Source organism: Chiloscyllium plagiosum, unplaced genomic scaffold (genome assembly GCF_037043375.1).
Source record: "Chiloscyllium plagiosum isolate Xiang-an unplaced genomic scaffold, Cpla_swu_hap1 HiC_scaffold_27, whole genome shotgun sequence".
In the NCBI taxonomy this organism is placed as follows: domain Eukaryota; kingdom Metazoa; phylum Chordata; class Chondrichthyes; order Orectolobiformes; family Hemiscylliidae; genus Chiloscyllium; species Chiloscyllium plagiosum.
Window position 1 is genome coordinate 52,074,526 of NW_028270165.1, and position 144,179 is coordinate 52,218,704.

The following is a 144,179-nucleotide window of genomic DNA, read 5'->3' on the forward strand; positions in this document are numbered from 1 at the left end:
GCATGTGTTCAAAAATGAGACAGATACTAAAGAGTGTGGTGAATATGATAGTGGGATGAAACTTGTTAATATCGCAGTATCATTGTTTCAGTGACTCCTCACCATGGGTCCACAGGAAGAAATGTCATCAATATATCTGATGTATAGTGTTGGTTGGAGGTCCTGTGCAGGAAAAAAAGCCTTGTTCGAACCTCTGCGTGAAAATGTTGGCATACTGGGGTGCATATTTGGTCCCCATGGCTGTTCCATGGGTCTGGATGAAGAACTGGTTGACAAAGGTGAAAATGTTTTGGTCAAGGATGAAGCGGATGAGTTGTAGGACAGTGCTCAGAGATTGGCAGTTGTTGGTATTGAGTACTGAGGCTGTTACCGTGATACCATCATCGTGAGGAATGCTGGTGTAGAGTACTGACATGTCCACGGATTCAACTAGTCCGTGGATGCTGAACTTCTGGAAGGATTGGATCAGAAGTCTTGATGAATGCTGTCAATTCACGGTTGTGCTCTTTGGTCAGATCAGCTGGTAGTTGCCTGTCGTGTTCCTGGTCAGTTGTTTGTACACTTCCTTGCAGAAGTCCATTCTATTCCGAATTACTCAAAAATTGCATAAATCCATGTAAGATTCTGTAGCTCCCGCTTTAGAAATAGAATCAGTCTGACCTAACATTGGGACACAGACTTTATGTCTCACCTTCAATGCATTATCTGAGCTGAGATGACACTTATTGTTAAAAGCTATCTTGAGAATGAAAATTTAAAAGAATTCTGGGATTTACAAATGAAGGAACCGAAACTAACATGGTTATCCTAAAAGATGCAAGCTCTCCTGCACACTTTCGCACAGCCGATCCAACCTAAAGTGCAGATCTTTGGACTGTGGGAGGAAGCCAGAACACCCAGAGGTAACCAACACAGACACAAGGGGGAGTGAACATGCCAACTTCACACAGACAGTCACCCAAGGGTGGAATCAAACCCAGGCTCCTGGCGTTATTAAGCAGCATTGCAAACCACTGAGCCACCATCCCACCCAGTGCTTTGAGGTTCTGCTTTGTCTTTGCAGCTTTTAACTTCTCATGCGCCTTCAGCAGAGGCTGTGTCCTGCTGACATCGTTGGACCACACCCATTGCGCCTCCCTTTCCCACTTCTCCAGCCCAGAGCACAGCGGTTCCTGTATCCTGGCACCAGATTCTGATGCCATCTGTGCTTCTGCTGCCAACTGCAGAGAACGGAGGCAATCCCCATCACTATTCTGTCCCTTATCTCCCCCTCCCTAACGTTGTTCTTACTCCCACCACCCCACAGTTAGATCCCCCCCCCCCCAGCCCTCTCACAGATCCCCTTTACCTGCCTGACCCGGGCTCACACCCTCCTGACCCTGTCCACTGACCCCATCAGAAGGCTCTGTACGGAGGGAAAGACCATCTCCCGGAATAAAAAACATCTGATTAACTTTCCGCCTTGCCCTCCCAGTGTGTCTGCAGCCTGGCTTCCAGCTCCACCTCTCTGAGCCGAAGGTCCTCCAAGTTGTGGTTGCCCTGGATCACATCATCCAGAGCCTTCCACCTTTTGCAAATTGAAAGACAAGTCTCACCCTGCCCTCTCCAGTGTCTATTGTGTAACTGCTCAATCATTTCTCGTGGCCGGGTAGAGACTGATAGCCAAGTTTGGAACCCATGAGGATGGCCTCCACTAGGATCTTGGGTTCATGTAACATTACAGGTGACCCCATTACACTGTACACATTCTGTCTCTCTGTCTCTCACACACAGCCATACATTGTCACATCCTCACGCAGGCACTCTCTCAGATATACGCGCTCTCACAGATGCACACACATGTACCCACCCACACATCCTCTCACAGACTTATACTCCTGCACACTCTCACTTTACCAAGCATGCACACACGCAAACACACACTCTCTCAGCCAGACTCACGTGTATGCACACACTCACTCACTCGCATGCATGCACACATAGATAAGACTATGGGGTGAATTTGCATTTGCAGAATTATGTTTGTAGATACATTTTATTTTGCTCAAAAAGTGCACAATCTGCAGACAGTCAATCCATGTAATATTTTATAAATTCCTACTTTGACTCAAGACAGACTCGAACCTCACATCTTTCATGCATTGTCTGAGCTGAGATGGCACCTCTTTGTAAAACCTGAAGTTATCTCGAGACTGTGACTTAAAAGAAGTTTTGGGATTTATATACTAATGAACTGAAACTTGCAACCCATTCTAAAGATGAAACACTTAAAAGCACTCAAGATTTGTTCAATGTATCATTTTGCTACAAATTCTGTGTCTTATGATCCTGCTGCACAGCTACCTGATGAAGGAGCAACACTCCGAAAGCTAGTACTTCCAAATAAACCTGTTGGACTATAACTGGATTTTTAACTATGTTTCCAGTGAAAACAGCCCACCCCTCCCACTGCTGCCAGTAAACTTTACAATGCTGAGGAAACAATGAACCATCAGTCCTGAAAAATGTACAATTCTAATAATAGGAGCTACACATTGACTGCTCCTTCTGATATAAGACATTGGAAACCTTGCGCCGGAGATTGAAAGAAATTAGCAGCTTTAAAAGAAAAACCTGTTGGATCTCATAGCCTTCAATGTCTGAGTCCGACGGTAAGTTCAGGTAACTTTTGTTGGGACCCAACTTTGTTGCAGCTTCAGATGCACAAAAAGTAGCGTTTTGTTTTAAACACACACATACACACACTCCCCTGCATCCCACTTTCTTCTCTATTGGTCAGCTGAGTTGTCCCTTTGTAATTCGATCCTTGGTGCAGCCTTAGCCTGGAGGAAGTATTGCTTCACTCAGCAATTGCAACCCATAGCCTGTATGCAAGTAAGATTCCCCCCGCGCATTTGCAGATGGGCTGTCAAGAATCAACCACACTGTTGTGGTCTAGAGTCACAAATAGGCCAGACCAGGGAAAGGATGCAGCTGGGACGACTGAGTGAATCCTTTCCCACAAAGGCAGGTTCCTCCCCGAAAGCATGAGTGAATCAGATTGGGGTGTTTGTTCCCCGAAAATGGTTTCATAATGAGATTCTGAACTCCAGATTTCTGACTGAACTCCAAATCCGCCATCTGCTATAGTGAGATTCAAACCCGGGAGTCCCCAGAACTGGGTTATTAATGCAATCGAGAGTGGCACTCGGCCGAAGCTCCTTCAATTCCCCTGTGATGGTAGGTGAACTCACTGATGTCTCTGTAGGTGGGAGGAGCGGGTGAAGCCCTTCCCGCACAGAGAGCAAGTGAATGGTCTCTTTGATCCTCCAAGCTGAGTAAATGGTGTGAAGTCCTGTACTTTTCACGGTCACCGCACTGAATCTGCCTCATTCGGGTGTATCAGTATTCTTCCTGTCACACCAGTGTCCAAGCATACAGAAGCAAACATTTCTTCTCGACTGGAATGGCTGCTGATATTCAAGTCCCAATGAATCAAGTGGCTCTGTCAGAAGCTGATGTATCTTTTGGTTTCAGATTTCTTGCCCCATGTCTTCCTGCAAATAAAATCACGAAATAAGTCACGGTCAGTACAGTCAAATGAAGATAACATCGGTGACAATTCCTTAGATTGCCAGATACCTGTTGATCATATATTATTCATGACACAAAAACCTGAAAACCCTCATTCAGCCAGATAGCATTAAGTATATAAAGAGGAAAACTTCATTTAGGTGACAATGACCTGGAACAACCTTCCTACAAAGGTGCTGGAAATGGAGCTGAATGAAGGAGATGAAAATGAAATGTCAAGGCTGCCTCAGGAAAGAAAGCCAGTAAAGTTGCTGAAAGATTTCCTGCTGACCTGTTAAAATAAAAATGAAGACAAGAAATACAGGATGTAATTCCATTACTATATTAGAAGGTGAAAAATCATAGCCATGCAGCTTGTACAACAGCGAATATCAGATATACACCATATGAAGCAATCATAAAATCCCTGCAGTGCAGAAAGAGGCCATTTGGCCCATCGAGCCTACTCCGCCATTCTTTAAGATTATGGCTGATTCCATCCATCATCTCAGCTTCTCTTACCTGCATTATCCTGACTACCATAAATTCACCTACAATCCAAAATCCCATCGAACTGTGTCTTGAATATGCCTGCTTCTATTGCTTCCTTGGGCAAAGAATTCCATAGATTCACCACTCTCCAGGAAATGTAGTCCCTCCTCCTCTGCCTTAAACCGACCCCTAATTTTGTTACCAAGTCTAACCCACCAGCAGAAACGACGAGATAGGGTGAGTCTGGGTGGCAAGCTGTTCGATGGGTCAGTGTGGACTTGATGGGTTGAATGGCCTCCTTCCACACTGTAGGGCTTCTATGATTTACTGCAGTTGTGTTTGCCCAGAACCACAACTCCCAGAACCTCCCAACTTCTGCAAATTGAAAGACAAGTCCCACCCTGCCCTCTCATATGTGTGTTATCTAACTGCTTCATCGCTTCCAGTGAATACAGCCCACACCTCCCACTGCTGCCGATAACCTTTACAATGCTGATGCAACAATGCAATACCTGCAGTACTGAAAACCGTAAGGCTTCTGATGATACCAGTTACTGATTCTCCGCTCCTTCTGATGCACAGCATTGGAAGTACATTGTTGGGGGCTGAAAGAAATGAGCAGTTTAAAACAAAAACCCACCGAAACCCTTCACTAGGCTTCCCACACTTTACTTAAAACACTTCAACCCCACATTGCAACAAATTCCCACATTCCGTCAAAATCCTGGATGTCCTGACTTCCTCAGTTGCCGTCTCTCAAATGAAAGATTTCATTATAGCTCTCCTCCCAGCGTAAGGACAAAATATCTTTGGAAGCTGCTCTGAAAGTCCAATCTTCACAACAATACTTCTGCTTTCCTTCAGTCCAAATTGTCTGTGCTGACCAGATATCCCAAATTAACATAGTCACATTTGTCAGCACTTAGCCTATATCCCTCTCAATTCAGCCTGTTACCAGATGCCATTAAAAATGCTGTAATTATACCAGCCTCCACCACGTCCTCTGGCAGCTCATTCCATGCTTGCATCACTCTCTGTGTGAGAACGTTGTCCATATGGTTCCATTTAAATCTTTCCCCTCTCACCTCAAATCTATGCCCTCTAGTTTTGGACTTCCCTATTATGTGGAAATGTTTTTGGCTATTCACCCTATCCATGTTCCATATGAACTTCTATAAAGCCACCCCTCAGCCTTCAATGCTCCAGGGAAAACAGCTCCGGCCTATTCAGCCTCTCCCTATAGCTCAAACCTCCAACCTTGTAAATCTTTACCAGACCCTTTTAAAGGTTCACAACACTTTTCCTGTAGCAGGGTAACCAGAACTGAATGCAGTATTCCAAAAGTGGCTGAATCAATGTCCAGTACAGGGGCAACATGACCTCCCAACATCTGTACTGAAATGCACTGACCTATAAAGGAAAGCATACCAAACACCCCCTTCACTGTCCTGTCTACCTGTGACTCCACTTTCAAGAAACTATGAACCGGCACTCCAAGGTATCTTTGGTCAACAACACTCCCCATTAACTTTGCAGATCCTTCCCTGATCTGCCTTTCCAAAATCAAAATTTCAAACTGGGGTTGAGAAACGTATCAGTTGTCATTGAATGGTGGAGTAGATCTGATGGGCTGAATGGCCTAATTTCTGCACCTATGTCATATGGTCTCTTGCTGTCCTGGACACAGAGTGAGAGAATTTGGAGCAGGAATAGGTCATTTGGTCTTTCCAGTTGGCACCAACATTGAACAGTTCATAACTGGATATAAATATACCGGCATTTAGGTGGACAGGGTGGGATTTTTTTCATTGCAGCATCGGAGGTTGAGAGATGACCTTAGAGAGGATTACAAAATCTTCAGGGGTATCGATGAGGTGAACAGCAGGTATTCGTTCCCTGGGATGGGTGTTTCAAGGTTAGGGAGCAAACATTGAAGATGAGAGGAGAAATATTTTAAAAAGACATGAGGGGCACCTTTTTATTTTAAGACAGAGTAGTTCTCATGTGGTATTAATGTCCAGAGGAGGTGATGGATGCAGGTACAGTTACAGTGTTTAAAAGACATTTGGATAAGTACATAGAGATGTACAGCATGGAAACAGAGCCTTCGTCCAACCCGTCCATGCTGACCAAATATCCCAAACCAAACTAGTCCCACCTGCCAGCACCTGGCCCATATCCCTCCAAACCCTTCCTATTCATATACCCATCCAAATGCCTCTTAAATGTTGCAATTGTAATAGGAAAGGTTCAGAGAGTCTGGGCCAAACACTGGCAGGTGGGACTAGTTTAGTTTCAGAACACAGTCAGCATGGACTAGTTGGACTTTCTGGTCTATTTCTGTGCTGTATGACTGTAACTGTTCTATACTGGTCTTAAAACCATTTTCTTACCTTCCCCCACTTCTTTGTTCTTCAAAGTCAAATGAACTCAGCCTTGAATACATTCAATGATTGACCTAACTGCAGGAAGACATCCCCACTTCTGAACTCAACTTCTCTTGCTAATAGGGTAAAAACAATGACTGCAGATGCTGGAAACCAGATTCTGGATCAGTGGTGCTGGAAGAGCACAGCAGTTCAGGCAGCGTCCGAGGAGCTTCGAAATCGACATTTCGGGCAAATGCCCTTCATCAGGAATAAAGGCAGAGAGCCTGAAGCGTGGAGAGATAAGCTAGAGGAGGGTGGGGGTGGGGAGAAAGTAGCATAGAGTACAATAGGTGAGTGGGGGAGGAGATGAAGGTGATAGGTCAGGGAGGAGAGGGTGGAGTGGATAGGTGGAAAAGGAGCTAGGCAGGTCGGACAAGTCAAGGGGACAGTGTTGCTGGAGGTTAGAAACTAGGATGAGGTGGGGGAAGGGGAAATGAGGATTTCGAAGCTACTCTTGCTAATATACCACTTGCCTTGCTGATTGCTTGCTGCTCCTGTCTGACAACTGGCAGTGACTGGTGTAGAAGGACGCTGAGGCCCCTTTGTCTATCCATACATCATTCCTGATGAAGGGCTCATGCCCAAAACATTGACTCTCCTCCTCCTCAGTTGCTGCCTAACCTGCTGTGCTTTTTCAGCGCCACAATATTCAACTCTGATCTCCATCATCTCACTTTCATCACATCTCAACATATCACCACTTAAACAATGCGCCTCCTGTCTGCGTTTTTTTTAAACATCAAAGGCTATAGATTGTGTCACTGCATTTGCCATGTGTTTGCAAACTGAGACACAGACCTGGATCAACTTTTCCAGAGTCTGTCCCACCGCCGCCCCCCGATTCACTCTTTCCTTTCAGTTGATGCAAGTTAACAATTGAACCCCAGAATGAAACAAAAAATGGAAAAAGTGGTGAGAAACAGACTGTTGTACTCACAAAAGTTAGACAGAGGAAGGAAGTTACAGTCTGGGGTGAAGTTCACAGAGAAAGGAGCAGCAGCAGCTTCAGAGCTCACGGTCCAACCTCCACATTTCGACAATGGCCGGCTCTGGTTGGCAGGAGGACCAGTCTCCTTCCGGTCCTCCAAGGTTCTCCATTGGTCCATGGAAAGGAGCTGATGCGCAGTTTCTGCGGGCACCAAGGAATATGCGCAGTGCTTTGCTGACACTGGCGGTCATGCGCAGTGCTTGCTGACACCGCGGAGCATGCTCAGTGTGCAGGAATTTGTTACAAATTTTAAAGTTAAAAATCACAAAACACCTGGTTATAGTCCAACAGACTTATTTGGAAGCACTAGCTTTCACAGCGCTGCTCCTCCATCAGGTGGTTGTGGAGTATAAGATCGTAAGACACAGAATTTATGATCGTATACTCCACAACCGCCTGATGAAGGAGCGGCGCTCCGAAAGCTAGTGCTTCCAAACAAGCCTATTGGACTGTAACCTGGTGTTGTGTGATTTTTAACTTCGTACACCCCAGTCCAACACGGGCACCTCCACATCATGACAAATTTTAAGTGTCCAAATGCGAATACGAGAGAAAAATATCAAAGCAAATTTTGTCGAAATGTTTTTCCCCTGTGCCTGGACATGGTATTACTTTTGCATTTTGTCTGGCTGCTCAACGTTTCTGTCGTTTCCCCAGGGTAGAGGTATTGCAAAACTACAGGCTATAGGTTTAGGGTGAGGGGAAAAGATTTTAAAAAGATTTAAAAGACTCGGAATATAACATTCACCCCTTACAGGGCGAAAGTGAGGACTGCAGATGCTGGAAATTAGGGTCGAGAGTGTGTGCTGGAAAAGCACAGCAGGTCAGGCAGCATCTGAGGAGCAGGAGAATCGACGTTTCGGGCAAAACCCTTCATCAGAAAATAGCCATGGGGAACTGCAGGGCTGTAGCGTAATCGAGTGTGTCTGGGTGGGATGCTGTTGGGAAGGTTGGTGTGAATGGCCTGCAGGGATGATATGCCTTAGCCATGCGTATATTGAGAAATAGTTGCCCCAAATCTGCTGTGGGACGAGTGGGTTCAAGTTCGTGGGACACTGACACCAGTCCTGGGGAAGGTGGGATTTGTGCTGTCTTTCGCTTCCCATTCTGCCCCTTGTCCATTTTCTCCCCACCCACTGCCCCCGCCCTTTCTCCCTTCTTCACACTGCACCCCGATTCTCTCCCCAACCCTCTGAACCCCAGTCATTCTCTACTCCCCAACCTCTGTCTCCTCTCCATTTCTCTCCCTTCTCCACCACCACCAGTGTCCCCGCCCGTCCTTTCTCGTGCCTCAGCCCTCTTTGATCTCGTGGCCGAGCAGAGGCTGATAGCCAAGTTTAGAACACATGATAATGGCCTCAGCCGAGACCCTGGGTTCACATCACACTACAGGAGACCCAGCTACACAATACACTCTCACACACACAAGCACACTCTCTTACATACTCACACGCTCGTGCAGACCCTCTCTGATAGACATGCTCTCTCTCTGACACACAGTAATACATCCCCACACTCAACCCTACGCATACACCATCTCACATGCTTATACTCCATCACACACACACTGTACCCAGCATGCACACGCACACACACGCTCTCTCTCATGCATGCACTCACATATAGAAGTCTTTGGGGTGAATCTGCGTTTGCAGAATTATATATTTGGAAATAGAACCAGTCTCACTCAAGATTAGGATACAGATAGACCCTACCCTCACAGCTTTCATGCATTGTCTGACCTGAGGTGTCACCTCCTTTTATAGAACCTTAAGTTACCTGGAGAATGTGATTTTTAAAAAGTTCTGGGATTTACAGATTAATGAACCGAAATCTACAACCCGTTTTAAAAGATGAAAGACTCAACAGCAATCTAGGTTTCTTCAATATATCATTTATGTTACATGACACTATAATCTTTTATTGTATATTCTGTGTCTTATGATCCTCCTCCACAGCAACTACAGGTCCAAGGAGAACTGTCCCAACTTTCCAATCGACCTTCAGAACTGACACTCCTCAGGCACGGCACCATTCACGCCAACCTGTTCATACCCTGAGACCAACGAGCTACATACCATGGACGCAGCCAGCTCCAGAAGCAGCTGAGACTTGCTCAGTACGAAATACATTGTACATTGCTCCCAGAATTTCAAGCCGGAACGAGTTTCAAGAACATCTGCTTCTCAGTCTGTCTCCTGCTCCCAGAACACTGCTGTTTGTCCCGTCCCCAGGGACCGGGCTCTCTCCACTAGCGGATAATTGAACCAGTTTGTTTCTACTTGCAAGCTGTGCTGGTGGAAGGCAGAGCCCATTCGCTCTTCTGCTCTCTCTCACTATCACTTGGGGTAGGAGACGTCATTGACACGAATGCATCAAATGGCAACTTTGAACTTGTTCCAAAGGTCTGTTATCGGAGAAATGGCAAGGTGATGTGCTATCGGGACAGACAGAAACGGACACCGGAGACTCTTCCCTCAGGTAAATTGATATGAGTGCCTTCTTGTGCAGCCAATTTGGTGTTCAGAATTTGCCTTGACACAGAATCCTGCAGAAAGTCTTTTGTTACACGGGCGTCTGTTTCTTTACCGCAGGAAATTGACAAAAACAGCAAGTCATGTGTTTCAACTTCACCAGTTCATTACCATCTGAGGGAAGAGGTTTCACACTTGAGATCAGAACACAGCGACAGAACAGGACGGGACAACTCAGAGCTCCACAAGGGTGCCAGCGCAACTGTGTAAATCTGACCCTAACCACTCTCTGCACGAAAACGTTCTTCATAATGTTATTTTTACTTCCTTTCCTCAAGACTCTGCCTAATTGTTAGCGATCCTTTCAGGCGTGGTACCATTTTCACTATATTATTTTCTCTGTCTAGACCCCTCGTGTCTTGGAAAACGTCAACTGGGCCAGATTTCAAATTTCTGTTCTCCAAGGAGAGCTGTCCCAACTTTCCAATCTGCCTTCATTACTGACATTCCTCATACACGGCACAATTCACGACAACCTGTTCAGCGCTGTCTCCAATCACAGCAATTCCCCGCTTCCTGAAATTTCACTCTCAGATTTGAGCAAAAACGCAGCTGGAGGATTCATTCAGACTCGGATTGTGTGGGCAAACAATCTGCAATACTTGTTCTAACTTTGAACAAGTGTTTCCCTTCGCTGTGTTCGCTGCAATGGTAGCTCAGCCCCATCCCCTTCTTCTGGCAGTCCGATCTCGTTTAAAGAAGATGTTTTTGTGGAAAAGTGATCTAGCACTTTTGCTCTTCTGCTGTCTCCATCTCTCTGAATCCCTTGGCTGAGAGGTGTCAGTTTCACTAAAAAGGCCCTGACCTTGCGGTTGCCTGCCACTTTAACACATCACCCTGTTCACTGGCCAACATCTCTGTCTCAGGCTTGGAGCAGTGTTCGAGCTCCAGATGAAAGAACAACAACTCATTTTCCACTTGCCGAATCGTTGTGGATCCTTTCAGGTGTGGGAACATTTTCACAACATTATTTCCTGTTTCTAGGTCCCTCATGACTTGGAAAAGTTGGTTCTCCGAGGAGAGCTGTCCCAATTTTCCAATCTCCCTTGATTGCTGACATTCCTCAAACACAGCACCACTCACGTCAACCTGTTGAACACTATCTCCAACCATTTCACTTCCCTGTTGTCCGCCTCATTCGTACTCCAGACAGCCCAACCTCGTTTCACGAAGATGTTTTATGAGAAAATTAATCAGGCAGTTTTGCACAAGTCAAGTTAAAAAACGCGGGCTCGTCCGGGATTTGAACCCGGGATCTCTCGCAATTCGGCACTATAAAGGATCCTCAGCGAGAATCATACGCCTAAACCAACGAGCCAGAGAGCCGCCCCGCTACCAACCCCCCACACTGCTTGCGCGACCTGAGACTTGCTCAGTATAAAATACATTTGAGATTGCTCTGAGAATTGCAAGCGGCAAAGAGTTTCCCGAACAGCTGCTTCTCATTCAGTCTCCCTGCTGCTGTTTGCCTCATCCCCAGGAACCGGGCTCTCTCCACTGGCAGATAATTCAACCATTTTGTTTCGAAACTTTTCTCTGACACCCGAGTGGCCAGTGACAAGCATTGCCCTCCTCAACATAGGATACAGAGAACAGGAGAAGACCACGCAAACCTCCACGAGTGTATCAACGCGACTGTGCACATTGGGCCAGTATATCACTGGGAAATATTTATGTCCAAGCTATTTTCGGCAGCAGATGAGAAGGCGAGGTGCAGAACAGAGCGCTGTTATACCGGAAAGCTGCTAAAGACGACTTTGAGTGAATAGGAGAGAATGCTTTCTCAGCTGGGTTATGGTCCCAGGGGTTCCACCTCGGTTCCACTCTTCCTTCACTCGCAACACCCCACACCCACCTCCCATAGTGCCAAGGCACTTTCCCCTGCAACCGCCAAATGTGTAACACCTGCCCATTTACCTGCTCCCTCCTGAATATCCAAGGGCTCTAACATACCTGCCAGGTGAAGCAGCACTTTTGCCACAACCTAGTCCACTGCATTCGCTGCTCACAGTCTCATTTCCCCAATGTAGCATGAAGCATAAACTGGGTGACTGCTTCGCAGAACATCCCGGTTCTGCCCGCGGAAAAAAAGGCCCTGACCTTGCGGTTGCCTGCCACTTTAACACATCACCCTGTTCCCTGGCCAACATCTCTGTCTCAGGCTTGCAGCAGTGTTCTCGCTCCAGATGAAAGAACAACACCTCATTTTCCACTTGGAGACCTTACAGCCCTCCGGTCTTCAATATCGAGTTCCATAACTTTAGGGCCTGAACTCCCCCATGTCCTTGACCCCTACCACACAAACGACTCCTTGTTACCACCTCGTCTGCTATGACACACTACGTATTGTTAGCCGCTAACAGTCTCCATTAACAGTTATTCGCCCTCTCACGCGGATCGTTATTCACTCCTACGTCCTTCCTATTGTTCTCTCTCTGAGCTGGCGGCAAACACAGCAATGTACATCGGAGACTCTGAGCCAGCTGAAACTTGCTCAGTGTGAACTACATTCCACATTGCTCCAACAATTGCAAGCAGCAAAGCGTTTCCAGAACATCTGCTTGTCATTCTGTCCCCGGGGCAGAATGGCCACTTTTTCTCATCCCCAGGAACTGGACTACCTCCACTTGTGGATAATTAAACCATTTTATTTCTACTTGCACGTTGTTCTGGGGGGTGGGACGGGTGTAGGGTGGGGGGGGCGGGTAGAGTCCATTCGCTCTTCTGCTCTCTCTCTCTCTTTCTCTGAAACCCTTGGGGTGAGAGGTGTCGGTTACATTAATGCGGGGAACATGAACAACTTTGATTGTGAACTTTCTGCAAGGGTCTGTTATCGGAGAGATAGAAAGATGCTGTGCTGGCAGGACAGAAAGAAATGGACACAGAGGACTCTTCGCTCAGGTAAATTCACATTGTTGTGCAGCCTTCTTGGTGTTCAGAAATCGTCTTCACGCAGCAATCTGACGGAAAGTCTATTGCAAAGTGGGCATTGCTTTCTTTGCTGCGACTGCGCAGCAGTTAACATCTGAGCCCCAAGTGTCCCAGATGAAGAGAATCCGAGTGAAACCTTCACTCACTGAGAGTCATCCCCACGGCCCTGAGCTGAGGGACTGCAGGCAGTCCAACAAGGAAGGGACGGTTAAAAATGAACCAGTTTTGCCCCCTCAGCTTCTCTCTCCCAGAGACAGGCAGTGGGACGGCATAAACACGTAGCATCATTCTCGCCCAGACAAAAGCCGTTCAGCCCATCGCGTCCACGGCGACTGTCTGTCACTTGTCTCTCTCTCTGAGGTTATTCATAATCGGTGGTATCCGTCCCAATAGGAGGGGACTATGTCTGAGTCGTGATGCGGTTTCTGACATGCTTGTCATTCTCGTCTGAACCAGGGTGGCGAATTACTGCAAGGAATGGACGAAACCACAAGGCATGTGTTTCAACTTTACCAGCTGATTGGCATCGCAGAGAACTGGGTTTGCGATTCAGTTCAGAGGAAACAGACGAAGGACAGAAAACCATTGAGACCTCTAAAATCACGCCACTTGAATTGAGTGGATTTGGCGAGTGCATCGATATGCTAAATGCCATTAAGTAGATGCAAAGGCAGCTTGCAGAAGAGAGCACCGATCTTCAGAAAAGCAGCTCGAGGAGACATTGAATAATAGCAGAGGATGGTTTCGATCCATCGACCTCTGGGTTATGGGCCCAGCACGCTCCCGCTGCGCCACTCTGCTGCCACACGCGCCGCCCCTTCCACAGAACACTTCAGGTTTTCGTCTGGCACGCGGCAGGCACGTTCGAGCCTGATGTCAAAGACCTCCACTGCGGTCGTGTAATATGCTGTTTAGCGGACGTATGGAGGCTGTGTAAATATAAACTTATTTCTAAATGCCCACATTCTGTTGGTCGAACTGTGATTTCACACTGAATCACAACATGTGTCACAACGCAGACGGAGGCCATGCGGCCCACCTTCGCTCTGCTGGTTCTACACTTAAGTAAACGTGTGTCTCTATTCGTTTCATTCTCTCGCCTTCTCAGCGTAAATCTGCACATCTGAACGTGACCACCGAATTCCCTTTTGTGTCCATTGAATCTTCCTCTTTGTCAGTGTCAGACAGGGACTTACTAACCCTAACCACTCCCTGTACGTAAACGTTCTTCCTAATGTCACTTTTACTTCTTTTCCTCGTGACTTTAAAATTCTGCCGAATCGTTGTGGATCCTTTCAGGTGTGGGAGCATTTTCACAACATTATTTCCTGTTTCTAGATCCCTCATGACTTGGAAAAGTTCGGTTCTCCGAGGAGAGCTGTCCCAATTTTCCAATCTACCTTGATTGTTGACATTCCTCAAACACCGCACCACTCACGTCAACCTGTTGAACACTATCTCCAACCATTTCACTTCCCTGTCTTCTGCCTCATTCGTTCTCCAAACAGCCCAACCTCGTTTCACGAAGGCGTTTTTTGAGAAAATTATTCAGGCAGTTTTGCACAAGTCAAGTTAAAAAACGCGGGCTCGTCCGGGATTTGAACCCGGGACCTCTCGCAACAGTAAAGGACCCTAAGCGAGAATCATACGCCTAGACCAACGAGCCAGAGAGCCAGCGCGCTACCAACCCCCCACACTGCTTGCGCGACCTGAGACTTGCTCAGTATAAAATACATTTGAGATTGCTCTGAGAATTGCAAGCGGCAAAGAGTTTCCCGAACAGCTGCTTCTCATTCAGTCTCCCTGCTGCTGTTTGTCCCGTCCCTGGGAACCGGGCTCTCTCCACTGGCAGATAATTCAACCAGTTTGCTTCGAAACTTTTCTCTGACACCCGAGTGGCCAGTGACAAGCATTGCCCTCCTCAACATAGGATACAGAGAACAGGAGAAGACCACGCAAACCTCCACGAGTGTATCAACGCGACTGTGCACATTGGGCCAGTATATCACTGGGAAATATTTATGTCCAAGCTTTTTTTCGGAAGCAGATGAGAAGGCGAGGTGCAGAACAGAGCGCTGTTATACCGGAAAGCTGCTAAAGACGACATTGAATGAATAGGAGAGAATGCGTTCTCAGCTGGGTTATGGTCCCAACACGCACCCGTTGAGGGAGGCTACACTCAGTGCAGCTGAAGGGCCTCTCCCCCGTATGGACTCGCCGGTGGGTCAGCAGGGAGGAGGAATAGCTGAAGGCCTTCCCACAATCAGGACAGCAGAAGGGCCTCTTCCCTGTGTGGACCTGCTGGTGGGCCAGCAAATTGGAGGAACAGCTGAAGGCCTTCCCGCACTCGGGGCAGCTGAACGGCCTCTCTCCCGTATGGACTCGCCGGTGGGTCAGTAGGGAGGATGAATCACTGAAGGCCTTCCCACACTCGGGACAGCTGAAAGGCCTCTCCCCCGTGTGGATCCGCTGGTGCCTAAGCAGGGCAGAGACCTGGGTAAAGCCCTTCCCGCACTTGGGACAGGAGAACGGCTTCTCCCCGGTTTGGATGCGCCGATGAATCTCCAGGTCAGACGGAGTACGGAAGCCTTTCCCACAGTTACCACACTCCCACGGTTTCTCCATGTCCGAAGCTTCAGCCACAAGTAAACGCATGTACTGCCCCTCTTTCCAGGCCGTATAACAGTTTCAGGCTCCACACTCCGTGCGCAGCAACAGTAGGGTCTCTCATCCAGTCCCACTGATAATGAAAATGTACTGAAATAGGAACCAAAAAGCTTTGCTCCTTCTCACAGAATTGTAATAAAAAATCGTGGCTGCCCCAATCGATTGAGTGACTGTCAGATATTGACGTGAATGTGAGGACCGCAGATGGGGGAGAGTCAGTGTTGAACAGTGCGGCGCTGGAAAAGCACAGCAGGTCAGGCAGCATCCAAGGAGCAGGAGAGTGAACATTTCGGGCACAAGGCCTTCATCTGTTCATTTTGAAACTTCTGTCTTCGGATCTTCAAATACTCTGGAAAAACAGATTACAAAAGTCATCACTGTCAATGCAGGGTAGAAATTCAGAACAAGCTATGGAGCATTCTTTTCTTTTGTTATTCCACAAAATTGAAAGCAACATCCTTCTCTCTCTCTCTCCCCCTCTGTTCTCACTCCGCTCCAAGTAATTCTCCTGAAGGTGCTGATTCAGGATCAGAACAGCAAAAACGTCAAGATTTACATATTGGATAACTCCACCTGAAAGTTAACATCTTTCACAACATTGGGATACTACTGAGAGTGAGGAGGTCTGATTTTGGGAAGCAAAACAAAATGTGTCAATTCAGGATGAATCGGGAATGCAGCTTGAGGAATAACCAGACACATCAAGGTATTAACACAGACACCAGAGAGAAACTGAACAGAAGAGACGTGGCAAACCTTAGTAGAAAGCCATACCGCATTAAGATTTCCCGCACAGTAACAAACCTTTTGGTCCAATTCGTCTATGCTGACCAGATATTGTAAATCAATTTAGTCCCATTTGCCAGCACTTGGCCCATATCCCTTGGCCAATCCACCCTACCTTGCACATCCCTGGACACTATGTATAAGTTAGCATGGCTAACCCACACAAATCTGCACCTCCTTGGGCACGATGGGTACTTTAACACGGCCAATCCACCCTCACCTGCACATCCCTGGGCACTATGCATAATTTAGCACGGTCAATCCACCCTAACCTGGACAAAGTTAAAAATCACACAAACGCGCGTTATAGTCCAACAGGTTTATTTGGAAGGACCAGCGTTCGGAGCACTGCTCCATCATCAGGTGGTTGTGGAGAATAAGACCATAAGGCACAGAATTTATGGAAAGACATTTGTGGCCTGCCACTGAAATGATATATTGAAAAAATCCGGATTGTTAAGTCTTTCATCTTTTAGAATGGATTGCAGGTATCATTAATATGTAATTCCCAGAACTTCCTGTAAGGCACCCTCTCAAGATAACATAAGGCTTTACAACAAAAGGTGGCAGCTCAGCTCAGACAATGCACTAAAGGTATGAGGTCAGAGTTTGCCTGTATCTCAGTCGTGAGTCAGACTGTTTCTATTTCCAAAGCAGGAATTTATAAAATATTATCTGGATTGACTGCCTGCATGAACTGCCGAGTCTCATCCACCAGCTGAAATGACTGGATAAGGAGGGCTTGATCCCCACAGTGCAATGAATTCCCACTTTCCACCAAAATCCCAAATGTCCACGCTCACTCAGTTGCTCTCTCACAAATCAAATATTTCATTGTAACTTCTTCTGCTCCCAGTAAGGGCAAAAAAATCTTTGAAAGTTGCTCTGAAAGTCCAGTCTTCACAACCACACTTCTGCTTTCACCGAAGACAATTAGTCACACAGCACGGAAACAGACCCTTTGGTCAAACTGTCTGTGCCAAACAGATATCCGAAATTAATCTAGTCCCATTTGCCAGCATGTGGCTCTTATGGTTCTAAACCATTCCTATTCATGTACCCAGCCAGATGCATTTTAAAGATAATTGTACCAGCCTCACCACTTCCTCTGGCAGCTCGTTCCATACATGCACAACCCTCTGCGTGAAAAAGTTGCCCCTCAGGGCCCTTTTAAATCATTCCCCTCTCACCTCAAAATATGCCCTCTAGTTTTGGACTCTCCTACCTTGGGGAAAAGACCTTGGATATTCACCCTATCCATGCCCGTTATAAACCTCTATAAGGCTGCCCCTCAGCCTCCGATTCTCCAGGGTACTTCAAACGCTCCAAGTCTAGCAACATCCTCACAAATCTTTTCCGACCCCTCTCAAAGTTTCACAAGTTCTTTCCGAAAGCAGGGAGACCAGAACTGGACGCATTATTCCAAAAGTCGCCTTACCAATGTACAGCCACAACTTAATCTCCCAATGCCTATACTCAATACGCTGACTAATAAAGGAAAGCATACCAAACACCACCACCACTATCTTGTCTACCTGCGACTCCACTTTCAAGGAGCTATGAACCTGCACTCCAAGGTCTCTTTGTTCTGCAACACTCCCCTTCACTGTGCCAGTCCTGCCTGGAATGCTTGACCAAAATGCAAAACCTAATTTTTCTAAATTAAACTCCATCTGCCACTCCTTGGCCCATTGGACCATCCGATCAATTCTAATTTATAGTGAATTCTTCTTCCTCTCTTATTCTCTAGATGCTGAAAATCTCCATCCCACACACTCTCCCTCCCTTCTCACTTTGTAGAACCTAATCCCTGCTGTATCTCATCCTGAAGGGTCTGGTTCATGCTGTTTAACAGGCCCACACTCAGGGGAGATCTAATTGAAACATTAAGAATACTGAACGGCCTGGACAGAGTGGATGTTGGGAAGATCTTTCCATTGGGAGGAGAAACTAGGGCTCGAGGCACAGTCTTAGAGTAAAGGGAAGACCCTTTACATTGGAGATAAGGAGAAACATCTTCAGCCAGAGAGTAATGAATCTAAGGAATTAACTGCCACAGAAGGCTGTGGAGGCCAGGTCACTGAGGATATTTAAGACTGAGATAGATAGGTTCTTGAGTATCAAGGAGATCGAGGGTTACGGGGAAAAAGCAGGAGAATGTGGATAAGAAACTTAACAGCCACGATTGAATGGTATGAGCAAACCCAATGGGCTGAATGGCCTAATTGCTGTTCCTATATCTGATGGTCTCTTGCTGTCCTGGACACAAACTGCATGAATCCAAGTAAGATTCTGTTAATCCATTTTTTAAGATTAGAATCAGTCTAACCGTTGTGGTACAGACAGCCTCAAACAGGGAAACTCACACCTTCAATACGTTATCTGGGACAACATGACACCAATTGGGAATGTAACTTTTAAAAAAGGTTTTGCTATTTACATATGAAAGAACTAAAACCAACATGGTTATTCTAATAGAGGAGAGACTTAACAATAACCCAGGTCTTTTTCAATATATAATTTCAGTTACACCCCACTGTAAACTTTTGCTATAAATTCAGTGTCTTACAATCTTATTCTTCACAACCACCCGATGAAGGAGCAGTCTGAAAGCTAAGTGCTTCCAAATAAACCTGTTGGACCATAATCCTGTGTTTTTGATTTTTAACTTTGGACACAGAGCGTGAGAATTGGGAGCAGGAGTTGGCCATTTGGTCTTTGGAGCCTGAACCAGCATTGAACAGACCATAACTGGATATGAATCTTCCTACATCTCGGTGGATAGGCTGGGACTTCCTTCACTGGAGCACAGGAGGTTGAGAATCATGAGAAGTATACATGAGGTGAATGGCAGGTGTCATTTCCGTCAGGTGGGGGTTTCAGGATTAGGCGGCAAATTTGAAAGGAGAGAGGAGAGAGGTTTTGAAAAGACTTGAGGCAGCTTTTTTTTTAAATACAGTAGTTCATGTATGGAATGAATGTCCAGAGGAAGTTATGTTACTTTCAAAAGACATTTGGTTAATTACATGAATAGGAAAGGTTCGGAGGGATATGGGCCAAACACTGGCAGGTGGGACTAGATTAGTTTGTGAACATATTCATCGTAGACTAGTTGGACTGAATGGTCTGTTTCTTTGCTGTATGACTCTGTAACTGTTCTGTACTTGTCTTAAAAACATTTTCTTGCTTTCTCCCATAAACATCCACTTCATTGTTGCTCAAAACTCAGATGAACTCAGCCTTGAATATATTCAATGACCCCTAACTGCAGGAAGGCATCCACAATTCTGAACACAATTCCTCTTGTTAATATACCACTTGCTTTGCTGATTGCTTGCTGCACCTGTCTAACAACTGGCAGTGACTGGTGTAGAAAGACACTGAACCCCATTTCTATATCCACATATCATTCCCTATTCCCTTGTGCCTGAAACATCGACTGTCCTGCCCCTCAGATGCTGTCTGACCTGCTGTGCTTTTCCAGCACCACACTTACTGACTCTAATCACCAATATCTGCAGATCTCACTTTCTCCACATCTCAGTATATCACCATTTAAATAATATACTTCCTTTCTGCTCTTTTTCACAACTTCATATTGTTGTACTCTTTTTCTCATGTTTTCCAATTGTGGTCTTCTCTACATTGGGGAGACTGAGCATAAACTTGGGAACGGTTTGCTGAACGTCACAGGCGGGTCCACAGTCACTGCCCACTTTAATTCCCCTTCCCACTCCCTTTCTGAAAAGACTATCTTAGGCTTTATCCATTGCCACAATAAACCAAATAGTAAATTAGAGGAACAACACCTCATCTTCCGCCTGGGCAGCCTATAGCCTAGAGGACTCAGCATTGAGTTCTCCAGTCTCAAATAACCTCACTTCCCATTCCCCCCGCCCCACGACTCCCTTCTCAGCTCCTCCCCCTCATTTCCACTCATCACTGTCACGAACCAGATTTATTCCTCCCATTCACCAACCAGGTCAGACCTTTCACCTATCCCCAATTCACCACCCTGCCCCAAGGACACTCTTTATCTGCACCCATCCCCAATCCTGAAGAAGGGTTACCCCTGAAACGTCGACTTCTCCGCCTCCCGATGCTACCTGGCTTGTTCTTCCAGCCTCCTGCCTGTCTATTTTGCCAATTGCGACACAGACGTGGAGCAACGTTTCCAGAGTCTGTCCACCCCGATTCACTCCCTTTCCTTTCAGTTGCTGCAAGTCAACAACTGAAGCCCTGAATGAAAATAAAGAATTGGAAAAGGTGGTGAGAAAAGAGAGTGCCGTACTTACAGATGTTGGACAGAGGAAGGAGATTGCAGTCTGGGGTGTAGCTCAATCTTCATTCAGAGAAACAGCAGCAGTAACAGCTTCAGAAGCTCATGGCCCAACTTCCGCATTCAGACAATGGGGTGGCTCTGATTGGCAGGAGGACTAGACTCCTTCCGGTCCTCCAGTACTCCCTATTGGTCAATCAAAAGAAGATCGCGCGCCTTTTTTGTGCGGACTGCGATGAGCATGCCCAGTGTTTTGCTAACACCCGGCGAGCGAGTGCATGGCGCTGCTGACACCGGCAAACTTGCGCTGTATGCTCTATCGGGATGCTGGTGTTACTGGCAGATTTTAAGTGTCCAAATGCCAATAGAAGAAAAAGGGTTGGTCTACAATATGTTTTCCCCGTGGTTTGACATTTTATTGCTTTTGCATTTTGTCTCGCTGCTCAACCTTTGTTCGTCTTTTACCCTTGTTGAGAGAGTCTCCCCATGAGCTGACTATGGGCAGCGCTTTAACCAGTTACACAGACTGAAGAAACATTACACTATTCGCAGGAGGGAGTGACTGTACACGTTTCCTGAGTGTGATCACACTTTCAATTGTTTATCGGAAACACTGGGCCAAAAAGTCACCAGAACTGCGGAGAAGTTGTGGAAATGTGGGGACTGAGGGAAGGGATTCCATTCCCTGTGGGCACTGGAGATTCATCAGCTTAGTCGCAGTGCGGAGAGGCCGTTCTTCAAAAAATTATTACAACATTATTTCCCATTGACAAAAACACATCCACGCTGCCTGATTACCTTGAACTTATACAAGTGCCCTGTCATAATATCTTTGATAATAGCTTTGAACATTTTCCCCATGACATATGTTAAGTTAAATGGTCTGCAGTTTCCTGTTCTCGGTCTCCCTTTTTGAAGAAAGGAGTTTTCCAATATAAAGAAACCATCCCTGAAACTAATGAGGTTTGGAAAATTAAAACCAATACATTAACTATTATGGGGAGAATGCAGGTAAGTAGAGTTGAAATGCCCATCAGCCATGATTGAATGGCGGAGTGGACTCGATGGGCCGAATGGCCTTACTTCCACTCCTATGTCTTATGGTATTATTTCACTCGCTAATTTCTCTTAAAGAGTCTAGGATGAATTCCTTCAAATACCCGGGACTTATCAGCTCGTAGTTCCAACAGTTTACTCAGTACTAATTCCTTGGTGATTGTAATTTTCTTCAGTTCCTCCCTCCCTTTCAATTCCTGATTTACAGCTAGTTCCAGGGTGTTACTTGTATCCTCTCTAGTGAAGTCAGATTCAAACTCTTTTCAATTCATGTGCCATCTCTTTATCCTCCGTTACTGAATCCCCAGACTCATTTTGTTAACTTTTTTTTTTTAAGAAAAGCTGACAAAACTTTCCAACCTGTTTTTATAATTTTTTTAGCTAACTTTCTAACCTTAATTGCCGTGCTATACTACCTGCATTATTTCTGATATTTTGCCACAGCTCCCAACTCTAGCATCAACTTGTCTGCATATTTTATTGAACTGACCTTGATTAAGTGTTGCAAAACACACAAGGGCAAATCTTTCCTCTCCAGAAAGTCTTAGTACTTAACATGATAAAATTCACTTTGAAATATTGTTCATCCAAATTTTACCAAGCACATACTACAGATTCAACATCCCACAATGACACCCAGTTTTGTTATGATCTTTAATTCTGAAGAGAAATTTGAATACCCAATGATTAACTGGGAGAACTCTTCATTAAGTTTTCACATTTTTAAACAAATAAAAATTACCAATTAATTGGAGTCTTGATAGTTTATTCACTTTCTGGGAATAGTCCAAGGGATGCAACATCTCTCTAGGATTCACTTGAATCCTTCTCAGGATTCCAAGTATTCCTGGTAATTGTATGTGGGAAAAGATCTGCCACCCTGGCAACCCACAATAGGCCCACAAAAGCAAAATTGGCCAAACTGTACCAAAACACCCAGAATGCCTCAGCAGGGACCAAGCAGGCTGACAAGCGAAACTAGACAGCACTTGCAGACAAGGGAATACCTGTACAGCTCAAGTACCCACTAACAATGACAGAGTACCACAGCTATCACAAAGCCCTGAGGGCAGTTTCACAACCCAGCAATACCAAAGCCACACAAAGAACAGGTCAGACAGAGAGGCACCAGCAAGAGCATTGCTCCCAGGACAGGACAATGGAAGCACCTCACCGCTTCAGAGGAGACATTAGCACCTACCTGCGAAGACGAATGGAAGCTCCTGATCCATCGATACTGTCAGAATGTTGCTTTGTGTAGAGAATTAGGACATTCCTCTGATAACTGTTTTCCGATTAGCATCATTGTAACTAGATTACTCCATTTCCAGCAGCAACATTTCACTGCCACCCAGAGAATTGGCTATGAGGTTGCTTTACTATCCAAAGCCATCATGTCCCTACAATGTGCCCCTGCCCTAAACCCCACCACCCTGCTTCCACTCACTCTGACCACTATTACGGATGAACACAACTGTTTAGACCTTGTCCAGCAGGTCGTTGCCCCATGCCCTGACCACTCTGAAACACCTCTAGACAACTCTGACCTCATATTCTACACATATGGCTCATCCTTCAGGCCCTCAGACCACTGCACACTGGCAGGATGTGCCCTCTGCACTCCTTTCATAGTTCTAGAGTCAGCTGCACTGCCAAATGGCACATCTGCACAAGCTGCAGAACTGTTTGCACTCACTAGGGCTTGTGTCATTGCTAAAGGACACACAGCAAACATTTTACCTGACTCCAGATATGCCTTCAGAGTCATCCACGATTTTGGCACATTCTGGAAACAGAGAGGCTTTATCACGTCAGCAGGGGGGCCACTAGAACACGCTACACTGATTTCTAATCTCCTGGAAGCAGCCCTGTTACCCTCAGCCCCAGCAATTATCAAATCCCGTGCCCATACCTCAGCCACTGACCCGGTCACCCTCGGGAATGCCTCAGCTGACACAGCAGCCTGGAAGTTGCACTGCACCCCACCATCTACATCCATGCAGGCTCCCATATTCCCTGACCCCATGGAGGCTGTGCAAGCTACACAAGAAACTGCTCCACAGCAGGAAAAGGACAGTTGGGCCTGCACTGGGGCCACACAATCTCCTTCCCTCAACCTGCTAATACACCCTGATGGCCACATCATTCGCCCAAGTGCCCACCTACACACACTGGCCCTAGCAGCCCACAGCATTGGCCATACAGGCAAGAGGGGCATGATACACACTGTAACGCAGTCCTGGTATGGACCAGGATTCACTGCCGCTGCCCAAGTCCTGCTGTCACAGTGCCTCATCTGCCTGCAGAACAATGCAGGGAAGCCAGTTGTCAAGTACCTGCCAGTTCCTGAGGGGCCTTTCAGCCTCTTACAGATTGACTTCACACACAAATACAGGGTTACAAGTACATCCTGGTCATCAGAGACATGTTCTCCGAATGGATGGAAGCATTTCTCACAAGAAAGGATGATGCATGTATGGTAGTAAAATGCCTCCTAAAGGCTGTCATCCCCAGATTTGGAGTTCCCAGTAGCATAACGACGGAGAAAGGGACTCCCTCACGGATTAGCTCGTGACCAGCATTAGCGAGGCACTAGGGATACCACAGCGACAACCCATCCCCAACCAACCCGTCGTCAGGCATGGTCGAGCGGATGAATGGCATCCTGAAGACCACACTGACTAAAACCACCCAGAAAACAGGACTGACCTGGTCAGACGCCTTGCCACTTGCCCTCTATGCTACACATGCGCAGCCAAACTGAACAGCTGTGCTCACCCCTTTTCAAGTACTTATGGGGCAGCCTATGCCCACTGCCACCAGACCCCTGACACTCACACAGCCCTGTTTCTGACACAAGAGGCCCCACTCGGGTATGTCCAGGCCCTTAGCAGGAGCATTAGTGCTCACACAACCAGGTCAGGGCTGCATTGCCCATACCCCAATCATTGCCCATTCATCTGTTCTGACCTGGGGACTATGTCATGATAAAATCACTAGAAAAAGATTCTCTCTCCCCTCGGTGGAAAGGTCTGTACCGGATCCTGATGACAACCCGGACTGCTGTGAAACTGGAAGGATGGCCTGAATGGACACTTACCACCCGCTGCAAGAGGGCTCCACAACCTCTGAACAGGGACCACACAGGGGAAGGCACCACTCTGAACACAGAGGATGAATCCAGATGCTCGCGGCAGCCATCACCATCTGATCTGTCTGACCATCACACTGTGGCTTGCTGGTAAACAGGGCCAAGGGGCAGCACATTTCATAACCCACTGTGATTTGCAGGCCAACACCTTCTTCAAAATGGCCCATGGGTATGCCCAGCAATTTAATCAGACCCGCTGCTGGGTCTGCACTAGGTCCCTGTCCACTCTCACTGGGGGCATTTCCTTAGCCTCAATCCCCTTAAATATCTCTGACATGGCGGAATGGTGCCTGGAACCTGACAGGTCCCCTGAAGTTACCACACTCAAAATACCACCAGCAATGACCAAATATGGGGACAACAGCCCAACCCGCTGGCGGTCTGCAGGTTACCACCTGGAAAAATATAAAGGGTGGTTTTACCCGGCCTACAACCTCTCCCATGAGCCCCCAGCCCTGACTATTGCTGACACTAACACACACGGGCCACCTGCAGGATCCATCTGTTTGAAACACACACAGCCATCTGGATGGGAGGCTGGCTGGAGCCGGTGCAATGACTCCCTGCTCCTAATTCCCACAGCACGCCGATCCGCTGCAGAAGGCAGCATTTTAAACCGACAGGTCCTCAACAGGATCACCCAGAATACCACCTTCCTCACCAGCTGGACAGGGACCCAGACACTCCATCTCCAGACTGACAACGGCACCTATTTTATCTGTGGCCACAAAGCCTACCCCTGGCTGCTGTCGTCCTGGACTGGGAGCTACAATGTTGGGTATGCGGTACCATTCATTTATCACTTCCAGTCCCCTCCCTTCCCAAAGCCCATGCCACGCAGCAGACGAGCCCTCGCTGCCATTGAAGCAGCTCTCTACCTGATGTCACCCCACTCTGCAACCTTACAGTTACAGGTAGAAGCCCACAAACTCGCTGTCACAGTACAGGAGGTGGCAAACTCCACAGGAGACGCATTCGCCCAGCTGAATGTGGAGGCTGTTGCCATCTGTACTGTGACTCTGCAGAACAGGATGGCCCTGGACTACCTACTCACTGTGAAAGAGGGCACGCGCAGAGCCTGACTGCAGGGACCGATAGCCGTCATCGCTATCATTGCCAGGCTTAGAGCGCTAGCCATGGCTATCCGACTGTGCTGTTCACACCAAGTACAATTCTGTCACCATCTGTCCCCCTTACCACTCAGATAGCACAGATCCACTGGGAGAACATCCGTGTCCCTAAAATAGCCTCTCCTGGACCAGACTCGGACACAGAGAGCTGTCTGTCTGATACCGAGACCCCCACCCGACAATCCCCCTGGCTCCGGCTACATTGCCCCTTCTCGTCCCTCCCCTAAGCAAAACAAAAAGAAAAGGGAGGGGAAGTTGTGGAAAAAGATCTGCCACTCTGCCAACCCACAATAGGCCCACAAAAGCAAAATTGGCCAAACTGTACCTTAAACACCCAGAATGCCCATACAGGCTCGCAAACCAAACCTGACAGCACACACGGACAAAGGAATGCACTTCAACCTCACTAACAATGACAGAGCACCGCAGGTATCTCAAAGCCCCAAGGACAGTTTCACAACCCAACAATACCAAAGCCACACAAAGAGCAGGTCAGACAGAGAGGCACCAGCAAAGACTTGCTTCCAGAACAAGAAATGGAAGCACCTCACCACTTCAGAGGAGAAGTTAACACCTACCTGTGAAGAGGAATGGAACCATCGATAGTCAGGATGTTACACTGTGTGAAGGAACAGGACATTCATCTGATAACGGTTTTCCAATTAGCATCCTTGTAACTAGATTACTCCATTTCCAGATACATTGTATATTCCCCATTTCTTAATCAGCCTTATTGTACAGCATTATTATAAAAACTGGTCTCATCCTCAGCTCTTAGAAGATAAATTCTGATCTACCTGTACAGACTGTCAGTTGTCAGCCTAGTCAGTTTCTCTTCCAGTGACATTGCTTGTAATAAAGTGTTTGTCAATTTCACTTTGAACTGTGCTTTGTGATCTCTAACTTATTGGGCAAATTTCTCCGACATGCTATAACAGGGCGACCAGAACTGTACTCAGTACTCTGAAAGTGGTCTTACCAACATGATGTCCCAACTCCTATACACAACGCTGTGAACAATGAAGGCAAGTGTAATGAACGCCTCTTAACCACCCTGTCTACCAATGATGCAACTTTCATAGAACAATGTACCTGAAACCCACCATGTCTCTGTTCTACAACGCAACCCAGGGCCCTATCATTAACTATACAAATCCTGCCCTTCCTTGTTTTAGCAAAATGCAACCCCTCGCTTTTATCCACACCTCTCTCATACACATGCTCTCTCTGAGACACTCACACCCTCTCACAGGCTTCTCCTCCATCACACTCACGCTTCAAGCATGCACACACGCAAACAGACACACGCGCTCTCATGCACACACACTCTCTCATGCATGCACAGGTCTATGGGGTGAATTTGCATTTGCAGATATATTCAATTTTGATCAAAAAGCACACAACCTGCAGGCAGTTGATACATGTAATATTTATAAATTCCTACTTTGGAAATAGAACCAGTCTGATTCAAGATTGGGATACAGACAGACTCAAACCTCACACATTTCATTATTGTCTGAACTGAGATGAAACCTATTTATATAAAACCTTAAGTCATCTCGAGAATCTGACTTCAAAGACTTTCTGGGATTTACACATTAATGAACTAAAACTTGCAACCTATTCTAAAAGACAAAAGACTTCACAACAATCTAGGTTTGTTCAATATATCCGATCAGTTGCACTATACTGTGATCTGTTGCTATAAATTCTGTCTTATGATCCTGTTCCACAGCTTCCTAATGAAGGAGCAACGCTCCGAAAGCTCGTGGTTCCAAATAAACCACTATAACCTGATGTGTGATTTTTTAACTTGATCCAACCCAGTCCATCTCTGGCTCCTCCACATCATTTCTCGTGAAGGCAGCCCACCCCTCCCGGTACTGCCAGTAAACTTTACAATGTTGATGAAACGATGCAGTACCTGTACTCCTTAAAAATTTACAATTTCTAATGATACTAGCTACTCATTCACTGCTCCATCTGATACACGACATTAGAAACTTGGTGCAGGAGGCTGGAAGAAATGAGCAGCTTTAAAACAAAAATCCATCTGGAGCTCAAAGCTTTCAATGAGAGTCTGAGCCCAGCAGTAAGTTCAGGTAACCTTTATCAAGACCCAACTTTGTTACAGCTTCAGATTCCCCCAGCAAAAAGGTGTAGAAAAAGTAGCTTATTTTTTTAAAAACAGCTCAAGGTCAAAGAGTACACAGTCTCCCCACCCCCCACTTTCTTTACTATTAGTCAGCACCAAGTTATCCCTTTGTAATTGGATCCTTGGTACAGCCTTAACCCGTAGGAAGTATTGCCTCACTCAGCAATTTCAACCCAGACCCTGTATCCAAGTGAGTTTCTCCCTGTTCATTTCTGCAGGTGGGGGAGTCAACCACACTGCTCTGGGTCTGGAGTCACATGTAGGCCACCCGGGTAAAGGATGCAGCTGGGACAACTGAGTGAATCCTTTCCTGCAAAGGCAGTTTCCTTTCCTAAAAAGGGCATGAGTGATTCAGATGGGGGATCTCACGCCCCCAACAATGGTTTCATCGTTAGATTCCGAACTCCAGACTTCTGACCGAATTCCAATTCCACCATCTGCCACGACGGGATTCAAACCCAGGGGTCCAGTCGATAATGGGACTCTGCCATTGCTCCTTCAATCCCCCTGCCATGGCACGTGAACTCGCTGGTGCCTCTGCAGATGGGAAGAGCGGGTGAATCCCTTCCCACACTGAGAGCAGGTGAATGGCCACTCCCCAGTGTGGACCCGCTGGTGGGCCAGCAGGGTGGAGGCCTGTGTAAAGCCCTTCCCACACTCAGGGCAGCTGAAGGGTCTCTCCCCCGTGTGGACCCGCTGGTGCTTCAGTCTGTCGGATGAATTGCTGAAGGCTTTCCCGCACTCGGGGCAGGTGAAGGGCCTCTCCCCGGTGTGGATCCGCCGGTGGGTCAGCAAGGTGGAGGCATGGGAAAAGCCCTTCCCGCATTTGGGGCAGCTGAAGGGCTTCTCCCCCGTGTGGACCCGCTGGTGCTTCAGTCTGTCAGAGGAATTACTGAAGGCCTTCCCGCACTCGGGGCAGCTGTAGGGCCTCTCCCCCGTGTGGATCCGCTGGTGCCTCAGCAGGGCGGAGGAATTGCTAAATAACTTCCCACACTCAGGGCAGCTGAAGGGTCTCTCCCCAGTGTGGCCCCGCTGATGCCTCAGCAGGGCTGATGAATTGCTGAAAGCCTTCCTGCACTCGGTGCAAAGGAACGGCCTCTCCCCGGTGTGGACCTGCCGGTGGGTCAGCAGACTGGAGGCCTGGGTAAAGCCCTTCCCGCATTTGGGACAGCTGAAGGGCTTCTCCCCCGTGTGGACCCGCTGGTGCTTCAGTCTGTCAGAGGAATTACTGAAGGCCTTCCCGCACTCGGGGCAGCTGTAGGGCCTCTCCCCCGTGTGGATCCGCTGGTGCCTCAGCAGGGCGGAGGAATTGCTAAATAACTTCCCACACTCAGGGCAGCTGAAGGGTCTCTCCCCAGTGTGGCCCCGCTGATGCCTCAGCAGGGCTGAGGAATTGCTGAAGGCCTTCCTGCACTCGGTGCAAAGGAACGGCCTCTCCCCGGTGTGGACCTGCTGGTGGGTCAGCAGACTGGAGGCCTGGGTAAAGCCCTTCCTGCATTCGGGACAGCTGAAGGGTCTCTCCCCCGTGTGGACTCGTTGGTGCTTCAGCAGGTCAGAGGAATTCCTGAAGGCCTTACCGCACTCTGTGCAGGGGAACGGCCTTTCTCCGGTGTGAGTGCGCCGATGAGTCTCCAGGGCAGACGGGAAATGGAAACTTTTCCCACAGTCACCACACTTACATGGTTTCTCTACGGAGCAGGATCCCTCAGGTTTTTCCATGGCCAAAGCTACGCACAAAAATGTGTGGAGCCCCTCCCTGCCATGAATCCCTCTTTCCAGGCTGAATAACTATTTCTGGCTCCACACTCAGTGCACTGCAACAGTACGGTCTCTCATCCAGTCCCACTGATTCTGAAAACATACAGAAACAGGAACCAAAAAGCTTTGCTCCTTCTCACAGAATCACAGTTGAACATTGTTGCGTTCCCAATGGATTGAGTGACTGTCCGACATTGACATCAAAGTGAGGACTGCAGACACTGGACACTCAGTGTCGAAAAGTGCGGCGCTGGAAAAGTGCAGCAGGTCAGGCAGCATCCGAGGAGCAGGAGAGTCGATGTTTCAAGCATAAGCCCTTCATCTGTTGATTTTGAAACTTCCAAATTCAGATCTTCAAATAATCTGTAAAAAGAGATTACAAAAATCATCACTGTCAGTGCAGGGTAGAAATTCAGAACAAGCAACTCTACTTTCTGCAAAACGTTTTTTTCTTTTGTTACTCCACAAAATTGAAAGTATCATCCCACTTTCTCTCTCTCTCCCCCTCTGTTCTCACTCTGCGCTAATTCTCCTGAAGGTGCTGATTCAGGATCTTACAGGGGCAGAAAAGCAAAAATGTCAAGTCTGACATCTCTCTGAATTTTGGATAACTCCACCTCAAAGTTGATATCTTTCCCAATATTGGAATACTGCTGAGACTGAACAGGTCTGATTTTGGGAAACAAATACTGTGTCAATTCAGGGTGAACCTGCAATGCAGCTTCTTGACGAACAATGAGACACGAAATGGTTAACATCCCCAGGAAGGGGGAGAAAAGGAGACATCAAGGTATTGACACCGACACCAGAGAGAAAGTTAACATGCCGATCAGGTATCCAGAAACAATCTAGGCCCGTTTGCCAGCACTTGGCCCATTTTCCTTTAACCCCTTCCTGTTCATATACCCATCCGGATACCTTTTAAATGTTGTGATTGCACCAGCCTCCACCATTTCCTCTGGCAGCTCATTCCTTACACACACCGCCTTCTGAATGAAAACGTTGCCCCTTTCGTCCCTTTTAAACCTTCCCTTCCCCACCCCACCTGCCCACCATGAACCTATTACCCTTACATTCTGGAGTATCCCATCTCAAGGAAAAGACCTTGACTATTTACCCCATCCATGCCTCTCATGATTTTATCAACTTCAGCCTCCAGCGCGCAAGGGGAAACAGCCCCAGTCTGTTTGGCCTCTCCCTATCACTCAAACCCTCCAACCCTGGCAACATCCTTGTAAATCTTTTCTGAAGCCTTTCAAGTTTCACAACATCCTTCTGATAGGAGTGAGACCAGAACTGCACACAACCTTCCAAACGTGGCTATGGTTCTGCTGAACAATGGCAATTTAATTCCAAAATATTAATTTCTTCATGAGAAGGGAATAATTGGCAATGTAGCTGTAAGAGGCCTCTTGCGGAAGAGTGAAGAACTGAGTGAGAGAACTTTCCATTAAAATGGAGAGGAACAGAGTGATTCTGAGACTGGGGACTTAAATCTAAAGCAAGGAAATTACAATGGCAGCGGCACAAACAGGCCACAACAAATGAAGGAACATTTTTGAAAGAAATGACAAACATTTAAAGAGCACCTGGAGGAACTGCAACAGTTGTCCATTCCTGTCTGAAAAAATAAAACACAGAAGGTGACACAGCCACGGCTAACAAGGGACATGATGGATAGGACTAGATCCAAAGGAGTGGCGTACAAATTGGCTCAAAATAAAGTAGCAGATCTGAAGACTGTGAGCAGTTCAGGTTTCAACAAAAGGATTGGTCAAAAGGGAAAAATGGGGTATGTGAAGAGGAAAATAAAATTAGAGAAAACAATAACAATGAGAACAGACAAAGTTCTCATGTGGAACAAAGAGATGGCAGACCAATTAACCACATATGTTGCTTCTATCAAAACACAGGTAACATCCCATGTTGGGGTACACATGGTCCAATGAGAGCAGAACTGAAGGAAATGAGCAGTTGTGGGGAAGTGGTGTTGGGGAAACTGATGGGATTAAAAGTTTACAAATCCTTGTGCTGGTAACCCACACCCCAAACTATGGTCTGAGGTCATGCAATTGGAAAATCTTGGGCTGATCTTAGCAGAACTGTTTAATGGTAAGGTCCTATGGAGTGTTACTGAACAAAGTGACCTTGGAGTGCAGGTTCATCGCTCCTTGAAAGTAGAGTCATAGATAGATAGGATAGTGAAGAAGGTGTTTGGTATGCTTGCCTTCATCGGTCAGAGTATTGAGTACAGGAGTTGGGAGGTCATGTTGCAGTTGTACAGGACATTGGTTAGGTCACTTTTGGAATATTGTATGCAATTCTGGTCTCCTTCCTATCAGAAGGATGTATGAACCTTGAAAGGATTCAGAAAAGATTTACAAAGATGGTGCCAGGGTTGAGAGATTTGAGCTATAGGGAGAAGTTAAACATGCTGGCGGTTTTCCGTGGAGAGTCGGACGCTGAGGGGTGACCTTATAAAGGTTTATAAAATGATGAGATGCACGGATAGAATAAATAGACAAAGTCTTCTTGCTGGATGGGGGTAGTTGATAACTCTAGAACATTGGTTTAGGGTGCGAGGGGAAAGATTTAAAGGAGATGTAAGCGGCAATTTTTTCATGCAGAGAGTGGTAAGTGTATGGAATGAGCTGCTGGAGGAAGTGGAGAAGGGTAGTGCAATTGCAACATTTAAAAGGCATCTGGATGGGTATGTGAACAGGAAGGGTTCGGAGGGATATGGGCTGGGTGCTGGCTCAAGTTATCCCTCCTCCTGCATTGAATTTCAAATCCATCTTCATCATGTCTTTCCTCCACTCCTGGCATTCTCTTTTCTCCTGTCTACAAACTGAAAATAACATCAACACATCAATGCTCTCCTGGTCACTGCGATCTTGGAAGTACCCAGTTTCTGTTCCAGCGCCACAAATGATCAGATTCATTCACCTCAAATTCACAGTCCGCCTTCGTGTCATTCTAGATGTCTCTCTCTCTCTCCCCCACTCCCTTTTCCTGTTTTAAGGCCACACAGACCAAGCTCAGGGCCAGGTCTCTCAGAGTGAAATGAGGAAATTCTAGTTGAATGACACCAACTGTCACTTCTCTCCCGGAAATGACAGCTGATGGTGCCCTCACCAAGATGGCCGCCCGCGCTCCCCGCCCCAAGTCAACATGCGCCTTATCCTTACAAAGATGGCGCCCTGTTGCCCGGGCAACACGAGAGCTCCTTCGGTGGTGAAGTGGGCCTGGGGAGGCTTTATTCACGGCCTCAGGCCTCGCCCTCGGAGTTTATAAACTCCCCAGTCTCCCTCCTCCCGCGGTTCCCAATCCTACCCTGTCTCACTGTCTCCTCTCCCCGGGATGTTCCTGAAACCTGGTCCTGTTCTGAAGAAGGATCACCGGACCCGAAACGCCTCCTCGATTTCTCCCGACACGAGCTGCCGGACCTGCTCAGCTTTTCCAGCGGTTTCTGTTCCTGTTCCTTCAGCCGCCGGCGCCATTTCTCTCTCGCACTCAGTAACTTTGCCTCACCGCACGCATGCGCACAGGCAGGGCCCTATAGAGAGGTTTCTAGATTGCATGGGATCGTGGGAACTGAAGGTGCCATTAATGTCGTGAAATCCAGTATCCCATATGCCCTCTTCACTGTCCTATTCACGTGTTCATGAAGTTAATGAAGAAGGGCTCATACCCGAAACGTCGATTCTCCTGCTCCTTCGATGCTGCCTGACCTGCTGCGCTTTTCCAGCAACACATTTTCAGCGCCGATCTCCAGCATCTGCAGTCCTCACTTTCTCCTCCTTAATGAAGTACACGTCAGGGGTAAATCATTCATCGATTTTAGATTTATACATTGAGTGGAACACTACAGGTGTTTAACTCTAAACTCTAGTTCCAATTCAGTGTCAGTATAATCGCTTTTTATCTGCTCTAAAATAAGCATCGAATCAATGCACTCCATCTGATCCTTCTTAACGTTGATTTTCTTTAGTTTGCAGATTCCAACACTGTTTCAATAATTTATTAAAATCTACTTCTGGTAAATGGGCGTCACTGGCTGGCCAGCATTTGGTTCTCCTTGAGAATGTGGTGGTGAGCTGCCTTCTTGAACCGTTGCAGTCCAAACCCTGTACGGTGACCCACAGCATCTTGAGGGAAGGAATTCCAGGATTTGGACCAGTGACACTGAAGAAACATTTCCAAGTGAAGATGGTGAGTGGCTTGGAGGGGTACTTGCAAGAGGTTGTGTTCCCAGGTACCTGTTTTCCTGGTCCGTCCAGATGGAAGTGGTTGTTAGTTTGAAAGGCAATTTGTAAGGTGCTTTGGTAAATTTTTGCAGTGCATCTTGTAGGTACTACACACTACTGCTTCTGAACAGTGGATATGGTACCAATCAAGCAGGCAACATTGACCTGGATAGTATGAAGCGTTTCAAATACAGTTGAAGCTGCAACCCCATCCAAGCTAGTGGGGAGTATTCCATTACACTGCTGACTTGTGGCATGCAGAAGTTGGAACAGGTTTTGGAGAGTCAGGAGGTGAGTTACTCACTACAATATTTCTGGCCTCTGACCTGCTCTTGTAGCCACGGTGTATATATGGTTCATCTAGTTGAGTTTCTGTTCAATGGTTAAACCCCAAGGATGTTGATCGTGGGGTATTTAGTGACAGTAACATTGTTGATATCACAGGTCAGTGGTCAGATTATCTCTTTTGGGGATGAGTCATTCTGTGACATTTGCATGGCATTCATGTTACTTGCCACTCATCAGCCCATTGGATATGGTTAAGATCTTGTAGCATTTCAAACTGAACTGCTTCAGTTTGTGGGGAGTTGTTTATAGTGCTGAACATCTGCAATTATTGCGACATCTCCACTTCTGAACTTATGATGGAGGAAGGTCATTGATGAAGATGGTTCGGCCTATGAACTCCTGCAGAGTTGTCCTGAAGTCGAGATGACTGACCTCCACAAATCATAGCCATCTTTCCATGTGCTAGGTATGACTTAACAATTAAGACATATAAAGCTAATTGAAGGAATAGGTCTGAGACAACCCTCTTCAGGGTGTCTCCAGTGCAGGTTTTTCTGTTCTCGAAACAATCTGATAAATGTTGACATTCATCAGCCTTTTGATCTTGGCAGTTTCCATTCTCTCCAACATTTGTTTCACGTTAGCAAGTTGAATTCTTCTGCATTTTTCAGGAAAATGTTTTACAGAAGGTAACATTCTTAATATCTGTGTAATATTCCGTGGGAAAACTGTCTATAGTCCACCAGTTGGAGAATATTTCTCTGAAAAGGTTTGTCAAATGCCCTGCTTCCACAAGACCCAGTGTTCCCAAAGTTGAAGTACTTTTAACAGCCCCTTTATATTTTCCAGAATTCCCATGATAGGAGACATGTGCCACTTGTACCCACCACAAATCTCCTGAAACTGGGTGCGCTACAAAAGTCAAGCAGGAAGATTATCAGTAAAAAGGTCTGGTTTCAATCACAGAGTTATAGACATCTAGAGACACACTGCACGGAAACAGATCCTTTGGTTCAACTCATCCATGCTGACCAGATGTCCCAAGCTGACCCAGTCCCAAGTTCCAGCCTTTGGCCCATATCCCTCCCAGTTGCCTTTTAAATATTGTAATTGTACCCATCTCCACCACTTCCCTGGCAGCTTGTTCCACACACACACACACACACACACCACCCTCTGCATAAAAAAAATTGTCCTTGAGGTCACTTATTCCTTTCTTGCTACCCACAGCACCTCTTCTCTGTTCCCCACCACCCTCAGCACCCCTGTCCATCCACAGCGCCTCATGTCCATTCCCACCCTGCCACCCACAGTGCCCCATGTCCATTTCCCTCTCCCCACCCTCTGCCCACCCATCCATCCTCTCTCTCTCCCCTCACCCTCCACTCTCCATCTCTCTCTGTTCCCTGTCTATTCTCTCTCTCCACCAATTCTCTGCTGTCCATTCTTCCACTGCCCTCACCCTCTCCTTGCCACTCATTCTCTCTCTCCACCCACCCTCTGTCCCCGTCCATTCTCCCCTCACATTCTGCACCCCACACCATTCTCTCTTCTGCCCCCCCCCCCAACACTCTACTCCCACATTCTCCCTCTCAGACCCTTCCCCCCCATTCTCTGGGTCCCCCACACTCAGCCCCGCAGGCCTTTCTCTCCCCCCAAGTCCTTCTCCTCTCCCTCACCCTCTGCTCCCCTGTCCATTCTCTCTCTCTCTGTTCTCCACAGCTCCACCCAGCCCCCGTCCATTCTCTCTCTATTCTCCCCAGCCTCCGTCCATTCTCTTTCTGTTCTTCCAAGCCCCACCCTAGAGCCCCCATCAATGAGAGGAAGGTGGCAGGGAGGAGGAGGAGCTAGAAAGATAGGGAGCTTATTTGAAATTGAGTTCCCCAATGTTGAGTCCTCCCAACTCTATGCAGCCCGGGCGGAATTGTTCCTCCAATTTGCAGTTTGAGTCGTTGTGGAAAGGGAGGAGGCCAAAGATGGTTATGTCAGAAAGGGAGTGGGAAGGGGAATTAAAATGGCTGGTGACCGGGAGGTCCAGTCAGCCTCTGCGGGCCCAGGTACGATGCTCGGTGAACTGTTCCCCAAGTCTCCCCGATGTAGAGAAGTTCACAATTGGCAAACACATGACAAATGCAGTACCACAATGTAAAATTATAGCTTCTGCTGTGAAAAAAAAGCAGAAAGGAGGTGTATTGTTTAAATGGTGATGTATTGGGATGTGGAGCAAGTGAGGATTGCAGATGCTGGAGATCAGAGTCGAAAAGTGTGGCACTGGAAAAGCACAGCAGGTCAGGCAGCATCCAAGGAGTAGGAGAGTTGATGTTTTGGGCATGAGCCCTTCATCAGGAATGATGTGTGAATGTACAAAGGGGGCTCAGCGTCATTCCACACCAGTCAGTACCAGTTGTCAGATAGATGCAGCAAACAATCAGCAAGGCCAGTGATATGTTAACAAGACGAATTGAGTTCAGAAGTAGGGATGTCTTCCTGCAGTTAGGGGGTCATTGAATGTATTCAAGGCTGAGTTCGTCTGATTTTGAACAACAAAGAAGTGGATGTTTATGGGGGAAGGCAAGGAAATGGTTTTAGAACAGTTTCAGTCCAACTAGTCCATCCTGACGATGTTCTCAATCTAAATTAGTCCCAGCTGCCTGTGTTTGGCCCATATCCCTCCAAACATTTCCTATTCATGTACTTGTCCAAATTTCTTTGAAACATTGTTACGTTTCCTGCATCCTTCCTCTGGACATTTATTCCACACACAAACCGCGCTCTGTGTTTTTTTTTAAAACTGGTGCCCCTCATGTCTTTTTAAAATCTTTCTCCACTCACCGTCAAATTTTGCTCCCCAATCTTGAAACCACCCCAGAGAAAGAAGACCCACCGTTCACTTCATCTATATCTTTCATGATTTTATAAATCTCTATATGGTCACCTCGCAACCTGCTGTGCTCCAGTGAAAAAGTCCCAGCCTATCCACTTAGATGTAGTTAGATTCATATCCAGCTATGATCTGTTCAATGCTGGTGCAGGCTCCAAAGACCAAATGGCCGACTTCTGTTCCCACTTCTCTTACTGTGTCCAGGACAGCAAAAGACTATAAGACATAGGAGCAGAAAGTAGGCCATTCAGCCCATCAAGTCTGCTCATACCATTCAATTGTGACTCATAGGTTTCTCAATCCCATCCTCTTGCTTTCTCTCCATAACCCTCGATTCCCTTGGTACTCAAGAACATGTGTCTCAGTCTTAAATATACTCAGTGACCTAGGCTCTGCAACCTTCTGTGGCAATGAATTCCATAGATTCACCACTATCTGGCTGAAGAGGTTGATGTTTATCTATGTTCTAAAAGGCCTTCTCTTTACTCTGAGGCTGTGTCCTCGGGTCCAAGTCTCTCGTACCAACGGAAACATCTTCCCAACGTCCACTGTATCCAGGCCATTCAGTATTCTGTGTGTTTTAATTAGATCTCTCCTGAGTGTGGGCCTGTTAGTCAGCATGAAACAGAACCTTCAGGATGAGGTACAACAGACATTAGGTTTGGCAAATGGAAAGAGAGTATGTGGGATGGAGATTTTCAGCTTCTAGGGAATAAGAGAGGAAAGAGAGTTCATTATAAATTAGAATTGTTCAGGTGGGCCAATGGGCCAAGGAGTGGCAGATGGAGATAATTTAGAGAAATGAGAGGTGTTGCATTTTGCAACTGTATAAGACATTGTTTCGGCCACTTTTGGAATACTGTGTTCAGTTCTGGTCTCCCTGCTATAGCAAAGAGGTTGTGAAACTTTGGAAGTGGTTGGAGAAGATTTACAAGGCTGTTGCCATGCTTGTGACCTACAGTGAGAGGCTGAAGAGGCCAGGGATATTTTCCCTGGAGAATTGGAGGCTATGGGGGTGATCTTATAGATGTTTATGAGGGGCATGGATAGGGTAAATACCCAAGCACTTTTTGCCAGGGTAGGGGAGTCTAAAACTAGAGGGCATATGTTTGAGGTGAGAGGGGAATGATTTAAAAGGGACGTGACCGGCAAGGTTTTCATGCAGAGGATGGTGCAAGTGTGTAACAAACTACCAGATAATGACAACATTTAAAAGGCATCTGGATAGGTACATGAATAGGAAGGATTTAGAGGGATATGGGCCAAATGCGACGAGGTTAATTTCGGATATTTGGTTGGCATGACAAGCTGGGCCGAAGGGTCTGTTTCCATGCTTTATAACTCTCATCAGCTTTGCTGAAAGCAGAAGAGTCAGAGCACTTTCAGAGCAGCTTTCAAAGATGTTTTGCCCTTACTGGGAGCAATAGGCAATAGGTGCAGGAGTAGGCCATTCTGCCCTTCGAGCCTGCACCACCATTCAATATGATCATGGCTGATCATCTTTAATCAGTATCCTGTTCCTGCCTTATCTCCATAACCCTTGATTCCACTATCCTTGAGAGCTCTATCCAATTCTTTCTTAAATGAATCCAGAGACTGGGCCTCCACTGCCCTCTGGGGCAGAGCATTCCACACAGCCACCACTCTCTGGGTGAAGAAGTTTCTCCTCATCTCTGTCCTAAATGGTCTACCCCGTATTTTTAAGCTGTGTCCTCTGGTTCAGCACTCACCCATCAGCGGAAACATATTTCCTGCCTCCAGAGTGTCCAATCCTTTCATAATCTTATATGTCTCAATCATATCACCTCTCAGTCTTCTAAACTCAAGGGTATACAAGCCCAGTCGCTCCAGTCTTTCAGTGTAAGGTAGTCCCGTCATTCCAGGAATTGACCTCGTGAACCTACGCAGCACTCCCTCAATAGCCCGAATGTCTTTCCTCAAATTTGGAGACCAGAACTGCACACAGTACTCCAGGTGTGGTCTCACCAGGGCCCTGTACATCTGCAGAAGCACCTCTTTGCTTCTATTTTTTTCTCTTTTTTTTCGGGTGGCCAGTGAACACTCCTGTTTTTTGTTTTTTTTTCTTTTATCTCCTGTTTTTTTTTTCCCCCCGACACTACCACCTAAGTGCGGTAGTGCTTATTTTATCCCCAGCACCCATGGTGTGTGTGTGCAGGTGTGAGACATAGTGGAAGACACAAAGTGCACCAATCTTTATTCAATTTCCACCACCAGGAAGATAGGAAAACACCCGGGTGGCCAGTGACAAACACTGCCCTTCACATCAGAGGGCAGTGCTGTGTGATCAAAACAGTGAAGGGGAGGGTAGGTACTAAATCAAAATAGAATTGGAGGGAGAAATGATGCACTCCACTCCCTGCGGTGCCCACCTCTCCCTGAACAACTCCAGGGTGTTGGTGGACACCGCGTGCTCCTTCTCCAAGGACACCCAGGCTCTAACGTAACCGCGGAAGAGGGGCAGGCAGTCAGCGCTAACGACCCCCTCCACGGCCCGCTGCCTGGACCTGTTGATGGCCAGTTTGGCCAGGCCCAGGAGCAGACCCACGAGGAGGTCTTCAGACCTGCCCTCCCTCCTCCGTACCGGGTGCCCAAAGATCAGGAGCGTGGGACTGAAGTGCAGCCAAAAACAGAGGAGAAGGTTTTCAAGGAAATCAAAAAGGGAGTGCAAATGCCCACACCCAATATACACGTGGTCCACGGACTCCACAGCGCCACAGAACAAGCAGTTGGGCTGGGAGTCCGTGAACCACCGCAATCTGCGGTTGCAGGGGACTGCTGCGTGCAGCACCCTCCACCCCAGATCCCCGAGAGAAAGGGGGAGGACTCCCGCATAGAGAGCCCTCCACTGGGGATCCCCACCGCCCGGTGGCAAATGGGCACGCCAAGGCGTGTCTGGACGGTGAATGAGGGAGAAGAGGTGGACGGTGTGCAGCAGCAGTCTATACATGGCTCTCCTTTTCACCTCCCTAAACGAAACAAAATTAAAATTTCGGAGGCGGCTCAGGTTGTGGGGCCTCTTTGCTTCTTTTTTTTTTTTCTTTTTTTTCTTTTGACACTGACCCAGTTAGCGCAGAGTGCTAAAGTGAGCAGAACCCCTGACACTCCTATTTATTTATTTATTTATTTATTTATTTTCCTCTTTTTAACCCCGACACTACCACCTAAGTGCGGTAGTGCTTATTTTAACCCCAGCACCCATGATGTGTGTGTGCAGGTGGGAGACACAGTGAGAGACACAAGGTGCACGAATCTTTATTCAAATTCCACCACCAGGAAGATAGGAAAACACCCGAGTGGCCAGTGACAAACACTGCCCTTCACATCAAGGGACAGTGCTGTGTGATCAAAAACAGTGAGGGGAAGGGTAGGGACTAAATCAAAATAGAGTTGGAGGGAGAAATGATGCACTCCACTCCCTGCGGCGCCCACCTCTCCCTGAACAACTCCAGGGTGTTGGTGGACACCGCCTGCTCCTTCTCCAAGGACACCCGGGCCCTAACGTAACCGCGGAAGAGGGGCAGGCAGTCAGCGCTAACGACCCCCTCCACGGCCCGCTGCCTGGACCTGTTGATGGCCAGTTTGGCCAGGCCCAGGAGCAGACCCACGAGGAGGTCTTCAGACCTGCCCTCCTTCCTCCGTACCGGGTGCCCAAAGATCAGGAGCGTGGGACTGAAGTGCAGCTAAAAACAGAGGAGAAGGTTTTTAAGAAAATCAAAAAGGGAGTGCAAACGCCCACACCCAATATACACGTGGTCCACGGACTCCACAGCGCCACAGAACAAGCAGTTGGGCTGGGAGTCCGTGAACCACCGCAACCTGCGGTTGCAGGGGACTGCTGCGTGCAGCACCCTCCACCCCAGATCCCCGAGAGAAAGGGGGAGGACTCCCGCGTAGAGAGCCCTCCACTGGGGATCCCCACCGCCCGGTGGCAAATGGGCACGCCAAGGCGTGTCCGGACGGTGGATGAGGGAGAAGAGGTGGATGGTGTGCAGCAGCAGTCGATACAGGGCCTTTCTCTTCACCTCCCTAAACGAAACAAAATTAAAATTTCAGAGGCGGCTCAGGTTGTGGCGCCTCTTTGCTTCTATTTTTTCTTTTTTTTCTTTCTTCTTTTTTTTCTTCTTTTTTTCTTTTTTTTACTTTTTTTTTAATTTTAACCCCCACACTACCACCTAAGTGCGGTAGTGCTTATTTTATCCCCAGCACCCATGGTGTGTGTGTGCAGGTGTGAGACACAGTGAAAGACACAAGGTGCACGAATCTTTATTCAATTTCCACCACCAGGAAGATAGGAAAACACCCGAGTGGCCAGTGACAAACACTGCCCTTCACATCAAAGGACAGTGCTGTATGATCAAAACAGTGAAGTGGAGGGTAGGGACTAAATCAAAATAGAATTGGAGGGAGAAATGATGCACTCCACTCCCTGCGGCGCCCACCTCTCCCTGAACAACTCCAGGGTGTTGGTGGACACCGCGTGCTCCTTCTCCAAGGACACCCGGGCTCTAACGTAACCGCGGAAGAGGGGCAGGCAGTCGGCCCTAACGGCCCCCTCCACGGCCCGCTGCCTGGACCTGTTGATGGCCAGTTTGTCCAGGCCCAGGAGCAGACCCACGAGGAGATCTTCAGACCTGCCCTCCTTCCTCCGTACCGAGTGCCCAAAGATCAGGAGCGTGGGACTGAAGTGCAGCCAAAAACAGAGGAGGAGGTTTTTAAGAAAATCAAAAAGGGAGTGCAAACGCCCACACCCAATATAGACGTGGTCCACAGACTCCACAGCGCCACAGAACAAGCAGTTGGGCTGGGAGTCCGTGAACCACCACAACCTGCGGTTGCAGGGGACTGCTGCGTGCAGCACCCTCCACCCCAGATCCCCGAGAGAAAGGGGGAGGACTCCCGCGTAGAGAGCCCTCCACTGGGGATCCCCACCGCCCGGTGGCAAATGGGCACGCCAAGGCGTGTCCGGACGGTGGATGAGGGAGAAGAGGTGGATGGTGTGCAGCAGCAGTCGATACAGGGCCTTTCTCTTCACCTCCCTAAACGAAACAAAATTAAAATTTCGGAGGCGGCTCAGGTTGTGGGGCCTCTTTGCTTCTATACTCAATCCCTCTTGTTCTGAAGGCCTGCATGCTATTAGCCTTCTTCACTACCTGCTGTACCCGCATGCTTACCTTCATTGACTGGTGTACAAGAACACCCAGATCTCTTTGAACTGCCCCTTTACCTAAATTGATTCCATTTAAGTACTAATATGCCTTCCTGTTCTTGCCACCAAAGTGGATAACCATATATTTATCCACATTAAACTGCATCTGCCATGCATCTGACCACTCACCTCACCTGTTCAGGTCACCTGTAATCTCCTAACATCCTCCTCACATTTCACCCTGCCACCCAGCTTAGTATCATCAGCAAATTTGCTAATGTTATTACTAATACCATCTTCTATATCATTAATATATATTGTAAAAAGCTGCGGTCCCAGCACTGATCCCTGCGGGATCCCACTGGTCACTGCCTGCCATTCCAAAATGGAGCCGTTTATCACTACTCTTTGTTTCCTATCAGTCAACCAACTTTCAATCCAAGTTGCCCCCAATACCATGCACCCTAATTTTGCTCATTAACCTTCTATGTAGGACTTTATCAAAAGCTTTTTGAAAGGCCAGGTACACTACATCTACTGGATCTCCCTCGTCCATCTTCAGAGTTACATCCTCAAAAAATTCCAGAAGATTAGTCAAGCATGATTTCCCTTCGTAAATCCATGCTGACTCTGACCTATCCTGTTACTACTATCCAGATGTGTCGTAATTTCATCCTTTATAATAGACTCCAGCATCTTTTCCACCACTGAGGTCAGACTAACTGGTCTATAATTTACTGCTTTCTCTCTCCCACCTTTCTTAAAAAGTGGTACAACATTAGCCACCCTCCAATCCGCAGGAACTGATCCCGAATCTATCGAACTCTGGAAAATAATCACTAACGCATCCACGATTTCTCGAGCCACCTCCTTCAGTACCTTGGGATGTAGACCATCAGGCCCCGGGGACTTATCAACCTTCAGACCTAACAGTCTCTCCAACACCAAATTATGGCAAATATAAATTCCCTTAAGTTCAGGTCCTTCAGCCACTGTTACCTCAGGGAGACTGCTTGTGTCTTCCCCAGTGAACACAGATCTGAAGTATCAATTCAATTCTTCTGCCATTTTTTTGTTCCCCGTAATATATTCCCCTGTTTCTGTCTTCAAGGGCCCAATTTTAACCTTAACCATTTTTTTGCCTTTCACTTATCTAAAAAAGCTTTTGCTATCCTCCTTTATGTTTTTGGCAAGTTTACCTTCGTACCTCATTTTTTCTTTGTGTATTTCCTTCTTAGTTATCCTCTGTTGTTCTTTAAAAGCTTCCCAGTCCTCCATTTTCCCACTTATCTTTGCTATGTTATACTTTTTCTCTTTTAACTTTATATGTTTCTTAACTTCCCTCGTCAGCCATGACCACCTATGCCTCCTCCTAGGATCTGTCTTCCTTTTTGGAATGAACTGATCCTGCATCTTCTGCATTATACACAGAAATATCTGCCATTGTTCCTCCACTGTCATCCCTGCTAAGGTATTGCACCATTGAACTTTGGCCAGCTCCTCCCTCATAGCTCCATAGTTCCCTTTATTCAACAGAAATATTGTCACTTCCGATTGTACCCTCTCCTTCTCAAATTGCAGATTGAAGCTTATTGTATTATGGTCACTACTTCCCAATGGCACCTTCACTTCGACGGCCCTGATCAATTCTGGTTCATTGCACAGAACAAGTTACAGTGAAATCTTTAATTTATGGGACAGCAACTGAGTGAATGAGTACATCCAGAATTTTAGTGGAAAGTGGGAATTCATTGCACTGTGGGGATGAAGTGCTTTAAGGTTTACCGCAGTAAGTACAGTGTGCTGAGTGGGGAGCTGAGTGAAGGGTTAGGTGGGTTCTTGTTTTAAACTGCTCATTTCTTTCAGCCTCCAGCATTGTATTTCCACTGCTGTACATCAGAAGGAGTGAATCAGTCACTGTTATCATTAGAAACCTTACGGTTTCAATACCTCATTGTTTCCTGAACATTATAAAGTTTACTGACAGCAGCGGGGTTTAGGCTGTGTTCACTGTAAACGATTAAGCAGACAAATAACACACATACGAGAGGGCAGGGTGGGACTTGTCTTTTGATTTGGTGGAAGGTGGGAGGTTCTGCGCGCTGTGATCCGGGGCAAACACGACTGCAGTAAATCATTCAATCTCTACAGTGTGTAAGTAGGCCATTCAACCCCTCTGAAGAGCATGCCTTCCCGACCCACGCCCACCAGCTCCCTGCCCTGCCTAGTAGTTCTTGCTGGGGGATGAGACTCGGCCATAAAATTAGGGGGAGTTGATTTAAGGTAGAGATGAGGAGGAGCTGTTTTTCCCGGAGAGTAGTTAATCTGTGAAGGGTGAGGGTGGATTGGCCATGCTAAATTACCCATAGTGCCCAGGTATGGGCAGGTGAGGTCTATTCGGGGGGTAAATATCGGGCAGGAGGGGAAAGGGGAATGGATGTGGGTGGGTTACCCTTCGGAGGGTCGAGGTGGTCTCATTGGGCCGGGTGACCTGCTTCTACATTGTGCGGATTCTCTGAAGGGAAAGGATTTTTGCAAACTGTGCAGGGCAGGGCGGGCCGTCAATCCGGAGCAGGCGCAGTGCGGAGTCGCCGTTCGCCCCGCCCCTTCGTCTCGTCACGCCCCGTCTCGCACGCCGTCACTCGACACTTGCTGCTCCCACTGTCCCGGCCGCGCTTCGTCTCTGTACCCGCCTCTCCCTCCACCCAGTCGCCCCGCCCCTGACCGTCGCTCCGCCCCCTCCTCCCCTTCCTGTGTCTCCCTCCGCCGCCTCGACCCATCGATGACGTCACAAAGCGGAAGTGGCACTGCTCGTTTCAGAGTAAAACCCTTTCGCTGAGCAACTCTTCAATCTAAGAGGGAGAAAATCTGTTCACTGGTAGCAACTGGAGTGAATCCTGGGAGGGCGCAGACTCTGCAAACTCAGGTATGTGTCTTAATTGCCCGGGTGAGGAGGGACAGAAGGATAGGGTGGGGCTGTTTCCCCAGCCCGCGCCAGAATCTTAGGGGTAACCTTATAGAGTTTTATAAAATCAAAAGGAGCATGGATAGGGTAAATAGACATGGTCTTTTCCTTGGTCCAGAACTAGAGGGTGATTGGTTTAGGGTGAGGGCGGCGGGGGAGGGGGCGTGGAAATTTAAAAGAGACCTAAGGAGGCAACTTTTTCACGAGGTTTGGGCGGATGTGAATGTGTGTACGGAATGACCTGCCAGAGAAAGTAGTGGAGGCTGGTACAATCACAGCATTTAAAAGGCATTTGGACGGGTGTATCAATACGAACGGTTCAGAGGGCCAGGGAACACGTGCTGGCAAAGGTGACTAGATTAATTTAGGATATCTGGTCAGCACAGAAGAGTTTGACTGAAGTGCCTGTGCCTGTTTCTGTGTGTATATGACTCTGGCTTTCCACTAACGTTTGCCACGTCTGTCTATTTAGTTTCTCTCTCTGGTGTCGGTGTTGATACCTTGGTGTCTCATTATGCTCCCCTTCCCGGGGACATTAACCATTTCTTGAGGTTGTTCCTCAAGAAGCTGCATTGCAGGTTCATCCTGAATTGGCACACTTTATTTTGCTTTCCAAATCAGACCTGCTCACTCTCAGCATTATGCCAATGACGTGAAAGATATTAACTTTCAGGTGGAGTTTCAGAGAGATAAGTCTTGACGTTTTTGCTTTTCTGCTCCTGTAAGATCCTGAATCAGCACCTTCAGGAGAATTAGTTAAAGTGGAGTGAGAACAGAGGGGGAGAGAGAGAATGGAATGGCGCTTTCAATTTTGTCGAATAATAAAAGAAAAGAATGTTCTCCAGAAAGCAGAATTGCTTGTTCTGAATTTCTACCCTGGACTGACAGTGATGGCTTTTATATTCTCTTTTTACAGCGTTTGAAGATCTGAAGATAGAAGTTTCAAAATCAACTGTAACATCAACTCTCCTGCTCCTCGGATGCTACTTGATGTGCTGTGAATTTTCAAGTGCCGTGCTTTTTGACAGTGACTCTCCAGAGACAGCAGTCCTCACTTTGGTGTCAATGTCTGACGGTCACTCAATCCATCAGGACCACAACGATTTTTGACTGCGATTCTGTGAGAAGGAGCAAAGCTTTTTGGTTCCTGTTCGAGTACATTTCCAGTATCAGTGGGACTGGATGAGAGACCTACTGTTGCAGTGCACTGAGTGTGGAGCGTGTAACAGCTATACCGCCTGTTAAGAGGAAATCACGGTGCGAAGGGGCTCTACATGCGTTTGTGTGCGGCTGAAGCTTCGGCCATGGAAAAACCTGAGGAATCCTGCCCTGTGGAGAAACCATGGAAGTGTGGTGACTGCGGGAAAGGCTTCTATGTCCCATCTGCCCTGGAAACTTATCGGCGCAGTCACACCAGAGAGAGAGGCCCTTCAGCTGCCCTGAGTGTGGGAAGGGCTTTACCCAGGCCTCTGCCCTGCGGACTCACCAGCGGGTCCACACAGGGGAGAGGCTGTTCCCGTGTCCCGAGTGCGGGAAAGCCTTCAGCAATTCCTTCAACCTCCAGACACACAGGCGACTCCACACTGGTGAGAGGCCGTTTTCTTGCTCCGAGTGCAAGAAGGCATTCAGACATTCCTCTGACCTGCTGACCCACTGGCGGGTCCACACGGGGGAAAGGCCCTACAGCTGCCCCGAGTGTGGGAAGGCCTTCAGCAATTCCTCCCACCTGCTGACTCACCAGCGGGTCCAAACTGGGGAGAGGCCGTTCACCTGCCCCAAGAGCGGGAAGAGATTTAGTCAGGTGAGCAACTTGTGGAAGCACCAGCGTCTCCACACTGGGGAGAAGCCCTTCAGCTGCCCCGAGTGCAGGAAGGCCTTCAGCAATTCCGCCACTCTGCTGACCCACCGGCGGATCCATATGGGGGAGAGGCCATTCCCCTGCACAGAGTGCGGGAAGGCCTTCAGCAATTCCTCCATCCTGCTGAGACACCAGAGGGTTCACACAGGGGAGTGGCCCTTCAGCTGCCCTGAGTGCAGGAAGGGGTTCAGCGATTCCTCCAATCTCCAGACCCACCAGCGGATCCACACTGGGGAGAAGCCCTTCGGCTGCACAGAGTGTGGGAAGGCCTTCATCCGATCCTCCCATTGTGGAGGCACCAACGAGTTCATGTGCCATCGCAGGATGATTGAAGGAGCAACAACCGAGTGCCATTAGGGACTGGACTATCAACCCAGTTCCTGGGACTCCTGAGTTTGAATCCAGCCGCGGCAGATGACGGAATTGGAATTCGGTCAGAAATCTGGTGTTCAGAATCTGATGATGAAACCGTTTTTAGGGTGGGGTGAAATTGCTGAGTGAGGCAATACTTCCTCCAGGTTATGGCTGTACCAAGGATCCAATTACAAAGGACAACTTGGTGATGACCAACCGTAAAGAAAGTGAGGTAGGATCGGTGTGAGAAGTATGCACGCTTGACCTTGAGCTGTTTAAAAAGCAGCTACTTTTTCTACACCTTTTTGCTGGAGGGATCTGAAGCTTTAACAAAGTTGGGTCACAATAAAGATTACCTGAACTTACCGCGGGCTCAGACTCTCATTGAAAGCTTTGAGCTCCAAGAGGTTTTTGTTTTAAAGCTGCTTATTTCTTTCGGCCTCCTGCTCTAAGTTTTCAATGTTGTGTATCGGGTGGAGCAGTGAATGGGTAGCTAGTATCATTAGAAGTTGTAAATTTTTCAGGAGTGCAGGTACTGTGTTGTTTCATTGGCATTGTAAAGTTTACTGGCAGCACTGGGAGGTATGGGCTGTGTTCACTAGAAACGATGGGGAGGTGCCAGTATTGGACTGGGGTGGATAAAGTTAAAAATCACACAAGACCAGGTTATAGTCCAACAGATTTATTCGGAAGCACGAGCTTTCAGAGTGCCGGTCCTTCCACAGTGGAGCAGGATCATAAGACACAAATCTTATAGCAAAATTCATAGTGTCATGCAACTGATGCCTTTTAGAATGGGTTGCAGGTTTCGGTTCATTAATATGTAAATCCAAGAACAACATCTAAGTCATCATCTTGAGATGACTTATGGTTTCATATTTTTTTAAAAAAGTGACATCTCAGCTCACACAATACATTAAAGTTGTGAGGTTCGAGTCTATCAGTATCCCAATCTTGAATCAGACTAGTTCTGTTTTTAAAGTAGGAATATATAAAATATTACATGGATCGACTGCCTGTAGATTGTGTGCTTTGTGAGCAAAATTGAAAGTGTCTGCAAATATAATTCTGCCAATACAAATTCACTCCATAGAGATGTGTGTGTGTGCATGTGAGTTTGTGTGTGAGAGTGCATGTAAGAGTGTGTGCATGCTTGGTAAAGTGTGAGTGTGATGGAGTATAAGTCTGAGAGTGTGTGAGCATGTTAGGGTGTGCGTATATGAGAGAGGTATGAATAAAAGCAAGGGATTGAATTTTACTAAAACGAGGAAGGACAGGACTTGTATATTTAAAACAGAGACCTGGGAGGGTTCAGATACATAGTTATGCAACCTGCAAAGAACTGGTAGACTGGATGGTTAAGAAGGCATTTAGCACCATTGCCACCCAGACCCACCCCCTTACTTCATATTTCTCATAGCTAATCCACCCTACCTTGCATATCCTGAACAATAAGATTAATTTAGCATGGCCAATCCAGCCTAACCTACACCGTAATCTAAAAACTACCTTCTCAAGAATGTAATTTAAATGCACAACATTTCTAAGAAAAATGTCCGTCTGACTCAACACTGGGACCCAAACAGAATTCACACCTATTGTTAGAAAAGCTGTGCATTTGAATGACTTTCTTGAGAAGGTAATTAAAAACAAGTTCTGGAATTAACATGCCAAAGAGCAGAAACCCATTCTAAAAGATGAAAGATTTAATCTAAAATTGTTTAATATATCACATCTCCATGACACTGGACTCCTTTGGCTATAAATGCCATGATCATGATCTCATTCTCCACAACCAACCTGATAAAAGTGCGGTGCTCCAAACGTTAGGGTTTCAATAAATCTGTTGGTTTATAACCTGGTGTTGTGAGATTTTTAACTTTGTCCAAGGAAACACGTGTTGTGGGACTGGTAACAGTTGTTATTTTGTGATCTGTTCCTCCTGAAATTTCTCCTCTGCTCAGGCAAGGGTGAACAGTCTGTTTTTGTGCTTTGTGCGAGATCAGGCTAGCAGCTTTTAAATCCTGATGTTCAGCAGCACAAGAAAACTGTAGGTCAGCAATCGTATTTCGAGAATGGTACTTCCAGCTCTGGTAGTCCTGTTGGGTCACCAGAGAGAGAGGGAGAGAAGATGTCACATCTAAAAAGCAAACTGAAAAGTTGTGTTGTTTGTTCCGTCAGTTGAGTTGGTTCTGCACTCCGATGAGACTGGATTCTGATTTTAATGGATCAGAATTGAACCCGACAATGGAACACCTTAAATTTCAAGAACGTTGAAAGGGCAAATCAAACTGTAACCTTGAAGAGATATGCTTCCATTTCTAACCTTGGGTGATCCAAATGAGACATTGTTACTGATCACTCCATTTCAGAGTGCTGCTCTTTCATCAGCTGGTCGTGGACAGTAAGGTCATGATCACAGAATTTATAGCCAAAGGAGTCCACGGTCATGGAGATGTCCTTCACTAAACAATTTTAGATTAAATCTTTCATATTTTAGAATGGGCTTCTGTTCTTTGGTATGTTAATCCCAGAACTTGTTTCAAATTACCTTCAAGAATGTCATTTAAATGCAGAGCTTTTCGAACAACAATGTCAGTCTGACTCGATATTGGGACACACAGAATTCACACCTATTGTTAGAAAAGCTCTACGTTTAAATGACGTTCTGAAATGGCTGATCTTTAACATTGAGAATAGTTACATTGATATATTCAGAAACATTGTTAAAGTCTGAAAGCATGTTCAATTTTTGAAAAGAGGTGCTGAAATCTTTCTGAAACTTGCATTGAAACGTGCGTAGTTAGGCCACAGCCCAAGACAGGCTGTAAAGGATGAATGGCCTAATCCTAGTTTTGTGAAATTGATTCTGACTATGTAGAAATAGAGTCATAGAGTTGTAGAGCACAGAAGCAAACCCTTCAGTCCAGACAACCAAATATCCTAAATTAATCTAGCGACCCATTTGACAGCATTTGGTGCATAGCCCGCTGATTCTTTTCTATTCATGTCTCCATCCAGATGCATTTTTTTCTTCTTCAGCTAATTGAAGCTGGAGAAGCCTGAAATCTTTAAAGGATTTCCTGCAAAACACTTTTATGCAAGATTTGGTTCAGTGGTGGATTTTCCAAAGCTTTGTTATTGTAGTTTTCAATTTGTCAAAAAAACTTTCAGTTGTTGTTGTCCAAGGCAGAGTAAATATTCATTTAAGATATAATTGAGATATATACATTCTTTACAATATTTTTCCATCATTACAAGTGATTGTCCATCATTTGGTACATTGAGCATCATCTTTTTGTGATTCAACAGATATGATTTGAAGTGAATTCTGCAAGATACTTTTGTATTTTATCTAACTTTGCTTTGTGTTAAAGATTTCCTTCGTGACATTTTAATTAAAATATCTCAATGTATAATAATGAAACAGCTAATTTATTCTGAAATTATTTCAATTAGTTGGTCGATTGCCAAATAATAGCTGCATAACTGTTGTAAATATTGACACCCAGGAAAGCTATTTTGTTTAATATATTTCCTTTGTAAAGATTTTATAAAATGATTGTATTTTCATATGAAATAAAATTTGCAGTGTTTTATTGAATGGTTGAAAGTAACTTTGCACTTAATTGCTCCATTTGGGATTAAACAGATTATTTTTATCAAAATCATACACTCACCATAAATTGTGAATATTAACAAACAAATGTTGCCATTTGCCATCGAATTGCCTCAAACACAATTTTAAATTCTTGAATGAGTTGAATAAGGGGTACACTGTGAATATTTATTGCGCATTTCTGAAATTCTCTGCACTGCCATTGCATTTGGTTAAACAAGATATGTAACCCTCCTCATAACTTTGTATTTCTTTGATATTTCATTTGCTATTGCTATTGGTATTGCCCAAATAACTTCATCAAATGCCAAAACGTTTTTAAGCTCTGAATTTTCGGTCTGGTAATGTCATTCAGTTGTGAACAATCTGAAGATTAATTTCAATACATATAAGAATGTCAAAGAGATTGTGATAATAGAAAGTCAACATGTCGAATTGCCAATGAAATGTAAACCAAGGCTGCTCTTAATTTGGTACAGACTAAATTGCAATCAAAATGATAAGAATAAGTAGAAATAACGGCATTGTGCACAAACTGTTTGTAGTGAGTTCAGAATTTTTCTGATCATTTAATTCTGACACATGCAGTATGCAACACTTATTTGTTCATGGAATGTGAGCATCGCTGGCAGAGCCAGTATTTTTCATCATCCCCTCTTTCCCTTGAAAACTTGACTGCTAAGCACCCATATGAATATTGGGTGAGGAGACCATGAGGTTGAGTTGCAAGGCCTACTGTGGCATAACAAATTGTACTGGCTTACACTGCACCCTGACAAGACAGATTTTTGGGAGGAGAACAAAAATTGGAATTCCTACTTAAATAATAATGCTCCTATTTGTATCTCTCAAAGATATTGTTTGCTCCATAAATTTGTAATGGCTCTTTTGTTGAATTATTTTCCTGCGTCCGCATATATCTGGAATCATTTTCTTTTCAAGAATTTTGTATTAACGTTTGCGACTTACTGCTGCCATCATCCCTTCAAGATCATTCCAAATCGTAATAACTTGCTTACTTTCTTAAAAATTAAATCTTATCCCCCCGCCCCTTCTCCCCCACGCCCCGGCCCAAATCCCTTTTCTTATAAAGTGGCTGCACTATTTCGAACATGGTCACGCTTTCTAAATATTACCATGTACTTTTAATTATGAGATTTCAATGTGTCTTTTTAAATATAAAAATGCCCCTTCAAATGCAGTTATGCCCTTTAAATGTGCTGTGTTCCTCTAAGCGCAATCTTGCCCCTCGATATGACTATGTCTCTTAAAGGGTCATTTCTACTTATAAATAGGGCAACGTCTCTTCGAAATGTAGATTCATTTAGATATGACTGGGACATTTTGCATATTAAGATATCCCTTTGAATGTGCCTACATCCCTTTTGAAATGTAATTTTGTCCATTTCAATCTATTTGCAGAAATAGCCCGTTAAATGTCCATGTCCCTTTTAAAATGCAGATTTCCCGCTTCAGGTAGCAGCAGTTGTAGCGTGAGGTGGCTGTTGCTTGGTGACAGTGAGGCTCCCCCGGCCCCGCCCATCCCCCCCGTGCAGACGTCACGCGGACGCGAAGGCGGTTGGGAGGAGAAGTCGCTCGAGCGGGGAAGCGGCGGGAGGGCGGCCGTTAGGAAAATGGCGCCGTGCGGCCCGGGGCAGACACCCGTCACTGGGCACCGCCGCCTTCCTGGCGCAGCTGCTGTGTCACGGCCACACCGGCCGGCTGTACAGCAGGCAGGAGCCGGGTGAGCATGCTGGAGGCGGATGTTCCTCAGTCATTGAAGGGGCCGGACCTGTTGAGAATGGTTAGTGAAGTGTGTGGTGTACTGAGCCTTATTAACATGGATATAGTTTGTAATTTGTCAAAGTATACATTTTATTATTTAGAAGGGTAGAGATGTACAGCACGGAAACAGACCCTTCGGTCCAACCCATCCATACCAACCAGATATCCTAAATTAATCCGGTCCCACTTGCCAGCACTTGGCTCATATGCCTCTAAGCCCTTCCTATACGTATACCCATCCAGAGACCTTTTAAGTGCTTTAATTGTAGCAGCCTCCACCACTTCCTCGGGCAGCTCATTCCATTCACGCACCACCCTCTGCATGGAAACGTTGCCCCTTAGATAACTTTTATATCTTTCTGCTCTCACCCTGAACCTAGGCCCTCTAGTGCAGACCTTCACCCCCTACACTACGGAAAAGACATAAGAAAGTTGAGCAGCCAGACAAGACGGAAAAGCCACAAAATATCAAGCCAGATGGGGGAAAAAAGTTGTGGTTCCATCTTTTTTTTTCCTATTGGCATTTGGACACTTCAAAATCTGTCAATAATGCCAGCATCACCACTGAGCATATTGCATACGTTCCTCTGTGTCAACAAGCATTGCGCATGTTCCTTGCTTTGGGTGTTACCCTTGTTCAGGACTGGGGGTGGGTGTTGGAAGAGCTGCAGAACAAGGGTGTGCTGGGAGCAGGGTGGTGAATTGGGGATAGGTGGAGACAAGTAGAGGGTACAAACTGGTTGGTCACTGGGAGGAAGGAATCTGGTTGGGGACAGGGAGGGGTGGGGAGGACCCTGGGAAGGGATTTGAGGAGTGGGGAAGGAGGTTATTTGAAATTGGAGAACTCAGTGTTGAGTCCTCCAGGCTGTAGGCTGCCCAGGTGGAAGATGTTGTGGTGTTCCTCCAATTTGTGGTTTGGTTTGTTGTGGCAATGGAGGCGGCCTAAGATGGTCATGTCAGAAAGGGAGTGGGAAGGGGAATTAAAATGGGTGGTGACTGGGAGGTCCGGTCGGCCTCTGCAGATCCAGCTGTGACAGTCGGCGGTCCGTTCCCCACATTTACCCTCTGTCTCCCGAAGACCACAATTGGCAAACACATGGCAAATACAGTACCCCAATGTGAATTTAGAGCCTTTGCAGTGTGAAAAAAAGCAGAAAAGAGGTGCATTGTTTAAATGGTAACATATTGGGATATGGAGAAAGTGAGGACAGCAAATGCTGGAGATCAGAGTCGAAAGGTGTGGTGCTGGAAATGCTCAGTCAACACTCGATGAGCAGGAGAGTTGACGCTTCAGGCACGGGCCCTTCATCAGGAATGACGTGTGGATGTACAAAGGGGCCTCAGCGTCCTTCTACAACAGTCAATGCCAGTTGTCAGGTGCAGTGAGCAATGCAAGTGGTATATTAGCAAGTGGAAATGAGTTCAGAAGTGGGGATGCCTGCCTGCAGTTAGGGGATCATTGAATATATTCAAGGCTGAGTTCATCTGATTTTTGAACAACAAAGAGGAGGATGTTTATGGGGGGAAGGTGAGAAAATGGCTTTTAAGACCAGTACAGAACAGTTACAGAGTCGTACAACATAGAAACAGACCCTTCAGTCCAACTAATCCATGCTGACTATGTTCTCAAACTGAACTAGTCATACCTCTGAACCTTTCCTATTCATGTACTTATCCAAACGTCTTTTAAATGTTGTTACTGTACCTGCATCCACCACTGTGTCGGGATGTTCATTCCACACACAAACCACTCTTTAAAAAAATAATGCTGCCCCTCAAGTCTTTTTAAAATCTTTCTCCTCTCACTTTCAAAGTTTGCTCTCTAATCTTAAAATCCCCGCCCGTGGGGATTGACACCCACCATTCACCTCATCTACCCCCCTCATGATTTTATAAATCTCTAAGGATACCTCTGAACCTCCTGTGCTCCAGTGAGAAAAGTCCCAGCCTATCCACCTCGATGTAGGTAGATTAATATCCAGTTATGATTAGATTAGATTAGATTACAGTGTGGAAACAGGCCCTTCGGCCCAACAAGTCCACACCGACCCGCCGAAGCGAAACCCACCCATACCCCTACATTTACCCCTTACCTGACACTACGGGCAATTTAGCATAGCCAATTCATCTGACCCTGCACATCTTTGGACTGTGGGAGGAAACCAGAGCACCCGGAGGAAACCCACGCAGACACGGGGAGAACGTGCAAACTCCACACAGTCAGTCGCCTGAGGCGGGAATTAAACCCGGGTCTCTGGCGCTGTGAGGCAGCAGTGCTAACCACTGTGCCACCGTGCCGCCCACCGTGCCAGTTATGTCCGGGACTTTGGTGGAAAGTGGGAATTCACTGCACTGTAGGGATGAAACCCTACCCTATCCAGACATTTCCCCCTGCTGGTCGATAAGACTAGGCCACATAATTTGGAGGACTGGATTTCGGACAGAGATGAGGAGGAACTATTTTTCCTGGATAGTAGTCAATCTATGGAATTCTCTGCCCAAGGAAGCAGTAGAGATAGCCTCATTAAGTATATTGAAGACACAGTTGGTTAGGTTTTTGCATGGTAGGTTAATTAAGGATAGTTGGGATAATGCAGGGAGGAGGAGGTGGGACGATAGACAGTTTTACCATTATTTTAATGAATGGCGGAGCAGGCTGGATGGGCCAAATGGCCTATTCCTGCTTCTATTACTATGAAACAATAACCCTGCATTTCCCATGGCTAACCCACCTAACCTGCACATCCCTGGACATGATGAGCAATTTTGCCTGGTCAATCCAAATCAAGGCTGGTGAGCAATGTAGTGATGTGGGAAATTAACATCAGAGAATGATAGAAAGGGACAAGGAGAGTAAATATACCAGCAATCAAAACTGGATTCTGAAGATCACAAAAATGGAAACAAAAAGTAGTGTTTCTGCATGTGTGCTGCACTGTAACAAAAGTAAATGAATTGTCTGCACACATTCAAGAGAATAATTATGATCTGAGGCTCCTTACAGAATGACAAGGCTTCAGGATGACAAGGATTGGATCCTGAATATCAAGGGGGTAGTCAAATGGGAAGCGAGGTAAAGGTAGAGGGTTGCCACTGCTAATCAAAGCACTGACCACAGGGAAGTCTGGTGTCCGCTCTGATTTCAGGTCCTCATTTCTCTGTCCTCTGATCTCCCTGTTCCCACTGAATAAGATATCAGTCTGTTCTCAGCACTACTGGATTTCTGCTGAAGCTTTGACCCCCACCCCCTCTTTTTACACCTTCTGGAACAATAAAATATTCAGTCAGTCAATCAAAGCCCAATGCACAATCTCCCAGTCTCCCAACCAACCAGACACAAAAGTGTACTCATAGCAGAGAATCAAACAAGAAAAATGAAACAACATGAGAAACAAATAGGTGCTAGTGCTTAATGTCTGTTCATTAGGAAGCAAACCAGAAATAGGACTCTCCCAGGATTCTGATTGTGCCCAACTTGAGGATCCTCTCTCCCTTACATCTAACTGTTAGTACCCAGCTATGATTTACAATATTTACACCAGAAATGAAGCATCTTATCAAATAGAGATAGACACGTACAGCACGGAAGTAGACTTTCTCTCTCTCGCGCGCGCGTACACACAAGTCCATGGGGGTGAATTTTTATTTGCAGATACATTCTATTTTGCTTAAAGATGCACAATCTGCAGACAGTCAATACATATAATATTTTGTAAATTTGACATTGGAAATAGAACAACGTTTGGACTCTGACCTCATACATTTAATGCTTTGTCTGAGCTGAGATGTCATCTTTTGTTATGTTGAGTTATGTTGAGAAGTGCCTTACAGGAAGTTGGAGATTTACATATTAATGATGCCTGCAACCCATTTGAAAAGTTGGAAGACTTAACAATCCAGGTTTATTCAATGTATAATTTCAGTGGCAGGACACTGCAATGTTTTTCCATAAATTCTGTCCCTTATGATCTTATTCTCCACAACCACCTGATGAAAGAGTTTCGTGCCGAAAGCCAGTGCTTCCAAATAGCTTGGTGTTATGTGATTTTTTTTTTTTACTCCTGTTTTCTTTTTGTACTCCGGTTTTTTTTAAACCCCCACAATACCGCCTACCCGCGGTAGTGCTTATTTTTTTCCCCAGTGTGTGTGTGCAGGTGTGAGACACAGTGAAATACACAAAGTGAACGAATCTTTATTCAATTTCCACCACCAGGAAGATAGGAAAACACCCGAGTGGCCAGTGTCAAGCAGTGCCCTTCACATCAAAGGGCAGCGCTGTGTGATCAAAACAGTGAAGGGGAGGGTAGGGACTAAATCAAAATAGAGTTGAAGGGGGAAATAATGCACTCCACTCCCTGCGGCGCCCACCTCTCCCTGAACAACTCCAGGGTGTTGGTCGACACCGCGTGCTCTTTCTCCAAGGACACCCGGGCTCTAACGTAACCGCGGAAGAGGGGCAGGCAGTCGGCCCTAACAACCCCCACCACGGCCCGCTGCCTGGACCTATTTATGGCCAGTTTGGCCAGGCCCAGGAGCAGACCCACGAGGAGGTCTTCAGACCTGCCCTCCCTCCTCCGTACCGGGTGCCCGAAGATCAGGAGCGTGGGACTGAAGTGCAACCAAAAGCAGAGGAAGAGGTTTTTAAGAAAATCAAAAATGGAGTGCAAACCCAACACCCAATATATTATGTGATTTTTAACTTTGTGCAGGTTAGGGTGGATTGGCAATGTTCAAATTACCCATAGTGCCCAGGGATGTCCAGGTTAGGTGCATTAGTCAGGGGTGAATGTAAAGAAATGGGGGTAGGGGAGTTACTTTCTGGAGGGTCGGGTGGACCCGTTGGGTCGAGTAACCTGCTTCCACACTGTGGGGATTCTCTGGAGAGAAGAGATTTCTGCAAACTATGCAGGGCAGCACAGGTGTCTCCATGTGAGTTTGTGCGTGACTGTGTTTTTGCATGCGTGCCTGCTTGGTGAAGTGAGTGTTATGGAGTATCAGCCTGTGCGAGGGTGAGTATTGGGGATGTGTGTGTCAGAGAGTATGTGCATAAGAGAGGTGTGGATAAAAGCCAGGGGTTGCATTTTGCTAAAACAAGGGCGGGCAAGAGGGTCTGCAGAGGCTGACTAGATGTCCCAGTCACCACCCATTATAATTCCTGTTCCCTCTCCTTTTCTGACATGACCAGCTTTGGCCTCCTTCATTGCCACAACGATCCAATCCACAAACTGGAGGAACAACACGTCACCTTCCCCCTGGAGTTGTCTAATTTCTCCCCTTCCATCCCCCAACTCCCTTCACGGCCTCTGCCCCTCTCATTCACTCTTCCCTGCCACCAACCAGATTCCTTCCTCCCATCGACCATCAGGTCGTCCCCTCTGTCTTCACCAATCCCCACTTCAACACCTTGTCCCCGGCACCCCTTTATCTGCATCTTGTTCTACACCCATCCCCCATCCGGAAGAAGGATTACACCTGAAACGTCGGCTTCTCCACCTCCTGATGCTGCCTGGCTTGCTGTGTTCTTCCAGCCTCCTGACTGTCTATATTGTCAATCAAGATACAGACCTGGACCAACTGTTCCAGAGTCTGTCCCCTCCCTGGATTCACTCCCTTTCCATTCAGTTGCTGCAAGTCAACAATTGAACCCCAGAATGAAAAAATAAATTGAAAAAGTGGGTGAGAAAAGAGAGTATTTTACTCACAGATGTTGGACAGAGGAAGAAAGTTGCAGTCTGGGGTGAAGCTCAATCTTCATTCAGAGAGAGGAGCAGCAGCTGTAATCAAATAGACAGAGTCATAGATGTACAGCATAGAAACAGACCCTTCACTCGAACCTGTCCATGAGGAGCAGATATCCTAACCCAATCTAGTCCCACTTGCCAGCACCTAACCCATATCCCTCCAAACCCTTCCTATTCATAAACCCATCCAGATGCCTTTTAAATGTTGCAATTGTATGAGTGTCCACCACTTCCTCTGGCAGCTTACTCCTTAAATGCACCACACTCTGCGTGGAAAAGTTGCCCCTCAGAACTCATATCTTTCCCCTCACTGAAAACCTATGTCTCTATTCCCCCGCCCCCCCCCCCCCCCACCCACAACCCCGCCACTGACTCCAGGGAAACGACCTTGTCTATTTATCCTCAGCCTCTGACCCTGCAGAGAAAATATCCCTGGCCGACTCAGCCTCTCCTTGTAGCTGAAACCCTCCAACTCTGGCAACAGCCTTGTAAATCTTTTCTGATCCTTTTCAAAGTTTCACAACATCTTTCCGAAAGAAAGGAGACAAGAAATGGATGTAGCATTCCAAATGTGGCTTAACCAATGTCCAGCACAGCCACAACGTGACCTCCCATACTCAATGCTGTGACCAATAATGGAAAGCATACCAAACACTGCCTTCACTATTCTGTCTACCTGAGACTCCATTTTCAATGAAGTATGAACCTGCACTCCAAGGTCTCTTTATTCTGCAACACTCCCCAGTCAGTCCTGCCTGGATTGCTTGACCAAAATGTATTTCTCTAAATTAAACTCCATCTCCCATTGGCCTATCTGATCAATTCTAATTTATCGTGAACACTTTTTCTCTCATTCTGCAGAAGCTGAAAGTCTCCATTCCTTCATACCCTCCCTTGATGCTGCCTGACCTGTTGTGCTTTTCCAACACCACACTCTCGACTCTGATCTTCAGCATCTGCAGTAGTCATTTCTCCAACATTTCCAGAGTTTGCCCCTCCCCCCTCGATTCACTCTCTTCCGTTTCAGTTGCTGCAAGTCAACAACTGAAGCCCCGAATGAAAAATAAATGGAAAAAGAGGGTGAGAAAAGAGTGCCATACTCACAGATGTTGGACAAAGGAAGGAAGTTAGTCTGGGGTGAAGCTCAATCTTCATTTAGAGAGAGAGGAACAGCAGCAGCTTCAGAAGGACATGGTCCACCTTCCACATTCAGACAGTAGGCGGGCTCTGATTGGCAGGAGGATAAGTTTCCTTCCAGTCCGCCAAATGCTCTCCATTGGTCCATGAATGTTGCGAGCCGTTTCCGGGGACAGCGATGAGCATGCAGTTTTTGCTGACACCGGCTAACCCGCACAGACCTTGCTAACACCGAGGAGCATGTGCAGTATGCTCTGGAGATGCTGCTGTTACTGACAGATTTTAATTGGTCAAATGCTAATATGAAAAAAAAAGAGTAGAGCCACAATTGTGTTCTCCTGTAGCTTGACATAACCGTACATGCTTGTCGCTATTTTTGCTATTTGTCTTACCGACACCACTCATGATTTTCTAAGTCTCAATAAGGTCACCCCTCAACCTCCTGCACTCCACTGAAAAAAGTCCCAGTCTCTCCTTATAACTCAATCCCTCCAGTCCTGGCAACATCCTGGAAAATGTTTTCCAAACCCCCTCCAATAGTATTCTTCCTATTACACGGCGACCAGAACTGTACTCAGTACTCAAAGTGGCTTCACCAACATCCTGGACATCCTCAACATGATGTCCCAAATCCTATCTCAACGGTGTGAACAATGAAGGCAATGCTGCTAAATGCCTTCTTAACCATCCTGTGTCCCAGCAATGCACCTTTCAAAGAACAATGTACCTGAAAGCCACCATGTCTCTCTGTTCTACAACACGACCCACTGCCCTACCATTACCTGTACAAGTCCTGCCCTTGTTTTAGCAAAATGCAACCCCTCGCTTTTATCCACAACTCTGTCATAAACATGCTGTCTCTCAGACACACACACATATGCACCACCCACCCCAACCAAAATACTCAACCCTCTTACAGACTTCTACTCCATCACACTCACACTTTACCAGGCATGCACACACGCAAACACACACACACACTCACACAGTCTTTGGGGTGAATTTGCATTTGCAGATACATTCAATTTTGCTCAAAAAGTGCACAATCTGCAGGCAGTTAATCCATGTAATATTTTATAAATTCCTACTTTGGAAATAGAACCAGTCTGATTCAAGCAAGAATGGGATACAGACAGACTTGAACCTCACACCTTTCATGCATTATATGAGCTGAGATGTCACCTATTTTTATAAAACCTTTATAAAACATTTGAGAATGGGGACTTAAAAATAGTTCTGGGGTTTACATATGAATGAACGGAAACCTGCAACCCATTCTAAAAGATGAAAGACTTACTATCATTCTAGGTTTGTTCAGTATATCCCATCAGTTGCACGACACTGTGATCTTTTACTATAAATTGTGTCTTATGATCCTGCTCTACAGCTACCCGATGAAGGAGCATCGCTCTGAAAGCTAGTGCTTCCAAATAAACCTATTGGACTATAACTGGTGTTGTGTTTTTAACTTTGTTTACCCCAGTCCAACACTGGCTCCTCCACATCATTTCTACTGGAGACAGCCCATACCTCCCAGTGCTGTCTGTAAACATTACGATGCCGATGAAATGACGCAGTAACCGCACTCCTGAAAAATTTACAATTTCAAATGATATTAGCTAGTCATTCACTGCTCCATCTGATACATGACATTGGAAACTTAGTGCAGGAGGCTGAAAGAAATGAGCAGCTTTAACACAAAAACCTCTTGGAGGTCAAAGCTTTCAACTGTACCATTCAAAATCAGAGACAATTACACAGAGTGGTGAACTTAGCCCGGACAATCACAAAGGTCAACCTCCCATCTATATAATCCATCTATCAGGTCCACTGTCAAGGAAAGGCCGCCAGCATTCTCAAAGACCCATCACAGCCTGGCAATGTTTTTCTTCAACCTCTACCATCGGGGTGGATAGTACAGAAACCTGAACACATGCACCAGCCAGTTTTGAAACAGTTCCTACCACACTGTGGTTAGAATACTGAATGGACTCTCAAACTCTTAACATTCACCTGGACCTGTGTTTTTGTTTTTGCAGCTGTTTATTTATTATTTACATATCTTTGCTACTTAACTCAGATCTGCCTGTCCTGCTCACAAGACAAAGCTTTTCACTGTATCGCGGCACACGTGACAATAAATCAATTCAATGGGAGTCTGAGCCCTACAGTAAATTCAGGTAACCTTTACTGCGACCCAACTTTGTTACAACTGCAGATCCCCCCCAGCAAAAAGGTGTTGAGAATGTAGCTTTTTCTTTTAAACAGCTCAAGGCCCAAGTGCTCACACTCCTCCCACCCCCACTTTCTTTACTATTGGTCAGCACCAAGCTGTCCCTTTGTAATTGGATCCTTGGTACAGCCTTAACCTGTATTGCCTCACTCAGCAATTTCAACCCACCACCTGTATCCAAGTACATTTCTCCCCACTCATTTGCTGGGGGTGGCAGTGTAGAGTCAACCACACTGCTATGGGTCTGGAGTCACGCAAAGGCCAGACCGGGTAAAGGATGCAGCTGGTTTTCGGTATCAGTGGGACTGGATGAGAGACCCTACTGTTGCAGCGCACTGAGTGTGGAGTCTAAAACAGATCTACAGGCCTGGAAAGAGGAATTCACAGCAGGAAGGGCCTGTACAATTGTGTGCAGCTGAAGCTTTAGCCATGAAGAAACCCGAGGAATTCCGCACTGTGGTGAAACTGTGGAATTGTGGCAACTGCGGAAAAGGCTTCTGTTTCCCGTCTGTGTTGGAGACTCATCAGCGCAGTCACACCAGGGAGAGGCCATTCTCCTGCCCTGACTGAATGAATCCTTTCCCACAACGGCAGTTTCCTTCCCGAAAAAGGACATGAGTGAATCAGATGGGGGTTTTCTCCAGCTCCCCCCACCCATGAAAACAGTTTCATCATTAGATTCTGAACCGAGATTTCTGACCAAATTCCAATTTCGCCATCTGACTAAGCGGGATTCGAACCCGGGAGTCTCAAGAACTGGGTTGATAATCCAGTCAATAACGGTACTCTGTCATCACTCCTTCAATCCCCTTGCGATGGCACATGAACTCTCTGGTGCCTCCGCAGGTGGGAGGAGCGGGTGAAGCCCTTCCCACAGTGAGGGCAGTTGAACGGCCTCTCCCTGGTGTGGACCCACCGGTGTCTCAGCAGGTTGGAGGAATCGCTGAAGGCCTTCCCACACTCGGGGCAACTGAAGGGCCTCTCCCCAATGTGGACCTGCTTGTGTTTCAGCCTGAGGAATGGCTGAAGGCCTTCCCGCACTTGGTGCAGGGGAAGGGCCTCTCCCCTGTGTGGACCCGCTGGTGGGTCAGTAGGGTGGAAGCCCAGATAAAGCCCTTCCTACACATGGGGCAACTGTAGGGCCTCTCCCGTGTGGACCCACTGGTGCCTCAGCAGGGCAGAGACCTGGGTAAAGCCCTTTCTGCACTCGGGGCAGGTGAACGGCCTCTCCCCCGTGTGGACCCGCTGGTGGGTCAGTAGGTTGGAGGAATTGACGAAGCCCTTCTCACACTCAGGGCAGGAGAACGGTCTCTCCCCGGTGTGACTGCGCCGATGAGTCTCCAACACAGACAGGAAACAGAAGCCTTTCCCGCAGTTGCCACACTTCCACGGTTTCTCCACAGGACAGGATTCATTGGGTTTCTTCATGGTTAAAGCTTCAGCTGCACACAAAGTTGTGTACAGGCCCTTCCTGCTGTGAGTTCCTCTTTCCAGGCCCGTATATCTGTTTCAGGCTGCACACTCAGTGCGCTGCAACAGTAAGGTCTCTCATCCAGTCCCATTGATACTGAAAACGCACGCATGCAGGAACCAAAAGCTTTGCTCCTTTTCATAGATCCATAGTTGAAAATTGTTGCGGTCTCAATGGATTGAATGACTGTCAGACATTGACATCAAAGTGAGGATTGAAGACACTGGATAGTCAGAGTCGGAAAGTGCGGCACTGGCAAAACACAGCAGGTCAGGCAGCATCTGAGGAGCAGCAAAGTCTGTTTTGGGCATAAGCCCTTCATCTGCTGATATTGAAACTTCCGTCTTCAGATCTTCAAATACTCTGTTAAAAGAGATTACAAAAGTCTTCACTGTCAGTCCAGGGTAGAAATTCAGAACAAGGAATTTTACTTGCCGTTGAACATTCTTTTCTTTTGTTATTTCATAAATTTGAAAGCACCATCCCACTCTCTCTCCCCCTCTGTTCTCACTCTGCTCTAACTAATTCTCCTGAAGGTGCTGATTCAGCATCTTACAGGGGCAGAAAAGCAAAAACGTCAGGACTGATATCACTGAATTTTGGATATCTCCACCTGAAAGTTAATATCTTTCACGACAACATTGGGATATTGCCGAGAGTGAGCAGGTCTGATTTTGGGAAACAAAACAAGTATAAATTCAGGTTGAACTTGCAATACAGCTTCTTGAGAAAAAAACAGACATGAAATGGTTAACATCCCGGGAGGTGGGAGTGGAATGAGATATTAAGGCTTTGACACCGACACCAGAGAGAGACTGAACATACAGACATGGCAAATGTCTAGTGGAAAGCCAGAGTCAGAGATATACAGCACAGAAACTCTCAGTCCAACTTGTCCATGCCGACCAGATATCCCAAATTAATATCACCCCGTTTGCTGGCACCTGGCTTCTATTCCTCTATACCCTTCCAATTCATATACCCATCCAGATGCCTTTTAAATGCTGTAATTGTACAAGCCTCCACCACTTTCTCTGGTAGCTCATTCGTTGCAAGCACCACCCTCTGAATGAAAAAGATGCCCGAGGTCCCTTTTAAATCTGCACCCCCATCCCACAGCTCTCACCCTGAACCTGTTACCCTCTAGCTCTGAACTCTCCCATCCCAAGGAAAAGGCCTTGTCTATTTACCCTATCCATGCCTCTCATGATTTTATAAACGTCTATAAGGTCACCTCTCAGCCTCCGGCACGCAAGGGGAAATAGCCCCAGTCTGTTTGGCCTCTCGCTATCACTCAAACCCCCTGGCTACATCATTGTAAATCTTTTCTGAACCCTTTCCAGCTTCACAACATCTTTCCAATAGGAGGGAGACCCGAATTGCACACAATCTCCCAAAAATTGCAATGGTTCTGTTGGCCAATGGCAATTAAATTCCAAAATGTTAATTCCTTCATGAGAAGGGAATAATTGGCAATGTAGCTGTGAGAGGTCCCTTGCGGAAGAGTGAAGAACTGAGTGAGAACTTTCCATTACGATGGAGAGCAACAGAGTTGATACTGAGACTGGGGACTTAAATCTAAAGCAAGGAAATTACAGGCACAAACAGGCTGCAACAAACGAGGGCACATTATTGAAAGAAATGACAAACATTTAGATAGCACCTGGAGCAACTGCAATAGTTTTTCCATCCTGTCTGAAAAATAAAACAAAAGGTGGCCCAGCCACCGCTAACAAGGGATATTATGGACAGGACTGGATCCAAAGAAGTGGCATACAAATTAGCTAAAAAAAAAAAGCAGCTCGTCTGAAGACTGGGAGCAGTTCAGGTTTCAACAAAAGGATTGATTAAAAGGGGAAAATGGGGTATGTGAAGAGGGAAAAAAGGATTGGTGAAAACAATTACAATTAGAAACAGGCAAAGTTCTCATGTGGAACAAAGATGGCAGACCAATTAACCACATATGTTGCTGATATAATCACAAAAGGAGGGCACAAATAACGTCCCCAAAATGTTGGGGAACACATGGTCCATTGAGAGCAGAACTGAAGGAACTGAGTAGTCGTAGGGAAATGGTGTTGGAGAAATTGATGGGATTAAAAGTTTACAAATCCCCAGCACCTGGTAATCCACACCTCAGACTATGGCCCGAGATGCATCATGCAGTTGTCCAATTTAGGCTGATCTTAGCAGGACTTCAACACATAATGATAACGTCTTTGGGAGTATTGCTTAACAAAGAGACCTTGGAGTCTAGGTTCATAGCTTCTTAAAAATACATTAGGGAAGTGCGGTGGAGATGGTGGATTCATTAGTTATAATATTCCAAAGTTCTCTAGACGTGAGAAAGATTCATTGAGTTTATTTAAGACTGAGATAGGTAGGTTGTTGATTGTCAAGGTGATCAAAGGTTATGGGGAGAAAGTGGGAGAATGGGGTTGAGAAACCAGTCAACCATGGTGGAGCAGACTCGATGGGCTGAATGGCCTCATTTCTACTCCTATATCTTATGGTCTTATGGTTCCAGTGGATTTGAAAAATGCTAATGTAACACCTGTATTCAAAAAGGGAGGGAGGCAATATGTGGGAAATTGCAGACCAGTTAGTTTAACACCTGTTGTTAGAATCAATTATAAAGGAAGCAATATCAGAACATTTTGAAAGTCAAAATTCCATCCATCAGAGTCAGCATGGTTTTATGAAGGGCAAAATCAGATTTGACTAAGTTCTTCAAAGATGTAACAAGCATAGTGGATAATGGTGATCCTGTAGATTTAATATATGTGGCCTTTCAGAAGGCATTTGCTGAAGTGCCACACAAAAAGTTAATTCACAGGTGGGATCATATGGGATTAGGGGTAATTTATCAGCTTCAATACGTGACTCGCTGATCGGCAGAAGACAGACAGTCCGAATCTATGGCTTTTTTTCTGGATGGCAAGATGTAACTAGTGAGGTGCCACAGGGTTGGGTCCTTGGACCCCAGCTATTTACAATCCACATTAGTGACTTGGATACAGGGATAAAAGGCTCTATTGCCAAATTTGTGAATGACACAAAAATAGGTGGGACGGTAAATTGCAATGAGGAAATAAGAACCTTACAAATGGATATAGATAGGTGAGGAGAGTGGGCCCAAATGTGGCAGATGGAGTTTAAGGTGGATAAGTGTGAGATCATGCATTTTGGTCAAAAAAAAAGGAAGGTGATCTACTGTCTAAATGGGGAGAGACTTTGGGGTGCTCTGGTGCAGAGGGATCTGGGTATCCTCATTAATACGTCACAGAAAACTAGCATGCAGGTACAGTAGATAAGAAAGAAAGTGAATGCAATGTTGGCTTTGATAGCTAAAGGAATAGAATACAAAAGGTCAGGAAATGTTGCTGCAACTATACATGGCATTGCTGAGGCCGGACCTGGAGGATTGTGCCCAGTTTTAGACCCTTATTTCCCTTTATATGGTTATGGTAGGGGATTTAACTGTCCAAACATAGACCAGGACTGCCATAGGTTTAAGGATTTCGTTGGAGAGGAATTTAAGTGTGTACAAGAAAATTTCTGATTCAGTATGTGGATGTATCTACTAGAGAAGGTACAAAACTTGACTTACTCTTGGGAAATAAGGCAGGGAAGGTGACAGAGGTATCAGTGGGGGAGCACTTTGGTTCAGCAACCATAATTCTGTAGGTTTTAAAATAGTGATGGAAAAGGATACTCTTAGAAGAGTATAAAGGTACAAAGTATAAACAAGCATACTTAAGAGGGAAATCAGGAGGGCAAAAGGATAGACCAGATCTAAAAGTTGAAGTTCTAAATTGGAGGAAGCCTAATTCTGAGGAGACCAGAGATGGTAAATTCCTGTTGGGGTGAAAGGAAAGTCTGATAGGTGTAGGGAATGCTGGATGACTAGAGAAATTGAGGGTTTGATTCAAAAAATGAAGGAAGCTTATGTCAGGTATAGACAGGATAGATTGAGTGAATTCTTAGAAGAGTATAAAGGTACAAAGTATAAACAAGTATACTTAAGAGGGAAATCAGGAGGGCAAAAAGGGGACATGAGATAGCTTTGGAAAATAGGGTGAAGGAGAATCAAAAGGGTTTTTACAAATACATTAAGGACAAGAGGGTAACTAGGGAGAGAATGGGGCACCTCAAAGATCAGCAAGGCGGATTGTGTGTGGAACCACAGAAAATGGGGGAGATACTAAATGAGTATTTTGCATCAGTATTTACTGTGGAAAAGGTTATGGAAGATATAGACTGTAGGTGGTGACATCTTGAAAAATGTCCATATTACAGAGGTGGTGGTGCTGGATGTCTCGAAACACAAAGGTGGATAAATACCTAGTACCTTATCAGGTGCCCCTAGAACTCTGTGGGAATCTAGGGAAGTGATTGCTGGACCCCTTGCTGAGATATCTGTAAATCAATCACAGGAGAGGTACCAGAAGTCCAGTAGTTGGTTAACTTCTGAACTCAATTTTTCTTGCTAATGTACCATTGCCTTGCTGATTGCTTGTTGCTCCTGTCTGACAACTGGCATTGACTGGTGTAGGAGGACGCTGAGGCCACTTTGTACGCCCATTCCTGATGAAAGACCCATGCCCAAAACGGCGACTCTCCTGCTCCTCCGTTGCTGTCTGACCTGCTGTGTTTTTCCAGCACCACATTTTTCGACTCTGATCTCCAGTTCTCACTTTATCCACATCCCAATATATCACCATTTAAATAATGCACCTCCTTTCTGCTTTCTTTTTTGGCAGCAAATGCTATAACTTCACATTGTGGTACTGTATTTGCCATGTGTTTGTCAACTGTGGACTTCTCTACATCGGGGAGATCAAGAGTAAACTTGAGGAACGGTTCGCCGAACATCGCAACCGGGTCCGCAGAGACTGACTGGTCCTCCCAGTCACGACCCATTTTAATATCCCATCTACAGTTCCCCCTACACTCTCCCCCACCGCCCACTCCGCCACGAAGAAGGTTTACACCCAAAACATCGCCTTGTCCACCCCCTTATGCTACCTGGCTTAATGTGTTCTTGAGTCTCCTGCCGATGTATTTTGCCAATTGAGACACAGACCTGGACCAATTTTTCCAGAGTATGTCTCTGCCTGGATTCACTCCTTTTCCTTTCAGTTGCTGCAAGCCAACAACCGAACCCCAGAATGAAAAAAAGTGAAATGGAAAAAGTGGGTGAGAAAAGGGACTACCATACTCACAGATGTTGGACGGACAAAGGAAGTTATAGTCTGGGGTGAAGCTCAATCTACATTCCAAAGAGAGGAGCACGAGCAGCAGCTTCAGAAGCTCGTAGTCCAACTTCCGCATTCAGACAATGCGGTGGCTCTGATTGGCAGGAAGACCAATCTCCTTCTGGTCCTCCAGGGCTTCCGATTGGTCCATCAAAAACAGGTCGCGCGCCTTTCGTTTGGGCAGCGATGAGCATGCGCACTGCGTTGCTGACACCAGCAAATATTGGCAATATACTCTTGTGGGGATGCTAGTTTTACGGACAGATTTTAAGTGTCCAAATGCAAATAGGAAAACAAAGATGGGGCAACAATTTTGTTCCCCCGTGGTTCGACATTTTATTGCTTTTGCATTTTGTCTGGCTGATCAACTTTTGTATGTCTTTTCCGCATGTTTGGGGGGAGGGGAGCCCAGAACTGGAGGGCATAGGTTGAGGATGAGAGGGGAAAGATTCCTGAGGATCTTAAAGGCCAACCTTTTTGTACAAAGGGTGGTATGTGTATGCAATGAAGTGGTGGAGGCTGGTACAGTTACAATATTTAAAATGCATTCTCATAGGGCTATGAATAGGAAAGATTCAGAGGGAAATGGGCCAAATGCTGGCAAATGGGTCACTAGATTAATTTAATTTGTTTCTGTGCTATACAAATCTATAACTCTATTTTGACATAGTCAGAACCAATTTCATGAGACTAAGAATAGGCCATTCACCCCTTACAGCCTGTCCTGAGCTGTGGCCTAACTGCGCCTATTTCAATGCAAGTTTCAGAAGAATACAGCAGCTCTTAAAAATTGAACATGCTTTCAGACTTTAATGATGTTTCTGAATGTATCATTTTAGCTATTCTCAATTTTAAAGATCAGCCATTTGTCACCCGTCCTGACTCCCAGTTGAGTCATCACCATCTATTCTCTCTCTTTTCTGAAAAGGCCTTGATACAGTGATCAAAGAGGGCTCGAGGCATGAGAAAGGATGGGGAGAAAAGAGAGAGAATGGATGAGAGGGCAGAGGGTGGTGTGTCGAGAAACAGAAAATGGACAGGAACAGAGGGTGGTGTCTAGAGAAAGATTGGGGGGCAGAGGTTAGTGGGGGGGGGCAAGAGAAAGACCTGCAGGGCAAAGGGTAGGGGGCAAAGTGAGAAAATAGGGCAGCAGTAAATAGTGGAGGGGGACAAGAGAGAATGGGGTACAGAGCATTGTGGGGTAGAGAAAGAGTGGAGTGCAGAGTGTGAGGGGAGAGAGAATAGATGGGAGTCAGTGGATGGCAGGAGAATGGACAGAGGGCAGAACGTGGGTGGAGAAAGAGAATATATGGGGGAACAGAGGGATGGAGAGCAGAGGATTTGGGGGAGAGAGAAAATGCATGGGGAGTCAGAAGATGGGAAGGGGGACTGGACAGGGGCGCAGAGGGTGGGGGTGAGAGAAAGAAAGAGAGAGAGAGAATGGACGGTGTGCCGGGAGTGGCGAGGGAATGGACAGGGGTGCCGTGGGTGGCACGGGGGAATGGAGAGGGGGGAGCCATGAATGGTGGGGGAGAATGGATGGGGGTGCTGTGGGTGGCAGGGAGAATGGTCAGGGGATGCTGTGGGTGGCAGGGAGAATGGTCAGGGGATGCTGTGGGTGGCAGGGAGAATGGTCAGGGGATGCTGTGGGTGGCAGGGAGAATGGACAGTGGCACTGTGGTTGGCAGGGGGTAAGGCCGGAGGCACTGTGGTGGTGGAGGAATGGACAGGTGGAGCAATGGGGATGTTTGTGTCTTGGAGAGAGATGGTGGTGGTGAAAGCATCCCACTCACTCCCAGCATCCCCTTCTCTGCACACATGTGGTGCACATTTTTGTTAGTCTGGATGGGATGCTGTTTGGAGGGTCAGTGTTGACTCGATGGGCCAAATGGCCTGCTCCCACACTGTAGGGATTCTATGATTAGGAGAGCTGTCAAACCAACAGCTTCTCATTGGTGAAGTAAAAGACCAGGAGCCAATCTTTAAGCAGTTTTCCATTTATTCACTCAAACTGCCCTTTCAATTGAATTCCTTGAATTTAATGTGTTCCGTTGTAGTTTAATTATGATCCATGAAAAGCAACATCCAGTCACATCTGAGGGCAGAACCAACTCAACTGACTGAACAAGTGTAACAACTCTTCTGTATGCACTTTAGATGTGACATGCTCTCCCTCTCTCTCTGTTGACCCAACGGGATTACCAGGATTAGAATTACCACTCTCAAAATACAATTGCTGATCTACTGTTTGCTTCTGCTGCTTAACATAAGGATTTAAAAGCTGCTAGCCTGATCTCGCAGAAAGCACAAAAACAGACTGTTCACTTGTGCCTGCGCAGAGATAAACTTTCATTTGGAATAGATCACAAAATAACAACAGATGCCAATCCCACAACTCTGTGTTACACATGGAGGGAGGGGAGGGGAAGTAAAGTGTTTTACTCTCAGACCTTAGAGGGGAGGACAAAGTTTCAGCCAGTGGGAAGTTAAAATTAAACCCTGTGCTGTTTTCTGTTATAAAAACTCAAACCACATGGATTTGGTGGGATTAAAAAATTAAGGAAAAGGAGCTTGCAAAGTTTCCAAGCCCCCACAACACACACACACATTTCCCACTGCTCAGCCGGATACAGTGCTGCTCCCCTCTGTTTAGGAGTAAACTCTGGAAAGGTGGTGGTATTGATAGTGAGGAGGATGGTCTCCCGCTACACTTTGATACCAATCAGCTGGTAAATGGGGCAGAGAGATGGAATTTAATCTCCAGGCATTCTGGGAAATGTAATAATGGAAGAAAGTAATCAATAAATAGTAGGTCCCTACAGAGTGCTGAGGAACAAGGGAACCTTGCTGTCCAAGTCCAGAGATCCCCGAAGGTATCAGTACAGATAAAACGAGGGAGTGGGGAAGGCATAGATTTGTATTTTTTTCATACAGAGGGTGGTACGTGTGTGCAATGGGCTGCCAGAGGAAGTGATGGGAGCTGGTACCATTATAACATTTAAAAGGCATCTGGTTGGGTATATGTATTGGAACCAATGAGAGAGATATGGGTCAAATACTGGCAAATGGGTCACGAGATTAATTTAGGATATCCAGTCAGCATGGGTGAGCTAGACTGCAGAGTTTGTTTCTGTGCTGTATGACTCTACCCGCCTAGTTCAATGCAAGATTCAGAAACATGTCTGCAGCTTTATGCTTTTAGACATTAACAATGTTTCTGAATATATCATTTCAGCTGTTCTCAATTTTAAAGATCAGCCATTTCTAGTGCACCCCTGTCTTCCAGGTTGAGTCATCACCATCCATTCTCTCTCTTTCCCGAGAAGGGCTTGATACAGCAATCAAAGAGGGTTCGAGGTACGAGAAAAGATGGGGGGAAGGTAGAAGGGAGAGAGAATGAACAGGGGTGCAGAGGGTGGGGGGGATGAGGGAGAGAGAGAGAGAGAATGGATAGGGGAGCAGAGGGTAGGGGGAGAGTGAGAGAAAATGGATAGGGGACAGAGGGTGGAGGGGAGGAGAAAGACTTGGGGACAAAGAATGGGGGGCAGAAAATGAGGGGGAGAGAGAGAGAATGGCTGGGCAGAGAGATTTGGTGAGTGCAGACTGTAAGGAGAGAGAGAATGCATGGGGACAGTGGGTTGGGGAAGTGACAGCTCAAATCCCACCTTACCCAGGAATGGTGTCAGTGTTCCATGAACTGGAACCCACTCCATCCACAGCAGACTTGGGTGCAGTCGTTTCTCAATAGACGGTAGATTCATATAATCCATACGGGCCATTCGGCCCATAAAATTCAGACTGACCTTCCAAACAGCATCCCACCCACTTTCCCTGCAGTTCCCCATAGTGAACCCACCCTAGGTTGCAGATCCCTGGACACTTCAGCATGGCCGATCCACCCTAAACGTCAGATAGTTAGACTGTCAGAGGAAACTGGAGCACCCAGAGTTCACCCACGCAGACACAAAGGTGAGAACATGCCAAAGTCCACACAGAGAGCTGCATGAGAGTGGAATTGAACCCAAGTCCGTGGTACTGTGAGGCAGTGGTGCTAACCACTGAGCCACCATGCCACCTAGAGCTTTGAAGTTCTGCTTTGTCTTTGTAGCTTCTGACTTCTCATGAGCCTTCAGCAGCGGCTCTCTCCTCCTGACATTGTTAGACCACGCCTGCTGCAACTTCCCTTTTCCATTTCTCCAGCCCTGAGCACACCGGTTCCCAAATCCTGGCGCCAGGCAGACACTGATGCAACCTGGTCTTCTGCTGCCAACTGCAGAGAATGGTGACAATCCCTGCCACTATTCTCTCCCTGACCACCACTGCCCCCTCCCCAACATTGTTCGTACTCCAACCACACAGCCAGTTAGCTCCTCACTCGTGCAGATCCCCTTTATTAGATTAGATTACTTACAGTTTGGAAACAGGCCCTTCGGCCCAACAAGTCCATACCGCCCCGCCGAAGTGCAACCCACCCATACATCTGCCCCTTACCTAACACTACGGGCAATTTAGCATGGCCAATTCACCTGACCTGCACATCTTTGGACTGTGGGAGGAAACCGGAGCACCCGGAGGAAACCCACACAGACACAGGGAAAATGTGCAAACTCCACAAAGTCAGTCGCCTGAGGTGGGAATTGAACCCGGGTCTCTGGTGCTGTGAGGCAGCAGTGCTAACCACTGTGCCACCGTGCCACCCGTTCTGTTTGACTTGTGCTGACATCCTCCTGACCCTGTCCACTGACCCAGTCAGAAGGCTTTGTCCGTAGAGGAAAGACCATCTCCCAGAATAAAGTGTCCAGTTAACTTGCCCCTTTTCCCCCAACGTGTCTGCAACCCGGCTTCCAGCTGCATCTTTCTGAGCCGAAGGTCCACCAGCCTGTGTTTGCCCTGGATCACAGATCCAGAGCGTCTCAACTTCCGCAAATCGAAAGACAAGGCCCACCCTGCCCTCTCCAATGTGTGTTGTGTAACTGCTTAATCGTTTCTGGTAGCTGAGCAGAGGCTGATAGCCAAATTTGGAACCCCATGAGGGTGGTCTCAACTGGGACATTGGGTTCATGTCACACTACAGGTGACCCCACTACACTATACACTCTCTCTCTCTCACTCTCACACTCATGCTTGCACTCAGACACACACACATACACACACCTCTCACAGGCTTATACTCCATTACTCACACACTTTACCAAGCACGCACATACACAGACACACACATCAGTCTATGGTGTGAATTTGCAATTGCAGGATTTTAATTGCAAGTACATTCTATTTTGCTCAAAAAACGCACAATCTTCAGACAGTCTATCCATGTAATATGTTATAAATTCTACGATGAAAATAGAACCAGTCTGACTCAAAATTGGGATACAGACAGACTCTGACATGAGTGAATCTCAAGGGATATTTTTTTCCCAGAATATGGTTTCATCATTAGATTCTGAACTCCAGATTTCTGACTGAATTCGAATTCTGCCATCTGCCACAGTGTGATTCAAACCCAGGAGTCCCCAAACTTGGGTTGATAGTCCAGTCGATAATGGCACTCGGCTGTCATTCCTTCAATCACCCTGCAATGGCCTCCACAGGTGGGAGGAGGGGGGTAAAGCCCTTCCCACACTGACAGCAGGTGGTCAGGCTGTCTCCGGTGCGGACCCACTGGTGCGTCTGCAGGCTGGAAGAATCAATGAATTTCTTCCTACATTCGGAGCAGGTGATTGGCCGCTCCCTGTTGTGGACCCGCTGGTGAGCTTCTAAAATCTCAAAACAAATAATCAAGAAAGAACCCACTCTATTCACTACCGCAGACTTACAGCAAGGTTACACATTAAAAACTATGCACTTATCTGTTTCTGTGCTGTGAGCTCTCCCACACAGATATCACCAAGACCAGTTGTGAATTTTGTGTTTGTTAATTTTTCCTAGATGCACTCCAATGTCCAGAGATACATGATTTCAAACAACAAAGGCAGTATCTACATAGATTCACTGCTGTGTCAGCTAGCAGTGTAGGATTTTCTCTCTATCTCTCTCTTTCAGACCATGTGCTCGCTGCCATTAGCTGTCCTTCTGTCTTTTAAAAGTGCTGTTGACTTGATTTTTTTACTCCAAAGTTCCAAAACAATGCAACAGCATATAAAACAGTAATTGCTGCTCCTGGAATTCAAGGAAATCGCCTCCAACACTGAAAATATCTTTAAAAAAGAGCAGCTCTTACAGCCACAAATTTTCTCAGCCTCCATCTTGGATTAGTTCTTGGTGAACATTCCCATCTCCCAGGTTACAGTTATTGAAATAATCTGCTTTTCTATTTTTACTACCAAAGTGGATAACCTCACATTTATCCCCACTAAACTGCACCTGCCATACATTTACCCACTCACTCAGCCTGTCCAAATAACATTGCATCCTCCTCACAGCTCACCCTTCCACCCAGCTTTGTGTCATCTGCAATTTGTGATATATTCCAATTAGTTTCTCATCTAAATCACTGACATATACTGTGAATACCTGGGGTCCTAGTCCCAATCCCTGCAGTTCCCCAATCATGAATCATTATACAACATCGATCTGACTGATCCTCCCTGACTGACCGGACAAAATAGCAGATGTTAGCCTTATACATGTAATTAACAGGACTAAGACCATTTATAATGCTGCCTCCCAAGACCTACATCACCTCAAAATTGCTGACTTTTGCCTGAAAAATGGGCGAGTTCTGAGAAATTTTACAAGGTAATAATCATACCCAGCCTGTAGTCCGGCACCCAGCAGAAACTATCAGATTGGATTATTAACTGTCTCCACCAAGCAGTGCATCGTGTAGTTGGTGTGGGTAAAGTCTTAACATGTAAACCTAGCTCAGGCGAAGAGGCTGAGGAGTTCCTTACCCATTTTAAGGAATGCTATGGTGCTTCCTCTGGTGACGCTAACTACCTACAAGGATGATCATCCCAATTTAATGCCCTATGTATGACTCTCTTACCTGATCAGGTACAGAAAGCTATTAAAACCCACAATATCCACTGGCAAGATGTTGAGATTGCACAATTCAGATGATAGCTTTGGTACTTCTGAGAATGAAAGGATCCCAAGAGTAAGACAGAACTTGCCCAAACTACAGTGGCTAAACTTAAACCCAGGATTCAAAGTAGACCTTTTCGTCTGCAAGGTCAGTCAAGCTTGCAAATGAAACCCTCATACTAACGCCCAGTATGGCAGGACAGTAGAAATGGTACTGTGTATTCACAACATCCCAATGGACCTTGTGGTCCTCCTATGTATCCTTCCCCAACAGTCCATGATGCCCCTATACATCCTCTCATTACTCTTCACTGCCTCCCCCACCCCCTAGAGTCCCCCAACAACTACACCTTTGTTTCAATTGCAATGAACCAGGACATTGGTCCAAGAACTGCCCTTTCCATAGCAGTCCCTGGTTCATCACCGCAGTAAAAACAACAGACAATCTCCTGGTCTCCCTCCCCAGTGACCTCAGCAGGTTGCCCCTTTTACAGCACAAAACCCTTTTCAAAATGACTCCCGGATATAGAGCAGCTTCCTGCTTTGAATTTTCCCATACTTACCGCTAGCCCAGAAGGTGGACCTATGCTAATTCTTAACTGTAATGGCCATGATATTAAATTTATGTTTGACACAGGAGCCACTGTTTCATCACTTCCCGTCCATCTTGCTAATGCTTTTGATTTTCAAATCTTGGACGATGATGAAATCCTGCAGTGTTTTGATGGTTCCTCTAATAAACATGCATACGCTGTCCCTCTGACAGTGGTGTGGAAAAATTGTGTCACGCTCCCTTTTTGCGTTGTTGTAACTAATGGATTACGTATCCCTCTACTCGCTAAAGATCTCCTCTGTCCTCTAAATATTACTATTGAATGTCGTGATGATGGTATCCTGATTCAGGATCCACCTCATTTTGTTCAATGCATCAAAACCAAAGCCTCCTCGATGGTGGTCATTTGATTTGGATCCTTATGCTTTTGATCCTATTTTACATAACGTCCCTCACCCCCACATTTACTTTAGCTTATGATCTCAGGCTTGAACACACTATAATCCCTTACTGGTCACTACTCAGCACGTTTGGGTGATTGGTGAGATCAGGTCACCAGCTGGTGGCGTTCTTTTCGTGTCAGTTCCTCTTCATAGCTGGAAAACTGGCCCTCTCATTTTCCCCTGTGTCACCACTCACTTGAACCCAAAACACAAAGCCCAAGAAGTAGGTTTTGATGCTAAGACTCTTTTTGACCATGCTCATCAAACTTGCCGTGAAATTCAGCTGCTCACTGAGATATCAATCCTATTTTATGCACAGCCTTAGTCAATTCACGGCAGCCTTCATCATCATTATGCCCACCCTCACCCGCAGGACGCAGTATACCCTGGAGTCTGGGTGGACTCTAAAACACAAGTGGGCCTTGCTAAGGTCCCACCCATCTCCATTCTGAACAAACCTAATTCTGTCCTCCTGTCTATATCTCAATACCCCCTGAAACCAGAAGGTGAAGCTGGCATTCAACCTGTCATTGATTCATTTCTACAGCAAGGCCTTCTAGTCCCATGCCATTCTTCTGTCAATACATCTATCTTTCCGATCCCTAAACTGGGACGTCCTGAATGTCGTTCACGACCTTCGTGAAGTAAATAAAATCATTGAGGCTCATAATCCTCCAGTTGCCAATCCTGCTACTATCCTCAGCCAAGTTCCAGTTGATGCCAAGCTCTTCACTATTGTTGACCTCCAACATGCATTCTTTTGTCTTCCTTTGCATCCAGATAGCCCAATACATTTTTGCCTTCTTTTAAGGGCCACCAATATATGTGGACTTGCCTACCTCAAGGGTTTATTCAGTCGCTGACACTCTTTTCAGAGACTCTTCACGCCCAGCTTGAATTATTTGAATTTCCTGGAGACGTTACCCTAGTTCAATACATCGATGACCTCCTCACTAGCCCTGACAAAGTGTCCAATCACACTGACTCCACTACCTTTCTCAACCATCCACATCAATGTGGCTATATTGTACCCCCAAGCAAAGTTAAGACTAATCAGAAAGAAGTTAAGTTCCTAGGTACTCTCATTTCTGAATTCGATCGGTGCTTGACACGTGAACGTATTGATCCTATTCTTTATATTGTCCTTCCAACCACTCCTAAACAGATACGGTAGTTTCTCGACCTCATCAATTATTGCCGACAATGGATTCCTAATTGTCCCTTCTGATCAAAAATTATCTCCCCTATCCTCGACTAATGTGCCTTAATGGTATGAACTCACCCCATAACAACTACAAGTCTTTACGGAGCTTAAAACTACCCTCTCTTCAGCACCCATGCTAGGCCAACGTTTGTATGACTGCCACTTTCATCTTTGTGTTGCCATCCTTGATACCTGTGCTTCAGCTGTTCTCACCCAGCAGCATGGATCTTCTTGGCGCCCTATTGCCTATTTTTCTACTAAGCTTGACCCCGTTGCTCAAGGTATGCCTTCCTGCACCCAGATTCTCTCTGCCATCCATATTATGGTAGTGGCTACCTCTATTATAACTTTACATCAAAATGTAGAAGTCTGTACCTCGCATTCTGCAGTATTCTTGCTGATTTCTAAACATAGAGGAGAAAATGAGGACTGCAGATGCTGGAGATCAGAGCTGAAAATGTTTTGCTGGAAAAGCGCAGCAGGACAGGCAGCATCCAAGGAGCAGGAGAATCGATGTTTCGGGCATGAGCCCTTCTTCAAGAATGAGGAAAGTGTGCCCAGCAGGCTGAGATAAAAGGTAGGGAGGAGCGTTGGAAATGCGATAGGTGGAAGGAGGTTAAGGTGAGGGTGATAGGCCAGAGTAGGGGTGGGGGCGGAGAGGTCAGGAAGAAGATTGCAGATTAGGAAGGCGGTGCTGAGTTCGAGGGTTGGGACTGAGACAAGGTGGGGGGATGGGAAATGAGGAAACTGGAGAAATCTGAGTTCATCCCTCGTGGTTGGAGGGTTCCTAGGAGGAAGATGAGGCGCTCTTCCTCCAACCGTCGTGTTGCTATGGTCTGGCGATGGAGGAGTCCAAGGACCTGCATGTCCTTGGTGGAGTGGGAGGGGGAGTTGAAGTGTTGAGCCACGTGGTGGTTGGGTTGGTTGGTCCAGAAGTCCCAGAGGTGTTCACTGAAACACTCCGCAAGTAGGCCGCCTGACCTCTCCGCCCCCATCCCCACTCCGGCCTATCACCCTCACCTTAACCTCCTTCCACCTAACGGGTCAAAGATGCAGGGAAGATACCTGCCCAACTGTCGTCTGATTCATGTGGATGGAAGTTCACTTGCTGGCTATGATCGCTGTGTGGATGGATCGTGTGGATTGTACTGATAATCCTTGGTCTCATCCTAGGAATATACACTGTCGTCCGCTTATGCATGAAATGGACTGTACATTGTTTTTCACCTCAGCCGAAAAGGAGTCTGGTTAATTGACCCTTGTCTACCCCTCTCCCTCCATGCCTGAACTTCCATGCTGAAATCCAGTATCTTTCAGACTCTGCTCCTCTGGACGATGACCTGGCAGAGGAGGCAGTTGACTTATTTGAAAATACAAATTGACTGAATGGACTAATTATAGTTACAAGCTAAGTAGTTGTCATGAAATAACAAAAGGAGGAAATAAGAAAGTCTAGAGCCATAAAACCTGTCTTTAAACATTTAAACTAAAATATAACGTTGAATTATAGAGCACATTTGCTGCACACTAGAAAATAGACAGGCAGGGAGGCTTGGTAAAAGGGGAGAACTCAAGGTATGCAGAAGATAACCAAGTGATAACAGTACTAAGGCAATTAAGTACATTTGCCTTAACAGTGAATCTGTGTAAATAGGACACAGAGTGATAACATTCATGGCTGTTCTCTTGTGAAATTAATGACAGTGTTTGATTCTGACCCCGAAACAAAACTTGGGATTCCCTGAGCCGTCTCAAATCCCTACTTTAACACTCCAACTCATCCATGTTGACCAGTTAGCCTAAACAGTCTAGTTCCATTTGCTAGCACTCGGCCCATATCCCTCTAAACCCATCCATCCAGATTCCATTCAAATGTTGTAATTATACAAGCTTTCACGACTTCCTCAAGCAGCTAATTCCATACCCACACCACCCTTTACGTTAAACAGTTGTCCATTAAGTCCCTTTTATTTCTTTGTCCTCTCACCCTAAATGTATGCCATCAAGTTCTAGAGTCCTCCCAACACAGGGAAAAGAACTTGTCTGTTTATCCTATCAATGTCCCTCATGATTTTATAAACCTCTATAAGGTCGCCTCTCAGCCTCCGACGCTCCAGGGAAAACAGCACCAACCTATTCAGCTTCTCCCAATAGCTCAAATCCTCCAACCCTGGCAACGTCCTTCTAAATCTTTTCTGAACCCGTTCAAGTTTCACAACAAACTTCTGACAGGAAGGAGACCAGAACTGCACACAATATTCCAAAAGTGGTCTAACCAATGCCCTGTACAGCTGCAACATCACCTCCCAACTTCAATACTTGATACTCTGACCAATAAAGGAAAGCATTCCAAACCCCGCCTTCGTTATCCTATCTACCTGTGACTCCACTTTCAAGGAGCTATGAACCTGCACTTCAAGGTCTCTTTGTTCAGCAACACTCCCTTGGATCTTACCATTAAGTGTATAAGTCCTCCTCTGATATGCTTTTCCAAAATGCAGTACCGTATATGTATCTAAATTAAACTCCATCCTGTTATCCTCTGAGCTAAGCATCTTCACTGTCCACTACACCTCTAATTTTGGTGTCATCTGCAAACTTAGTAACTATACCTCGTATATTGACATCCACAGCATTTATGTAAATGATGAAAAGTAGTGGACCCAGCACCCATCCTTGTGGTATACTACTGGTCACAGGCCTCCAGTCTGAAAAGCAACTCTCCACCACCACCCTCTGTCTTCCTACCTGTGAGCTGGTTCCGTATCCAAATGGCTAGTTCTCCCTGTATTCCATGATATCTAACCTTGCGAACCTGTCTCCCTTGGGGAATCTTGTCCATCGCCTTACTAAAGTCTATCTAGTACCCTGGCATGTAAGCCATCAGGCCCAGGGGACTTGTCTGCCCTCAATCCTAATAGTTTGCTGTGTACCTTTTCCCTCTCAACGTTGATTGTTTAAGTTCTATCCTTTCTATCACCTCTGACTTGCCCGTTCCAATAGGAATGGTACTATTGTCCTCCAGCTTGAAAACTGAGGAAAAGGATTGACTTAGCATTTCTGCCATTTCAGTGTTCCTCCTATTAACTCACTGGTTTCATTTTCCAAGGGACCATCGCGACTCTGTTCCCTTTAGCATGCCAACAGAAGCTTTTGCTATTCTTTTTCATATTTTGCGCTAGGTTTCTTTCGTAATTTATCTTTTTTTTAGTATCCCTTCGTTTTATGTTTGCAAGTTTTCCAATGTTTCAGCCTTCGAGGTCTGGAATAACATTTCGGAAAAGACTAAAAACAACGTTAAAACTTAAAGACAAACCCACCTTTCAGGTGGCTGGCGAGGGGAGCAGGGAACACATTGGCCCCGCCCCCATTGTCTCCGATTGGTTGGATGCCTCGTCGAACCGCGCCCACTACACGCGGGGTGACTTCACGGTCTGGTCACCCAGCCCCTTGTGAGTTGGCGCATGTGCAGTGTAGGTCATGTAGCGAGACAAAGGCAGTGTTACTGAGTGTGGGAGAGGAATGGCGCCGGTGGCTTAAGGAACAAGAACAGGAGCCGCTGGAAAAGCTGAGCAGCCCTGGCTGCATGTGTCAAGAGAATCCGAGGGAATGTTACGGGTCCAGTGATCCTCCTTCAGAACAGAAACAGGTTTCGGAAACATCCCGGAGAGGCCGCCAGGCCTGAGCGCCCGGGGAGAGGGGACAGTGAGTACCTACCTCGACACTGTCCTATTCCCCCCGAGTCCAGGAACTCCCCACATACGTTCGAGACACCACCCACGCCCTCCACCTCCTCCAAGACTTCCGTTTCCCCAGCCCCCAACGCCTCATCTTCACCATGGATACCCAATCCCTCTACACCTCCATCCGCCATGACCAGGGCCTCCAGTCCCTCCGTTTCTGCCTCTCCCGACGTCCCCAACTCTCTCATTCATCTGGCTGAACCGGTCCTCACCCTTAACAATTTCTCCTTCGAATCCTCCCACTTCCTCCAGACCAAAGGGACAGCCATGGGCACCCGTATGGGCCCCAGCTATGCCTGTCTCTTTGTTGGCTACGTCGAACAGTCCATTTTCCGTAATTAAACCGGCACCACTCCCACCTCTTTCTCCGCTACATTCATGACTGCATTGGCGCCATCTCGTGCACCCGCGAGGAGGTTGAGCAAACTTCACTGACACATTCCACCCTGACCTTAAATTTACCATCTGACACCTCACTCCCCTTCCTGGACCTCTCCATCTCCATTAATAACGACCGACTCGACACCGGCGTTTTATAAACCCACCGACTCCCACAGCTACCTGGATTACACCTCTCCCCACCCGACCTCCTACAAAAATGCCATCCCGTATTTCCAATTCCTTTGCCTCCGCCGTATCTGCTCCCAGGAGGACCAGTTCCACCACAGAACACACCAGGTGGCCTCCTCCTTAAGATACTGCAATTTCCAATCCCACATGGTTAAAGTGCCCTCCAACGCATCTTGTCCACATCCCGCATCTCCGCCCTCAGACCCCACCCCTCCAACCGTAACAAGGATAGAACGCCCCTGGTGCTCACCTTCCACCCTACCAACCTTCGCATAAACCAAATCATCCTCCGACATTTCTGCCATCTCCAAACAAACCCCACCACCAGGGATATATTTCCCTCCCCATCCCTTTCCACCTTCCTCAAAGACCGTTCCCTCTGACTACCTGGTCAGGTCCATGCCCCCCTACGATCCACCCTCCCATCCTGGCACTTTCCCCTGCCACTGCAGGAATTGCAAAACCTGCGCCCATACCTCCTCCCTCACCTCCATCCAAGGCCCTAAAAGAGCCTTCCTCATCCGTCAAAGTTTTACCTGCACATTCACCAATATCATTGTATCCGTTGCTCCAGATGTGGAGACTGGACCCCTCCGAGCAGAGCGCTTTAGGGAACACCTCTGGGACACCCGCACCAATCAACCACACCGCCCCGTGGCCCAACATTTCAACTCCCCCTCCCACTCTGCCGAGGACATGGAGGTCCTGGGCCTCCTTTACCACTGCTCCTTCACCACCAGATGCCTGGAGGAAGAACGCCTCATCTTCCGCCTTGGAACACTTCAACCCCAGGGCATCAATGTGGACTTCAACAATTTCCTCATTTCCCCTTCCTCCACCTCACCCCACTTCCAAACTTCCAGCTCAGCACTGTCCCCATGACTTGTCCTACCTGCCTATCTTCTTTTCCACCTATCCACTCCACCACCCCCTCCCCCCATACCTATCACCTTCTTCCCACCCCCACTCACCTATTGTACTCTGTTACTTTCTCCCCACCCCCACCCTACTCTCATTTATCTCTCCACCCTTCAGGATCTCTGCCTGTAATCCTGATGAAGGGCTTTTGCCCGAAATGTTGATTTTACTGCTCCTCGGATGCAGCCTGAACTGCTGTGCTTTTCCAGCACCATTCTAATCTAGACTCTGGTTTCCAGCTTCTGCAGTCATTGTTTTTACCGAGAGGAGACAGTGAGACAGGAGAGGATTGGAAACCGCGGGAGGAGGGAGACTGGGGAGTTTATAAACTCCTAGGGGAGGCCTGAGGCCGTGAACAAAAGCTCTACAGGCCCAGTGTTTACTTTGTTTGGGGAAGAACCTCTGGGGGCAACCGGTCGCCATATTCGTGAGGGTAAGATGCATGTTGTCTTGGGGCGGGGAGCGCGAGCATCCATCTTGGTGAGGGCACCATCAACTGTCATTTCTGGGAGAGAATTCCAACTTTGTGGCAGCCTTTGTGTCAACCAGAATTTTATCATTCTGGATGTAAGTTTGCTCGCTGAACTGGAAGGTCATTTTCAGATGTTTCATCACCATTCTGGGTAACAACATCAGTGAGTCGAGTTAAGCGCTGGTATTATGTCCTGCTTTCTATTTATGTCTTTTGGTTTTAGGATGGGTGATATCATTTCCATTCTTTTTTCTCAGAGCATGGTAGATGGGGTCCAAATCAATAGATTTCCAGTTGGAATGACATGTTCCAAGGAAGTCTTGTGTGTGTTTCTGGTTGGCTTATTGGATGGTAGCTTGTCATAGGATGGATGTATGGTCCCAGTCAACATGGTGTCCTCCTTTGTCTGTATGTAAAGATACTAGTGATAGTGGATCATGTGTTTTTGTGGCTAGTTGATGTTCATATATCCTGGTGGCTAGTTTTATTCCTGTTTGTCAGATGTCGTGTTTGTTACAGTCATAGAATCCCTATGTGTGGAAATATGCCCTTCGGCCCAACAGCTCCATACCGACCCTGTAGAGAGTATGCCAGCCAAGCCCATTCCTGTACAATTACCCCTGACTTATGTACCACTATGGGCAATTTTAGCATGTCCAATTCACTTAGCCTGCATATCTTTGGATTGTGGGAGGAAACCGGAACATCCGGAGGAAACCACAGACACTGGGAGATTGTGCACACTCCACTCAGACAGTCACCCCAGGATGGGATTGAACCCGGGTCCCTGGTGCTGTGAGGCAGCAGTGCTAACCACTTATATTTCAACAGTCTTTCAACTTTAAACACATTCATCACAGTCTTCCCAGAGGATTAGACTGTTCTCTCTCATTAGAGATGGCTGGTGGTGGTTTATCTTGAGGGTCACCACACCTCAGCTGAGGGGAAAGGCCGAGAAGGAGATCCTCACATTTCTCCAGCTTGGGTGATACATAATGTGAAGCACCTTGGTGTACTTTTGTTGAAATGTTATCATCAGTATTAGCTGCTGCTGTTGCTGTCATTTATTGGCAAGACTCATGTCAAGTGAAACAATTTCAGGGAGAAATTGGCAGCTGGCAGAGCTCCCCCACCCAATGCCAAAAAAGTTAATGCTTTTGTTGTGAAAGAAAATTGGCAAAGAAAAAAAAAATAAAGTGTCATGTACCTTTAGAAAGAGTGGAAGGGTTGATTTTTCAAAATAAATGAAAACAACATTTATGAATTGGAGCAACAAACTAAATTAACAACGCAGGTTTCTTTTCACATAACTGCACTACCGCAAATGTCTGTATTATGGGAAAATGTTATGTACTAAAATCTGTTCTTATTTTGTAAAGAGTCAGGTCAATAGGTTTAATTTTGTCAACAGTGATCAATAAGATCTTGATTGATACAGCATCTCTGTGATATACACTGCTGGTTAATATTTGATCGAGTAAGTCTCCACTGACCACCACAAGAACAAAGTTTTTCCCTATCTGAACTGTCAGAAAAGATGTGCTTTCTTCACAAATTTTGACTTCTTGATGTGTTTGTATGTCTTGCAATATTTGATTTTAAAATATGTAATTTACAGTGAAAATGAATTGTTTGTGCTTTTTAATGTTAAGTTTCAGGTACGCTGATAAGAAACGGTGTATGCATTTAGGCCGTCTAAAAATAGAATGCTTTTCATACTCAAAGTTGCTGTACAAACAAAACACAATTTGGGAGGTGATGGTTGTTCCCTATCTCAAAGCCAATATAAATAATACCTGTGGTGTCAACACATGCAACCACTGCCTTTCACTTTTTTTTTGAAAATCATTGGGAATTTAACACATCACACTACTGCAGCAGAATCTGAGCACGTTACATCGGGCTTCCCATCAGGATGCTGTAACAAACCTCAACCTAATTTGGGATATTGGGGAAAGTGCAAAATAAATGAATCACTGGTATATACCCTGTGGTTAAAGAGCGCTACAACAATATTGTACGGACATGTCAGCTGTCTTGGTGAGACCGAACTTTACTCTGCGACACCTTGATTGGTTGTCGCTGACTGCATGTAAAACGAAACATTATGGAGTAAAGACATTTTTGCGACAGAAACTGTTTTATTTGGCCTTCAGCAGTCACACCTACACTTTTACCATATATTTTGCTGCTTATTTTGATTTAACTTGATGATATGTAACCTCAGTTGCTAAACAACCCTCAGTGGAGCCTCCAGCGTTATTTGAGATCCAACACAAAAGCCAACTTCTTCCGAATACAAAATGTTGCAGACTACAAAGAAAAATCATACAAAAGCATTTATCAACACCCAGATCGATTTACCGCAAGAAATAGCAGTATTGGTCATTCTGCTCCACCATTCAGTGAGATCATGTCTGATCTGATAACCCTCAATTCCATTTTCCTGCCTTTTCCCCAAAACCCTTGATTCCCCACTGATCTTGCATTGACACCTTCAATTTTTCAGAAGCTTAACTTATATAGGACTTTGAATACTGAGACACTTGGACACACAGTACCAACATCAATCCTTGTTAATTGTCCTTGCTTCTGTGCCACAGAAAATTGTTTTCTGGATCCTTGTTTGAGTCTACAAACTGCTCAATAAGCTCAAACAACCCTCCTCTGTTCTTCTAATGAGCCAATATCTCTGATCGCTCCACTTCAATGAAACTGAAAAAGCTTGCTATCAGTTTTGGTTGCAGCCAATAGGGCCAGGATTAAAGATGATTCTCATTTTCCTAAATACTTGGAATAGATTCAATTGATTTTAAACAAACAAGATCTGACACATGTTTGGGTTCGTTTGAGAAGTTTAGCAGAATTGTTTTTCTCAGATGGGACAATGAAACTTCTTTAGATTGTTTCCACTATTGGAGGTCTACCTCCAGTTCTTAGCACATTATAATGATCTTCTGAACTAGTTTTATTTCATTATATCCATCCCTTTAAACAAACCAATTCTTCCCATAAGTAAATTCATCCATCTCCAGCACATTTCTAGGTGATATTTTTCCTTAAATTCCATTAAAATGTCCTATCACTTTCCTTAAATCTATGCCCCCTAATTGCTGAAGCCGTCCACCAAGGGGAAAAGTTTCTTCCTATCTCGACCCTAAGTGTCTTATCTGTACAAACAGGTCCTCACCCAGCCTTCTGTGCTCTAAGGAAAATACCCTCAGCCGATCTAATCACTCTCATAGCTGAAACCCACCAACATGCACCACCCTGGGTTAGTATTCCCTTCTGCACCCTTTCTAGTGCCATCACATCCTTCTAATAATGTGACGACCAGATCCACTACTCCAGCTGTGGCCCAACGAATGTCTTGTACAGTTCCATCATGATCTCCTGGCTCTCATGTTCAATGCCTTAACTATTGAGGGCAAGTATTTCATCTGCCGCCTTAAACATTTCATCCACATGTCCTGTTGCCTTCAAGAATCTATGAACACATATACCTTTCTCTGATCTTCAGTATATTCTAAATTCTTGTGATTCATCATGTACTCCCTTGCCTGTTGATCCTCCTGAAATGTATCATCTCAATCTTTTCAGGATTGAACTCCATCTGTCATTGTTCTGCCCATCTGACCAACCCATCTTTATTGTCCTGTAGTCTAAAACGTTCCTCCTTGCCATATATTAGTGTGAGTTCTGAATTTCTTTTGGGCCTGATTTATTTAGGTTGCATTGTGTTTATTTTGTGGGATATTTTAAGAAGATTGGGAGGACACTTGGATCCAGTATCTGTTTATACCCAAAGAAAAAACTCAAACCAGAATTTTTTTTATCCAGTGTTTTCCCTGGTAACATTTTCGCAATGACTTCAATTCCCGCAACACCCTTAGCTTAACTTAAACTATGTTCAAATCAAGACATTACTGAATGGAGATCATAACTTCTTGTACTATTAAATCTGTCTCAAGCAATGCTGCAAATTAGGTAACCTTGCATTATTATTTTATAACTGTGCTCAAAACCTTTTCTAAAAAGTGACCGGATGAAGACTGAAGTTGACTGAACTGCTTTCTTCATTTTATAATATTGCCAAAAAAAGTACATGTTCGAACATATGCAATCTTTCTCTTTCTCTAAAATAGGTAATGAGGTGAAAGGGAATAATGGACAAAGCAATGAAAACAATGCTGACTCTAATTCAGCAAGTATGTTCTTTTCAATAAGTTTAATTCAATATTTACATTAATTACAGTTATGTGAGTGACACAAATAACAATACTTTAAGGCTGTTAATTAAGTTTAGAAATTCAATCACACTCTGTGTAGATGGCTTAAAATCATTATATCAAAAGCTTAAAGCGCTTGCATAAAACACAAAACCTCAGTTATGTTTATTATTTCCCAAAATGGGTTATCAAGTAAAAGGGAAGTATTATTGGAGATTTGATGACAGCGGGCAAAATGGCAACTCTAATTTCGCAAGTATGCAAGGTTTAAGCTTAAAATGCATGACAGGTTTATTTATCCAAGAAATAAGCACCTTTACTCTCTCTAATATTAGCTCCAATTATCAATATTTGATATGAATTTAGAAGATCTAGCTTGAGAAATCTACAACATATTGCCACACGCTTGCCATAAATACGACAGTAAAATTAGTGAAAATTAAGTCAGATCTTTGTGGTTACTGATCCAGAAGATACAGAAGCAGAATCAGTCCATTCGACTTGTTGAGTCTGCTCCACCATTCGATCATGGCCAATGTTTCTCAACCCCATTCTCCTGCCTCCTCCCTGTAACCCTTGATTTCTTTACTAATCAAGAGCCTATCTTTATCTGTTTTAAAAGCACTCAGTTACTTTCCTCATTTCAGTGGCAATGAGTTCCACAGAGTCACCTCTTTCTGACTGAAAAAAATCTTCCTTATCTCATCCCAGCATTTCTTGCCACCGAGGACTATGGGGGCAGAGTCCATGTCTATACTTCCTTGCATGGTAATTTGTAAATAACATTTGTTTTTTCAGGTTCATTAGCTGCTGCTTAAGTGTGTTGGTAGATTTGTGGGCTACCATGATGCAGAGAGGTTTGAGTTGTCTGGACATCATTTCACAGATGTCTTTGATGTAAGGTAATGTGGCTAGGGTTTCTGCGCGTGTGTCTGCTTGTTTGAGTTTGTTGTTGAGAAATCAGCGGACAGGGTTTATTGGGTACCGTTCTTCTTGAATATGCTGTATAAGTATTTATCTTCTGCTCTTCGTAGTTTCTGGGTGGTGCAGTGTGTAGTGGCTCGTTGAAATAGTGTCCTGATGCAGATTTGTTTGGGATGATTTGCTTCTGCATTAGGTACTTGGGTCTGTGTATGTTGTTTTCCTGTAGATGTTAGTCTGAAGTTCCCTATTGACTGTTTGCTGTACTGACATCTAGGAATGGCACTTTGTTGTTCTCTTTTGTGAATTTTATGCCAGTAAGGATATTGTTGATGGTGTTGTAGGTTTCCTCTAATTTGTTTCATTTTGTGATGACAGGTGTCATCTCTGTGGCGGACCCAAAATTTGGGTTGGAGCGTTGGGAGGGCTGTTTGTTCGAGTCTCTGCATTATTGCTTCTGCTAGGAACCTTGATATTGGTGGTCTCATGGGTGTTCTGTTGATTTGTTTGTAGGGCTTGTTATTGAATGTGAAGTGGGTGATAAGATATGGGTCCACAAGCTTGACAATGTTATCTTTGCTGATGACGTTGGTGCTGTTTGGTGTTTGTGTCTTTGGTGGTTCTTGTAGTGTAGTCAGTGTTTCTTTGGCCACGTTGATGTTAATGGATGTGAACGGGGCTGTTATGTAAAAGGACAGCATTATTTCATCCTCCTCTATCTTGGTGTCTTTGGTGTTCAGGAATTCTTGGGTGGGCTGAATGGAGTGGCATGAATCTTCTACTCAGTGTTTTAGTCTTCACTGGAGGTCTTTGACTAGTCTGTATATTGGTGTTCCAAGTAGTGAGACTATGGCCTGAGGTGGGCTTCTGGTTTGAAGAGGAGGAGAACAACAACAAAGTGCCATTCCTAGATGTCACAGTAGAGCGAACAGTCAATGGGGAACTTCACACTAGCGTCTACAAGAAACAATACACACGGGCCAAATACCTAACTACAGAAGCAATCATCCCAACGCCCACAAACGAAGCTGCATCAGGAGATTATTTCAACAAGCCACCACACATTGCAGCCCAGAGGAACTGCGAAGAGCAGAAGAGAAACACGTATATGTATTCAAGAAGAACGGATACCCAATAAACCCAGTCCGCCGATTTCTCATTGATGCTTCCAAGCTAACCCTCAAATTTGGTTTGTCCCTGCATTCTTTCCTGGCTGTCTTTTGTGGGTTTTGAAAACTTTCCCAATCCTCTGACTGAGGATAAGAGTTGGGAAGTTGTGTTGTGGCTGTACAGGACATTGGGTAGACCACTTTTGGAATATTGTGTGCAATTCTGGTCTCGCTCCTATCAGAATGATGTTGTGAAACTTGAAAGGGTTCAGAACGCATTTAAAAGGATGTTGCCAGGGTTTGAGCTGAATGGGCTGGGCTGTTTTTCCTCGTGTATCAGAGGCTGAGGGGTGACTGAGAGTCATTAATAAAATCATGAGAGGCATGGATAGGGTAAATAGACAAGGACATTTCCCTGGGTGAGAGAGTTCAGAACTAGAGGGTAAAAGGTTTAGGGTGGAGGAGGGCAAGATTTAAAAGGGTCCTAAGGAGTAACCTTTTCATGCAGAGGGTGGTGTGTGTAAGGAATGAGCTGCCAGAGGAAGTGGTGGATGTTGATACAGCTATGACATTTAAAAGGCATCTGGATAGGGATATAAATAGGAAAGATTTAGAGGGATATGGGCCAAGTGCTGGCAAATGGGACTAGATTAGGCTAGGATATCTGGTTGGACCGAAGGGGCTGTTTCTGTGCTGTAGATCTGACTCTGGCTTGCCACTAACATTTGCCATGTCTGTATGTTTAGTTTCTCTCGGGTTGTCTGTGTCAATGCCTTGATGTCACATTCCACCCACCACATACCACCACCACCACCACAGGGACGATAACCAATTCATGTCTTTTTTTTTTATCAAGAAGCTGTATTGCAGGTTCAACCTGAATTTACACTTGTTTTGCTTCCCAAAATCAGACTTGCTCACTCTCAGCAATATCCCAACATCCTGAAAGATATTAACTTTCATGTGGTGTTATCCAAAATTCGAAGGTGTCAGTCCTGACGTTTTTGCTTTTTCTGTCCCTGTAAGATCCTGAATCAGCACCTTCAGGAGAATTAATTTGAGGGAGTGAGAATAGAGGAAGAGAGAGAGTGTGGGATGCTTTCAATTTTGTGGAACAACAAAAGAAAAAAATGTTCTGCAGAAAGTGGAGTAGCTTGTTCTGAATTTCTACCCTGGACTGACCGTGATGACTTTTGGAATCTCTTTTTTTCTAGAGTATTTGAAGATCTGAAGACTGAAGTTTAAAAATCAACAGATGAAGGGCCTATGCCTGAATCGTTGATTCTCCTGCTGTTTGGATGCTGCCTGACCTGCTGTGCTGTTCCAGCACCGCACTTTTCAACTCCTCTCCAGCGTCTACAGTCCCCACTTTCACATCAATGTCTGACAGTCACTCAATCCATCGGGACCTCAACGATTTTCAACTATGATTCTGTGAGAAGGAGCAAAACATTTTGGTTTCTGTTTCAGACCATTTTCAGCATTAGTGGGACTGGATGAGTGTCTCTACTGTTACAGCGCACTGTGTGTAAAGCCTGAAACAGTTATACAGCCAGGAAAGAGGAATTTACTGTGGGCAGGGGCCATACACAGGGCTGTAGCTGCGGCCATGGTGAAACCAGAGGAATCCCACACCGTGGAGAAACCATGGAAGTGTTGCGACTGCGGGAGAGGCTTCAATGCCCCATCTGTCCTGGAGATTCATCGGCGAAGTCACACCGGGGAAAGGCCATTCTCCTGCCCCGAGTGCGGGAAAGGCTTTACTTGCTCCTCCCACCTGCTGGACCACCGCCGAGTCCACACTGGGGAGAAGCCATTCTCCTGCCCTGAGTGTGGGAAGGGCTTCACCTACTCCTCCCACCTGCTGGCCCACCAGCGCGTCCACACTGGGGAGAGGCCCTTCCCTTGCTCTGAATGTGGGAAGGCCTTCAGAAAATCCTCGGACCTGCTGAAGCACCAGCGGGTCCACAGAGGGGAGAGGCCATTCAGCTGCCCTGAGTGCAGGAAGGCCTTCAGTGATTCCTCTACCCTGCTGAGGCACCAGTGGGTCCACACAGGGAAAAGACCGTACTCGTGCCCTGAGTGCAGGAAGGGCTTCACCCGCTCTTCTGCTCTGCTGACCCATCTGCGGGTCCACACGGGTGAGAAGCCCTTCAGCTGCCCCGAGTGTGGGATGGCCTTCAGCAGGTCTTCCCACCTGCTGAGGCACCAGCGGGTCCACACTGGGGAGAGGCCTTTCTCCTGCCTCCAGTGCGGAAAGTGCTTTACCCAGCCCTCCAACCTGCTGACCCATCAGCGGATCCACACCTCCGAGAGACCGTTCTCCTGCCTCGAGTGCGGGAACGGTTTTGCTGTTTCCTCTCACCTCGTGGCCCACCGGCGGGTCCACACAGGGGAGAGGCCATTCAGTTGTCCCGAGTGCGGGAAGGCCTACAGCAATTCCTCTGCCCTGCTTCGGCACCAGCGCGTCCACACCAGAGAGAAGCCGTTCTCCTGCCCCGAGTGCGGGAAGGGCTTTACCCGCTCCTCCACACTCCTGACCCACCGGCGGGTCCACACAGGGGAGAGGCCATTCAGCTGGCCCGAGTGCAGGAAGGCCTTCAGTGATTCCTCTGCCCTGCTGAAGCACCAGCGAGTCCACACCGGGGAGAGGCCCTCCCCCTGAGTGCGGGAAGAGGTTTACATTTTCCCGCAACTTGCGGAAGCACCAGCGGGGGCACCAGCGCTCACAACAATCAGATTCCACTGCTGACATTGCCATGAGTCCTCCCCAGGACTGATTCTCCTGACAGTGGGTGCAGTGGGAGAGTTGGTGCACTGTATTTGTTTTCCATTGGACTGTAACCTCACGGCTCAGGGGTGGCATGGTGGCTCAGTGATTAGCACTGCCTCATGGCACCAGGAACCAAGGATCAATTCCACCCTTGGGGCGACTGTCGGTGTGGAGTTTGTGGAGGGTAGGACAATGGATGAGATAAGAAACCGCTGCCTTTCTTGAGACAAGTCTCCCGGAGAGAAGTTGCAGACTGATTGTCTGATCTGTTGATCCTCACAGTGCCCCATTGCCCTCAGTTAACAGGAGGAGGTCCACACAGATGTACCGAAGCCCCTCTTTGGACAGTAGAAGGAAACTGTGCAGACAGGGAAAACGTGCAAACTCCACACAGACAGTTACCTGAGGCTGGAATTGAACCTGGGTCCCTTATGCTGTGAGGTAGCAATGCAAAGCAGTGTGCCACCCCAAAATGTTATAAAATTTGAATAAACCTACTAAGTTGGAAATGTGTCCATACCAAGAACTTAGTGTAAATATTTGGAAGCAAAAGTCCATCGGAATTGTCTTTGGGATGGATCCAAAACTTACTTCGTTAATACTTTGACCTCTGGAACTGTCTGCCAGAGAGTGTGTTGGAGTCAGATTCAATTATGGATCATTAAACTGAAAAGGAAAGCAAGGTACTGTAGTGGATGTCAGAATATGAGTTTCCTGATTGGGACTGTTCACTTGCTCCTGTTACCATTTCAGGTTGCTAACTTTTCGTTAGCATCCTGCACATGTTGGGATTTTTTCTCCTTTCTAGTATCTACTTGAGTGACTCAGTGACAAATCTAGTTTATGAATTGTTCCTATGATATCTCATGAGAGGGTTTATGATATTCACAGTGTGTCCAAGTGAGGAAAAACAAACTGTTCATCTTAAATATTTGACTTTAAACAATGGAAATAAAATTAATGTTTGGAAAACACACAACTTGCTGTGTAGTAAGATAATCAGAAATAGGAATGAGAGTAAGTAATTGACCGTTGAGATGCTCTGTCTTTCATTTATCTAAATTCTCTTTCCTGCACTTGTTTTTTCATGACTTCATCTGCTGAAGTGACTGCACTCCAAAAGCTTGTGATTTCAACATAAGAGCATAAGAACTAGGAGCAAGAGTCGGCCTTCCGGCCCGCTCCACCACTCACTAAGATCATGACGAATCTTTTCGTGGACTATGCTGCACTTACCTGCGTTTTCACCATATCCCTTACGTTTTTGAAAAATAAAAGAATTATCTACTGCTTCGAGTAATTGCTGAAGTAATGTTAAATACTTCCTGGGCAAGGAATTCCATAGATTAACAACCCTCTGGGTGAAGAAGTTTCTTCTCCGTTCAGTTTTCAACCTGCTTCGTCTAATCTTGAGGTCTCAGCTACCAATGCAACATCCTACTTTTATTTCTTTCATAATTTAATATATTTCTGTAAGATCCCTTCCAAACAAACCTGCTGGACTATAACCTGGTGTCATGTGACTTATGACTAAAAACTTATTATTACGCATCCTCATAGTGAAGAAGATAGGGACACTACCACTGCGCCATAAAAAAAAACCTCTGCAGCAAATAGGCCCTCTTCTATTTAATGAATGGGGAGAGGTTTCTTCTTAACATGGGATACAAATATTATACCCTCAGAGCCCATTACACTAAATTGAGCCCTCTTAGGTTGAATGAATGGATGCGGAGGTGCTACAGTTGAATTGGTTGATAACGTTAAAAATCACATCTTCCCCCTGAATATGTGACACTACCGCTATCGCCCCAGAGCCCGTTGCAGTAAATTGGGTCATCTGCTGTTGAATGAATGAACGGGAATGAAAAGGGCGGATACACTGACATGATTGTGAAATTCTCCACCAATCCCAAAGCTTGTGGTCGGTACCGACTGATCGGAGAGAGAGTTTACAGAGGGTGGGACCAACACGACACGGAATGCCAGCTGCCATTGGTCAGGTGGTGTAAGGTGCGCTCTGATTGGAGGGGACGCGGATGACGCGCGTCACTGAAGGAGGAGACGGAAAGAAGAAGAAAAACAAAGATGGCGGCGCGAGGCTGCGGTTTTCTCATCGACTCAGCGGGCGGTTTCTGACGGAGGGAGGGGGGCAGACAGGCACCGTTTACCTCAGAAAATACCTTTAAAATACATTTCAAATTAAAGTCGGAACTTTTCAAACAAAAGTTGTGAAGAAAAGGAGACAGTCCCCGGTGGGGTTTATTGTTTATTTGTGTATAATTCCCGGGGCCCGGAAAGGGGGAGGTGACGGTTACCGGGTGAACGAGAAAACAAATTTAAAATGTCGGCGGTGGAGGAGAGAGAGCCGGCGCCCGCGGCTTCTTCGGCGGCGGCCGGAGCCCAGGAGCTCAACAACCTCCCGGAGCTGGAGGAAGGTCCGAGCTCCAAGAAGCGGGGGTCCGGCTGGAGGCTGGATTTGCTCAAGGCTTGTATCTATTAACTTATTTAAATGGTACCTACTGTATGGGGCTATGGTTTACATTAAAACCGGAGGATCATGTCAGAGTGTTTGTTTTCTTGAGCAGTTGTCGTTGGTAAAATACACTCCCTGGAGGAGCACCTTCTATGTTGCTGCATTTCTTGCCTTCTGCCCTTCCCCCATTTGTTATCTCTCATTTGATTTTACATTTTATTTGGTCAAATTTAATTTCATGTTAATGAGAGTTGGTGTTCACTGTGTGTTATTAATTTGTTTGTTGAATTATTGTAAGAAAAAAATTAATGGTGTCATGTCATTTCTGATGTCAGAGTCTGACATTGAATGTGCAGATGTGAATACCAGTAAGTTGTGAAAATAAATCAAGAACTTGTGCTTCTAACAAAAAAAGCAGTTCACTGATATTAATGGCATTGTCTCATTTGAGTCTGACCAACAAACCGTTTCATGTAGTCACCCAATTTAATTAAAATTTTCTTTAACTTAATTAAAGAAAATAACTCTAGCAGGCTAAGATTTGTACAATTTGTTTATAAGATTTATTTATAAGTCCATTGCTCTCGATGTGGTCTCTGCCACATTGGGGAGACTGGACGCCAACTTGCAGAACATTTCAGGGAACAGCTCTGAGACGCCAAAACTAAACGACCCCACCACCTTGTGGCTGAACACTTTAACTCCCCCCTCCCAATCCGTCAAGGACATGCAAGTCCTCGGCTGCCTCTCCCTCCAAGCTCTAGCTACCTGACGCTTGTAGGAAGAACACCTCGTCTTCTGCTTTGGGACCCACTAACTACATAGGATCAATATAGATTTCACCAGTTTCTTTATTTCCCCTCCCCCCACCCCACCCACCCCCACACCACACACCTTGTCCCAGATCCAGAGTTGAAAAATGTGGCGCCGTAAAAATGCCTAGAGGCCATGCCTTTAGGAATTCCCTGGCTGTTCTCTGGCATGGCACTCATCCACAGATTCTATCAACAAACACATTGACCTGGACCCAATACACCGTCCAATGCAGCGGACAGTGGGAACTGACAACCGGAAGCGGCAGAGACAAACCACTATAAATGCTGGAGGAAACATCACAGAAGCGCTTCACAAGAGGCTCCCAAGCACTAAGGATGTCACCTAGACAGGGGATGAAACGTCTGCAACAAAAATTCCCAGCTCGGCGAACAGAACCACAACAACGAGCAGCCGAGCTACAAATCTTCTCACAAACTTTGAATTGAGCACAGGAGTTGGGACATCCTGTTGCAACTGTCACACATGCCACACAACACAAGGCGTGGCCTGTCTCTGACTTACCATCCCTTTGAATATCAGGGGGAAGACACCCCTTTCATTGTAACATTCAGGAAAGATGCCTTACTTCAACAAAAATGTGCTGTGCTCACAGATGTTTGGACAGAGGAAGGGAGTTGCAGTCTGGGGTGAAGCTCAATCTTCATTCAGAGAAAGAGAGGAGCAGCAGTAGCTTCAGAAGCTCATGGTCCAACTTGCGCATTCAGACAATAGGGGGACTCTTCTGGGTAAAATCTGGGAGTGAAGCAATGTCTCCTCCTTTCCATTCCTTATCCTGGGAGGGAGAGAGAAGGGGGGAAAGCACTGTTCATTTGCAGCAACGGGAGGCAGAGAGTATGAATCCAAGCAGGGAGAAAACTCTGCAAAAGTCAGTTTCAGTCGGCTTCTTCTGGAATATTGTGTGCAATTCTGGTCTCCCTTCTATAGGAAGGATGTTGTGATACTTGAAAGGATTCAGAAAGGATTCACAAGGCTGTTGCCAGGGTAGGAGGGTTTGAACCACAAGGAGTGGCTGAATAGGATGGGGTTGTTTTCCCTAGAGCATCTCAGGCTGAGTGTGTGTTTTTTAAAGAGGTTTATAAAAACTTGAAGGGTGTGGATAGGGTGGATAGACAAAGTCTTTTCCCTGGGATAGGGGGAGTTCAGAACTAGAGGGCATAGGTTTAGGGCGAGAGGGGAAAAATTTAAAAGGGACCTTGCAGTCAACCTTTTTTTGCAGAGGGTGAAGCGTGTATGGAATGAGCTGCCAGAGGAAGTGGTGGAGGCATCTGGATGGATATATGAAAAGGAAGGGTTTAGAGGGATATGGACTAAGTGATGGCAAATGGAACTAGACTAATTTTGGATATCCGATTGGCATGGACAAGCTAGATTGAAGGATCTGTTTCTGTGCTTTATGTCTCTGACTCTATGACTGGTGAAAAGCGTTGGCATTCGTCGAAACATTTATGTAACAGAAAATTATAAGAGGGTAAAGATTAGCCTCACGTCATTGATCCATGAATCCTGGTGTAGTATGGATGTATTTCCAGTAATAGAGTCAGTATGGCATGGAAGGAGTCCAAAACGACAGCTTCTTTTACAAAAAGTCACAGTCACACTTAAAACTTACATTTCCAGAAGACTCAGATTTAAGACAACCGTGCGTTAAAGAAGACCGATACGTCTGGGGTATATGTTACATATTTGAAGGAATGTTTATAGCTCTCAAAGCCTGATTTGCAGTTGTTGCTGGGGTGGTAATATTGTACAGCAGAATATTGTGTATCTTCAGTAAGAACGTCAATACCGCATGATAGATGTCCATTCAGCAACTTGAGTGGACTCTTCATGGAGTATGCAATCCACCACATTACCCTGCTGTATACATTTACATAAAGATCAGCACAAAGATCTTGGGTATTAAGAGAGGAAAGAATGTTCCACAGAAACTAGAATTGTGTGTTTTGATTTTCTATTGTGGACTGACAGCGATGACCTTTGCAATCTCTTTCCACAGGAATATTACAAGAGAAGAATTTGGAGGCAGAAATCTCAAACCAAACATCACATCGAAGTCTGACAGTCGCTTGATTCACCAGGACTTGGATATTGATGGCCTTGAAAACAAAGGGGAGAAGGTCTGTCTGCTCAGTTAGGTTTTGAACGTCAGTGTGACTGGAAACTCAGAGTCTCATATACCCACACACCAGAGTCGTGACTGGAACATGCTTTACAGACTGAATGAGAGTCCTCCAATTACCAGTTCACCAGTAACACCACACCTATGCTGTAAGTGTGAGCGAGTTTCAACTGATTGTTGAACCTGGAGAAATACGAGTACACCTGCACCATGGAGAAATCATGAAAATGCAGGGAGTGTAGGAACGGTTTCCCTTCCCCGCCTGCCCGATATTCATCAGCATTTATACACCGGGAAGCGGCCATTCACCTGCATTCAGCACAGGAAAGGCTTCACTCAGTCGCATCACCTCCTGGTCCACATTGGGGAGAAACTGCTCATCTGTCCTGTATGCTGAAGTAGATGAAGGACTTTTTTTTATCCTGGATGGAGCATACTGCAGGTATTCCTGAAATAGATACATTTGTCTCTGTCCCATTGAGTCTCCAGCACAGGGCCAGGCACAATTGGTCTCTGTGTTTATTCTCCACCTGAGCCTCCATCCCCCACTTTTCGAAAGTTCACTTTACACTACTTCACTTTTACAAAAGACCTACATTAATACCTGTTCTCACAAACCGAAAGAAATCCGAAGAGGATTGTCGCTTTTACAAAGAAAGGCAGAATATAAATTAATTCATGGTAATTGCTTCTTCGCTTTAGGCCCATTTCGGCTTATGAAAGGAACACTCTACTTTCAAATAGTGGGGGAAAGCTGTATAATACAATACAACACAGTCACAGGCCCCTCTCTCTTGGTTTCGGCACACACACCTCCTCAAGCCTGTGCTAATTCTTAATCCTTACTTAGACCTGCAATTTATTGCCCATGTGTGGTTTCTGTTCCTCTGTTCACCTCCCCTTCATGCGTCTATCAAGATACACCTTAAACATTGTTAAGGTGCCTGCTTCCACTACCTCCACTGGCAGTGCGTTCCAGAAACCCACCACCCCTCTGTGTAAATTCCCCACCCCCACCACTTCTCCCCCAAACAGTCCCCCTTTCACCTTGAACCTGTGCCCTCTTTTAGTTGACCTTTCCACCCTGGAGGGAAAAAACGCCTCTGACTCTCACAGAATCCCTCCATCGTGGAAACAGACCATTCAGCCCAACAAGTCAACACCGGCCCTCCAAAGATTAACACATAGAGACCCGTTCCCTTACCCCTATTATCTACATTTACTCCTGACTAACGCACCGAACTTACACATCCCTGAACATTGGGGCAATTTACACACAGACAATCCAACTTAACCTGCCTCTCCCTGGACACTATGGGTAATTTAGCTTCGCTAATCCACCCTAACCTGTACAAATTTGGATTGTCGGAGGAAGCCGGAGCACCCGGAGGAAGCCCACACAGACACGGGAGGTGGGGTGCAGGGACAATGTGCCAATTCCACACAGACAGTTGCCTGAGACTAAAATCGAACGCAGGTCTCTGGCACTGTGAGGCGTCAGTGCGAACCACTGAGCTACCCTGCCACCCCTGTCCAGCCAATCTGTGTGTCTCATCATTTTGTCGAGGTCTCGTCTCAGCCTCTGTTTTTCCAAAGAAAACAATCCAGGTTTATGCCTCCTCTGCTCATAACGAGAGCCCTCCAGACTAGGCAATGTCCTGGTGAACCTTGTCTGTACCCTCTATCAGAGCACCCACATCCTTCCAGTTGCACAGTGACCAGAACTGCACACAATATTCCGAATGTGGTCAGAATAAAGAGCTGTATGTAACTCTTACACTCAAGGAAGCGTGCTGTGTGCCTTCTTGACCACCATTCCCACCTGCATTACCACTTCCACGGATCTATATGCCCAGATCCCTCTGTATGCCAGTGCTCCTATGTGTTCTGCCATTTATCATACAATTCTTATATTTTCTTCATCACTATCGAGCTTCACTTTAACTGTCTTTCTCTCTTCATCTCTTTTTTTCCCCCCTCCTCACCCCTCCACACATCAGCATATCATAAGAACATAGGAGCAGAAATTAGGCCATTCATCCCATTGAGTCTGCTTCGCCATTCAATCATGGCTGATACGTTTCTCAACCCCATTCTCCCCGTAACCCTTAATCCCCTTGATACTCAAGAACCTATCTATCTCAGTCTTAAATATACTCAGTAACTTGGCCTCCGCAGCCTTCTGTGGCGGTGAATTCCATAGATTCACCACACTCTGGTTTAAGAAGTTTCTCTCTCCTCTGTTTTAAAGGGTCTTCCCTTGACGCGAAAGCTGAGCCCTCAGGTTCTAGTCTTTCCTACCAATGGAAACATATTCCCAACATCCACGCCGTTCATTATTCTGTAGGTTTCAATTAGATCCCCTCTCATCCTTCTGAACTCCATGAAGTATAAACCTAGAGACCTCTAATGTTCTTCATATGTTAAATTTTTCATTCCTGGACCATTCTTGTGAACCTCCTCTGAACATGTTCCAGGGCCAGTACATCCTTCCTGAGATATGGGGCCCAAATCTACATACAGTACTCTAATTGTGGGCTGACCGGAGCCTTACAGAGCCTCAGAAGTACATCCCTACATTTATATTCAAGTCTGATCAAAATAAATGCCTTCATTGCATTTGCCTCCCCAACTACTGACTCAACCTGTAAGTTTACCTTGAGAGAATCCTGGAGTAGAACTCCATAGTCTCTCCCCATAGTCTTTCTGTTCCTGAGTAGCAGCAGAGATTTACAGATACCTCGATTGTTTTCAGGGATACCAAAGGATCTTGGGAATTGCCAGTATCTCGGGAGGAGGCAGAGGGGAATGTGGTGTGGTCCTGTAAACTGCAGAACTTTCCAAACTCCCTGAGTCAGCAGTAACTCTTTCTGGACCAAGAAACAAAAGGGCCACTGAGAAACTGCTACATCAGAAGACCTCAGAAGCAGAAATGAGGCCATTCAGCTCATTGAGTCTGCTCCACCATTCAATCATTCTTACGTATCAAGGGTTACGGGGAGAATTGAGTTGAGAAACATATCAGCCATGATTGAATAGTGGAGCAGACTCAATGGGCTGAATGGCCTAATTTCTGGTAGTTAGTCATCCCTGGGAATAAGGATGCAAAACAACAAGTTGTTTCCTGGGACCGATGATCTAAGTGTTTAATAACCTCATGACAAAAGGACAATTAAGTTTGTCTGTGGAAGGAAGGCACTGACATAAAGGGGTTTTTTGCAGGAAAGACTGTATCAAACAAACCACTAAACCTCGAGGATAAGAAGGTAAGCTACAGACCGGAGATCTCCAGAAGTGTGGGGAGGTGGTGTTAGAATCTAAAGAAGCATCACATCACAGATTTGAAAGCGAGGAATCTCCACCAGAATGCAACTCCAGAAAGATGCAGCAGCAGTACTTGGAAGAAGAATGCTGCACTGAATCCCTAGATATTTCCAGAGACAGATACTTTTGGTGGAAACTCAGTTAAATTCTGCCATCAATTGGGTGATAGCCAAGTTGTGAGTGAGGTTGAACTTGTTACTTGAGGAGTTTTATTTTTGGTTGCTGCATACAATAAAGTGTAAATCATTGTTTCAGCTGTTAATTGTGTGCAGTTTCTGAGTTAAGAGCCAAATTAAGACGATTCACCCACAACCACAGAGAGAGGCTGGGATTCATGTTGACTCCATTGCATTCAGCAGTACATCACGTCAATACTCTTATAATGCGAAGGCTGACAGCCCCACCTTTCTCAAACAGAGGAGCGTGTCGCCCAATAATCTGTAAAATTAGCATGAAAAGTGGTGTAACCTGCTCTACTGAGAAGAATAAATCCCCAACACTTTAAAATCAACAATCAGCAATTTATTTATCCAACTCTCATGTGAACAAATGAACAAAAGTATTAACATACTGGATACAGGCCAGGAGCAGATGGGTGGCACTAGTTTAGTTGGGGATCATGGACTGGTTGGTCTGAAGGGTCTGTTTCCAGGCTGCATGACTCCATAGCACGGAATGAATGGGGATCCATCCCAAAGATGATAAAGGTTTCAAGCACCACCTTAGGCAAATGTGTGGACACCCCTCCAGATAACTGAGGGCAGTGGGACACTGAGGGTCAGTAGATCAGTCAGCCAGCCAGTTATCTCCAGGAGACTTGTCTCTTAAGAAAGGAAGTGGTTTCCTGTCCCATCAGCCAGATTATCCAGTTTGGATTAGGTCCTATATTTCCAACAAAATAGGTAGACAGGGCAGTGTCTATAACAAATATGTTATTCAACTTGGAAGCGTGTTAAAGACATATACAAGGATGTTACCAGGACTCAAGGGTCTGTGTAAAAGGGGGAGTTGAAACTTTATTGCTGGAACAGCACAGCAGGTCAGGCAGCATCCAGGGAACAGGAGATTCGACGTTTCGGGCACAGGCCCTTCTGTGTAAAAGGGAGAGGTTGGACAAGCTAAGATATTTTTATTTAGAGCATTAGAGACTGAGAGGGGCCCTTAGAGAAGTGAAGTGATCGTGAGAGGCATGGAGAGGGTGAATGCACTCATACGTTTACCCCGGGGTTGGGGAAGTGAGACTAGAGGGCATCAGTTTAAGGTTAGAGGAAAAAGAATAAAAGGGAATGGGAGGGGCAACGTTTTTTTTAATGCAGATGGTGGTACACATATGGAATGAGATGCCAGCGGAAGTGGTTGAGGTGGGTACATTAACAATACTTAAAAGGCATTTGGACAAATAAGTGGATAGGAAAGGTATGGAAGGAAATGGGCCAAGTGCAGGGAAATGGGCTTAGTGTTGATGGACAGTTTGGTCGGTGTGGACCATGTTGTGCCAAAGGGCCTGTCTCCTGCTGTGGGACTTTATGATTCGTGTCTCTTTGTCGGTCCGACAGTTTTGAGTTTCCAAATGAACATCTTACTAAATCAGGCTGAATAAACTCCAATCTCCAATCTCAACTCTGATGCGGAGGTGCTGGTATTGAATTGGGGTGGACAAGGTCAGAAGTCACATGGCACAAGATGAAGTGATGAAGGAGCAGCACTCATGAAAGAGCAATGCTCCTAAAGTTTGTGATTTCAAATAAACTTGTTGCACTGTAACATGGTGTTGTGTGACTTCTGACTTCTTCAACTCTGGGTTTGTCTCAAACTTGACGGGGTACTTTGTCCAACTCGGCATATTTTATCAGTATCTCTTGGAGGAATTCTTTTTTTTAAGATTAGATTCCCAACAGTATGGAAACAGGTCCTTTGGCCCAATAAGTCCACACTGGCCCTCCGCAGAGTAACCCAGCCAGACCCATTCCCCTATTCCTATTCCTCTACATTTACCCCTGACTAATGCACCACACCTACACATCCCTGAACACTATGGGACAATTTAGATTGACCAATCCATCCTAATCTGCACACCTTTAGACCAGGGGAAGGAAACCGGAGCACTCAGAGGTAACCCATAGAGACGTGGGGGGGTCATCGTGAAAGCTACACACAGACTGTCACCCAGAGGGTGGAATTGAACCCAGGTCAGCATCGTGAGGCAGTGGTACTAACCACTGAGTCACCATACCACCCGTGAGCTACATAGGTGGGCTTGGGGGGGGGGGGGGGGGGGTGGGGTGGGGGGGGGATGCTGAGTCCAGCACAAAACAAATAAAAGCCCACTGCACCCACTGTCAGAATGGGCAAGAGGTTCAGCCCTTGGGATGACCACTGCAGCGTCACTGGTGGAATCTGATTGTTGGGTGCACTGGTGCCCCCGCTGGTGCCTCCGCAAGTTGCAGGACAATGTGAACCTCCGCCCGCAGTCGGGGCAGGCAAACGGCCTGTCCCCGTTGTGGACCCATTGGTGGGCCAGCAGTTTGGAGGAGCAGGTGAACCCCTTTCCACACTCGGGGCAGCTGAATGGCCTTTCCCTGGTGTGGACCCGCCGGTGGGACAACAGGTCAGAGGAATTGCTGAAGGCCTTACCACACTCTGGGCAGCTGAAAGGCCTCTCCCCCGTGTGGACCAGCTGATGGGCCAGCAGGTTGGAGGATTTACTGAAGGCCTTCCCGCACTCTCGGCAGCTGAAGGGCCTCTGCCCCGTGTGGACCCATTGGTGCCTCAGCAGGTTGGAGGAATCGCTGAAGGCCTTCCTGCATTCGGGGCAGCTGAATGGCCTCTCCCCCGTGTGGACTCGCCGGTGCTTCAGCAGGTCGGAGGAATTGCTGAAGGCTTTCCCGCACTCGTGGCAACTGAAAATCCTCTCCCCTGCATGGATTCGCTGGTGCGTCTGGAGGTTGTCCACACAAGTGAACCCTTTCCCGCACACGGAGCAGTAAAACGTCCTCTCACCAGTCTGTATATGCTGGTGGGCCAGCAGGACACAGGAGCAAGTAAAGCCCTTCGCCCGCTTGGGGCAGGAGAACGGCCTCTTCCCACTGTGATTGCACTGATGAGCCGCCAGGACAGATGGGACATGGAAGCCCTTCCCGCAGTTGCCACACTTCCATGGTTTCTCAACGGGGAGTGTTGCCTCAGGTTTCTCCATGGCCGAAGCTTCAGCTGCACACACACACACACACACACACACGTGTACAACCCCGCCGTGAATTCTTCTTTCCAGGCAGCAGAGTTGTTTCATGCTCCACACTCAGTGCGCTGCAACAGTCGGGTCTTTCAACCAGTCCCCCCGTACTCAAACAGGAAGCAAAAAGAAAGCTTTGCTCCTTCTCACAGAATCATAGTTGAAAATTGTTGCGGTCCTGATGGATTGAGTGACTGTCAGACATTGACGTGAAAGTGAGGAATGGAGACGCTGGAGAGTCAGAGTCAAAAAATGCGTCGCTGGAAAAGTGCAGCACGGCAAGCAGCATCAGATAAGCAGAAAAATGAACATTTTGGACTTGAGCCCTTTATCTGTTGATTTGACACTTCTGTCTTCAGATAGTCTGTAAGAAAAGATTACAAAAATCATCACTGCCAGTCCGGTTAAGAATGAGACATCAAGGCATGGACACTGACACCAGAGAGAAACTGTACATATAGATGTGGCAAATGTTAGTGGCAAGCCAGAGTGATAAAGATATGTAGCACAGAAACAGACCCTTCGGTCTAATTCATCCATAAGACCATAAGACATAGGAGTGGAAGTAAGGCCATTCGGCCCATCGAGTCCACTCCGCCATTCAATAAGATAAGAGACAACATTGCATTTGCTTTCTTAATCACGGACTCAACCTGCATGTTTACCTTTAGAGAATCCTCGACTAGCACTCCCAGATCCCTTTGTGCTTTGGCTTTATTAATTTTCTCACCATTTAGAAAGTAGTCTATGCTTTTATTCTTTTTGCCAAAGTGCAAGACCTCGCACTTGCTCACGTTAAATTCCATCAGCCATTTCCTGGACCACTCTCCCAACCTGTCTAGATCCTTCTGTAGCCTCCCCACTTCCTCAGTACTACCTGCCTGTCCACCTAACTTTGTATCATCGGCAAACTTCGCTAGAATGCCCCCGGTTCCCTCATCCAAATCATTAATATATAATGCGAACAGCTGTGGCCCCAGCACCGAACCCTGCGGGACACCGCTCGTCACCGGCTGCCATTCTGAAAAAGAACCTTTTATCCCAACTCTCTGCCTTCTGTTAGACAGTCAATCCTCAATCCATCCCAGCAGCTCACCTCGAACACGATGGGCCCTCACCTTGCTCAGCAGCCTCCCGTGTGGCACCTTATCAAAGGCCTTTTGAAAATCTAGATAGACCACATCCACTGAGTTTCCCTGGTCTAACCTACTTGTTACCTCTTCAAAAAATTCCAACAGGTTTGTCAGGCATGACCTCCCTTTACTAAATCCATGTTGACTTGTTCTAATCAGATTCTGCTCTTCCAAGAATTTAGAAACCTCATCCTTAATGATGGATTCAAGAATTTTACCAACAACCGAGGTTAAGCTGATTGGCCTATAATTTTCCATCTTTTGCCTTGATCCTTTCTTGAACAAGGGGGTTACAACAGCCATCTTCCAATCATCCGGGACCTTTCCTGACTCCAGTGACTCTTGAAAGATCTCAACCAATGCCTCTGCTATTTCCTCAGCCACCTCTCTCAGAACTCTAGGGTGTATCCCATCGGGGCCAGGAGATTTATCAATTTTAAGACTTTTTAACTTTTCTAGCACTATCTCTTTCGTAATGGCAATCATACTCAACTCAGCCCCGTGACACCCTTTAATTTTTGGGATATTACTCATGTCTTCCACTGTGAAGACTGACGCAAAGTACTTGTTAAGTTCTCCTGCTATTTCCTTATCTCCCATCACTAGGCTTCCTGCATCAGTTTGAAGTGGCCCAATGTCTACTTTTGCCTGTCGTTTGTTTCTTATGTACTGAAAGAAACTTTTACTATTATTTCTAATATTACTGGCTAGCCTACCTTCATATTTGATCCTCTCCTTTCTTATTACACTCTTTGTTATCCTCTGTTTGCTTTTGTATCCTTCCCAATCTTCTGATTTCCCACTGTTATTAGCCACTTTATAGGATCTCTCTTTTTCTTTAATACATTTCCTGACTTCCTTTGGCAGCCAAGGTTGTCTAATCCCTCCCCGGTTAATCTTTCTTTTCTTGGGAATGAACCTCTGTACAGTGTCCTCAAGTATACCTACAAACTCCTGCCATTTTTGCTCTACTGTCTTCCCGGTTAGCCTCTGCTTCCAGTCTATTTTAGTCAGTTCCTCTCTCATGCCCTCATAATTACCTTTATTCAACTGTAACACCATTACATCCGATTTTGCCTTCTCCCCTTCAAACTCCAGACTGAACTCTGTCATATTATAGTCGCTACTTCCTAAGGGTTCCCTTACTTTAAGATCTTTTATAGAGTCTGGTTCATTGCAAAGCACTAGGTCCAGAATAGCCTGCTCTCTTGTGGGCTCCATGACAAGCTGTTCCAAAAAGCCATCCTGTAAGCATTCCATGAATTCCCTTTCTTTAGATCCACTAACAACATTATTTACCCAGTCCACCTGCATATTGAAGTCTCCCATGATCAATGTAACCTTGCCTTTCTGACATGCTTTCTCTATTTCCCGGTACATGTTGCGTCCCTGGTCCTGACCACTGTTAGGAGGTCTATACACAACTCCAATTATGTTTTTTTTGCCTTTGTGGTTCGTCAATTCCACCCACACAGACTCCACATCATCCGACGCTATGTCATTCAATACCATAGATTTAATTTTGTTCTTAACTAACAAGGCAACCCCACCCCCTCTGCCCACCTCTCTGTCTTTTCGATAAGTTGAAAAACCATGGAGGTTTAACTGCCAGTCCTGACCCCCTGTAACCAAGTCTCTGTGATGCCTACTACATCATAATCATTCACTATTATCTGTGCCATTAGTTCATCGGCTTTGTTATGAATGCTACGAGCATTCAGGTAAAGTGCCTTAATGCTAACCTCCTTATCATTAGAGATGTTGGAAGTCATATGTCCTAAGTTATCCTTGCTTTTTACTGCATTCTCAGTCTGCCTCAATTTTAAATCCGCCTGGAAACATGCTATCCTGCTGCTTATCTTGCCATTTACCTCCATACTCCCTGTCGCTTTCACTTTCCCTTCCCCCCAACTCAGAAGTTTAAAGTCCGACTGACCACCCTATTTATCCTCTTCGCTAGAACATTGGTACCTGATCGGTTCAGGTGGAGACCGTCCCAACGGTACAGATCCCCCCTGTTCCAAAACTGATGCCAACGTCCCATGAAGTGGAATCCCTCTTTCCCACACCAATCCCTTAGCCACGTGTTTACTTGCCTAATTTTCTTGTTCCTATGCCAATTGGCACGTGGCCCGGGCAGTAATCCAGAGATTATGACCCTTGAGGACCTGTGCTTCAATTTCCTGCCTAGTGCTTCATAATGCCCAAACAGGTCCTCCACCCTAATCTTGCCTATGTTGTTGGTACCAACGTGGACCACAACAACTGGATCCTCCCCCTCCCGCTCCAATATCCTTTCAAGCCGGTCGAAGATGTCTCGCACCCTGGCACCGGGCAGGCAACACACCATGCGAGACTCCCGATCCGGCTTGCAAAGGATACTATCTGTCCCCCTAATTATAGAATCCCCTATAACCACTACTTGTCTATTCGCTCCCCCCTCTTGAATGGCCTTCTGGATCATGGTGCCTTGGTCAGTTGACTGATCCTGTCCAGAGCCCTTTTCCTCATCCGAACAGGGAGCAAGAATCTCGTACCTGTTGGACAAGGTCAAGGGCTGAGGCTCCTCCACTCCTGAACTCCGGTTCCCCCTACCTGCCTCACTTACAGTCACACTCTTTTGTGTCTGAGATGTCCGTGCCAACGAGATAACCTAACCTAATCTCGGCTGATTTGCCAGCATCTGGCCCATATCGTCTAAACCCTTCCTAATCGTATACCCATCCAGATGCCTTTTAATGTCATAATTGTGCCAGCACACACCACTTCCTCTGACAGCTCTTTCCTTAAACACACCACTTTCTGCATGAAAGACTTATCCCTTAGGTTCCTTTGTTGAGTTCTTTTGCTTGAGCTTCTTACACTGCAATACGCCAACTTCTGTGAACAACCAAACTTTATTAAGTACAGTACACGCTGTGGAGAAACTCTTAACACTCTTCACAATGCTGGTACACAACAGTACCAAAAAAAAAAACAAACCCCTTAAACAAAGTAAAACTGAAACAGAGGCTTACAGTTGAAGTTAGAAGGGCAGAAGGTGACAGTATTAGCAGCCTTTCTCCACATAGTCCACTGCCTAACTCACCCAAACGAGACTTCAGCTTTCAGGACTGACCACTCCCCTTTCATTGTACAGGTCACTTATAAAACATAAAAGCTTTGGCCTCAAGTCTCATCTGTTCACATATAACCAAAAGTGCCTCCCAATACCGTTTTTCATCTCTGTACTACACCAGTCGCTTCGGAGCCCGGGTCTTTTTACCACCCCTCTGAATAAAAAACCAAGGACACAGCATCCTTGAGAAGAAAGACCAGCTTTTAGAAAAAAGGACCAGCTTTTAGTAAAAGGACCAGCTTTGTGACAGAGGGATATAGGCCATACACTGGCAGATGGGATTAGATTAGTTTCAGAACATAGCATGGAGTAGTTGGACTGAAGGGACTGTTTCTGTGCAGTTTGACTCGGTAATTGTTCTGCAATGGTCTGAAAACCATTTTTTTGCCTTCCCCCATAAACGTCCACTTCTTTGTTGTTCCAAAATCAGATGAACTCAGCCTTGAATATATTAAATGATCCCACAACTGCAGGGAGACATCCCCACTTCTGAACTCCATTCCTCTTGCTAATATACCACTTGCCTTGCTCATTGCTTGCTGCACATTTCTGACAACTGGCATTAACTGGTATGGAAGGACGCTGAGGCCCCTTTATACACATTCCTGATGAAGGGTTCGAGCCTGTAACGCTGACTCTCCTGCTCCTCGGATGCTGCCTCATCTGCTGTGCTTGTCGAGCACCACACTTTTTGACTCTGATCTCCAACATTTGCGGTCCTCACTTTCTCCACATCCCAATATATCACCATTTAAACAATGCATCTCCTTTCTGTTTCCCTCCCCACCCCCCACAGGGAATGCTATCACTTCACATCGTGGTACTGCATTTTCCATGAGTTTGCCAACTGAGACACAGACCTGGCCCAACTTTTCCAGAATCTCTCCCCTCCATAAATTGAGATTGAGAGAGAGACAAACAATAAATGTGTCTCTGATTAGTAGGAGGACCACGCTCCTTCCGGTCCTCCAGGGCTTCCTATTGGCCCAACAAAAGAAGATCACGCGCAGTTTCCGCGGACAACCAGGAGCACGCGCAGGTTTTGCTGACACTGGCGAACATGCGCAGTGTGTGTTGTCACCGACGAGCACGCGCAGGTTTTGCTGACACCGGCGAACATGCGTAGTGTGTTGTCACCGAGGAGCATGCGCAAGATGCTCTGTGACGTTGCTGGTGTTACCGACAGGTTTTATGCCCAAATGACACTCGGAGACCAGAAAGGCTGGAGCGACGTTTTATATTTATCCTGCCGCTCCACATTTTATTCCTTTTGCATTTTATTTGACGATTCATCTTTTCCTCAGGGTAGGGGATTCCCAAACTGGAGGGCATAGATTGAGGGTGAGAGGGGAAAGATTTAAAAGGGACCGAAGGAGTAGAAAAAAAGTGTGAAAGTTAATTCCCCTCCAGTGCCCTCTCCAAACCTGCACATCTTTGGATTGTGGGGAGAAACCGGAGCACCAAAGGAATCCCACGCAGACACAGGGAGAAGGTGCAAACTCCACTCAGACAGTTGCCCGAGACTGGGATCAAACCCGGGTCCCCAGCGCTATAAGGCAGCAATGCCAGCCACTGAGCCTGTTCAGAAAAAGCAGCAATTGATTTATATTGGGGTGAGGGGGGAAACGACTAAAAGGGACCTAAAGGGCAACTATTTTACGCAGAGGGTGGTGCGTGGCTTGAATGAGCTCCCAGAGGAAGTGGTGGAGGCTGGTACAATTACAATATTCAAAAGGCATCTGGATGGGTATATGAACAGGAAGGTTTGGAGGGATATGGGCCAGGAGCTGGCAAATGGGCCTAGATTAATTTAGGATATATGATTGGCACGGAACAAACAGTTTGTTTCCACGCTCCACTACTGTTTCTACATAGTCAGAATTGTTATGACACGGACTGCACCCCCCCCCCCCCCCACTAATTTAAACCCAAAAAAGATTTACCCCATGTGGTAATGTGAAAATTCAAGAGATAAGGAACTGTTTCTAAAAGTCACTATTTAAAGTTTTATTTAATGATCTAGGACACTAACTTGCAAGTGTTTAAATCTGCTGGGATTTTTTGTACTGCCAAATCTATTCAAATCTGTCTGAACCAGTTCAAATCTCGGACAAAAGCCCTCAAACTTTAAAACATTGGGTGCAACCTCCCCCACCTAATTTAAACCAGCAACATAGAGAAGGTTTAACCCATGCAGTAATCTGTGAAAATTCAAGAACCAAGAAACTATTCCCAAAGGTCAGTATTTGAAGTCAAAATTAACAACTTTATTTATTAAAGTCTAATGGAGAATAATTAATTAACAACTATTTACAACTCCTGTCTCTAACCTATCTTCTACTTCCCCTGTACGATACCAGTCCAATAAAAAACCCCTGATTAAGATTTACCGAAAGATTCAAACTTCAAAACCAGCCAGCTGTTAAATCTTCTCTTTGTATCTTCCTCTGTAGATTTGCTCTCCAGGTCGGTGTCGATGTTTTTTCTCTGTGCAGAGTCCTTCTCTGGACAGATACATCTCAGGAGTTCTCACTAGCAGCCTACATTTGTTGGTCTTTTGACAGTTCTCATGTAACTGTTCAATTTTTTTTTTGATTTTGTACTCCAAAGCATCAAATCATTTCATTGGTGTTAATATTAGATTAGATTAAATTCCCTACAGTGCGGAACCAGGCCCTTCGGCCCAACCAGTCCACACTGACACTCCAAAGAGTAACCCACCCAGACCCATTTCCCTCTGACGAATGCACCTAACACTACGGGCAATATAGCATAGCCACTTCACCTGACCTGCACATCTTTGGACTGTGGGAGGAAACTGGAGCACCCAGAGGAAACCCAAGCAGACACGGGGAGAATGTGCAAACTCCACACAGTCAGTAACCCAAGGCTGGAATCGACCCTGGTGGTGTGAGGCAGCAGTGCTAACCAATATTCTCAAAATACTAAATTCAAACTTGATTGGAATTCAGTATTTTGGGGCAAGATTTAAATCGATTGGCCAAAATTGAGTATGTTTTTGTCTCCAGGCAACCCAGCTACTGAGCTGTTCGACCAAATGTTAAATTGTTACTTTGTTCAGAACGCTTGGTGCTTTGTCAGGTGGTTCTGCTCGCTTTTCAACTCTCTTGAAGATAGAATACACCTCTACACCTTCTAACAGAACCAATTTTTCAAGACTAGGAATCGGCCATTCACCCCTAACAGGAGAAAGTGAGTACTGCAGATGCTGGAGATTAAAGTCAAGAATGTGGTGCTGGAAAAGCACAGCAGGTCAGGCAACATCCGAGCAGCAGGAAAATTGACATTTCGAGCAAAAGCCTCATTCACCCCGAAGAGCCTGTCCTCAACTGCATATAGTTCAAAGCAAGTTTGAGAAAGATGGCTGCAGCTTTGTCTTAATATAAAATTGAACATGCGTTCAAACTTTAATGCTGTTTCTGAATATATTATTTTAGCTATTCTCAATTTGAAAGATCAGCCAATTCTCGTGCACCCCCATCTCCCAGGCAGTTTCATCATCAACCATTCTCTCTCTCTCTTCTAAGAGCTTGATACAGCGATCAAAGAGAGCTCGAGGCATGAGAAAGTTCAGTGGGAGTTGGAAGTGAGACAGAATGGACAGGGTGACAGAGTGTGGGGGCCATTGACAGACTGGGGGGAACAGAGGGTGGTGGGGGCGGAAAGAAAGACTCGGGGGTCAAAGGGTGGAGGGAGAAAATGGGGGGCAGAGAGTTGCGGGGTGAGAGAGAATGGATGGGGGCAGTGGGTGGGGAGAGACACAGCACAATTCCCACCTTCCCCAGGACTGGGGCAGTGTCCCATGAACTGGAGCCTACTCCTCCCACAGCAGTCATTTCTCAATCCACATATGGCTAAAGGAGAAGAATTATATAATCCCTGCAGGCCATTTCACCTATCAAATTCACACCGACCTTCCACACAGCATCCCACCCAGACTCATCAACTTACTCTACAGCCCTGCAGTTCCCCATGGCTAACCCACTCTAACCTGCACATCCCTGGACACTTTAGCACAGCCGATCCATCCGAAACTGCAGATCCTTGGACTGTGGGAGGAAACCGGAGCACCCAGAGGTAACCCACGCAGACAGAAGGGGGACAACATACCAAAGTTCACACAGACAGTCACGAGAAGGTGGAATCAAATCGCTTCTAACAATTCTCCCACACCTGCAAAGCCCTGAGCACCATGGGTAATTTAGCAGGGCCAATCCACCCGAACCTGGGCAAAGATAAAAATCACATGACGCCAGTCCAACTGGTTTATTTGGAAGCACTAGCTTTCGGAGCACTGCTCCTTCATCAGGTTGTTGTGGAGTATAAGATCATAAGACACTGAGTTTACAGCAAAACATTACAGAGTCATGCCACTGAAATGATACATTGAAGAAACCTGGATTGTAAAGTCTTTCATCTTTAGAATGAGTTGCTGGTGTCATTAATATGTAAACCCCAGAACTTCTTATAAGACACCTACTCGAGATAACTTAAGGTTTTATAAGAAAAGATGACAACTCAGCTTAGACAATGCATTAAAGGTGTGAGGCCAGAGTCTGTCTGTATCCCAGTTTTTGAGTCAGACTGGTTCTATTTCCAAAGTGGAATTTATAAAATATTCTATGTATTATCTGCCTGCAGATTGTGCATTTTTTGAGCAAAATAGATGGTATTTGCAAATACAAATTCACCCCATAGACATCGGTGTGTGTGTGCACGCGCGCACACACACGAGAGAGAGTAAAAGTCTAGTTCCATACTGTATATCTCAATGTCTATTGCATAACAGATGCTTTATTTCTGTTGATGTAAATATTGTTATAAATCGTAGCTGGGTACTAATACTTAGATGTAAGGGAGAGACAATTTTTCAATTAGGGCACTATAAGAATCCTGGCAGACCCCTATTTCTAGGTTACTTGCCAATGAACAGACACAAGCACCTATTTAATTCTAACTTTTCGCCTTTTTTGTTATATTTTCTGGTATGATACTCTGTGTCTGGATGGTTGACAGGCTGGGAGATTGTGGGTTGGACTTTGATTGTTCTGGAAGGTGTCAAAGGAGGTTAAAGCTTCAGCAGAAATGAAGCAGAGCTGAGAGCGGACAACAACTGTGTGGGAACAGGGAGATCAATAGAGGACAAAGAAACCAGGACCTGAAATCCGAGCTGACACCAGACTACCCTGTGATCAGTGCTTTGATGAGCTTTACCTAGCTTCCCATTCGACTTGAATGCCACATCTCCCCTCAATATTTAGGATCCAATCCTTGTCATCCTGATGCTATGTCTCTGTAAGGAGTCCCAGATCATAATTATTCTCTTCAATGTGTGCAGTCAATTCATTCACTTTTGTGAATGAATTACGACACAGAGTAACCCCCTCTGCTAAATTAAACCAGAAACACAGAAATGATTCACCCCACGCAGTAATATGTAAACGTTTGAGAGACAAAGTACTATCCCAGAGGTAAATATTTAAAGTAAGAATTAACAACTTTACTCTTTCTGTCCAACACAGAGTATTAAAACTCACAAAAATGCCTGGTTTTATAGTCCAAAACATCGGATCATTTTATTGGTATCAATATTATCAAAATACTTAATTCAAACTTGATTGGACTTTGGTATTTTGGGGCAAAATTTAAACTGATTGGCCAAATTTGAATTTGTTTGTGCCTCATGGCAACCCAGTTGCTCTATTTGTGTTGACCAAATATTACATTCTCATCTTGTTTAGAACACTTTGTTCTGCTCAGCTTTTTAACTCCCTTCAAGGTACAGTACCTCTACCCCTTCAAGGTATAGTATCTCTACCCCTTCAAGGTACAGTACCTCTCCCCCTTCATAACAAGCACACATTCAGATACTGAGCTTTTAGTTTTATTGTTTGTAATCTTTTGAATCCAGTATTAATTGCTGGTACGTTTATTCTCCTTGTTCCTTTCTATTTTTCTCTGACGTCCATTTTCCACATCACTACATTGCTTACCAACCTTGATTTGGATTGGCTGTGCTAAATTGCCCATAGTGCCCAGGGATGTACAGGTTAGGTGGGTTAGCCAATGGGAAATGCAGGGTTATTGTTTCATAGTAATAGAAGTAGGAGTAGGCCGTTTGGCCTGTTGAGCCTGCTTCACCATTTATTAAGATCGTGGCTGATCTATCCATCATCTCAGCTCTTCTTACTTGTGTTATCTCAAACTCTTGATTCCCTCAGGGGTGGGGGCGCGAGGGGTGTATGAGCAGGATGCTCTTCGGAGGGGTCAGAATGGACTTGATGGGCTGAATAGCCAGCTTCCACACTGTAGGGCTTCTATGATTTACCGCAGTTGTGTTTGCCTCAGATCACAGCTCCCAGAATCTCCCACCTTCTGCAAATTGAAAGACAAATCCCACCCTGCCCTCTCGTATGTACGTTATCTAAATGCTTAATTGTTTCTAGTAAATACAGCCCACACCTCCCTCTGCTGCCAGTAACGTTTACAATGCTGATGAAACAATGCCATTCCTGCAGTACTGAAAATCGTAAGGCTTCTCACAATACCAGTTACTGATTCACCGCTCCTTCTGAAGGACAGTGTTGGAAATACAATGTTGGAGGCTGGCAGAAATGAGCAGTTTAACTCAAAATTCCACCTAACCCTTCACTGGGCACCCCAATCAGCACACTGTCCTTACTGCTGGTAAACCTTAAATCACTTCACCCCTACAGTGCAATGAATTCCCACTTTCCACCAAAATCCTAGACGTACTCACGTACTCAGTTGCTGTCTCACCAATGAAATATTTCATTGTCACTTCTTCTGCTTCCAGTAAAGGCAAAACATCTTTGAAAGCTGCTCTGAAAGTCCAATCTTCACAACAACACTTCTGCTTTCACACAAGATGATTAAAGTCATACAGCACAGAAACACAGCCTTCGGTCTAACTCATCCATGCCGACCAGATATCCTAAACCCATCTAATCCCATTTGTCAGCATTTGGCCTGTATCCCTTTAAATCCTTCTTATTTACATACCCATCCAGATGCCTTTAAATGTTGTAGTTGTAGCAACCTCCACCATTTCCTCTGGCAGCTCATTCCAAACATGCACTACCCTCTGTGTGAAAAAGTTGCCCCTCAGGTCCGTTTTAAATCTTTCCCTTTTCACGCGAATCCTATGCCCTCTAGGTTTGAAGTTGCCTACCATGGGGAAAGGATTTTGTCTATCCAACCTATCCATACCCCTTATAAACTTCTGTAAGGTCACCTATCAGCCTCTAATGCTACAGGGAAATTATCCCTGGCGTATTCAGCATCTTCCTATCGCTCAAACTCTCCAACTCTGTCTACATCTTTGTATATCTTTTCTGAACCCTTTTAAGTTTCACAACATTCTTCCAGAGGAGGGCAACTGGAATTGCACACAGTTTTCCAAAAGTGGCCTAACATGACCTCCCAACCCCTGTACTCAATGCTCTGACCAATAAAGAAAAGCGTACCAAATGCCTTCTTCACAATCCTGTCTCCCTGCAATTCCACTTTCAAGGAATTATGAACCTGCAAGGACACTTTGTTCAGCAACACTCACCATTAACTATGTAAGTCGTGCCCTGATTTGCCTTTCAAAATGTAACACCTCACATTTATCTTCATTCAACTCATGTTGCCATTCCTCGGCCCATCAGATCAATTCTAATTTATATTGAATTTTATTTCCTCTCTCATTCCCTAAAAGCTGAGAATCTCCATCCCACACACACTTCCTCCATTCTGACTTTGCTGAACCTAATTCCTGCTGTAACTCATCCTGAAGGGTGTGGTTCATGCTGATTAACAGGCACACACTCGGGGGAGGTGGAGATCTAATTGAAACAGACAGAATTCTGAATGGCCTGGACAAAGTGCACATGGGGAAGATGTTCCTATTGGTAGGAGAGTCTAGGACCCGAGGGCACAGCATCAGAGTAAAAGGAATATCTTTTAGAACAAAGATAAGGCGAAACATTTTCAGCCGGTAAGTGGTGAATATGTGGAATTCAATGCTACAGAAGGCTGTGGAGGCCAGGTCACTGAGTAGATTTAAGATGGAGATAGATAGGTTCTTGAGTATCAAGGGGATCGAGGGTTACAGGGAGAAAGTGGGAGAATGGGATTGAGAAACGTATCAGCCAGAACTTAATAGTGCAGCACCCCTGATGGGCTGAGAGGCCTAATTTCTGCTCCTGTGTTTTATGGTCTCTTGTTGTTCTGGACTAGGAGTGTGCAAATTGGGAGCAGGAATAGGCCATTTAGCCTGTCAAGCTTGCACCAGCATTGAACAGATCATAAGTAGATCTGAGTATACCGACGTAAAAGGTAAAAACAAGGACTGCAGATGCTGGAAACCAAAGTCTAGATTAGAGTGGTGCTGGAAAAGCACAGCAGATCAGGTAGCTCCTTGGATGCTGCCTGACCTGCCATGAATATACCTACATTCAGGTTAATAAGCTGGAAATTTTTCCACTGGAGCAGAGGTGGATGATAACATCGTGAGGGGTATAGATGAGGCGAACGGCCAAAATCCTCTCCATAGGCTGGGGGTCAAGATTACGAAGCAAATTTTGAAAGAGAGAGAGGAGAAAGATTTTAAAAGGATATGAGGGTCGCCATTTTCTTCCCCCCAGAGAGTGGTTTGTGTGTGGAATGAATTCCAGACAAAGGGGTGGATGCAGATACAGTTAGAACTTTTAAAAGACATTTGGATTAGTATATGAATGATGAAGTTTAATTTAAATAAATGTGAAGTGCTGGATTTTGGAAAAGCAAATCAAAGTAGGACTTAGCATAAAGTGTATAAGGTCCTGGGGAGTGTTGCTGAATAAAGAGACCTTGGAGTGCAGGTTCATAGTTCCTTGAAGGTCGAGTCCCAGGTAGATAGGATAGTGAAGGCAGCATTTGGCATGCTTTCCTTTATCGGTTACAGCACTGAGTAAAGGAGTTGGGAGGTAGGTGATGTTGCAGCTCTACAGGACATTGGTGAGACCACATTTGGAATATTGCGTGCTTGGAATATTGCATGCAACTCTGGTCTCCTGCCCATCAGAAGGACGGTGTAAAACTTGAAAGGGTTCAGAAAAGATTTACCTGCATGTTACCAGATTTGAAAAAAATAGCTTTCGGGAGAGGCTGAATAGGCTGCGGCTGTTTCCCTGGAGCGTCGGAGGCTGAGGGATGACCTTAGAGGTTTATAAAGTCATGAGAGGCATGGAAAGGGTAAATAGACAAAGTCTTCTCCCTGGGGTGGGGTAGTGCAGAACTAAAGGTTTTGGGCGAACGGGGAAAGACATAAAAGAGCTTTAAGGGGAGCCTTTTCACACAGAGTAGTGCAGATATGAAATGACCAGCCAGAGGAAGTGGTGGAGACTGGTATAATTACAGAATTTAAGAGGCATTTGGATTGGTCTATAATAGAAGGGGTTCGAGGGATATGGGCCCAGGGCTGGCAAATAGACTAGATTAGGATAACTGATAGGCATGGACAAATTGGACCAAAGGGTCTGTTTCTGTGCTGTACATCTCTATGACTCCAATATAAAAGGTTCAGAGGGATAGAGGTTAAACACAGGTAGGTGGGTCCAGTTTAGTTTGAGAACATAGTCAGCATAGTAAGTGATCTGTACTGGTCTTGCCTCCCCCATAATCATCACTTCTTTGTTGTTCAAAAATCAGATGAACTCAGCCTTGGATATATTCAATTACGCCCAAACTGCAGGAAGGCGTCCCCACTTCTGAACTAAATTCCTCTTGCTAATATACCACTTGCCTTGCTCACTACTTGCTGCACCTGTGTGACAACTTGCATTGACTGGATTAGAAGGACGCAGAGGCCCCTTTGTTCATCCACACATCATTGCTGATGAAAGGCTCGAGCCTGAAATGTCAATTCTCCTGTATTTGCCATTGAAAAAAAGACCTGGACTAACTTTCCCAGAGTCTGTCCCCTCCCTGGATTCACTCCGTTTCCCTTCAGTTCCTGCAAGTCAACAGTTCAACCCCGGAATGGAAAAGGGGGTGAGAAAAAAGTGTGTTGTACTCACAGATGTTGGAGAGAGGAAGGAAGTTGCAGTCTGGGGTGAAGCTCAATCTTCATTCAGAGAGAGAGGAGCAGCAACAACGAGCTCAGAAGCACATGGTCCTACTTCCGCATCCAGACGATGGGTTTGCTGTAATTGGCAGGAGGACCAGTCTACATCCAGTCCTCCAGAGCTTCTCATTGGTCCATCAAAACAAGGTCACGGAGTGTTTCCGCTTCTTGCGTGAGCATGCGTAATATTTTGCTGACACCGTGGAAAATGCACACTGCGTTGCTGACACCGAGTAGCATGCGCAGTCTGGAGATGTTGGCGTTACTGACAGATTTTCAAAGTTAAAAATCACACAATGCCAGGTTATAGCCCGACAGGTTTATTTGGAATCACTAGTTTTCGAAGCGCTGCTCCTTCATCGGTTGGTTGTGGAGCAGAATCATAACACACAGTCTTCATAGCAACAGGATTGCAGTGTCATGGAATGGAATATTAAACAACTTTAGCTTACCTCTACCATTTTTTAGAATGACCATGTTAGTTTTGATTCCTTCACATGTAAATCCCAGAACTTTACAAAAGTTACGTTGTCAAGCTAGCTTTTAACAATAGGTGTCATCTCAATCAGATAATGCATTGAAGGTGTTAAGTTAAAGTTTGTCTGTGTCCCAATGTTAGGTCAGACGGATTCTATTTCTATCGTTGTATTACAGAATCTTACGTCTATGAGTTTATGAGCAAAATAAAATGCGATTCTGCAAGTACAAATTCAACCCACAAACTTTTATGTGTGTGTGTGTGCAGGAGAAACCAAGTGATCATGTGTGTGTGAGAGAGTGTAATGGGGAATAAGTCTGAGAGGGTGTGTATGTGTATGTGTGTCTGTGTGTGTGAGAGAGTGTGTGTAATGGAGTATAAGTCTGTGAGAGGGTGTGTGTGAATGTATGCGTGTGAGTGTGTGAGTGTGAGAGAGAGAGAGAATGTGAAGTGTGGTGTGACATGAACCCAAGGTCCCGGATGAGGCCGTCTCAATGGGTATTGAACTTGGCTATCAGCCTCTGCCCAGCCACTTTCCGTTGTTGCCTATCCTGAAGTTTACCTTGAAGAATAGTTACCCGAAGGTCCAAGGCTGAATGTCCCAGACCGCTGTAGTGTTCCCCGAGGGAACACTCCCGGCTGGTGATTGTTGTGCAGTGTCCATTCATCTGTTGCTGTAGCCTCTGCTTGGTCTCACCGATATACCAAGACTCAGGGCATCAATGCCTGCAGTGTATGAGATAAACAATGTTGGCTGAGTCACATGAGTACCTGCTGCACTCATGGTGGGTGGTGTCCCCACGTGTAATGGTGGTAATCGTGTCAACATTCTGATTCGTCTTTCATCATCTGCCGTGACAGAGTTGTATCATGTTGTCCTGAAGGCCAGGCAGTTTGCTGCGAACAATTATCTGTTTAAAGTTTGGCGGTTGTTTGAAGGCGGGAAGTGGAGGCGTGTGGAAGGTCTTGGTGAGATGCTCATCCTCATCAATAATGTGCTGCAGGCTGTGAAGAAGATTGCGTAGTGTTTTGGCTCCTGAGAAGTATTGGACAACAAAGGATACAGTTTTGGTTGCATCTCATGTCTGTCTCCCAAAGGAAGTCATTACAGTTTCTTGCTGTGACACATTGGAACTGGCAGTTGATGAGTTGAACATTTTACCCCGTTCTTATGAGAGCATGCTTGTGTACTTCCAAGTGTCTGTCATGTTCCTCCTCACCTGAACAGATCCTATGTATGTGAAGGGCTTGTGCAGAGGGGGTGCATGTTTTAATATGTTTCACTAGAGAAGTATAGCACTGTCAGGTTATCCATGGGTTTGCGGTACAGAGAAGTGCTGAGATAGAGCTGCATGTGTTCAAAAATGAGACAGATACTAAAGAGTGTGGTGAATGTGATAGTGGGATGAAACTTGTTAATATCACAGTCTCGTTGTTTCAGTGACTCCTCACCATGGGTCCACAGGAAGAAATGTCATCAATATATCTGATGTATAGTGTTGGTTGGAGGTCCTGTGCAGAAAAGAAGCCTTGTTTGAACCTCTGCGTGAAAATGTTGGCATACTGAGGTGCACATTTGGTCCCCATGGCTGTTCCATGTGTCTGGATGAAGAACTGGTTGCCAAAGGTGAAAATGGTGTGGTTGAGAATGAAGCGGATGAGTTGTAGGACAGTGCTCAGAGATTGGCAGTTGTTGGTATTGAGTACTGAGGCTGTTACCGTGATGCCATCATCGTGAGGGATGCTGGTGGAGAGTACTGACACATCCACGGATTCAACTCGTCCGTGGATGCTGAACTTCTGGAAGGATTGGATCAGAAGTCTTGATGAATGCTGTCAATTCACGGTTGTGCTCTTTGGTCAGATCAGCTGGTAGTTGCCTGTTGTGTTCCTGGTCAGTTGTTTGTACACTTCCTTGCAGAAGCCCATTCTATTCCGAATTACTCAAAAACTGCATAAATCCATGTAAGATTCTGTAGCTCCCACTTTAGAAATAGAATCAGTCTGACCTAACATTGGGACACAGGCAGACTTTAATGTCGCACCTTCAATGCATTATCTGAGCTGAGATGACACCTATTGTTAAAAGCTATCTTGAGAATGTAAGTTTAAAAAAGTTCTGGGATGTACAAATGAAGGACCCGAAACTAACATGGTCATCCTAAAAGATGCAAGCTCTCCTGCACACTTTAGCACAGCTGATCCACCCTAAGGTGTAGATCTTTGGGCTGTGGGAGGAAGCCAGAACACCCAGAGGTAACCAACACAGACACAAGGGGGAGAACATGCCAAACTTCACACAGACAGTCACCCAAGGGTGGAATCAAACCCAGGCTCCTGGCGTTATTAAGCAGCATTGCTAACCACTGAGCCACCACCCCACCCAGTGCTTTGAGGTTCTGCTTTGTCTTTGCAGCTTTTAACTTCTCATGCGCCCTCAGCAGAGGCTGTCTCCTGCTGACATCGTTGGACCACACCCATTGCACCTCCCTTTCCCACTTCTCCAGCCCTGAACGCATCGGTTCCTGAATCCTGGCACCAGATTCCGATACCATCTGTGCTCCTGCTGCCAACTGCAGAGAACGGAGGCAATCCCCGTCACTATTCTGTCCCTTATCTCCCCCTCCTTAACGTTGTTCTTACTCCCACCACACCACAGTTAGCTCCGCCCCCCTGCAGCCCTCTCTCAGATCCCCTTTACCTGCCTGACCCGGGCTCACACCCTCCTGACCCTGTCCACTGACCCCATCGGAAGGCTCTGTATGGAGGGAAAGACCATCTCCCGGAATAAAAAAACATCTGATTAACTTTCCGCCTTGCCTTCCCAGCGTGTCAGCAGCCTGGCTTCCAGCTCCACCTCTCTGAGCCGAAGGTCCTCCAAGTTGTGTTTGCCCTAGATCACATCATCCAGAGCATTCCACCTTTTGCAAATCGAAAGACAAGTCTCACCCTGCCCTCTCCCGTGTCTATTGTGTAACTGCTTAATCATTTCTAGTGGCCGAGCAGAGACTGATAGGCAAGTTTGGAACCCATGAGGATGGCCTCCACCAGGACGTTGGGTTCATGTTACATTACAGGTGACCCCACTACACTGTACACATTCTGTCTCTCTGTCTCTCACACACAGCCATACATTCTCACATACTCACGCAGGCACTCTCTCAGATATACGCGCTCTCTCAGATGCGCACACATGTACCACCCACACTCTCACCCACACACACACATCCTCTCACAGACTTATACTCCTGCACACTCTCACTTTACCAAGCATGCACACACGCAAACACACACTCTCTCAGCCAGACTCATGCGTATGCACACACTCACTCACTTTCATGCATTCACACATAGATAAGACCACGGGCTGAATTTGCATTTGCAGAATTATGTTTGTAGATTCATTCTATTTTGCTCAAAAAGTGCACAATCTGCAGACAGTCAATCCATGTAATATTTTATAAATTCCTACTTTGGAAACAGAATCAGTCTGACTCAAGACAGACTCGAACCTCACATCTTTCATGCATTGTCTGAGCTGAGAGGGCACCTCTTTGTAAAACCTTAAGTTATCTCGAGACTGTGACTTAAAAGAAGTTTTGGGATTTACATACCAATGAAGTGAAACCTGCAACCCATTCTAAAGATGAAACACTTAAAAGCAGTCGAGGTTTGTTCAATATATCATTTTGCTACAAATTCTGTGTCTTATGATCCTGCTGTACAGCTACCTGACGAAGGAGCAACACTCCGAAAGCTAGTGCTTCCAAATAAACCTGTTGGACTGTAACTGGATTTTAACTTTGTTTCCAGTGAAAACAGCCCACCCCTCCCATTGCTGCCAGTAAACTTTACAATGCTGAGGAAACAATGAACCATCAGTCCTGAAAAATGTACAATTCTAATAATACGAGCTACACATTGACTGCTCCTTCTGATATAAGACATTGGAAACCTCGCGCCGGAGATTGAAAGAAATTAGCAGCTTTAAAAGAAAAACCTGTTGGATCTCATAGCCTTCAATGTCTGAATCCGACGGTAAGTTCAGGTAACTTTTGTTGGGACCCAACTTTGTTGCAGCTTCAGATCGTCCCAGCAAAAAGGGGCACAAAAGATAGCTTTTTTTTAAACACACACACACATACATATATACACACACACACACACACACACACACTCCCCTGCATCCCACTTTCTTCACTATTGGTCAGCTGAGTTGTCCCTTTGTAATTCGATCCTTGGTGCAGCCTTAGCCTGGAGGAAGTATTGCTTCACTCAGCAATTGCAACCCATAGCCTGTCTGCAAGTAAGATTCTCCCCGCGCATTTGCAGATGGGCTGTCAAGAGTCAACCACACTGCTGTGGGTCTGGAGTCACATATAGGCCAGACCAGGGAAAGGATGCAGCTGGGACGACTGAGTGAATCCTTTCCCACAACGGCAGTTTCCTCCCCGAAAGCATGAGTGAATCAGATTGGGGTGTTTGTTCCCCGAAAATGGTTTCATAATGAGATTCTGGACTCCAGATTTCTGACTGAACTCCAAATCCGCCATCTGATATGGTGAGATTCAAACCCGGGAGTCCCCAGAACTAGGTTATTAATGCAGTCGATAATGGCACTCGGCCGAAGCTCCTTCAATCCCCCTGCGATGGGAGGTGAACTCACTGATGTCTCTGCAGGTGGGAGGAGCGGGTGAAGCCCTTCCCGCACAGAGAGCGAGTGAACAGCCTCTTTGACCCTCCAAGCTGAGTAAATGGTGTGAAGTCCTGTCCTTTTCACAGTCACCGCACTGTATCTCCCTCATTCGGGTGTATCAGTATTATTCCTGCCACACCAGTGTCCAAGCAGACAGAAGCAAACATTTCTTCTCGACTGGAATGGCTGCTGATATTCAAGTCCCAATGAATCAAGTGGCTCTGTCAGAAGCTGATGTATCTTTTGGTTTCAGATTTCTTTCCCCATGTCTTCCTGCAAATAAAATCACGAAATAAGTCACGGTCAGTACAGTCAAATGAACATAACATCGGTGACAATTCCTTAGATTGCCAGATACCTGCTGATCATATATTATCCATGACTCAGAAACCTGAAAACCCTCATTCAGCCAGATAGCATTAAGTATATAAAGAGGAAAACTTCATTTAGGTGACAATGGCCTGGAACAACCTTCCCACAAAGTTGCTGGAAATGGAGCTGAATGAAGGATATGAAAATGAAATGTCAAGGCTGCTTCAGGAAAGAAAGCCAGTAAAGTTGCTAAAAGACGTCCTGCTGACCTGTTAAAATAAAAATGAATACAAGAAATACAGGATGTAATTCCATTACTATATTAGAAGGTGAAAAATCATAGCCATGCAGCTTGTACAACAGCGAATATCAGATATACACCATATGAAGCAATCATAAAATCCCTGCAGTGCAGAAAGAGGCCATTTGGCCCATCGAGCCTGTTCCGCCATTCTTTAAGATCATGGCTGATCTATCCATCATCTCAGCTCCTCTTACCTGCATTATCCTGACTACCCTAAATTCACCTACCATCCAAAATCCCATCGAACTGTGTCTTGAATATGCCTGCTTCTGTTGCTTCCTTGGGCAAAGAATTCCATAGATTCACCACTCTCCAGGAAAGGTAGTCCCTCCACCTCTGCCTTAAACCTACCCCTAATCTTGTTACCTAGTCTAACCCACCAGCAGAAACGACGAGATAGGATGGATCTGGGTGGCATGCTGTTCGATGGGTCAATGTGGACTTGATGGGTTGAATGGCCTCCTTCCACACTGCAGGGCTTCTCTGATTTACTGCAGTTGTGTTTGCCCAGAACCACAATTCCCACAACCTCCCAACTTCTGCAAATTGAAAGACAAGTCCCACCCTGCCTTCTCATATGTGTGTTATCAAACTGCTTCATCGCTTCCAGTGAATACAGCCCACACCTCCCACTGCTGCCAGTAACCTTTACAATGCTGATGCAACAATACAATACCTGCAGTACTGAAACCCGTAAGGCTTCTGATGATACCAGTTACTGATTCACCGCTCCTTCTGATGCACAGCATTGGAAGTACATTGTTGGGGGCTGAAAGAAATGAGCAGTTTAAAACAAAAACCCACCTAACCCTTCACTGGGCTTCCTGCTCAAGACACTTTACTTAAAACACTTCAAGGAGGAGAAAGTGAGGTCTGCAGATGCTGGAGATCAGAGCTGGAAATGTGTTGCTGGAAAAGCGCAGCAGGTCAGGCAGCATCCAGGGAACAGGAGAATTGACGTTTCGGGCATAAGCCCTTCTTCAGGAAATCTTTCCTGAAGAAGGGCTTATGGCCGAAACGTCGATTCTCCTGTTCCCTGGATGCTGCCTGACCTGCTGCGCTTTTCCAGCAACACATTTCCAGCTTAAAACACTTCAACCCCACATTGCAACAAGTTCCACATTCCATCAAAATCCTGGATGTCCTCACTTACTCAGTTGCTGTCTCTGAAATGAAAGATTTCATTGTAGCTTCTGCTCCCACTAAGGACAAAATATCTTTGAAAGCTGCTCTGAAATTCCAGTCTTCACAACAATACTTCTGCTTTCCTTCAGTCCAAATTGTCTGTGCTGACCAGATATCCCAAATTAACATAGTCCCATTTGTCAGCACTTAGCCTATATCCCTCTCAATTCACCCTGTTACCAGATGCCATTTAAAATGTTGTAATTATACCAGCCTCCACCACGTCCTCTGGCAGCCCATTCCATGCTTGCATCACTCTCTGTGTGAGAAAGTTGTCCATAAGGTTCCTTTTAAATCTTTCCCCTCTCGCCTCAAATCTATGCCCTCTAGTTTTGGACTCCCCTACTATGTGGAAATGTTTTTGGATATTCACCCTATCCATGCTCCATATGAACTTCTATAAAGTCACCCCTCAGCCTTCAATGCTCCAGGGAAAACAGCCCCGGCCTATTCAGCCTCTCCCTATAGCTCAAACCCTCCAACTCTGGCAATAGCCTTGTAAATCTTTGCCAAACCCTTTCAAAGGTTCACAACACTTTTCCTGTAGCAGGGTAACCAGAACTGAACACAGCATTCCAAAAGTAGCCTAATCAATGTCCAGTACAGGGGCAACATGACCTCCCAACATCTGTACTGAAATGCACTGACCTATAAAGGAAAGCATACCAAACACCTCCTTCACTATCCTATCTACCTGCGACTCCACTTTCAAGAAACTATGAACCAGCATTCAAAGCTATCTTTATTCAACAACACTCCCCATTAACTTCGCAGATCCTGTCCTGATCTGCCTTTCCAAAATCAAAATTTCAAAATGGGGTTCAGAAACGTATCAGTTGTGATTGAATGGTGGAGTAGATCTGATGGGCTGAATGGCCTCATTTCTGCACCTATGTCATATGGTCTCTTGCTGTCCTGGACACAGAGTGTGAGAATTGGGAGCAGGAATAGGTCATTTGGTCTTTCCAGTCGGCACCAGCATTGAACAGTTCATAACTGGATATAAATATCCCGGCATCTAGATGGACAGGGTGGGATTTTTTTCACTGCAGCTTTGGAGGTTGAGAGATGACCTTCGAGAGGATTATAAGATCTTCAGGGGTATCGATGAGGTGAACAGCAGGTATTCTTTCCCTGGGATGGGTGTTTCAAGGTTAGGGAGCAAACTTTGAAGATGAGAGGAGAAATATTTTAAAAAGACATGAGGGGCACCTTTTTATTTTAAGACAGAGAATGGTTCTCATGTGGTATCAATGTCCAGAGGAGGTGATGGATGCAGGTACAGTTACAGTGTTTAAAAGACATTTGGATAAGTACATAGAGATGTACAGCATGGAAACAGACCCTTCGGCCCAACGCATCCATGCCGACCATATCCCAACCCAATCTAATCCCACCTGCCAGCACCCGGCCCATATCCCTCCAAACCCTTCCTATTCATATACCCATCCAAATGCCTCTTAAATGTTCCAATTGTAATAGGAAAGGTTCAAAGAGTCTGGGCCAAACACTGGCAGATGGGACTAGTTTAGTTTCAGAACACAGTCAGCATGGACTAGTTGGACTTAATGGTTTGTTTCTGTGTGGTATGACTCTTTAACTGTTCTATCCTGGTCTTAAAACCATTTTCTTACCTTCCCCCAATACCCATCAATTCTTTGTTCTTCAAAGTCAAATGAACTCAGCCTTGAATACATTCAATGACTGACCTAACTGCAGGAAGACATCCCCACTTCTGAACTCAATTCCTCTTGCTAATATACCACTTGCCTTGCTGATTGCTTGCTGCGCCTGTCTGACAACTGGTGTAGAAGGACGCTGAGGCCCCTTTGTCCATCCACACATCATTCCTGATGAAGGGCGCATGCCCAAAACATTGACTCTCCTCCTCCTCAGTTGCTACCTAACCAGCTGTGCTTTTCCAGCGCCACACTTTTCAACTCTGACCTCCATCATCTCACTTTCACCACATCTCAACATATCACCATTTAAACAATACGTCTCCTCTCTGCGCTTTTCTTTAACATCAAAGGCTATAGATTGTGTCACTGCATTTGCCATGTGTTTGTAATTTGAGACAGACCTGGATCAACTTTTCCAGAGTCTGTCCCCCCGCCGCTCCCCGATTCATTCTTTCCTTTCAGTTGCTGCAAGTTAACAATTGAACCCCAGAATGAAACAAAAAATGGAAAAAGTGGTGAGAAACAGACTGTTGTACTCACAAAAGTTAGACAGAGGAAGGAAGTTACAGTCTGGGGTGAAGTTCACAGAGAAAGGAGCAGCAGCAGCTTCAGAGCTCACGGTCCAACCTCCACATTTCGACAATGGCCGGCTCTGGTTGGCAGGAGGACCAGTCTCCTTCCGGTCCTCCAAGGTTCTCTATTGGTCCATGGAAAGGAGCTGACGCGCAGTTTCTGCGGGCACCAAGGAATATGCGCAGTGCTTTGCTGACACTGGCGGTCATGCGCAGTGCTTGCTGACACCGCGGAGCATGCTCAGTGTGCAGGAATTTGTTACAAATTTTAAAGTTAAAAATCACAATACACCTGGTTATAGTCCAACAGACTTATTTGGAAGCACTAGCTTTCACAGCGCTGCTCCTCCATCAGGTGGTTGTGGAGTATAAGATCGTAAGACACAGAATTTATGTTCGTATACTCCACAACCGCCTGATGAAGGAGCGGCGCTCCGAAAGCCAGTGCTTCCAAACAAGCCGATTGGACTGTAACCTGGTGTTGTGTGATTTTTAACTTCGTACACCCCAGTCCAACACGGGCACCTCCACATCATGACAAATTTTAAGTGTCCAAATGCGAATACGAGAGAAAAATACCAAAGCAAATTTTGTCGAAATGTTTTTCCCCTGTGCCTAGACATGTTATTCCTTTTGCATTTTGTCTGGCTGCTCAACGTTTCTGTCGTTTCCCCAGGGTAGAGGTATTGCAAAACTACAGGGTATAGGTTTAGGGTGAGGGGAAAAGATTTTAAAAGATTTAAAAGACTCGGAATATAACATTCACCCCTTACAGGGCGAAAGTGAGGACTGCAGATGCTGGAAATTAGGGTCGAGAGTGTGTGCTGGAAAAGCACATCAGGTCAGGCAGCATCTGAGGAGCAGGAGAATCGACGTTTTGGGCAAAACCCTTCATCAGGAAATAGCCATGGGGAACTGCAGGGCTGAAGCGTAATCGAGTGTGTCTGGGTGGGATGCTGTTGGGAAGGTCGGTGTGAATGGCCTGCAGGGATGATATGCCTTAGCCATGCTTATATTGAGAAATGATTGCCCCAAATCTGCTCTGGGGCGATTGGGTTCCAGTTCGTGGGACACTGACACCAGTCCTGGGGAAGGTGGGATTTGTGCTGTCTTTCGCTTCCCATTCTGCCCCTTGTCCATTTTCTCCCCACCCACTGCCCCGCCCTTTCTCCCCTCTTCACACTGCACCTCGATTCTCTCCCCAACCCTCTGAACCCCAGTCATTCTCTACTCCCCAACCTCTGTCCCCTCTCCATTTCTCTCCCTTCTTCACCACCACCAGTGCCCCCGCCCGTCCTTTCTCGTGCCTCAGCCCTCTTTGATCTAGTGGCCGAGCAGAGGCTGATAGCCAAGTTTAGAACACATGATGATGGCCTCAGCCGAGACCCTGGGTTCACATCACACTACAGGAGACCCAGCTACACAATACACTCTCACACACACAAGCACACTCTCTTACATACTCACACGCTCGTGCAGACTCTCTCTGATAGACATGCTCTCTCTCAGACACACAGTAATACATCCCCACACTCAACCCTACGCATACACCATCTCACATACTTCTTTTCCATCACACACACACACACACACACACATACACACACACACACACACACACACACACACACACACACACACACTGTACCCAGCATGCACACGCACACACACACTCTCTCTCATGCATGCACTCACTTATCGAAGTCTTTGGGGTGAATCTGCGTTTGCAGAATTATATATTGGGAAATAGAACCAGTCTCACTCAAGATTAGGATACAGATAGACCCTACCCTCACAGCTTTCATGCATTGTCTGACCTGAGGTGTCACCTCCTTTTATAGAACCTTAAGTTACCTGGAGAATGTGATTTTTAAAAAGTTCTGGGATTTACAGATTAATGAACCGAAATCTACAACCAGTTTTAAAAGATGAAAGATTCAACAGCAATCTAGGTTTCTTCAATATATCATTTATGTTACATAACACTATAATCTTTTATTATATATTCCGTGTCTTATGATCCTCCTCCACAGCAACTACAGGTCCAAGGAGAACTGTGCCAACTTTCCAATCGACCTTCAGAACTGACACTCCTCAGGCACGGCACCATTCACGTCAACCTGTTGATACCCTGAGACCAACGAGCCACATACCATGGATGCAGTCAGCTCCAGAAGCAGCTGAGACTTGCTCAGTACGAAATACATTGTACATTGCTCCCAGAATTTCAAGCCACAACGAGTTTCAAGAACATCTGCTTCTCAGTCTGTCTCCTGCTCCCAGAACACTGCTGTTTGTCCCGTCCCCAGGGACCGGGCTCTCTCCACTAGCGGATAATTGAACCATTTTGTTTCTACTTGCAAGCTGTGCTGGTGGAAGGCAGAGCCCATTCGCTCTTCTGCTTTCTCTCACTATCACTTGCGGTAGGAGACGTCATTGACACGAATGCATCAAATGGCAACTTTGAACTTGTTCCAAAGGTCTGTTATCGAAGAAATGGCAAGGTGATGTGCTATCGGGACAGACAGAAATGGACACCGCAGACTCTTCCCTCAGGTAAATTGATATGAGTGCCTGCTTGTGCAGCCTGTTTGGTGTTCAGAATTTGCCTTGACACAACAATCCTGCAGAAAGTATTTTGTTACACGGGCGTCTGTTTCTTTACCGCAGGAAATGGACAAAGAAAAGCAAGTCATGTGTTTCAACTTCACCATCTGAGGGAAGAGGTTTCACACTTGAGATCAGAATGCACCGACAGAACAGGACGAGACAACTCAGAGCTTCACAAGGGTGCCAGCGCAACTGTGTAAATCTGACCCTAACCACTCTCTGCACGAAAACGTTCTTCATAATGTTATTTTTACTTCCTCTCCTCAAGTCTCTGCCTAATTGTTAGCCATCCTTTCAGGCGTGGTACCATTTTCAGTATATTATTTTCTCTGTCTGAACCCCTCATGTCTTGGAAAACGTCAACTGGGCCAGATTTCAATCTTCTGTCTCCAAGGAGAGTTGTCCCAACTTTCCAATCTGCCTTCATTATTGACATTCCTCATACACGGCACAATTCACGACAACCTGTTCAGCGCTGTCTCCACTCAGCTGCTCTTCTGCTGTCTCCCTCTCTCTGAATCCCTTGGGTGAGAGGTGTCAGTTTCACTGAGAAAGGCCCTGGCCTTGCGGTTGCCTGCCACTTTAACACATCACCCTGTTCCCTGGCCAACATCTCTGTCTCAGGCTTGCAGCAGTGTTCTAGCTCCAGATGAAAAAACAACACTTCATTTTCCACTTGGTGACCTTACAGCCCCCCGGTCTTCAATATCGAGTTCCATCACTTTAGGGCCTGAACTCCACCATGTCCTTGACCCCTACCACACAAACGACTCCTTGTTATCACCTCGTCTGCTATGACACATTACGTATTGTTAGCCGCTAACAGTCTCCATTAACAGTTATTCGCCCTCCCACGCGGATCGTTATTCACTCCTACGTCCTTCCTATTGTTCTCTCTCTGAGCTGGCGGCAAACAAAGCAATGTACATCGGAGACTCTGAGCCAGCTGAAACTTGCTCAGTGTGAAGTACATTCCACATTGCTCCAACAATTGCAAGCAGCAAAGCGTTTCCAGAACATCTGCTTGTCATTCTGACTTGGGGGCGCTGATATTTGTCTCATCCCCAGGAACTGGACTACCTCCACTGATGGATAATTAAACCATTTCATTTCTACTTGCACGTTGTTCTGCGGGGTGGGACGGGGTGTAGGGTGGGGGGGGGGGGGGGTGCGGGTAGAGCCCATTCGCTCTTCTGCTCTCTCTCTCTCTCTGAAACCCTTGGGGTGAGAGGTGTCAGTTACATTAATGCGGGGAACATGAACAACTTTGATTGTGAACTTTCTCCATGGGTCTGTTATCGGAGAGATACAAAGATGCTGTTTTGGCAGGACAGAAAGAAATGGACACCGAGGACTCTTCGCCCAGGTAAATTGACATTGTTGTGCAGCCTTCTTGGTGTTCAGAAATCGTCTTCACGCAGCAATCTTAGGGAAAGTCTATTGCAAAGTGGGCATCGCTTTCTTTGCTGCGACCGCGCAGCAGTTAACATCTGAGCCCCAAGTGTCCCAGATGAAGAGAATCCGAGTGAAACCTTCACTCACTGAGAGTCATCCCCACGGCTCTGAGCTGAGGGACTGCAGGCAGTCCAACACGGAAGGGACGGTTAAAAATGAACCAGTTTTGCCCCCTCAGCCTCTCTGTCCCAGAGACAGGCAGTGGGACGGCAGAAACACGTCGGATCATTCTCGCGCAGACAGAAGCCGTTCAGCCCATCGAGTCCACGGCGACTGTCTGTCACTTGTCTCTCTCTCTGAGGTTATTCACAATCGGTGGTATCCGTCCTAATAGTAGGGGACTATGTCTGAGTCGTGATGCGGTTTCTGACGTGCTTGTCATTCTCGTCTGAACCAGGGTGGCGAATTCCTGCAAGGAATGGACGAAACCGCAAGGCATGTGTTTCAACTTTTCCAGTTGATTGGCATCGCAGAGAACTGGGTTTGCGATTGAGTTCAGAGGAAACAGACAAAGTACAGAATATCACTGAGACCTCTAAAATCATGCCATTTCAATTGAGTGCATCGATATGCTACATGCCATTAAGTAGATGCAAAGGCAGCTTGTAGAAGAGAGCAGCTCGAGGTGACATTGAACAATAGCAGAGGATGGTTTCGATCTATCGACCTCTGGGTTATGGGCCCAGCACGCTCTCGCTGCGCCACTCAGCTGCCACGCGTCGTCCCTTCCACAGAACACTTCAGGTTTCCGTCTGGCACGCGGCAGGCACGTTCGAGCCTGATGTCAAAGACCTCCACTGCTGTCGTGTAATATGCTGTTTCGCAGACGTATGGAGGCTGTGTAAATATAAACTTATTTCTAAATTCCCACATTCTGTTGGTCGAACTGTGATTTCACACTGAATCACAACATGTGTCACAGCGCAGACGGAGGCCATGCGGCCCACTTTCGCTCTGCTGGTTCTACACTTAAGTAAACGTGTGTCTCTATTCGTTTCATTCTCTCGCCTTCTCAGCGTAAATCTGCACATCTGAACGTGACCACCGAATTCCCTTTTGTGTCCATTGAATCTTCCTCTTTGTCAGTGTCAGACAGGGACTTACTGACCCTAACCACTCCCTGTAACGAAAACGTTCTTCCTAATGTCACTTTTACTTCTTTTCCTCGTGACTTTAAAATTCTGCCGAATCGTTGTGGATCCTTTCTGGTGTGGGAGCATTTTCACAACATTATTTCCTGTTTCTAGGTCCCTCATGACTTGGAAAAGTTCGGTTCTCCGAGGAGAGCTGTTCCAATTTTCCAATCTCCCTTGATTGCTGACATTCCTCAAACACCGCACCACTCACGTCAACCTGTTGAACACTATCTCCAACCATTTCACTTCCCTGTTTTCCGCCTCATTCCTACTCTCGACAGCCCAACCTCGTTTCACGAAGGATGTTTTTTGAGAAAATTAATCAGGCAGTTTTGCACAAGTCAAGTTAAAAAACGCGGGCTCGTCCGGGATTTGAACCTGGGACCTCTCGCAACTCGGCATAGTAAAGGACCCTAAGCGAAAATCATACGCCTAGACCAACGAGCCAGAGGGCTGAAGCCCTACTAACCCCCCACACCGCTTGCGCGATCTGAGACTTGCTCAGTATGAAATAAATTTGAGATTCCTGTAAGAATTGCAAGCGGCAAAGAGTTTCCCGAACAGCTGCTTCTCATTCAGTCTCCCTGCTGCTGTTTGTCCCGTCCCCGGGAACCGGGCTCTCTCCACTGGCAGATAATTCAACCATTTTGCTTCGAAACTTTTCTCTGACACCCGAGTGGCCAGTGACAAGCATTGCCCTCCTCAACATAGGATACAGAGAACAGGAGAAGACCACGCAGACCTCCACGAGTGTATCAACTCGACTGTGCACATTGGGCCAGTATATCACTGGGAAATATTTATGTCCAAGCTTTTTTCGGCAGCAGATGAGAAGGCGAGGTGCAGAACAGATCGCTGTTATACCGGAAAGCTGCTAAAGACGACATTGAGTGAATAGGAGAGAATGCTTTCTCCGCTGGGTTATGGTCCCAACACGCACCCGTTATGCCAGGGGTTCCACCTCGGTTCCACTCTTCCTTCACTCGCAACACCCCACACCCACCTCCCATAGTGCCAAGGCACTTTCCCCTGCAACCGCCGAATGTGTAACACCTGCCCATTTACCTGCTCCCTCCTGAATATCCAAGGGCTCAAACACACTGCCAGGTGAAGCAACACTTTTGCCACAACCTAGTCCACTGCATTCGCTGCTCACAGTGTCGTTTCCCCAATGTAGCATGAAGCATAAATTGGGTGACTGCTTCGCAGAACATCCCGGTTCTGCCCGCAGAAAAAAGGCCCTGACCTTGCGGTTGCCTGCCACTTTAACACATCACCCTGTTCCCTGGCCAACATCTCTGTCTCAGGCTTGCAGTAGTGTTCTCGCTCCAGATGAAAGAACAACACCTCATTTTCCACTTGGTGACCTTACAGCCCTCCGGTCTTCAATATCGAGTTCCATCACTTTAGGGCCTGAACTCCACCATGTCCTTGACCCCGACCACACAAACGACTCCTTGTTATCACCTCGTCTGCTATGACACACTACGTATTGTTAGCCGCTAACAGTCTCCATTAACAGTTATTCGCCCTCCCACGCGGATCGTTATTCACTCCTACGTCCTTCCTATTGTTCTCTCTCTGAGCTGGCGGCAAACACAGCAATGTACATCGGAGACTCTGAGCCAGCTGAAACTTGCTCAGTGTGAAGTACATTCCACATTGCTCCAACAATTGCAAGCAGCAAAGCGTTTCCAGAACATCTGCTTGTCATTCTGACTTGGGGGCGCTGATATTTGTCTCATCCCCAGGAACTGGACTACCTCCACTGGTGGATAATTAAACCATTTCATTTCTACTTGCACGTTGTTCTGCGGGGTGGGACGGGGTGTAGGGTGGGGGGCGGGTAGAGTCCATTCGCTCTTCTGCTCTCTCTCTCTCTCTCTGAAACCCTTGGGGTGAGAGGTGTCAGTTACATTAATGCGGGGAACATGAACAACTTTGTGAACTTTCTCCAAGGGCCTGTTATCGGAGAGATAGAAAGATGCTGTTTTGGCAGGACAGAAAGAAATGGACACCGAGGACTCTTCGCCCAGGTAAATCCACATTGTTGTGCAGCCTTCTTGGTGTTCAGAAATCGTCTTCACGCAGCAATCTTAGGGAAAGTCTATTGCAAAGTGGGCATCGCTTTCTTTGCTGCGACCGCGCAGCAGTTAACATCTGAGCCCCAAGTGTCCCAGATGAAGAGAATCCGAGTGAAACCTTCACTCACTGAGAGTCATCCCCATGGCCCTGAGCTGAGGGACTGCAGGCAGTCCAACACGGAAGGGACGGTTAAAAATGAACCAGTTTTGCTCCCTCAGCCTCTCTGTCCCAGAGACAGGCAGTGGGACGGCATAAACACGTAGCATCATTCTCGCGCAGACAGAAGCCGATCAGCCCATCGAGTCCACGGCGACTGTCTGTCACTTGCCTCTCTCTGAAGTTATTCACAATTGGTGATTTGTCCTAATCGTGGGGGAATGTGTCTGAGTCGTAATGCGGTTTCTGACAAGCCGACAGTTTTATCATTCACGTCCGAACCGGCATGGCGAATTACTGCAGGGAATGGACAAAAACGTAAGGCATGTGTTTCAACTTTATCAGCTCATTGACATCTCAGAAAAGTGGTTTTACAATTCACTTCAGAGGAACTCGACGGAGAACAGGAGAAGACCACTCAGACCTCCAGAAGCGAGTCACTTCGCCTGCGTGAATTTGGCGAGTCTATCAGTACGATACATGTCACTCAGACACTCGAAGTTATGGGGAGCAGATGCAAAGGCAAGATATAGAACAGAGGCTCACGACAAAGGAAAGCTGCTCAAGGAGAGTTTGAGCAATAGCAATAGAGGATGGTTTCGAGCTATGGGCCTCTGGGTGGTGGGGCCCGCACGCTTTTGTTGCGCCACTCTGCGTTTCGTACGCCAAGTGTTTTCTCAGAACCCTTCAGCTTTTCGACAGACACCTGGCATGCACGTTCCAGACTCATATCAAAGATCGGGGCACAGATAGGCGGTTTTGTGGGAACGAGAGAGACTCACGTTTGGTATGTTGCCTCCCAGGTGCAAGGGTACGTGATGTCTCTGATCGTGTTTTCCGGGTCCTGGAGAGGGAGGGGGAGCAGCCCGAAGTCGTGGTCCATATTGGCACCAACGACATAGGTAGGAGGAGTGCCGAGGATGTTAGACAGGCTTTCAGGGAGCTAGGTTGGAAGCTCAGAGTTAGAACGAACAGAGTTGTTGTCTCTGGTTTGTTACCCGTGCCACGTGATAGAGATTCGAGGAATAGGGAGAGAGAACAGTTAAATGCGTGGCTACAGGGATGGTGCAGGAGGGAGGGATTCCGGTTTTTGGATAACTGGGGTTCTTTCTGGGGACGGTGGGACCTCTATAAACAGGATGGTCTACACCTGAACCTGAGGGGCACCAGTATCCTTGGGGGGAGGTTTGCTAGTGCTCTTGGGGGGGGGGGGGGGGTTAAACTAACTCTGCAGGGGCATGGGAACCCAGATTGTAGCTTCAGGGTGCAGGACCTGGAGTGTAGGGAGGTTAGGAACATGGCATCAATTTCCAAGGAGGGTGCCTGTAAACAGTAAAGTGGCTTGAAGTGTGTATACTTCAATGCAAGAAGTATACGAAATAAGGTAGGTGAACTTGCAGCGTGGGTTGGTACCTGGGACTTCGATGTTGTGGCTATTACGGAGACATGGCTAGAACAGGGACAGGATTGGCTGTTGCAGGTTCCAGGATTTAAATTTTTTAGTAGGGTCAGAGGTGGGGGTAAAGGAGGGGGAGGTGTGGCATTGCTTGTCAAAGATTGTATTACAGTGGTGGAAAGGACGATGGATGAGGACTTGCCATCTGAGGTAGTTTGGGCTGAGGTTAGGAATAGGAAAGGTGAGGTCACCCTGTTCGGAGTCTTTTACAGGCCTCCTAATAGTCCTAGAATCATTGAAGAAAGGATAGAGAAGGTGATTCAGGAGATGAGTGACAGTAATAGGGTGGTTGTTATGGGGGACTTTAACTTTCCTGATATTGATTGGGAAAGCTATAGCTCAAGTTCGTTAGATGGGTCAGTGTTTGTTCAATGTGTGCAGGAGAGTTTCCTGACACAATATGTAGACAGGCCAACAAGAGGCGAGACCATACTGGATTTGGTTCTGGGTAACGAACCAGGCCAGGTGTTAGAATTAGAGGTAGGTGAGCACTTTGGGGATAGTGACCATAATTCGGTGATTTTTACTCTCGTGATGGAGAGGGATAAGTGTGTACTACAGGGCAAGAGTTATAGCTGGGGTCAGGGAAATTATGATGCGGTGAGGCATGACTTAGGATGTGTGGCTTGGAAAAGTAGACTCTAAGGCAAGAGTGTAAATGATATGTGGAGCTTGTTCAAGGAGCAACTATTGAGTGTCCTTGATAATTATGTACCTGTCAGGCAGGGAGGAAAGGGTCGTGCGAGGGAGCCGTGGTTTAATAAGGAATTGGAATCCCTTGTTAAATGGAAGAGGGCGGCCTATCTTAAGATGAGACGTGAAGGTTCAATTGGGGCGATTGAGAGCTATAGGGTAGCCAGGAAGGACCTGAAGAGAGAGCTAAGAGCAGCAAGGAGGGGACATGAAAGGTCCTTAGTCGGTAGGATTAGGGAAAACCCTAAGGCTTTCTATAGGTATGTTAGGAATAAAAGAGTGACGAGGGTAGGAATAGGTCAAGTCAAGGATAGTAGTGGGAAGTTGCGTGTGGAGGCGGAAGAGATTGGGGAGACACTGAATGAATACTTTTCTTCAGTATTTACTCAGGAACAGGGCATTGTCGTCGATGTGAATACTGAGTCACAAATAAGTAGAATGGATGGCTTTGAGGTATGTACAGAAGAGGTGTTGGAAATCCTGGAAAAGGTGAAAATAGATAAGTCCCCTGGGCCTGATGGCATTTATCCTAGGATTCTCTGGGAAGCAAGGGAGGAGATTGCAGAGCCATTGGCCTTGATTTTTATGTCCTCTTTGTCTACAGGAGTAGTGCCAGAAGACTGGAGGATAGCAAATGTGGTTCCCTTGTTCAAAAAGGGGAGTAGGGATAACCCTAGTAACTATAGGCCGGTGAGTCTCACTTCTGTTGTGGGCAAAGTCTTAGAGAGAATTGTAAGGGATAGGATTTATGCACATCTGGATAGGAATAATGTGATCAAGGATAGTCAGCATGGTTTTGTGAAGGGCAGGTCGTGCCTCACAAACCTTATTGAATTCTTTGAAAAGGTGACGAAGGAGGTTGATGAGGGGAAAGCGGTAGATGTGGTATATATGGATTTTAGTAAGGCGTTTGATAAGGTTCCCCATGGTAGGCTACTGCAGAAAATACGGAGATATGGCATTGAGGGTGAGTTGGAGGTTTGGATTAGGAATTGGCTGGATGGAAGAAGACAGAGGGTAGTAGTTGATGGCAAAGTTTCTTCATGGAGTGCCGTCACTAGCGGTGTTCCGCAAGGATCTGTTTTGGGACCATTGCTGTTTGTCATTTTTATAAATGACCTGGAAGAGGGGTTAGAAGGTTGGGTGAGCAAGTTTGCGGATGATACGAAAGTCGGAGGAGTTGTTGACAGTGAGGAAGGATGTGGCAGGTTACAGCAGGATATAGAGAAGCTGCAGAGCTGGGCAGAAAGGTGGCAAATGGAATTCAATGTAGCTTCGTGTGAGGTGATTCACTTTGGGAAGAATAACAAAAAGATGGGGTACTGGGCTAATGGTCGGATACTTGGTAGTGTGGATGAGCAGAGGGATCTTGGTGTCCATGTACACAGATCTCTGAAAGTTGCCACCCAGGTAAATAGTGCGGTGAGGAAGGCATATGGCGTACTGGCTTTTATTGGTAGAGGAATTGAGTTCCGGAGTCCTGAGGTCATGATGCAGTTGTATAAGACTCTGGTGCGGCCGCATCTGGAATATTGTGTGGAGTTTTGGTCGCCATACTATAGGAAGGATGTGGAGGCACTGGAACGGGTGCAGAGGAGGTTTACCAGGATGTTGCCTGGTATGGAAGGAAGATCGTATGAGGAAAGACTGAGACACTTGGGGCTGTTTTCATTAGAGAAAAGAAGGTTTACGGGTGACTTGATTGAGGTGTACAAGATGATTAGGGTGTTAGATAGGGTTGACAGTGTGAACCTTTTCCCGCGTATGGAGTCGGGTATTACAAGGGGGCATAGCTTTAAATTAAGGGGGGGTAGATATAGGACTGAAGTTAGGGGTAGGTTCTTTACTCAGCGAGTCGTAAGTTCATGGAATGCCCTGCCAGTAGCAGTGGTGGACTCTCCCTCTTTATGGGCCTTTTAGCGGGCATTGGATAGGTATATGGAGGATAGTGGGTTAGTATAGGTTAGGTGGGCTTGGATCGGTGCAACATCGAGGGCCAAAGGGCCTGTACTGCGCTGTATTCTTCTATGTTCTATGTTCTATCTCCACTGCTGTTATGTAATATACTGCTGCGCAGAGGTATGGAGGCTGTGTTAATATGAACATTCTGTTGGTCGAACATGCCCACCGAATTCAAATTTGTGTCCATTGAATCTGCCTCTTTGTCAATGTCAGACAGGGATTTACTGACCCTAACCACTCCCTGCACGAAAACGTTCTTCCGAATGTCACTTTTACTTCTTTTCCTCATGAATTTAAAACGCTGCCGAATCGTTCTCGATCCTTTCAGGCGTGGGAACACTTTCACAACATTATTTCCAATCTCTAGACCCCTCATGACTTGGAAAACTTGCCACGCCGGATTTCAAACTTCTGTTCTCCGAGGAGAGCTGTCCCAATTTTCCAAACTACCTTCATTGCTGACCTTCCTCAAACACGGGACCACTCACGTCAACCTGTTCAACGCTATCTCCAATCATTTCACTGCCCCGCTTCCTGCCCTATTCGTACTCCAGGGAGCCCAGCCTCGTTTAACGAAGGTGCTTTTTGAGAAGTTTAATCGGGCATTTTTGCATAAGTCAAGAAAGCCAGGATCTCTCGCAAGTCTGCCCGTTAGAAGACCCAATTCGAGAATCATACTTCTAGACCAACGAGCCACAGGCCGCTGGCTCCAGCACCTCCTGAACCAGCTGAGACTTGCTCAGTGTGAAATACATTCGCCATTGCTCTCAGAATTGCAAGCAGCAAAAGAGTTTCCAAAACAGTGCTTCTCATTCTGTCTCCCTGCTCATTTTGTTCATTTTCAAATGAACAAAACCAGCAGGTCTAGTCCATCTGTGGAGAGAAAGGAGAGATAATGTTTTGAGCCCAACGATCCGTCTTCGGAACTGATGGAATGAGTGGGCGGGTAAAGACCGTGGAAGAAGGTGGACAGGTTCTAAAATGATTGAACTCGGCGTTGGGTCCTGAAGGCAGCGCGGTCTCTCAGGAGAAAATGAGGTTTCGCTCTTCCAGCTTGCGCTGTGCCTTGTGGGAGCACTGCAGCAAATCAGAGACTGAAATGTCATGGGAACACAGTGGGAGGTTGAAGTGACAGGAAACTGGAAGCTGACGGTCTATGGGAGAAAGGACAAAGAACGGGGGATGTGCTACAAAAGTGTACAGAAAAGCCACACCCCCAGACCAGACCCTGAACTACAACCATCAAAACACAGACAAGAGAAGCTGCATTAGGACGCTGTTCAAAAGGGTGACTACACATTGCAGCACTGCCGACCTGTGAAAGGAAGAAGAACACGTCTACAGAGGCTTCACCAGGAACGGATATCCCCGCAACTTCATCCACAAGAGCCGAGCAGACAAACAAAGGGACAAGGATCTGCCACGACCCAACACACTCACCACTTTATCTTATATAATAAACCTCAAAGAACTAATAGCCAGACATCTCCGACCACTCGGATTCATGACAGCCCATAAACTGACAGCCACGCTCAGACAACAACTCACCAGAACAAAAGACTCAACCATATCATGTGGAAAACAAATATAGTTTACAAGATTCCATGCAAAGGCTGCACGAAAACTAAACAGTACAGGACAAACAGGCAGACAACTAGCAATCTGTAACCATGAACAACATCTACCCATTAAACACTGTCTCTGGTACCCACACAAACACAGATGATAAGGACGATAAAATCGACTGGGACAGCACAACGGTCATAGTACATCTAAACAGAGGTCAGCCAGAGAAATTCAACAAACACGGCACTCATCCAGGGACTCCACCAATAAACACATTGACATATGCCAATCACTGCAACGAACAACCAGAACAGTCAAACAAAAGCAGCAGAAACAGAACCAAATACATTCCAGAAGACACAGTACAGCAGCGCTTCACAGGAGGCTCCAACGCACTGAAGATGTCACCTAGACAGAGGATGCAACGCCTGCAAATCAACTTCCCAGCTCGGCGAGCTACGACAATCGGCAGCCGAGCTACAAAGCTTTCCAAAAATCTTGAACGGAAGTGTAATTCCTGTCGAAATTTGAGAGCATCCTGTTTATGTCATTCAGTTCCTGCAAGCAAAAACTTTGTTGTGGTTCTGTTCGCCGAGCTGGGAATTTGTGTTGCAGACGTTTCGTCTCCTGTCTAGGTGACATCCTCAGTGCTTGGGAACCTCCTGTGAAGCGCTTCTGTGATGTTTCCTCCGGCATTTATAGTGGTTTGTACCTGCCGCTTCCGGTTGTCAGTTCCAGCTGTCCGCTGCAGTGGCTGGTATATTGGGTCCAGGTCGATGTGCTTGTTGATAGAATCTGTGGATGAGTGCCATGCCTCTAGGAATTCCATGGCTGTTCTCTGTTTTGGCTTGTCCTATAATAGTAGTGTTATCCCAGTCAAACTCATGTTGCCTGTCATCTGAGAGAGATCCCGGGTTCAAATCGCCGTTTCGGACGTGAATGACAAGACGATCCGCATGTCAGAAACCGCATCCCGGGGACAGAATGACAAGCAGATGTTCTGGAAGCTCTTTGCTGCTTGCAAATCTTGGAGCAAAGTAGAATGTATTTCACACTGAGCAAGTTTCAGCTGGCTCAGAGTCTCCAGTGTACATTGCTCTCTTTCCCGCCAGCTCAGAGAGAGAACAATAGGAAGGACAAAGGAGTGAATAACGATCCGTGTGGGAGGGTGAATAACTGTTAATGGAGACCGTTAGTGGCTAACAATAAGTAGTGTGTCGTAGCAGACTATGTGATAACAAGGGGCTTGTATGTGTGTGGTAGGGGTCAAGGACATGGGGGATTTCAGGCCCTAAAGTCATGGAACTCGATCTTGAAGACCGGAGGGCTGTAGGGCTTTAAAATGGAATATGAGGCGTTGTTCTTCCATCTGGAGCTGAGCTTTGCTGGAGCACTGCTGCAAACCTGAGTCAGAGATGTTGGCCAGGGAACAGGGTGGCGTGTTAAAGTGGCAGGAAAGCAGAAGCTCAGGACCATTATTTGCGGGCAGAACCAAGATGTTCTGCAAAGCAGTCATCCAGTTTATACTTCATGCTCCGTTGGGGACACGACACTGTGAGCAGCGAATGCAGTAGACGAGGTTGCGGCAAATGTGCACGTAAAGTGCTGCTTCACCTGGAAGGTATGTTCGAACCTGGAAGGATATTCAGGACGGAGCAGGTAAATTGTGCTTCTGAGTGAAATCACGGTTCATAAAAAAAGAATGTGGTAATTTAGACAGAGTTCATATTTGCTTGTCGGCGATATGTCTGCCGGTGCGTGATGGGAGCATAACCCAGAAGGGAAACCATCTCTCCTATTCACTCAATGTCGTCTTTAGCAGCTTTCCCGTATAACGGCGCATTGTTGTGCATCTCGCCTTCTCATCTGCTTCCCAAAAAACTTCGACGTAAATATTTCACATTGATGCACAGGCCCAATGTGCACAGTTGAGATGACACACTCGTGGAGGTCTGCGGGGTCTTCTCCTGTTCTCTGTACCCTATGTTGAGGAGGGCAATGCTTGTCACTGGTCACTCCGGTGTCAGAGAAAAGTTTAGAAAGAAAACGGTTTAATTTTCTGCCAGTAGAGAGGGCCCGGTTCCTGGGGACGGGCAAACGGCAGCAGAGAGACAGAATGAGAAGGAGCTGTTCATAGAGTCATAGAGATGTACAGCATGGAAACAGACCCTTCGGTCTCAACCGTCCATGCCGATCAGATATTCCACCCCAATCTAGTCCTACCTGCCAGCACCCGGCCCATATACCTCCAAACCCTTCCTATTCATATATCCATCCAAACGCCTCTTAAATGTTGCAATTGTACCAGCCTCCGACACTTACTCTGGCAGCTCATTCCATGCACGCACCACCCTCTGCGTGAAAAAGTTGCCCCTTAGGTCTCTTTTATATCTTTCTCCTCTCACCCTAAATCTATGCCCCCCACCCCCTAGTTCTTGACTCCCCGACCCCAGGGAAAAGACTTTGCCTATTTATCCTATCCATGCCCTTCATAATTTTGCATGAAGTCACCCTTCAGCCTCCGACGTTCCAGAGAAAATAGCCCCAGCCTGTTCAATTTCAACTATACTTCACTCTGAGCAAGACT

At 46.2% G+C, this 144,179-nt stretch overlaps 2 protein-coding genes across 2 annotated transcripts; one reads left to right on the forward strand and one right to left on the reverse strand.

The window, feature by feature from the left end:
- Positions 1 to 28,065: 28,065 nt before the first annotated feature.
- LOC148144050 (uncharacterized) lies at positions 28,066 to 29,869 on the reverse strand. Its single transcript, XM_087975294.1, has one exon. It carries the CDS (start codon positions 29,867 to 29,869, stop codon positions 28,649 to 28,651), a length of 1,221 nt encoding a protein of 406 aa, XP_087831420.1. The 3' UTR covers positions 28,066 to 28,648.
- A 786-nt stretch (positions 29,870 to 30,655) lies between these two features.
- On the forward strand, positions 30,656 to 92,765 carry LOC122544796 (uncharacterized). Its single transcript, XM_087975295.1, has 5 exons — positions 30,656 to 30,741; positions 46,825 to 47,661; positions 75,909 to 76,011; positions 81,391 to 81,570; positions 91,542 to 92,765. The coding sequence occupies exons 1-5, from the start codon at positions 30,656 to 30,658 to the stop codon at positions 92,763 to 92,765; spliced, it is 2,430 nt and encodes an 809-aa protein (XP_087831421.1).
- Positions 92,766 to 144,179: the final 51,414 nt, after the last annotated feature.

Bases quoted from the DNA above. Each gene is read 5' to 3' on its own strand.
- LOC122544796 (XM_087975295.1), top strand. From the start codon at position 30,656: ATGGTTAACATCCCCAGGAAGGGGGAGAAAAGGAGACATCAAGGTATT. The intron at 30,742-46,824 runs GTATCCAGAAAC...ACTGCGGGAAAG, and splicing joins AAAGTTAACATGCCGATCAG to GCTTCTATGTCCCATCTGCC. The intron at 47,662-75,908 runs GTGCCATTAGGG...TTACCTGATCAG, and splicing joins ATTGAAGGAGCAACAACCGA to GTACAGAAAGCTATTAAAAC.
- LOC148144050 (XM_087975294.1), bottom strand. From the start codon at position 29,869: ATGGAAAAACCTGAGGGATCCTGCTCCGTAGAGAAACCATGTAAGTGT.